The following is a 142490-nucleotide window of genomic DNA, read 5'->3' as shown; positions in this document are numbered from 1 at the left end:
TCTGGAGGTCAGCCATGAGGAATAGAATTGATGAAGTGTCCAGTGAAGGGAGATGTGGCAAGCAGTTTGCAGGAAGGCTGGTAAGATGATCTTATGAGCATCAAAATTATAAATAAGCCCTTCCTTCTAGTCTGTATTTTTCTGCTCCTCCCCTTGAGAAAATCTTAGCAGTGCATTCAATTCGGCAAATAAAAAACCATATTTTTAAGATGCACTGTGTATTTCTCTGTATCTTTTTTCCACTGCAATAGACCATTGCAACATAAATAGCCATAACAATCATATGCCATTGTTGTTACTGATTTGATGTTGAAAATAGGTCGACTTCATGACTCTTGGCAATGGCAGATACCTAGAATCAAAGAACTTCCCACCTTAAGAACTTCCCCTACCCAGCAATATTGAATACTGGGATTGTTACGGAGGTACTATAATTTCTAAACTTAAGATTATATATTGTCTAAATGCCTAAAACCAGATGTCTGTAGCAAAGTATACTTAATAACAGGTCTCAAGTTCCCTGAGTCACAGGTCTTCTATCACTTCTTGATGACAATGACTTTCACTTAATGCAATGAAGTAATTGTCATGGTTCGAAAAAAAAAGAGTATAAATGAAGGCAGTGATTTCTGTGACTGGAGTAATAAGAAGCATGTTCTTCTATTGGCAAAGCTGATTTATGTCTCTGTGCCTCACAGCTGTTCGTTCCCACTCCTCATGCAGACACTCTTTGACGTTATTGTAAACTGTGCAGTGTGCTGGTTTTGACTGAGAGAGTTAATTTTCTTCACAGTAGCTAGGATAGGGCTATGTGCTGAAAACAGGGTTGATAATACAGAGATGTTTTCATTAGTTCTCAGCAGTGCTCGCACAGTATCAAGGCCTTTTCTGCTTCTCCTTATCTCCCTGACAGTGAGAAGGCTGGGGGTGCACAAGGATTTAAGAGGAGACACTGCTGGGACAGCTGATCTCCAACTGATCCAAGGGATATTCCAGACCATATCACATTGTGCTCAGTGTATAGAGCTGGCTGAATAAGAAGAGGGGGACGTTAAGCAGTTTTTCTAAGTAACCATTATACCTGATGGGGCCCTGATGTTCCAGAGGTGGCTGAACCCCTGCCTGCCCTTGGGAAGTGGTGAATTAATTCATTGTTTTGCTTTGTATGTATGTGTGTGTCTTTTGCTTTACCTATTGTTTTTGTCTCAGCCCAGGAGCTTTCTCTCTTTTACTCTTCCAGTTCTCTCCCCTGTCCCAGTAGTAGAGAGTGAGTGAGTGCCTGTGTGGTGGTTAGTTACTGCCTGGCATTAAACCACAATACATGGCCAGCATGATTTGGGGAAAAATAAGGTTTTTTGGACGGTGAATTTCCAAGTCATATAATTTTGGCACAGAACCCCGCCCCACCCCCTACAGCCAGCAAGTGGCTAAGGTTGGGAAAGACGTGCAGTGCACTTGCAACAATCAGAGGGGTGGGGATCAGTTAAATTAACTGAAAAGATGCTGATTAACATCTGAAGACGACTACAATAGCAACAATTATCAGGGCTCTCTCACCAGTGTAAGGATTTTTTTCAGTCCTTCTGGAGCCAACAATGCTGTTTACTCACTTGAATATCATCTGAAACCTTTCCATGCCACCCCATCAAAGACAAATGTAGGCGAAATAGTTGAGCTTGTGACTGCTCCTCACTAATAATTCTCTGGAGAAGGAGATATGTGCTCCTTCAGAGATGCTTTAGGACAGGCAGGATCTTGCTGTTAAGTCTCTGGGACTGACTTGAAGAAAGATGCTGTCTGTAAGAGCAGTGGTTGTGATCTCTCCCTGCTATTGACCTTGACAAAGTAGTGCTAACAAACACTACCAAATCTTGCCGTTTCATCAGAGACACACAGAATTTCTCAGAGGCCATCATTCAAAGACAGACCTTATTGCTAGACGTGATTCTGGAGACCAAGAGTCTGCAGCAATTCCAAGAAGCAAATAAGCAACTTCCAGGAAGGGAACCTATTGATGTCTGCTGTATCAGGAGCTTCATTACCTATGTCCTGTGTGAAAGCAGCAGGAATGCAGCTTCTGTTAGATGCAGTCCTTCAGCCTCAGCCAGCCAGAGGGACACTGGGGACTTTCGTTTCTTTTCTGGTCCTTCCCTAATATCTAAGCAATGACTTGGATGGATCTCAGGGCTCACACAAGGCAGAATTCCCAATGTTGTAACTGGTAAAAGATTTAATGGTTTGAACACAGCCCAGCTGTGAGAGACACATCCTTACTGTGAGCAGATGGACTTCCATCAAATGGGAGAAATTAATTCTAGCCTAGTTATGAAAGAGATTCACAGATATGACCTGAGGTTGCTCTTCAAAACTTTGGACAGCACGAAGATAACACAGCCCTCCACAGGAAAGAAAAAAAATATTATTTTTTATGTCTAAGACCAGTGTCATGATTTTGGGTCCTTCCTGCCTCATGACTATTCAGTATCAGCTAACATGCTGCTGCCCTCTGATGATGGGCCAAGCCAGAGATGTGGCAACACTTTACTGAAAATTTCCAAAACCCTGTTAGTTCAGCATTTGAGTCACATGGTGTACTATTTAGATAACTAAATATGCTTATATATGCCTGTAGAAAAGAGCCTATTAAAGCAAAGATCATGACCTTTATCTGCACTGGGGAGACAACTAGGGCTGTGAGCCCTTGCTCATGGGCCACTCAGAAGAAACATGGAGCTTGTAAAACATCTGTACAGGCCATGTTGACATAGAGAGCAAGGAATGCGGTTGCTTGCACCACTCTACTTGCTTGGTGTTTTGCCTATGGGACAGCAAAGGCTGGAAGCCAGTAAACTAGAGAATAAACTATGGTCTACATAACATGTACTAGATCTAATTTCTTCTGTTTGGGTGTGATTCTCTGTACAACTGGAACTACATCTGCAGCATTGACAAACAGGAGTGTTGGCACTGCAGAGATACTCTGAAAGCAATACAGTGTATTCCCACAAGCTTAATACATATGAGAAACTCCAAATGATCTTACAGTTTGATCCTAAAAAGATTTGCTGGCAAGGCACATCCTGTTTTCAGTGTGCAGAAGTCACTGTTACACAGAACAGTCATGAGAAGCAATAGTCCTAACAGAGATGTAATGTATCCTAGCAGAAAGAGCTTTTCCTGGCATGCACTTACTTCTTCTGAGGAACCGATACAACCCTTTTTTTTTTGGCAAGTAGGAGTCTGGAGGGATTAGTTGCATCTCCACCAGTTTTGGTACTAATGCCCAATTACCTGTGCAGTTGCTTCACATGGTGATAGGATTCACACACTTCAAGATAACAGAGGAGATTGCCAGCACCACGGAAAGGCAGAGTTCTGCTTAAGTCCACAGCCTCTAGAAACACTTTCTGAGCTAGTAGCAGTCCTTTCCAGCCCACCTGCTAAAATTCCAACAGCTGCTCCGCATGTTTCCTAGAGCTACATATGCTTACCAAACCTGCATGCAACCCAGGCTGAGCAACCAGGGGATTAACAGACCTGTGAGGGAGCACTCCATGGTAAATGCAGTAACACAGACCATAGCATGCAGAGCAACCTATCTCAGCCCCAGGACTGTTTTAGCAACAATATCTGTTTCTGTAGAAGGACATCTGCCAGCAAGGCTGTCTCCTTACCCTTGGAGCAGAAACATGGAAATAAAACATATCCAAGCAACCCAGGTAAGCTGCAGCAAGCACCCTCTGCAATCATTCTGCAAAAACCTGCATACCTTGGGTATTTCTATAGATCTAAAGACTGCATCTTAAAAAAAGAAAATAAAAATGCATAAGGTACTAATTTTAAAGCTGAAAGACAAGGCTTTAGTATGACTTTTATAGGTACATGGTTCAGCTCTATTTTTTTTTTCCCAAGGGAATTGTTGAAATTAATACTGCTGCTAGAGAATTACTCAGAATACAGACAAATTGATGTTGGGACATGAATGCCCAGTCAGGACAAGAAAGGAGTTCTTTTCTGTAATACAGAAAATCACGTGAACCTGGCATTTCCCCCTCTTCCAGGTATTTTAACTTTTTCTACTGTTTAAGGTTGGCAGACCACACACATGGATGACTCAGCCTTTCTTTCTCCTCTATAGGCTCAACCCTTAAGTTTCTCCTTCCTGTACCTATTGTACTCACCCTTGGAAGTAGAGGATTACAGTGTTGCAGAAGAAAAGGGGATATTGCTTTGGCACCCACACAAGCAGGTTCTGTTCAGCAAAGGACCTGTAGCAGTTTCAGCCTGAGCTGTCAGCTGCCACTTCCACTAATTGTGTTCGGTGAGAGTACCCATTGAACTGCCCCTTTCAGACAGATGAAGGCTTCACTGGTGTACTGTACCCTACAGAACCTGGGATTAAACCAAAACACATGATTTCTGCTAGTTTAGACCATGGCTATTAATAGGAGCTTGGTTCTGTGTTTGTTCCAGTGGCAGAGGCAGGATTCAGTTACTTACACAGACACTTCTGTCCAGTTGAGGTTAGAAGGACCCCAAGGGAGCTGTAGCCTCAACGAAGCAGGATACCAGACCTCTAATTGTGACCCTCCGGAGCAGCAGCAGGTTACCACACAACCTTAAAAACATTTTATTCTTCTATCCTCATCCTTCAATACTTCTTGTAAAGCATTACAGTTTAGGGGCTAATACAAGCATGTTACAGGGCTGCACATTACTTCAAGCAGCTTGTCCAGTTGCCCAGCCCTGGACCTCCCCTCCCACCTTGCACTAGGCAACACACCTATATGTTAAAAACAAGGCTGGTGGATTTCTGTGATCTACTCCTTTAGAACAGTTGATTGATCCTACTTTTGGGAGAAACACAGTAAGGTTACTTTTTTTCCTTCCCTCACTGCAGGTCTAACCTGTGTAGAATAACCATTCTCAGAGCAGGCTATTTCAATGCAAGCTGGTGACACTATTTCAACATTAAAATAAAGTAATTTATTTTCAATTAAAACAAATTTGTAAGAACATTAAGAACATTAAACAGGATCATGAGAACATTAAGAACATTAGGCAGCAACAAAGTAATAAACGACAACATGCACATAACATAGAACATGGTTGATATCACTGCAAAAAAACCTAACAAAAACACCACTTTATGAAAAATTATTCTGCAGCAACATTAAGAACATTAGGCAGAAACACAGTATTTAAAGACAACATGCACATAACATAGAACATGGTTGATATCACTGCAAAAAAAACTAACAAAAACACCACTTTATGAAAAATTATTCTAAAACAACAAGCGTTTGCCTTCTTTGCAGTGAAAGCTCTGATACGAGATACATGGCAAGGATCAGAGATCACCTGCTAAACAGGCAGCAAAGGAAGGTGAGACTTGAACAACACACAAACCTTTATAACCTCTGCTACTCGCAGCTGTGGCATTGCACACTGACCTTAATGAAAAAGGTTTCATCTTATCAACACACAAAACACCTTTGCCAAGGGTTAGCTCTGAACAGACAAGCACTTTTAAATAGAAAACTAGCCCAAGTCAGCAAGGTGCTGAGCCCCTCCTCCGGTGGTTAAAACAGCAGTAGGACAAGACAAAAAATAGAATCTATATCCCTGAGCCGAGACCCTGGAAACTCCATGAGCAAACACGGGAAAAGGGAGCAAAAAATACTTAAACCTGAGACTCATAACCACTCTGGGCCCCCATGGGATGCCAAGGGACCTGGCATTGATGCTGTATAGGAGAGCTCAAAAACGGTGTGACAGTGTCAGAAGTACTCTGGAAGCCGTAGGTGTCTTCTGACTCCAGGCTGACATAATCCACATTGTCAGAGTAGCTGTGATAGAAGTTCATTGGCTGGCTTAATAAACCCACACCTTGCTGGGTATTGCAGCTTGTCCCACCTTTTCCAAAGAGCCCCTCATCCTCCACAGCCACGAATGAGTACAGGCTCTGCCCATTCCCATAAGTCTGTCCACTGCTGTATGCCTGGTGCAGGTTGGTCGTAGCCTGAAGATTTCTGCTCGCACCGACAGGGAAGCCCTGGTGATATGTGGGCATTATATCCAGGTATGCAGCCTGAGGAGCCCCATTCTAGGAGAGACAAAAAAGGTTGTTCAGTAAATGCAGAGCACCACACCAATTGCCCATTCTTATCGATAGGTTCTCCTTTTTAGCCCCCTGCCCCTCCTGTAAGCCAAACAATAGCGCCTTTTTCATACTCATTGTCCTCCCTATAGACCAGTAATACCAGAGGTGGCAGGATCTACTGTTGGTAGTTAGTGTCTGGGAGAACCACGCGGGTGAGAAAACCAGCAAATAGCTTTGCTAGACGTCTTTGGCTGTTTTATTTCTATCTCTCTCAACTGAGAGATAAGTGGGCTGGAAACAATGCTCTTTCAGTGCCAAGACAAGCTTAAAATAGATGCCACTGTAAGCCCTATTACAATAAATGCAACTGGATTGGTAATATCGAATCCTGTGCATTGTTTGAATTAGCAGGTTAGACATGATGCACTTCTCTTCACAGACTGGAGGGATCATGATTGGTGGTGATGGGGAAATTTACTCACTTGTGGTAGATACAGCCCTTTTTCCACCCACTGGCTCTCCTTTTGGCAACGTTTGAATTTCATCCGTTGATTCTGAAACCATGTTTTCACCTAAGAGTGATGGGGAAAGGCATAAGAAATTGGAAATTCATTCTCAAAGCTTACTGCACATCCCAAAGATGTTTTTCCTTCTGCCTGGCTTCTAATACTGTACATAATTTCAGCAGCTAACAACATGCAGCAGACAAGGTAGCTGCGAAATCACAGAGCTGAGACATGAAAACTAACACTCCTACTCCTCAGATCACCATGGGATTTTCCATGATTTCAAAAACATTACCCAAAAGACAGGCCAAGACAGAAACACAGCTTGTACATCAGTATCATCTCACTGCTGCGCCAAGATCAGTGCTCAGGACCGAGTCATTCCTTCAGTCAAACAATGAGCTGGTAGGGCAAGGACCCTTTCTCTAAGGAGAGGCCCAGGTGCCACTATGACTAAGAAAGGTAACGTGCATAGCAGTGCAAGTATCTGACTTGTGGCATTCAGAGACAACACGTGTCCATACAGAACAATAACCTGACTCCACATCGCTCTGCTTTGCTGCTCTGCGTGCCCTTTGAAACACCTGCATGGAGTGGGAGGGTAGTGCTGGAAGCATACATAAGAGGAGGACTGAGTCATAAGTTTTGCCAACCTCTCCTCTCACGTAAGCAATAGCATAAACATGATCATGAAAGAAACTTATCTTTGAGGTTTAAGAAATGAGAAAACCACCAACCCCCCCCCCCCCACTTGCTCTTAAGGTCACTTCATGCCAGGGATGCAACTCAGCTGCTCAGGGCAAGATGTTCACCTGCTTGTAGGTGAGCTCAAGGGTAGCAGCCAATTCCCGAATCTGCTGGGGGCTGAGGTACTTCTGGCTCTGGAATCGCTGGTGTAGGGCTTTAAGTTGCTCCTGCGAGAAGGCTGTGCGGCTCTTGCCCGTCTTCACCACACCTTTGCCTTGCGCCTTGACCTTCTGGAAAGAGGAGTGGGGAGACGGGCTTGCTGCTGCGGTGGGACTGGTGGCAGAGTCAGGGGTGTAGTACTGGGTGAGTGTCCCAGAGCTAGAAGAAGCTGGAGAGTCATCTGAGGAGAGAAGACAACTGGTGTGAGCAGAACCAGGGAGAAAAGACTCAAAAACTTTAAACTCCAGCTTCTCGGGAAAATTTAAGGTTGCGGATGCCCTGGGGACTCGCAGGGGGCTCCGCAGCTGTGGGCACAAGCAGCGTCGCGACAGAGGAATCGAGACCCCTCGCTGTTCGCTCCTCTGCCCCGTCCGGTCTGGGCAGAGGGGTCACGCTGGGGCCGCCGGCAGCACCCCCGGCTCCCGCCGTCGCTCCCCTCGGGGCCGCCGGCGGAGCATCCCCGCCGGGGCAGGGGGCCGCCAGCAGCACCGTTCATCGCCCCCCCATCCCGCGGGCAGGAGGGACACAGGGGACACAACTACCCTCAGCCGAGGGCAGCCCGTCCGCTCCGCCGGGGCCGTACCTGGGGGACTGGACGTCTTCTCCGTCGTGGGCAAGGGTAGGGAGTCCGTCGCCGGAGCCTCCTCGGCGGGCACGGTGTCCGTGTTCCCTGGAGAGAGCCAATAGTAGTCCCCATACAGGACAGGTGGGTAGGACAGGCAGGACGGCATGGCCAGATGGGAGCTCATGGCCGGGCCGGGACCCCCAGCCCCAAGCATGTGGCGGTGTGGCGGTGGAGGAGGCAGGCAGCCCGCGGTCAAGTGCCCCATTGGACTGAGGGGGGAGGGGGCGATGCTTTAAGTCCTCTCCAGCCTGGCCTTGGCTGGAAGGTATTGTCATGGCCATTGTCATGTTAAAAATTGGTTGATTGGTGGGGAGGGACTTTAGGGGTATTCAGGGACTGGGGGAGGGCTGGGACATCAAGCCCCGATTCCCAACTTGGCCCCTAGGTGACACGGTGGGTGTCATCCCTCCCTGCTAGGGAGTGGGAGGAAGGTCCTTGCCAGAGCCCGCCGCGGGGCATGCAGAGACTTTATGCGTCTGCATTGCAGATCGCAACCATCATGGCAAACAGGTAAGACCACCTCCCGGCAAGTGAACCCAGACGGGACACAGCGGGGACGGCGCTACAGAGCGATGTCTGTATTGCGGGGAAGAGGGCTCAAAGAAAGCCAAGCTGCTTCTCTCAGAGGCTAGCCCAAGGCTGAGTCAGGCAGTCCTGCTCTGCAGTGGCACAGAGAAATAGCACTTCACCGTTTTCAAGTTTCTTTCCCCAGCCACTTGAGCCTTGTTTCTTTTAAAAGTGATAGCTTAAAAAAATAAGAAAGGTTCTTTTTGCTATGCACCAGGGAGAGGTGGGAATCACCGGGTCAGATTCAAAAGGAAATGAACACTGCAGCTGTAAAAGAGCCTTACTGATCTTAAGAATTTGAAGTCAGGGCCTAGAGTCTTCTTGGGGAGCATAAACTGCTCCTCTTCCCCCCTTCCCAGATTACTATTTACTTTTAGGAAATAAAAAATTTATCGGGAGGATCTTACAGCCCGGGAATTACAAAACCTGGAAAACCTCCTGGAAGACTTACAAATAAGGGCATGTGATGCATTATGCAAACTTTTCACCTCCGCCAGTGCAAGGAAGCAGGACACACACCTACCTGTGCACAACGGCAGGGGAGTAGCTATTAGCCCTGTTGCATTGCAAAACATCTCTAGGAGCTGACAGAGGGGGACTTCCTTTGGTTTCCTTTTATCTCCTCCTCCCATCTTGAATTGTGATGAGAAATGAGCCCCAGCTGGTTCCCTGAGCCACCTGCAAGGGTCCTTGCCGGGCCTACTTTTGATCGCCTCCTAACTAATGGTGATTTCATTTCTCGGAATCCGGACAGGATCCAGTCAGACACATGACTAGGAACGGGAGGAGGCGAGGTGCGGGAAGTGATTATAATCAGGCGAGAGAGATGAAATACAGAACAAGAGCCAGAGCCTGCTTCTGGCCCCGAAGCAAGCAGTGCTGGGCAGGGGGCTGCCCCAGGCTGTGGGTTTTGGGCAGGTCGCTTGCTCGGTGCCGCCAGTCCAGATGCACGCACGGGAAGGGATTGCCCCTCGAACACGCAGCCATCGTGCTGCCCTTTGCGGGACAGAGGGCCGCCGGTCCCCACGGTCCCCTGCTGTCAGGGCTGCCCCGGGACACGCGTGATCCCTGCGAAGGCTCTCCGAGTTCGTCAAAACCAGTCCTTTGCAAAGACGGAGAAAAACACAGGGTCTCTACAGGGCACAGCCCTTGCGTTTGGCCATCCCAGAGGCTGCAGGAACCCCCGAGTCGTCCGAGGGGACACAGCTGGCGAGGATCAACTGCAGCAGAGGGATTAGACTTTTACAGACGGAGTAACAACCGCCTCCGCCAGCAAATCCTCCCTCGGAGAGCTGTGTGTGTGTGTTTGGAAACGCAGCAGGACTGCTCATAATTTGCAATTTTCATACATAGACCAGTTTTCACATATAGATCAGATTCTGTCCTAGAGTCACACCTGTTTTGTAGTGTGCATGGAACTTTTTTCTTTTTTTTTTCTTTTTTTTTGCTGCCTGTGTTCATCTTTTTTTTTCTCATCCCACTTGTCCTCCATTACCTGTGTTTTTATGCTTTAACCACCAAGTCTTTTTTCTTTTCCACATACAACCTTCCAGTGAGGATAATTTGCTCTTTCTCCTCAATTATACCTCTAATCAAGTGACCAAACACATATTTTTTAATGTCATTGTGAGAGAAACAAGACTTGTGTGATAGATAAAACCATACCATCTAAAGTCATAATTTATTTAGGAAATCAAATTATTTTCCCCAAAATAAATGATACACATAAAAACATACTGTGAAGGTAAATCCAGAAGTTATACAGGCACAAAGAATGCTATGGGAAACATGATATAGATGTTTGAGAAGCTCTCCAGGGTGATCAGGTCTGGAACATCTGCTTGTGGCACCATTAGCCTTCAGACTGGCTATACTGCCCATGAAAGTCCATGCTGTTCTTTTAAAAAATATCTGGTGGGAATGACTCACAGAGCAAAGGCCTAGCCCAAACCACCACACACAAGTATCCACTCGTGTTTCTTTTTGAGCTGTTTTCAGCTGGAACAGCAACAGAGGTCAGATCTAGTCTAATCCTGTTCTTCCCAACAGGGCCAAATAGCAGAAACAATTTCGGTTTTGACCTAAGGTTGTGTCCCCCTCTCCCCATAAGTTGGCTCATTAAGTATCTGGAAGTGAATGCAGCCACTCACTGGGCTGTAGCATACCCTAACAAACCCTTTCTATAGCGCTTCAGCAGCAAAGATAGAAGTTCAGGTCCAAAAGCAGCCTTGGCCTCTTGGCCTAAGCAAGGTGAGACAGGATTGTGTGTGAAGATGTTTTCATCCAGCAAGTTCCCCCTACAAGGATCTCCCATTATTCTCAGTAAGGGAATTCCTTCAGAGGACTGGAGCTCAACCTTGCTCTGAAGTGATGCAAATACACCAATTTACATAGGCTGGAGCTGGGGAAGCAGCAGCTGGATGATACTGTAAATCCAGCTCTAAAGTTCACATCGCTGGGTCAGAAATGCTATGGGTTCCTACCTCAGTGCATTCCTAAATTCATTTCCGTGAACAGGATAATGTTATACCAGTAGAAATTGTCTCAAATTTTACATACATTAGGTACTCTTCTGTCTTCCTCCAGCTAGCTCTAATGTGGGTTATCTGTGTTTTGGTAAATACTGTGAAGTGTCACTGTGTGTCGCTGTATCATTCTGCTCATGTTCCTGGGGCTCAGCGAGATGGCAGGGTGCTGGCTTGGTATCGGTGAACAGGAAACCATGGCCTGAGCCCTGCTGTCCCCCGAAGGTTTTCCTGAGAGCCATCATCCTCTGACAGAGATTTGTGTGGTTGGGAAAGGCAGGCAGAAAGCCCCACCTTGTGTCTTCTTGAGCCTGTCTGAGCTTTTCTCCCAAGCAGGCACCTTTAATTTTATAATTTCACTTTTTTTCTAATTGAACATTCCTCAGGTTAAGTGCATGAAAACATTCCTGCCCTGCAGCCCTGAGTACTCTCACAGCCCTTGGCTCTGGACAGCCTGTCCCCTCTAGCGTGGTCACAGCTCACAGTCTGGACCCAAGACGCCAGATTGTGAAATCATAGGAATCAAGAAAGAATAACAAAAATTAGACCCTCATTCATATTAAAATACAGTTTTCCTTTCTCTTGACTCTTTAGGGGAGCAGGTAGAGAAAAGGACAAGGCTTCTCCCTCCCACTAACCGCCCAGTCTCTCAATGCCCTGTTAATTACTGGACGATGTGGCCCTTTGTTAGCAGTGGAGAGGCAGACTTGCACAGAGGAGCCATGACACAAAACAAAGTAATTCCCTGAAAAGGCAGGAAAGCTGGGTGCCAAAAAGCAGGTGGGAATCAGGCTAGTGAGACAACCCAAATTGTAAGGGTTTGATGGGTCTGTTCTTCCTTTAACAATCTCTCATCCATGCCTGCCATGCACACGATGCTGGAGTGCTGTAAGCATTTATCTCAACAAGCATTCCCTACCAGAGCCCATCGGCTTTAATATACAACAGTCTCCCCAGGGCACGACTTGTGAGCAGCTTGGAGCCAGGGTTATGGAAGTCTTGGGGACATGGAGAGACTTGCATATAGGACAAACCCTTCCAAGCATCCTCTCTGCTCGAATCCTCCCCTCTCTGACCCAGCCCTAGTGTAGTTGTTCCCACAGGATCAGTTAGATGTCCTCTTACTAAAAGAAAACAGCATAAACACAGCTGTGTTCAGACGATTTCTGCGGTTTCCACCTTAAGGGGGGCGGATAGCAAATCACTGTACCAAGGCCTTAGGCAGCCCCAAAATATGAGTCACCTCCCTCACTCTCCTAAAGGATGCTCTGCATCAGGCACTTCATCTTTCATTCCCCAAGAACACACCACATATGAACTGTGAAATGACACAGAAGCTCTTTTTTTTCCCCCTGAGCCTTCTTTGTTTTTCTTCCCCATTCTTATAGGGGCAGTTTCCTACAAAATCCACTGCTGCCAGAGCCCTCGGTTCAAGTGGGACACTTAGAGGTAGCTAAATTTCATGCCTTCTCAAGTTCACTGTGTATTTTGGCACTTGCTTTCTTCCACATCTCTCATCTGAGGATGATCCCATGTATGTCACCATTGTAAATGAACACCAGAACAGAACTAATGAGGATTAAGTGCCAAGTAGGTGACTGTGATTACACTTGTGCAGGCCGTAAGAGGGCACACAGTCTAGAAGTGCCACTAACACACCCCACATGCTGATCTTCCAAGTCAGCACATACTTTTCAGGCAGGTGACTGTGCCAAATCTGTGCTATCTGGATTTTTTTAACCCCCAAAAACTCCCCATAAGAGCAGCTCACCTGTGAGACAAGTGTCTTAATTACAGCGAAGGCTGGAATTAGGAAAAACGATGCTCATTTTTCAAATCTGTCAGGAGTTGACATACTGATGCCCGTATTGCCTAGCCCTTGCTACCTCTACACCCCATTTTTTAACAAGACCGGCTCTTGCAAATGCATTCATGAGCGATTAGCAAGTGTTAGAGTGTGAGGCTCCCTGGCTGACACCTGCTCTACATCTGAATGGGATCTGCAAGTGGATGTTGTCTGGGACTGATGAAGAAAAAGATTTACCTGCTTTTGTCTGACAATATTTAGATGGCTGCCCTGGCCAAGATGGAAAGATAATGGGACAAAGAAGAGATGAACAGTGAGAGGCTGGAGCTTTTTCAACTGGGTGTCATTTGTCTAGGAATTCAATCCAGTGAAGAGTTAAAGCTGGAGAGGAGAACATTGTCATCAGCTAGTGGTGTAAAGGTTAAAATTATTTGTACTTCATCATCTTTAAATTCCATGGAATTCCAGCTCATATTAGGCTGTAAAAGCATGTCTGGGGCAGCAAGGGAAAAAATCAAAGGGTCTGTATTATGGACTGCATCTGTTCCCAGGGTGCAGGGAGAAGCTACAGAATCATACAGCGAAAGAACTTCAGAGCCGCAGACTATTGTGACAAAATAAAAATGTTTCCCCAGCATAGTTTAGTCATGAAGGAGCCATGAACTGTCTGTATTGAGAAAAACATTTTGCTAAAAATTACTGTTCTAACCCCAGTTATGTCCTCCATGCAAACTCTGGGGCTAACACAGGCCTGAGAACACCTCCTGTTAACCTCACTCATGACTCTATCACTTTCCTGTAGTTGTAAACAGCCTAATAATAGTGTCAAAGTGCCTGCTGATGCAAAGTAACCTTGCAGAGTATTGCATGGCTTTGGTGCAAAGATGCAGATGTTGACTTGTGATCCAGCAGGGCCCTCTGACATTGTAACACCTCAGATGTCTCTCTTCACTCACTGCACACACCAAACCACCCCACCTCTCCAGCAGAAATGGTCAAACTGGATGCAATTCATCTCTCCTCAGCTGCTGCAGTTCACAGACAGCACACTGATGCAAACTGCTGAAGATTTCAGCTTCTATCAGTACCCACCTGCTGTGAACCCATGTGCTGGCACTCCTTTTCTGTGATTTGTTCCCCAGGGAATAGGTGTGCACCAGTCATAACGGGATTCAGCACCTGTCCCCTGCATGTGTCCTTCATGTACTGACCTTCCAGTGGCTTGAGGGAGCTGCCTGGAGCACCTGAAGCTGTCCTTGCAACGCTGAATGATTCAGTCATGGAAATGCCAAGGGCTGCTGGCAACCTGCTTAACAGCAATCTGCTAGAGCACCCAGAACAGGAGAAAAGCAAATTCTTAGAATCAGTCTGTTCTATGTAGCATCATCTTCCTAGCTTTAAGACTTCCCATATGCTGAAACACATGAACATCTAGTTTCAGCCCCCTGAAGTTAGGGCCAAAAGAGAGGGAATTAGTCCAGTAGACCAGGTGCTGATTTCTGTTCCCTCCTGTGTAATCAGAAAAATTGCTCAGCAGGGAGGGATTCTGGTCCCATGACAGTCAAAGACGCCCATTGACTTGGGTAGCACTGAGGTCTGAGATTTTTCTGTGCTTGTAACAATGTACCAGAGTGCATAATTTGACCCTTTATTTAAATGTGGCAATACAGATGTTCCACGTCAAAGGAAAAAAGTTAGACACAGTGAGAAAAAGGTGAGCCACATAAAGTAGAGGGGAGGAAAGAGAAAAAGAGAACAGAAAACCATTTTATAGGTGTGGGTTCCTAGATTGCCTTTATCATTATGTCTGAGCATTTTCCGGTGGAGTATTCAGTGCCCTGACTCAGATCTTCCACTTGTGGTTCTTTGTCTCTTTCTCATCCTCTCCACAGGGAGACAACTGTAGGTGTTGTGGAGGAATTAATCTTGGCTTAGCAGGCTTGGTTTGAGGCTTGTTCCTAACATGCTCACAGCTGTTTGTATCTGAGGTGTATGTTGGAGACCTATGCTGGAGGCTGCTCCTTGGGCTGGATTTCTTTCAGAGTTTTTAGAAGGCTTTGCTTCTTGCCCTGGAGCCTTATCAATTGAGTAGACAACATTTGCTCTGTTTACTCCAGTGGTTTTAACTTTTTGCCATCTGGGAAGCGGATCCAGCTTCTCACCATCCCATTGCATTAATATTGACTGGTTTTCAATTTTGCCTGATTTATGTCCGGATTTTGATATCTTGGTAGCGGTACATGGCATTGTTTTAGTAGCAGTTTGCTGATCCTGGTCAGTTTTAATCAAGGGTCAACATGCTACTTCCTCCTCATCAGATGTCTGTGCAAACTCTACTGGTTTGCTCTTTATCAGAACAACAAACTGACTTACTGTCTTGCAGCTCCTCCACTGGGCACGGTAAGTTTGAGTCACTAGACCTTGTTTCAGAGAGTATTAAGGGTTCTACATCCTGCAAATCCCCCGTAAGATTCTCTCTCATGAGCATTCCAAAGCTCTACCTGAAGCTTTTGGACAGGATCACGCTCAGCAGCAAGCAATCTTCTTTTCCTTTTCCTCATTTATCTGAAAATACAATTCTTTCACTGAATCTAGTAAAGACAGCATTGTTTCATATTTCTGCATAACCTCTCCTTCATTATCCAAATTTTCTCCCTCCACCTCCACCCCAGGGGTAGAAGAGTGACTAAGAAATTTTTCAGTGAAGGGCCACAAAATATTTTCTTTATATTGGCTGCCCAGGACAGCCATTTTCTTCAAAGGTTCCTACAAAAGGAAACTGCACAACCTCCACAACTCTCTCAGAAGAAGCTGCATCAGAATTCTCAAGAGTTCCTGAGTCCCTACAGAAGACACCTCAGCCTCCATAACTCCTTCAAAGGAAGCTGTGTCAGAATTCCCAACAGTTTTTACAGAAGGAAATCGTATGAAACAACTACATAGCTCTCTCAGAGGAGACCATACTATTGTCAAAGGCACTTTGGGTTGGAGAACGTTACCCTGCTTTCGCTGCGCCAAAATAATGTTACGATCCGGTTATTAAAATTGTTGGAAATGCCACTGCCATATTTAAGGTACAAACGAGACTAAATGCCAAAGTCAATAGTATGGGCTTTATTTAATGGTAAATGTGAGACAGAGAAAGAGAAATAGAAAGAAATAGGGAAAAGGGGGGGAGAGGTTGAAGAAAGAAAGTGACAGAGAGAGATTAAAATAGAAAAAGTATCACCACTCCATGTGACCTGGTGGCGTCCTGTTGGTCCAGTTCTTCAGGTCTTCTTGGTGGTGAGGGCTTCCCAAAAAACATAGAGTCCAATGGATTAATATACATTCAGGAGATGCCAGGCACCTCCCCTTGGAGGTGGGAAGCTTTGCAGTCTCTTGTAACAGATTTGTTGTCTCACATGGATCACGTGCAGTCTTCTGGTGGTGGAAGGCCTCAGGAATGAATTAGGGGGGCTCTTGGGGGTCTTTGATGGTTTATGACCCCTTCTCAGCTGCCTCTCATGTGAATGTTCCCTGTGTACATGGTCTTCCCAGGGAGGGGCAGGGAGTTACTCCTTTGGTTTGGTGTGGAGAGATTTCACCATCACATACCCAAAACCCTTCCCCTCTACCACCCCCTGAGCCCAGCTAGGGCTGATTCTTAATACAGATAAATTTTTCTTTCCTAAGCCTTGTTTGCTTCTCCTCAGACTTGAGATGATTAGACAACAGTGTTATCTCAAGTCCCCAGTCACAGTCCAAATTCCGGTCTGGAGGCATTGGGAGGAGGTGGGTGCTTTGGTGGCCACAGACATACTGTTGCTTCCTTGCAGTTTGACAGAAAGTCTTTCTATGATTTTGACAACCTTTAAGACATTACCGACATTTCAGTCCATCACAGCCCCTTTTACTTGAAAGCAAAATGACGAGATTGGGGCATGTTGTAGCACAGGCTTCTTATAGCCCCTGAGACAATTCTCCTTCCTGCTTAGAGTAGATTTTCCCAGGGTTAGAGAGCTCCCTGCTACTAGTAAAATGGAACTGCTGAGACCAGTAGATGCCAGCTGTCAACTTTGGAGCTGTAAAGGAACCTGTATATGCTGGTCTGAGGCCACGGGATACAGATGGTGAACTGGGCAGTTTGGTACGTAGGGACCAGCCTCAGTCAGAAAACACAACTCAGGTACAAGGAAAAAAGCAGGGGTGGGTGAAACACACCCCAGTCCTTGTGCTGTAGTCGACTGGCTTAGGAGACTGCTTATGCTGTTTGCTAATTGATGTTGGGAGGGCAGGAGAGTGTCGCTTTATGAGCCATCAGCAGAAGGAACAGCTGGGCTGACCCAAGAGTTTGGGAAAGAGTGTACTTAGAGTACAGTAAACGTCCAAGCTAACTGAGGGATCTCCACTTTGCTGGATCCATCACAAACCCATGTTCACCAACAGACTCAACTGCAGGCAACTTTCCATATCAAAAGCCTTACCTCACCACAGGGACCACTGTTCTAGGGTACATCTCCAAGCCAGCATTTAACTCTGTGGTTTGGTTATGTATAATGATGGAATTTGGACAGTTTGAAGCTAAGAAGCTTCAACACCCAGCTGAGATGGTGCTTAGACACTCTGGTAGTGATCTGATGGAGTGGTGTCCAAACTGCAAGCAAATGCAATGTGATGACATTGGGTAGTTCTGTGATAAAATGATCTACCCACAGCCTGGCTTGGTGTGAACTAAATTATCGAGTAGGGAGAAGGATGGAAAATAATATATCAACTCTTTAGTATAACTGACAAAAGAAAAATACAGTCTTAACTAATCACTTCCCACAAACAGGTCACTGCCTACCTCACCATCCTCATCAGTGCACACAGCAGTGGGTAACTGCTATTACTTTTGTTTGTTGTTTTCCCCACATGCCAGGAAACTGAGGCACAAGGCTGTGTGGTGGCACAGCCATCCTGCCAGGCCTGGAGAAGCATCAGGCAATTCACATCTTTGACAACTTGCATTCTTAGGCTGAGCAGAAATGAAGATCTGTATTCTATATAAGTGAAGATCACACCCTGGGCAACACCTCCTGCCCAGACTGCTGTTTGTACTTGGGGAAAGAGTACACAGGCCTGTGACACTGCTGCTTTCTGTGGCCCACTGCCCCAGGCACCGCACAGAGCCGGGCAGGAGGCTGTTTGGGTTTGTGGCATATGTGCCTAAACAGCATCTCCCACAGAGCGATGCACCCCTCCAGGAGAGCAGTATGGAAGCCGGCTACTCCCTACCCAAAACGCAGCCGCAGGGAGCTATGGCACTTCCCTTTTGTGCTCCTGCCTTGTGCTGCAGCCCAGGGAGAGGTGCATCCTGCAGCCCAGAGGGCTGGGGCACTGCGGTGCTCAAATCCCCCCAAACCTCCGCGGGAACGCCATTTCAGGCAGAGAGTGAGTCACTTCACATCAGACCAAATAACCGCGGTGACCCGAGTATGCGGCTCCTCGGGGGGTTCTGCGTTATGCAACCAGTTCCATCCCACTTCTGGAAATAAAAAGGTGTAACTGTCCGCAGCCCAGCCCCGCGGCGTGGAGTCCACCCAGGCTCCGTGTCTGTGGCCCCGACGTGAGGGAGAGCCGGTCCCGGGACACAACAACGGGTGGAGTAAAAACCCCGAGGGTCAGCCTTTTGCAGATCACGTCGCTTCTGGGAAACCCGAGCCTCCTCCGTCCCAGGACGGCAGGTTTCTGGGACACGTGGCGGTAAGGCTGAACTCGAGGGGCCGGTAGGTCTCCCCCAACCCCGGCTCGCTTTTGCTTCACCGTCGGTGGCCACCGAGCGGCAGCAGACAGCCGGCAGCGGCGGCGAAACTCACGCCTCCCTTATCCCGCCTCCCTTATCCCCCCCTCTCCAGCGGGCAGCGGAGAAAGGGGGTACCCTCCCGCCGCTCTGTTCCAGCGCCCCTGAAGCCCCCGAGGGGGCGACGGCGATTGTAGCGCCACCGCCGCCTTCGTCCTCGCTGAGTACGTGTCACAAGCCACTCAGACAGCGTTGTGAACCCGAACAAGATATTAAGTGCTATCAGCCATAACAGCGCATAAATCCAGGAATTTCTATTTACTCGGTTTTGCACCCAAAATAAAAGCTTGAAAACACAGCTTCTCCCCCTCCACAGCACTTCTTGTGCCTCTCTGCTTTTCCCCTGCTTGATTTCCTTTCTTTAGGTTCGCAGCACGCACGTGCTTTGGACATGATTTCCTGCTGCTGGCAGCAAATCCCATACACAACCTCTATAAACTGGCATTTGCACTGGCACCAATATAACTGGCTGCAAGCTGGCCTAGCTTAAATGGTGCAAAATGCCTATCTTCCCTTGATTGCACAGAGGGAGGGAATACCATCCTTTCTAGGATGACATGCCAGACTGTACCTGTCTTTTTGCGAAGGAAAGACTTAACGTGACACTAGAAATCTTGCAGAGGTGTTGTCTCAGCTGTTCTGTTCTCTTTGGTAGCTGAGAGTCACTACTCTTGTGTTTCTTTCAGCATTACCCAGTTACCAGCTCCTGGCTTTGCTGCAGGCCATTCAAATTCTCCATGGGTGCTGGTTTTGCTGCCTGTGCTGCAGGTAAGTGACTCATGCACTGGAGTTTCCACTAGACAGATACGTGTACAATAAAGGCCACAACTGGGAGAAATTTCCTGTGCAAATAAGCCCTTCAGCTAAAATGGGTTCTGAAGAAGTTAATCTGTAGGGTGTAAACCCTGAGGGTATGTGGTCTGAGTTTCTGGAGGGCTCATTAGCCTGGGAATCAAGCAGGCTGTAGGAAGTGAGGCTGAACTTCCAGTGCCTTAGGATGATGTTGTTGCTGACAGTTCCCAGCAGGACCGGGGTATATGCCAGAATCCAGGCTGGCAAAGATTAAAGGCTTCAGTTGCACCAGGAGAAGAATCTCTTTTCCCTCCACCACCTGGCATGCTCTTCTGATCTGTCTCCCGTGCGCATGGACAGAGTGAGCCTTGTAGCATGAACTTTCCAGCATTTTCTTCCCCTAGCACTGACAGGATTGAAGCATGGCTATCTTTGGCCCATCACTGATCTCTCCTCAGGATTTTCTGCTTATTCTTGTTGCCTCTTTTATTTGCTTTCATTTCTCTCCTTCATTTTTCCTGTTCATTTTCTGCTCCAGATGGCTTGCCATTTTAAATTCTAATCTCCCTATCTCCTTGTTATGTTTCCATGACTCTGTGTGATGTGCAGTGATCTGTGGCCAGTAACCAAAGCAAGCTTCATTTGAAGATAAACGTCACCCCTGACAGAGATGATGTAGTTGCCATCAGGTATAAAGATGCAGGCACCATTTTTATCCTTTTTTTTTTTTTTTCACGGAGAAGGAGAATACTCTTGTGGTTTTATGGTCCTTCTTTATTATTGGTCGTTTATATCATGGGCATAGTTAGGTGCTCTCAGCATGCGTGGTACTGACACCACTAAGGACATTGGTGCTGAGAACTTTACACCAGCCATGCTGCTGTGACCACTTCTCTGGCATGGTGGCAATCTCTCCAGTCAAACCAGGGAACAGTATCAACCTGGCAGCTTCATCTGTTTTCCAACTCTGCCTCCTAAATCACAGTCAGATTGCATCAGGCTTCTTTGTGTGCTCGGAGGAGCCAAAATAACAATAGTTTCTGAATCTCCAACTTCCAGCTGTTTCAATGCTTGCATGCATGCCAATGCTGGTTTGTTTTTTTGTGGTAAAATGTGTCTTTTTAGGAAAAAGCCTCACAGGTACTCCTTTCCTGCCTAATGGTAGGTATGACAGGATCCCAGGAAGGTTCTGTGGCTGTAGCGCAGTGAGGTTTAGGAGTTAGTTCATAGCTATTCACTGTTGAGGGCAGGAGGACTTCCCACACTATAATGTTCAATATCCGTACTATTTTCAGTGTGCCATGGACACTAACCAGCTCAGCAGTCCCTTTAGCTGCAACAGTGCTCATCCCTTATTTAAAACTCAGAGACTCACCTTGGGGAACTGTCTTGCCCCAGTAGCAGTAATGGACAGTAGAACTGGGGGACAGCAGGAGAAGGAAAGGTATGAGCTGTACTTGCTACAGCATCAGTGTCCGACACTATGTTTAAGAAATGCCTCGGCCTTCTGAGAAGCTGTCAAAATGTAAATCCCACTGGTGTGTGGTTACCCCTAGTTTTTGTTCTTCTCAAATAAAGACAATCTGCTTCTGCAGCCATTTGAGTTGTTTTCTGTCTTGGAGACACAGCAGTGCATGTAGGAATGGCAGTTGAGCTGGCCAGGATTTTTTGGCTTTCACAGGGAAAGTTTGTTTGGACAGAGCCAGAAGGTTTCTGTGGAAAGAAGGAGATAGCTGGGTAGCCACTCCTGGATCAGACTCAGGTTCATACCTCTTTTTAAATCTGGCTCTGTGCCATCCCAACTGCATGCCACAGGCTATCAGCTGTTTCACAGGACAATACAGGATGTGGGGTAGAAGCCAGTGAGAGTGGGAGGGAAGTAAGGACCCTGTTTGTTCTGTGAGTCAGAATAAAAGCATCTCATTAGCGTGATGCTTTTCAGGAAACAGAACTGCTGATTTATGGCCAGCTGTCTTCAAGTTTGGCTGAAGTCAGTCAGGTATTTCTGGGAAATGGAATTTCCCAGATTTGCGATACCTGATTTTTTCATATCACATTTTGGTTTGCTTCCATGCCCAGTTATTTTTTGCAGAAATCCATCTGTTCCTTTGCAGACCTGCTCTCCAAACTTATCTTACTACTTTCTGCAGAACTGACTGGATTAGAATTAAACATTAAAAAAATCTGTGGATGACACCATTCATCTTGTCCCTCCCAATAACAGAACTGCAAGGGTGGTAGCTGGCAGCAGAACAGCAGTAACAAATAGTAAGGGATAGTCCTGCTGCAGTCCTATGAACAATTTGTGCTGTAGTAAGTGGAGGTAACCTGCTTGAAAACATCTGCAAAGATATGATGCGAGCCCAATAAAGCAACTTGGACTGTTGTTTGGGGATTTGGGCTTGAGCCTATTTCACAGCTCACTCTCCTCCTTCCTCTTTCTGTTGCTACAAAATCCCAGTATAAACACAGTCTGTTGCTTGAAGTCAAGATAAAGCTGTCCTGGTGCATGTTGTATCTTTCTAAGGCTGAAGACTGGGACAAACTGGGGCCATAGAGAAGAAAATGAAGTTTTCCTCATTCCTTGTCTTACAGTATATTTCACTTGAATTGGGTTTTTTTTCCCTTTCCATGGGCTTTTCCCAAAACCTTTTGTCCTACCATCCCCTGCACAGCCACCATGCCCTTAAAGAATCTCTTTATCCCATCTCTCCTTTTACTCACCTACAACCCACTGCTGCAGCTTGGATTTTCCTTCTGGAGATGCACAAATTCAAGGGAGGAGATGGACACAGATTGTCTTGGGGACAGAGCTTCATAAATTCCACTGCACGCATACATTGCTTCTGTGGTTCTCATGTATCTGTGTCTGAAAAGAAACCTGAACTCACTAGTGTGGAACCACGGGGCAGGCGAGTTTCCCTAGAGCTATTGGTGCTGCTGCAGCAAAGGGCTGTCTGTGGGCTGGAACAAGATGGGACATTTTCAGTCTGGCGACAGGAGCAGCGATGGCCTCAGCACGCAGAGGCAGGCTCCCCGCTGGCTGTGCCAAGTGTGAGCTATCCCAAAGGCAATAGCAGGGGCCAGTCTTGCCCAAGTCTTCCCAGCTCTGCTGGCTCTTTCCTCATACTGCTGTGCCAAGTATGTGTAGGCAGCTGCCTGCTGCCTCTGGGGTGTCATGAAATCTCAGTAGTGCCGAGGGGTGGACTGGCTTCTGTTACCACAAACGTCTCCAAGAAATTCCTCTAGGAATGGGAGGGCCTTGCAAATGGACAACTAGAGCTGCATAGTGATGTGTTGTACCCCAGCCTGGCTTTCTTTGCCTCTGTCTGACTCATGTTCCCTCTTTATGGGAAGAATTTCCTTCACCAGCTAATTTAGGTGGAGTAACCAAAGGGCAGTATCACTATTCAGGACAGTCTCTTGGCAGGGAGAAGTGTCCAGATAGCACATGGATGATGCAGAAAAGAGGGACCTCCTTTAAAGAGTAAGGGAAAATCCTTTATGTTATTGCACTGCTCAGGCAGGCTTTCCCCATCTTTTTCTTCAAACACCAGCTTTCAAAGCAGAAGCTATTTCACTGTCTTCTCCCATTATCAAAACTCTTTGAAAATCATTGGGGAAGCATATGCTTAATAAAACAAGGAAACAAGCTTAATAACAGGGATAAATAATTTTTCTGGGATATTTATCTACCTCTTGTTTTTTGAGCTCTGAACTGTCTTTCCTGTTCTTTGTCCCACAGGCCTAGACAAATATATAATGTCAGATGAGCGGCTGTGACGCAGGTCTGAGGCTAGAGGGGCTGAGATACAAGAAAAGACTTCAGAATCTGACAGCAAAGGTCAACAACATCCAAGAGGCTACAGAGAGATGTGCTGGGGAGTGCTGTAATTTTTTGATACACTGATTTTGGTGACAATTGTCTCCTATAAAACTTCTGGCTTGTATGGATTCTCCTGTCCTATCAACTCTGTGAGGTGATAAAGCCTCCTTATGAAGATTTATAATAGATTTGGGGTCAGAAAGGCCCAGCTGTTGGGGGACCAACATCTAATATGTGCATAGAAAATATTCCCTGATGTGCTGCAGGCTTTTAAAAGTGGAAAATAAATCACAAAAAGGCAGTTATGTTTTGGTTTCTATTTCATTGAGTAATAAAGATAAAGAGCAGCATAATGAATGAGATAAATTGAACTAAGGCATTATGACTCATATGTCCCATGCCTGAGCTGTCAGAACAAGATGTTTTGTGTTTCTGGTTGAGTTACCTACATGCTGATGATCTCACATCATGTTTTTCATTCTCATATCCAAGCTTTCACTGAAATAACAATTATGACCAGAGTGCTTAAGAGGCAAAATGTCTGTGGGCACATCAATCAAAGTCATCAGTTTTCTTCTTTTTTTCTTTGGCTGTCTACCAGTCTAGTTACCTAACCTGCCTTATTTATAGCCCTATCAGACCCCTGTAATTAATAAGGCTTATTAATTGCCCAGCAGACTCCTGACCACTAACACCAGGCAGTGCTGTTGGTCACTGGTGGGTGCTGCACTTTTGTTCTAGCTCAGGTGTGGGCCCACAGCCACAGTCTGACAGGGCTCTGCTGACTCCTCCCCGCAGTGATTTTGTGCCAGCATATTTTTGTGCCATGCCCTGCACATGGGAAGCTGGTGCTCCAGGTGATACTGAGCATGGCTTGTGCTGTGCATTGCAAGGGTGCACTCCTGTTGCAGAGAGCAGATGTTTGGGCAACTTCCCAGGAATGGACTGGCTGCTTCTGGAAGCAAACACCATCCCATGACATGATCTTAAGTAGAGATATCCCACTCTGTGGTAGGAGGGCTAAAATGTTAACTCAGCAATTCAGCAGGTCATTTTCATCTAGTCCTAGGACACTGCAGCAGCAGCAGCAGAAGGTGGTTCAAGCCCTGGGTGTTTGGAAACTGAAAGCCCTCAGCATCCAGTCTTTTGTTGCCAGTTCACTCTGAGAAACTGAACCCGTGGCTTGACAAGAGGATGTGAAGCTGTCACAGCGCAGGAAAAGCATCCCTCTTCCCAAGATACAGGAAATCCAGATCAGCATGCCATGCTGCTATTGCAGTACACATGAGATGATGAAGTCTGGAAGACTGAAAGAAAACTTGACCTAGGAAACGGTATGTTCTTGCATCTCAGGCTGTGTTAGTTTTATACCCCTGTGTCATTCACTAATGTTGGTTGCATGATGGAGAGTATTTGAGTGAGAATCACAGCTAAATTTACTAATCCTAAGAAATTATAGCTATTGCATGTTATGTGAGTGTGTGCCTGTCCACTAAGGACTCGCAGGGGTCACAGATACAAGCCATATTTTTTGTGGAGCTAGAGGTGAAGAATGGGAAATGGCTTCTGGAGAAGAGACATAGGCATTGCTTAGTTTCAGCCCATCACATAGTGCTTAGATCTTTGGACAAAGATGTTGAGAGGCACATTCTAGGGAACGGAGCTGCTGCAGTTTAGGAAAGTACTTATCCCATCTCTTAACTTTATCTCAGGTGATTTTTATTGCTGTCAGAGCCAGGGTCATTGGAATGGATCATGGAAACAAACACATATTGCACATTATCCTGAAGGAAGCTTTCCCATCAAATCTCCACTGAGCCCATTACAGGCTGAGTGTCACCATATTATCTTAAAAGTGTCATGTACCTCAATCTGAAAACTACAAAGAGGCTTCTTCCTTAGTAATATTTTTCATTCAAAGGTAGGTGAGTTTATCACAACCTTGATCTTCATGAATTTCCACCATGAACTTCCATTTGTGTTCTGTTTTCATTATAGAAGTACATTCCTAGCAGACCTTTCCCGGGACTATCTGTCATACTTTTTAGCTTTCAGAAAGTTGCATTGTTGCCACTGATACTTAAAATGCATTTACAAACAGCCATGTAAAAATGAAAACACTGGTAATGCACACCTTGACATTCTCTTCCAAGCCACGCACAAGATTGCCCATCAGGTTAGGGTGGTGTACATTGGTTATCCAAGAGCCCACACTACTCACTTTGTTCCTTGTGGAGACAGGTGGTTTCTGAGGCAGCCAGCACTCAAGCCAAGTAGGTTAGATATGCTGGTGTCAATATCTGACATTAGCTCCAGCATCAGTCCTGAAATCACCGAAGCTCCTTGTCCCTCAGAAGGGACAAGGATCAGTAATTTTCTTCAGGTATTCCATAAAAAAAGATGGAATCTAAAATCTTTATACTGACAACTCACGCCATTTTGGGATATCCCAGGTAATGGAAAAAACCTCAAGGCCAGTTCCTGGAGGGACAAATAGCCCTGTCACTGTACTAGGCCAAAGCTGGCTCTGTGCATTCAGGCAGTGTTGAGCCTGAGGTAACCTCCTCTCCTGGAACACAGAGCACTGCTGGCATGCAGAATGTGGCACAGCTCACCATGAGGCAGAGCCAGTCTCTTTGTAGTCTATGAGGAGCCACTTGGGTCCTGTTGCCTGCTGCTCCCCCGGGCTCCTAGTCTGAGGACCGCGCCTGCAGAGTCTGTGGAGCACTCCCTGTAGACATGTCTGGTCCTCGTTAGATCAGGCTTGGTATCCCGTGAAAGTATCTGTGATGTTTCCAAACCTGATCAGGCAGTGCTGTGCCTCAGCTGATGGACCCAGCCAGACTTTGAAGGGAGCCAGCTAAGCTCTCTGCACCCACAGTGCAGTTAATCTGCAAGCAGAATACGAGCTGCCAAGTGACCGGTGATTGTAGCTGCTCCTCGGTGTCATCCTAGGATTGTGAGTCTTGCTAGTTTGGCCATGTTTTTGAAAGGGGGCTGGCAATGTTCTGAGCTGCACTGTGTTCTTCCAGCATAGCACTTACATGAACAGCATGTTCATGTTGGGAGCTGCTATCTTTCCTAAATATTTCCACAAGAAATTCCTATAACAATATTTAAAAATAACTTAAAGAAAGGGAATGTGAGTTTATTTTACAAATCTCAAAATAAATGGATTTTGCTCTCTTGCAGTCTTATCTGTATACTCATCAGCACCATAGGATCATAGAATATCGTGAGTTGGATGAGACCCAAAAGGATCAATAAAGTCCAATTCCATTCCACACTGAGATGTGTGCATCTCAGCGGCCTTGCCAGGATCACTTATGGGCAAGAGAGATGGTGTAGGATATATAGTGGTTCTCAGTAAGAGATGCTTGACAACATATGGCTTAATGAACAGCTGTTTTAATAAGACTGACTAAGAAGAGGAATATAGACAGCAAGTAAATCTAACACTTCAGATGATGGGCACCCTGTGTTCTGGCAGTGCTGGACAAGACCATGGTTAGATTTCCCCACAGCACATTGTGTATATCCTGCCTGTGAAGGGATGCTCCCCACTTTTGGTCACTTGAGCTATTATATATTTTCTTACAGGGACACATTTCTGTTCCTACAGGAATTTCGAACTTCCTGCTGCACATATAGATAAGGGTTGGTTAGCGACTGCCAAGTGGGTGGTACAGCCACTGGTGCCAGGCAGGAGCTGCCCCAGGCTCCCTTGTCACAATCCACCAGCTACATTTCTCCTGAGAGCAAGGGATCTGTGCGGCCTGAGGGCCATGCTGCATGTGCAGCACAGCGCAGCACAGACCTGTGTATAGAAATTACAGATGAAACTAGGAATGTACAGGTTTCTCAGTCTCTAAGCACAAGTGAGTAGATATGGTCTGTTTGAGATTACCAGCTCCTTGAATGCCATGTTTGCTGCATGGTTCCCAATACATGGACCCCTCTCTTTCTCCACAGAGGAAAGTCTCCTGGGTTTGATAGGGAAAGTAAGTTTTGCTGACACTTTGTGAGTGAAGTCTCTCATCAGTGGTATTTGTGAGCACTTCATCCTTGATGAAGCTGTGACATGGACATCATGGAAAGGTCTGGCAATGTATGAGGCAGAACTACTGTGCTTTCAACAGAGGAAACCTTTCAACCTTCAGGAAAGGTCTGTGTGCCATGCAAAAAAGATCTGTCCATGGGAGGAGTGTCCTACACATTACATAAGTCCATTCTTCTATTCATTTTTATACTACTACTTCTCTCTTACGTAAGTCCATTCTTAAATCTAACCTTTACAGTAATTGGTTCTATAGGCTATATATCTTTATTCCAAAAACAATAACTGGTCAATTCTATGTAGCTTAACTGATTGGAATCCCTGATACACAGATCAAGATGAGAAGGGGTAAGGGGGTTTCCAAGCAGCATATATGGTTCATAACTTAACATACAAGGTCCAGTAACTTCTTGGCAAGATACCCATGGTTGCATACTTCAAACATAACACTCCTTAACAATTCTGCACATTGTGCTTCACAATTTTCTACCTTTAATTGAATGAACTACTTCTTTTATATGATCAAATCTCAATTATTTTATCACAACTACTTCTTCTATGTAATTAAATCCTAATTATTTATCAGACTATTTGCAACACACAGAAGAATAAATCTCATTTTTCTGCTAAGGAAGCATTATCATCCCTTTGAAACTTAGAAGCAGGCTTCAAAGAGATTGTTCAGTTATTGTGTTTTTTAACCCAAAACATGTATCAGCCCTTGCTTCCCAGGTTAGAAGTTAGGAAAGCGGAAAGAGCACCGCTAAGGGCAGGCATGTACGGACGTGTCATTACGAGGTGGAACTGCGGTCAAGCGAAGTTTTCCTGTTTCCTCTTACGTCACCCTGAGCCCGCAGAGCCTGGGGATTTGCTCCAGCGTCGGCCGTGCGCGGAGCCCCGTTTGCAGGAGCAGAAAGGAGAACAGCACCAGAAGGGTCCACCGGGAGAGGAGAAGCCATGTACAAGAAAAAGATGAGAGGGTAAAAGAAACTGATGACCAAAACCACCCACCCCAGCTTCAGCTCTGTGCTGTTGTTGCTTCAACCCAAGGGGACCCCTCGCTTTGCTGCCCCAGGGGGATGCTTTCTGTCAGTGCAAAGTCTCTGCCTTGCTTGGGGAAGGGCGAGGGCGATCCTGGTGCCACTGTACCCGAGTAGGAGCCCCGTCCCAAGTGCAACTGCAGTGGCCGAGGAGCTGCACCGAAGTCTGAGCCTGTTGAGGAAGTTCCCACCGGCATAAAAGCTGTCACGGGAGCCATAAACCATCGAGAAACAAAAGGCACTGACAAAAGCGAAGGAAAGGTGGGAGTGTGCTGGGGAAGGGCTAAGGCTGGCTCACACCAACGCCAGGCAGCAAGGGAATCCAAAAATGCCTCTTTTCCCTGCTCGACAGTTTCAGGGTCTTGAAACAGCCGTTGTGACACAAAATGAAGTGTCAGACCAGGCATTTTCTGTTCAATAGAGGCGGGAAAAAAGCTTTAAATGCAAAGTTTAGTAAAGAAATGCCTCGGCTGTGCGAAGCATTAGCAAGGGAGGAAAAACGGAGATTAAAGAAGTTTTGACACATCTATGGTTGTGTATTTTTAGACATTATCATTATTACTATTATTATCTTGCAGTGAGCAGAATTTTAAATAGTTTCTAATAAAAAGTGGTAGAGGAAGGAAGGAAAATTATTAAATGTCTATAATGATGAGGTTTATTACACAAAGTTTTAATGAGAGATATTAGGTTTTTTGGTAAAATTTTAAAATAGTCTCATAGCATTCCTGTTCAAGTTATGGATGATGGAACAATGCAATAGTAAATTTATAAATAACAGATTTTAAAATATATTTGTAATCAGTCAATTTAATTTTCAAGTTTTAATGCACATTTATATAGCAGCTGCATATTAATGAAAAAGAAAGTAAAGCCTAGGAGACAGTTATGTTGGCTGTCATCCCTCTGCCATTTTCTCCCCTAACTTCTCTACATGTTTTTGGGCACAATCCACCTTTTAAATTCTCAGTCACTCTTTACAGTTGGTGTACTTCTCTCCAGCTCTTAAATTCTGAAAAGGTTCATGAGACTGATGAATCAAATTTAGAAAGAAAACTAAAAATGTTTTCTTTTTTATTTATTTTATTATGTGCTAACTCTTAATTTTGTATCATATCTGTATCAAGGAACCAGCTGTTAAGTGCTTGGGTTTTTTTTAAGTTAGGCTCTAACTTAAGTTAGGCTGAGTGTATATATGTACCATACATAAAAATGCTGAACAGCAAGGACTGCTTGTGAAAACTATAAAAAGAAAAAAAAATTGAAGCGATTGCACGGCTGTTGGCAATTTACCTGTAAACTCACAATTTATTTTAAGTATTTTCTCTTCTTGTTTGTGGAGAAAAAAGAATAGATGAAAGGATTATGTGATTCTATATATATTCTCTAGTGTGTGAATGTTTTATGATTGTTTTTAAATTTGTTGTCTGTTAAAGCTGTTTGAATTTACATTAATATGTTATTTAAAAAATAGCAAGTTACGTCTTGCTATATAGCGCATATTTATAAGTATGAAGACTTTTGCTTATATTGCATTAAGTTGATTACACCATAAATTTCTCTTGGCCTAACACGTCTCTAGGGTGGCTGTATCTTGAAGATCAGTGTATTGCAAGATTGTTCTAAAGAAATGCCTTTATGTCCCTGAAAATATGCATGAGACACCCACTTATCCAAAGTGCAATATTTTATGGTCAAAACACAGGCAAGAAGGTGCTTTTAGACCAGTTTAAGTAAGACTTGGAAGATTTAACTTGTTTGTATGTTATAATCAGATGGCAACATCTACAGATACCTTTGAACAAATCAGATCTCTGTAATCTATTGTAATATCACTTTCCAAAACATTAAAGATACCTTCTGTAATAATTAGATTAACTGATTGGGCCTGAGTATTTGGAATTCAGTGTATTTTCTTTGGTGAACTTCAACCAATTAGACATATTATATATTTATTGTGAACATATGATATAATTATTTTATGTATATGTGTTCCCTAAAAATCAAGTTTTAAGGAAATTTAAGCTAATAAACATTACCTTCCAAATAACATAAAATAAATAGAAAAAAATGCATCTCTTTTAACACCTCAAATGAGAAAGCATAAAAATTGAGCCTGTGCTTCACTTTTGTCTCTCTTTATTGTTTTTTTTTAATGACATGGAATTAATGGAATTATATGTAATAAAAAAATTATTCCTGTACCAGAATTAAACATTTTGTGGCATTTACATAACTTGTTACATTTACATAAATTTGATAGGAAGTCTGATAAAGAAACGTGCATGTCTGATGTCTGTGGTTTATATAAATGGAGTTTACATGGAGAAATAGAGAGATACATTCTGTGGTTTATAAAATGGTTTGTGTACATATGTATTTTAGCATGTAGGAGGCTGAGATGAGAGAGGAGACCGGATAAGAACACAGAGACTGTTGACTGACTCAGATAAATGATGTGATTTTTAAGTAGGCAATGAGTCTTGAAGCTAAGAGAATATCTGACAGTTACTTGATCTGCAAGATTTCATTTGTCCTTTGTTCAGATTGGGGGTTTATTTGGTGGTGGGATTATTTTTTTGTTTATTTGGTTTAATTTTCTTTTTTTTTTTTAAATTTTATTAGTGGGTGCTAATCTATAGAACAATCTGTAGGCTTATTGCTTTTTTGTTAAGAATTTGTTCAGTTGTCTACTATATTTCCTCCAGATTACTCTAATGTGGAAAAACATATATCTGAAGTGCATTCTCATATAAATCTCTATACAAGGCAATTGCATGAAGCTACAAAGTCCTCTGGAGACTTTGTCTCTTATTTATGTATTACAGATAATTACTGAATATAAAGGATACATTCATGACCAACACTGGAAGTCTTTGTATAGGTACTTAATTGGCAATATGTAAAGGTCTTTTCTGAACTGAAAAGGTCTGGATCTAAGAGATGGACTATCTGTCAAAAAATATCATTCTTGGGAGCTGCATCTTTTTGTATAGAGCACTTCTTTTTTTTTTTCTCATGTAGGATTGTGCTGACTGTCCTAATCTTTATGAAGATACAATCAGCAAGAGAATCCAATAAAAAGAAATATTCAGCTTCATAGTTTATGGGTGGTTTGATTGTTTTTGTTTTTTTTTTTTAAGTTTTGACGAAATTTGCAATGGCTCCCTAGATTAAAAAGGGCTAGATAGAAGCCCTGTAAAAATATCTGACACATTAAAAAAAAAAATGTAGAAAGCTTTTAGAAATACTCACACTGATAAGGAAGAGGACAGCCATAGGGAGGATTAGTGGTTCAGGGCTTAGCTCCTTCATGCTGCCGTTGTGCCTACCTCCCCATTTTTCTGCACTACTGTCTCGTGTTTTGCCCTTCTCACTTCTCCTCTTATTTCCTGCACCCTCCCCCTTTTTTGTGTACTGGAGTACTAGTGAAAACAAAGTTGTAAGCAGTGATTTCTTGAAATTTCTCTTCTGTTTCAGCATGTATATATCTAAGAAGGCATTAAAAAACCAGTTTGATCCCTCTAAGTTTCCACGGGAGACATATCTACTATGCAAACTGCAGTGGGGTGAGAGCGAGAGATCTTGGATACACTGGGTCAAAAATTATCATTACGATTATTATCATGCTGAAGTCTACTTTCTGGAGAAAATCTTTAGAATGAAACCGTACAATAATGTCAACTGTTCCATCACCTGGTACCTGTCCTGGAGCCCCTGTGTGAACTGCTGCAGTGAAATACTGGATTTCTTAGAGAGGCACGAGAATGTGAACATAGACATTCATGTAGCACGACTTTATTTCAAAGACTCAGAAAGAACCCGCAGAGGTCTGAAGAAACTCGCGAGGTCGGCGCAAGTAAAAATTAATGTCATGGACATGAAAGGCAAGTTTTCCTGTGCTTTGTGGGATTGGGAAAGGGTGAACTAGTGAACTTTGTGTCTGTTATGGGCTTGCTTCTGTGCCCAGTGTCCTCCCCGGCTTCTCTGAGGGCACAACAATCATTTGGTGACTGAATGTTGCATCCAAAAACAGATGTTAAAATATTACGGGAGAAGAGGGACAGGATTCTTAGGAACCAGACCTGTATGAAAATTCTCCCTTGTTTAGAGATACTATATTTATGTCACTCCTGAGGGATGAGAGATAAGGTCCTTCTCTCTTCTCCTAGGGGACTAAATGCATTTGCTAGGATAAGGCTGGCTGAAGGGCTCCTCTGCATTTAAAAGAGGGGAAAAAATTGCCTGGGGAGAATGGCGTTGGTTCCAGATATGGAGTGGACAGCATCCATCAGCTGACCTGTCCATGGCCAAGCTGTCTCTATGACATGGACACAAGAAAGAGGTTAAAAAGTCTTGTTCCATGAGCTTCTCTGACATCTGAATAAACTCAGGTTAATCATCTTGCTTTTATTTCTCCAGACTATAACGACTGTTCGAAAACCTTTATCCAAGGAGGTGCTGCTGATGATTTCTGGACTGTGAACTTTGAGTCAGAGATAACAGAGAATTGTTTGAAACTCTGGGACATCTTAGAGGTTAGTAGATTTCTGAGCGATAGAGGGAACCACATGAATGCTGATTTGCAATCTGGGGTAACTGAGCTGTAAAGAGAAGGAAAGAAGCCATTCACGTCTAGTAGGAGTTTAAAGAGTGCTGCAGCAGGCTTTTTGGAAACAGTAATGTAGTAAAATCATGGGAACTATCCTGTCCCATTGAGAGAAAAGCACTGTGGGGTTTTTTCTATCATATTATGAAGCACAGGCTAAGAGGGCAGTTTTTCTCCTTCAGGCTCCAGAGTGGGAAATCCCTTGATTTTTACCTGGAACTCCAGTCTTATCCCAGAAACCCTCCACCAGATTCCTTTATAACCCAGATCTGAGCATGGGTTTCAGTTCACCAAATGATGCTACCCAACCCCTTTCTGTCAATATCTGCAGTGGTCTGACAGCCTCCCAGTCACTGGCCCCTCTATAATACTTCATTGAAGTCCTTTCCAGATTTGATTCAGCAAATTCCATGACTGGCTGGAAGGGTACAGTTTCTGTGAGATGAGAAAAGCTGTTCAAAAGAGAATATCTGTCCCCTGTGAAAATTCAGCCTTTGTTTTTGTTTTGTACCAGACCTCCTGAAAGGCAGGAGACAGAAGAGTGAGTGTCTTCAATAACAGTGCTGAAAGTTTGTGCCCCTGGAGACAAGAGACTGTGCTTGAATGAATAGGTCCACATTCTTGGCCTGAAAGGAATGTGGAAAAAAATATAGTGTACAAAAAAAATCTAGTAAAACTAATATAGGTGCTGTAGCACTTTGATTTCACTGTATTAGAGTTTTCTGACAAATGCTATTTTTAGTGAAACAGAGTGAAAGAAATCTATGGCTAAGGGGGTCATTGATTATGTCTGTTACAAATCACAATAGGTCCAAAGTGCAATTAGAGGATCTAAATGTTATACTTCTATTTTCATTTTAGGATCTTCATTTATAGAATCAAAGAGTCACAGAATATCTCAAGTTAAAGTGACCCAAAAGGATCATCAAGTCCAACGCCCTGCTCCTTGCAGGATGACCTAAAACCAAACAGTATGACTGATAAGCATCATTTAGGTGCTTCTTGAACTCTGACAGGCCTGATGTGGTGACTACTTCCCTGGGGATCCTGTTTCTGTGACTGACCACCTTCTCAATGAAGAACCTTTTTCTAATGTCCAAGCTGAACATCCACTAATGCAGCTTCATTCCATTTAGTCCAGTCCTGTCACTGGTCACAAGAAAGTCAGTTTCAGGATTACTTCAGAATTATCCTGTTCCAGCTGGAGAATCCAAGACTCACTCTTGTTAAATTTTGTACAGTTGGTGACTGCACAGCTCTCCAGTCTCTCCAGATCTCTCTGCAGGGTCAGATCTCTCTACCCGCAAGGGAGTCCACAGTTCCTTCTAGTTTAATATAATTGACATAAGTACTTAATTTTGATTCCTACATTTGATTCCTGCATACAGATAATTTATAAAAACATTGAAGATCACTGGCAGTAAAACTGAGCCCTGAGGAACCCCAGAGCTGACTGGTCAACAGCCTGATGTAACCCCATTTACTGTAGCTTTTTGGGCTATCAGCCAGTTGCTCACCCAATGCCCTATGGACTTGTCTCTCTGTGTGCTGGACATTTTATCTTGAAGGATAGTGTGAGAGTAGTATAAAATCTTTGCTAAAATCCAAACCCACTACATCTACTTGCTTCCCTTGGTCAACTAGATGAGTGACCTTATAATGAAATGAAATGAAGTTGGTTAAGCAGGACTTTCCCCTTGTGAACCTGTGCTGACTATGACTGATGTCTGCAGTCTTGTGAGAGACTGAAAACCTGAAAGAGTTAATGTCTCAAACACCTGGCAGAAGAGAAGAGGAATGTTACCATGCAAACGAGACAAGGTGCAGTTAGAAAAGGGGGTCTTGAGGAGGCAGGATAGTGCTTTTCTGGGTCCAACTTCCTTAGGTAACTATCTCTAAAAACTAAATTTGAGACAGCATTGCACTTGTGTTTCAGATGGGGGAGGGTAATTGAAACCACGATACCCCCCAACCCCCTCCTGAAAAGTTCGAGAATAACAAAATGTACATGTGTGAGGACTGGGCTATAAATAACACAATGGAGGGGCAGGGTGTGCACCCACCATCCATGCACCCGCCATCTGGAGGAACCGGACCAGAGACGGCACTGGAACTCTGTGTGGTGATTCAGATCTTTTTTTCTCTACCTCTATTTTCCTATCTTTCCTTTTTCCTTTCTTCCTCTCCTTAAAAGTTGAACTCTCTGTGGTTGCAGGCTGGTCAAAGATCACTGCCATGTTTTGTTCAGAAAGGTTTCATCCACAGGCTGTTCAGAAATGTTTAAATTGTTGTTGCTACAGCTTGCCTAACCTATCATAACGTTTAAATTACTGCTGCCTATATAAATAAAACTTTCCAGTTGATCCAATTGAATCTAATTGATTTAGCCCAAGGGAATCTGGAACTTTGGCTACCTCAGAGTAGGGAGCCCAGAACCTCCCTTTTGGGACCTGGCAGTTGTTTCTCAGAATAACCTTCTCCATAATTTTACCAGGCAATGAAGTGAGACTGGCAGGCCTGTAATTACCAGGGTCTTCCTTCTTACCTTTCTTGAAAACTGGGGCAACATTGCCTTCTTCCAGTTGACTGGGACCTCTCCAGACTTGGCCAGCTCCTTCAGTATCCTGGGACAAATCCCATCCAGCCCCATAGATTTATGCTTACTCGTCTGGAGCAGCCACTCTTGAACATTTTCAAGGTTGTCTCTGAGTTTATCATCCCCTCAGTCATGGTCTTTCAACAGAAGGCTCCTGAGGTCCCAGGGCCCATCATTGTTATTAAAGACAGAGGCAAAGAAGGTATTAAACATCTCTCCTTTGTTCCTATTTGTGATATGATCTCTGTCATTGAGTAGCAGACCAACATTATCTCTGATCCTCTACTAAGACATTTCACACACAGCACATGGCCAGCTGCCTTACTGCTTCTGTGGAGAATGTTGTAATGTAAAATGTTCCTAACACTCCCCAGTTTCTAAAGGCCACCAACAACCTGAACAGACAGCTTGTCACTGAAAGACTGGAATATATTTGACAGTGCTAAACATCCCTAGTGAGAAACTTCTGGATGTAGAAATGGAGGCAGGTAGCAGCCAGAATGGGGAACAGTGTCCCAGGCCCCATACTCTGCTAACTTTGTTATTCCTCTGATGTGGTCTAGTTGTGCACAGGATGATGGGAGAAGGGTACTTAAAGAGGATTGCTAAATTAGCAGTTGATTAATCCACTTTAACTTATTTCAGCTGAGGCATTTTGATGAAAACAGGTAAGAGAAGGTCAGGATGCCAAAAGGAACATCTCTGGAGACTTGCTGTCCTCTCGGCTAGCCTTGTCTCCTACCTCATGGTGCAAGAGGAACAGAACAAACCTGAAACCGCAGAAAATGCCCCATCGGGGCAGAAAGCGTAGTCCAAACACTGTGTATCTAGCAGTGTCAGAAGGAGACATTTTTCAGAGAGAGCAGACACTTGGCCACTATCTGTGATTTGTTATGATCCTGTCACACTACCTCAATACTCACAATGACTGTGTGTTTGGGAACTCTGCATTTTACCTTTAGTGTCTGTATATGGACTTTTTACCATGAGTTTCTCAGATCTACTTTGACCCTGTCTTGCCATCTGCATCCACAGTTTACTGGGCAGAAGATTCCAGAAGTTCATAGTTTGCCATGTAAATAAGCACTTGCCTCTGTTTTAAACTGATCAGCTTACCACAGTAAGTGTTGGTTCACTAGTCTGCATTTGAAAGAATGTGCTAACCTAGAGAATTTTCCACTGACTCAGTGGGAGCTATAACACATAACTGACAGCAGCACTTGATCTTAAAAGAGCAACTTAAAAAATCCACAGATGCTCCATTTGAAAGAAGGAATTCCTCTATCCACCAAAAGATGTGACTGTGAGATTATAATTACAGTATCTACGATCATTGCATTTCAGCATCTCCACTCAGCCAGCAAAAGGAGTAAGAAGGTGTTTTTATCTGCTAGTCCATCCTGGAACTGGACTGCTAGATGTATTCACTGGAAATCCCTTGAAAAACAAGTCACATTAAGCTGCATGAAGAACTGTAGGAATGCAGCTGTATTCCTTTCAGTAGTCAAGCTGTCAGTAGTCAACTAACAACTGCTCTGTCCAGTTGTTAGTTCCTCTGACATGTGCAGCAGTACAAGCCCTGCTGTCAGTAGTATGCTTGGGAATAGAACCTCTCTCCATGCCCTGTTTTTGATCCTAGATTATTTTTGCAAGACTAGGATAAATATTCGTTGATTTATACCCATTTTAGTCATTGAACTCTAAAGGTATATTTGGACCTGATTCTTCTCTCATTTTTACTGCTAATCTTTTAACATAATCAATAGAATTAACCAGAGTTTGGATCAGTCTAACCTAAAGAGAATCTGGCTTATGAAAACTTAGGGATGATAACCTGTAACTCACAAAATGGCAACACTCCTCAATTAATAATATCCACTTTGGTAGATGTGTTCTCTTGTTTTGATATGGGTCTTAATATCAAAAGGAGCTGATGCTTTCAAGGTGGTTTTAAAGAGTCAGAGTAAACCAAACCACTCACACAGGTTGTTATGGGGGGAAGAGACACGCAGATAATGTGAAACTGCTAAGCTCAGTTTATGAAGTGGAGCAAGCGTCCCTCGTAATCTCTAATGCTGAAGGTGTTTGTAACTAGTTGTCACAGGCTGCCAATCAAACAATATCACAGTGTACACCTTCCCAGCAGCTTTGGGGATGGTTCTGTAGCTTGTTGGTCCATTGCCTGTGCCACGGCTCATTATGTTTAGTTCTTGTTTATACTGTCCTGTTGGCCCTGACCTACCACACTCAGCCCCTGTTTTCACAGCTCTTGGCCAAAGCAAGGTTTTGACATTCCTATGTCATGAGCAAGGAAGAACTCTGAATTATTTTCACAGTAAAAAACAAAGACAGTTATTATGGTCTGTACCTCTCAGGGCCCTGAGGATTTAAAAAAAAAAAAAAAAGAAATTAGTTATCTTGACCACTCTAACTTGGGAATTCCGCTGACACACTGCCCACAGATGGCCCAGGAATGACATTTAAGCTCAAATCTGCACTATTAGTCCCTACTTGAGCTGCGGTGTAGATGTGCTTGTCTCCATCTCTTACACTCATGCATACATCCATGCCCATGGCAAGCCATGGATCCTGTTGATCTGTTTCCTGACCCATGAACTGATTTTCTGGGTTAATCTCAGACCTGTCTCATCTCTGTGGACCAGCCTGGTGATCACTGTCTGTATGTGACCTTGGTTGCCATCACAGGACCTGATTCTGACCTAAGGATTGACTCCACAGCTTGACATAGGACCTGCCTCGTCAGCATGAAAATCTGGGCTCTTGGTTGATCCTGACTGCTGGCCCCATGAACATACCATTAGATAACATGGGAGATCCCTGCAGTCAGTTGTCCCAGTTGTGTTACCTCTCAGCATCTTGTCCACCCCCAGCAGTCAGAAACAAATGCTAAATGTTGGAGCTAAAACGTTGATGTGTTATCAACATTGTTTTGGTCACTGGGCTAAACCCCAGCACTATATGGGCTGCTATGAAGAAAATTGACTCCTTGATGGTGCCCCTTGGTTGTAATACCTGATTCTGGTGGCTGTTTTCTACTTTTGATGGAGGTTTTACCTCCCATGGGAGCTACAGCTTCCAGGTGAATTTTGGGGAGAGTTTAACCGTATATGGTTGTCATTAAGCAATCCCTGAGTTCTTGGAAAAGAAAAGCTCAGCACTGAATGTTTTTCTGGAGCTGCTGTGAACACTCCCTGGTACGATAGAGAAGGAATGGATGAATCATTGCTTTCTGTCAAGTGAAGTCCATCCGGTTATGCTGTCCCCCTCACTATTTTAAACTCTGCCAGTTGTGTGATGACAGTATGACAGATGCAGGCTCTCAAGGGGACTAGAGACACTCATGCCCACCAGGTTTGGAGTACTTATTGTTCTGCTTAGTGCTTTGACAAAGCATGTGCACTGAAACAAAGACATAGAAATGAGGCAAAATCAGAAAGATAAATATACAGAACTTCTGTGATGCAAAGTAGTGTGAGAAGACTGCAGAAGGACTGCTTAGAGCAGGAAAACATATTCCAAAATACCTTCACTTGCAGCTTTTCTTTTTTCACACTGATTCCTCATGAGGTATCTTTGGTCCACTTCTCTGATTTCTGCAGCCTCACCAGTTAATGTGAAAGAATTATATTACAAGGATATTGGGATGTTTTGTTTAGCTAAGAAAAATTAATACTGAAGTAAGCACGCAGGTAAGCGCTTCCTACTAGCTACCTGTTTTCCACTTTGCCTGGGTCAGGGCTCTGCCTGCACACCCTTGTGTCTGGCTGTCATTCCACTTCGTTGAACAGCGTCAGACTCATAAAGCTCACCCAGCAGCAGCACAGTGTCACCAGTTATCTTAATCTCTTAAGTTTCGGTTTCCGCATACAGAAGCTGAATAAGAGTCTCAATGAAGTCTGATGATGCTGTGCAAGCTGCAGAGGAATGGAAAGCAAAGGTGCTGTGAGAGATAAAAGAGCCAAGGGTAGGTGTGCTTATCAATCAGAGTTCCAAAGTCCTGTGCTGCTAAGGAGGTGTATTTGTGTATCTACAAGCCTTTTTTATATGCTTTATTGCATTTTTGTACATACATAAATTTCTGTAAATATCTTTGTGAGTGTGTATTCATACATATAGATTCATACATAGAGACACATTTTAGACTTTTTTATATGTGAAGTTCACGGAGTAAATCTTAAAACACTTTGTGTGTGGTCTTTTTTTCCATAAAAAATATAGATATCTACTGAGAAAACTCCATTAAAATCAAACAAGCATGCAGTGGATTTTCCTTTTACTGTCAAATGTGCCAGCAGCAGAACACTTGAACTAACACAGCATTTACCATTTCAAATTAAGACCAGGAGGCAGCCTGTAAACTGAGATTAAGACCTAAGCCTCTGTGGCATAAGCCCCAGGCTTTTAGTCACGTTTAAATTCTGTCTTCCTCTTTGCTTCCAAACTTCAACTGAGTGATTCTCACCTCTTTGCAACAGATCATTCAGCTAGAGAATAGAAAGCTGAGTATCTGTAGAATTCTCAGAGATTTGCAAATTGGGATCTGGGCTGATTCAAACCTTGTCCCTTTTTGTCTTCTTTGATGTCTGACCTCACTTTCCTTCCTCTGTGCTCCTCTTTCTTCTAACCTGTCTGTCTTCCCTAATTTCTTCCATATGTTTCCATTTCTAGGACTTTACCTCAGCCCGAATTTGTTACTAGACGTGCTTCTTCGATTTCAGGTGTCACATAAACCAAAAGACATTTGAGAAAAAATACAAACTATGTGCCTGTTCTTTCGAGACACAGGTGACTCAGCGAGATAAGTTAGGGGAGTAGTACATCAGTATACACCACCTCTGTAATACATCACAGCTGCAGAACTGTTATGCTGCTGTTTCCTGGGAGACATCTGTAGGGAGTTAGTTCCCTGTTTCTCTGCCCCCCTCTCTATCATTCAGTGCATATCTCGGAGGCCCTCTGCAAAGTGTTCTGAAGAAATTGTGAAGCTTCTAGATTATTATCCACGGTGAATCTGGTCAAATGTATACGACATGACTCTACTACCAAAGGGAATATTCTCATGAAGGTCTAAGGAACCTGATGGCTAAAGGAGTCATGAGTGAGTGTATGTCCACCATTCTGTGTGCCCTTTGCTATGTATGTTCCTCCAAAATGCATTTAGGTTCATGAGGCATGCATATGAGGGTGCTGGTTCCTTAAAAAAACCCCAAACATTTGCTGGAGTGGGTGAGATATATTCAGATGTTACCAACAGCTCTGCATCACAAATCACCTTCACATTTATCTCTAACATTACCTTCTGTAAGCAACTTCTGTAAGGGGACGTAATTGTAAGAAGTAGAATAAAAAATTTTTCACAGCTGTTTGAGTAATATGAGGTCCCACCTATACATATGACCATTGCTACAGGCACATAGCAATTTAAAGGTGTACTGGATTACTGCTGTTTGCTCATAAAGACCAAGAAACAGGTTTTTCCCACCCAGATATATGATCTGAGGCCATCATTCCCCTCTGACTCACTGAAGTTTTTTCCCTGTAAACAGAATGTGCAAGTTCTTCTAGACGTACGAAAATTCTCTTATGTGGTAACCTTGTCTTTCTGATTTTATTAAGGTTAAACCAGCAACTGAATTACAAAGGGATTTCTCTCCTCATATTAGACTGGCAGGAATGACAGAACATTTCCTTTTTAAAATTTTTTTTTCCTTTTGGTTTTCCACCATTTCGTAGAGCACACTCAGCTTCCTGGAGATACCTGAAAATGTTGTGTTGCTAATTTCCTGCTTCTGTTTGGACTAATTTTTCTCTCCCTGCTTTCTGTGGCATGTTCTGGTTTTATATCAGGAACTACTGCTGCTAATCAAGCCATTTCTTGCAGATCAGAGCAATCATCTTGAAGCCTTATTTACATCTGCATATTTGTAAATACCTACTGCAGGGAGAAGGCAATGAAGAGAGTACTACAGTAGCAATGCATTCCTGGTGTTACTGAGAAACATGTCTATGAACTCAGAACTACATTAGTCAATCACTTTTTTGTTTCAAGAATCTCTGAGTGTCTGAGTCGATCCCATTCACTCTCCCTAAGGTATGAAATAATACAACCAACAGGGAACAATTCTGTGCTGTGAAGTGAGGGGTGACCTTGCAGCAGAAGAGGCCCTGAAGGTAGACTCTGTGTTGGCACTGCAGTGCCTGGTAACCTGCCATGACTAGTCTTCTCCTTCAGGAGAGTCCTGACAATGCCTGAATCCCTACTCCGTCTGAACTCCACCATTCATCTATGCTTATGTTTCATCTGCCCTGGCAGGAAACTGAACAATTTTTTACAATAGAATACTGAGAGCTGGCTGCAGAGAATACAAATAAATCACTCCCCTAGCTTTACAATCCCGAGTCAGATTTGGCATTGAAGAAGGCAATGGCTTTATCCTCAGGGAGTGCACATTACTGGATGATGACTCACCAGGGATCCATTTCTACGGCTTGCATCAGGGCCACAAAATAATTGTGTCACAAAACCAGAGAAAACTGTAAGTGACAGAGACTGATTCTACCTAAGCCATATGAAGAATTCTTTTGTAATCCCTTTCCTCTGCAAGCCTGTTTTGGGTCAGTCAGAGGAAATTTCACTGGAAACTAGCATTGTTTCACTCATTTTTCAGATGAGTACATATGAGCACAGAGCTCTTTTCAGGTGTGATATTTCAAAAATGTCTTGGTGTTCCCTCACAAAAAGCTGTCAACTGCTGAAGCTCTCTTGGATGATAGGCAGCTTGCTTCAAGTTCACCTGAGAGTGTCTGCACAGTCACTAACCACAGCTCAGTGGTCACACACATTGAGGGTCTTCTTTGTTTACGTGAGGACCTAGGTTCAAAGGTGTATGAGTGGTCCTTGGAACTCCACAGGAGTAGTCCCATAAAGTGAAATGGCAGCAACCACCACCACCTGCTGGAGTTCTGCAGACTCACAGGGTTTTGCCCATGATGTCATCTGTCTCCCTCTCTCCATTGGGTTCTGCTCAACTTTCTGATATATCTGGGTGTCAGAAAAGTTATCTGCCATTCCACAGCTATGTGTCCTGATGCCATTTGTGTAAATGCTTTTCTCTCGGTGCATTGGGGTGACTAGAGAAGATTCGCTTTTCTATTCGGGAGCTAAAGGTAATAAAGAGATGTAATTTCTGTCTGCACTGCAAAATAAAAAAAAAGTCTCACCTGTTAATTCCAGCTTCTGGAAGGTAAACTTGTATTCAGGGCCAGATCCATTTCTGAATGGCAGCACCCTCATTTACAGCCTTTTGCTGCCAGGAATTTGCTTTCAGCTTCAGCCAGTGGGGTAGTGCAAATAAGCATAAGAAAAAGTCACCACAAGAAACATTCAGCTGAGCAACATTAGAGACGCCCAAAGTTCAGCATTCGGGAATAGAAACCGAAACAAACGTAAGGCTAATAAAGGTACATCCATTGGCCAAGAGGTGACACACAAAACCAGAAATATCCATGGCTGCTGTCGGTGGCAGAGGTAAGTAAATTTATGTGAAATGTAGGCCTATTTCTCCATATTCAAGTGTAGATATTTACTGTAGTTGTATCTAAGAAACTGGAGAGTAGGGAAAAATGTGTTGTGTTGGCACATGAGGATACACAGGAGACACTTGTGGATATGTGTATTATCTCTTTGAATGCATTATCATATATTAAGTCTTAGGTCCAGCTTCAAAATATTAATGTAATTTTGTTAACCTTAATGTGAAAGAAAGAATTCAAAATCCAAAAGAACTTTTAATGTGAAAGAGATCTGAAAAGCAATTAAGAATGGAGCAAATTCGTTAGCTTATCTATTCACTTATTTTATTTTCATCGTGATAAACAACTAGAATATTCTTCTTAAAGAATCAGGGCAACACGGCTGTGCTAAGAGTTGATCATGTCTCTGTTGATGTGGAAGACTATTTTATTTCTGCTGAAATGCAATTTGACTCCATATATTTCATAATTTCTCATCTTAAAGAGCTAAGCTGTGGAAAAAATGCCTTTAGTATCTTAATTCTAAGTGAATTATTTTTATTATATTATATATTATATGTAAAATAAAAATTAATTAATTTAAATTTTAATTCTATATAAAATTTGTGTATAAATTTGTAAAGGGAAATAAATTTCAGTTAATTAATCTATTAAATAAAATTACGGTTCCTCGATCCTTAATTTCACTATAGATGGATTTTTACAAAATAAATGGGTAGCCTTGATCACCTGCAAGTGATCAAGTGTTTTTCTCTACACTCTCAGCTGGGAAGGGATCAATGAGTCATGGGGTCAAACTTGCCTGCTACCATGAGAGACAAAGTGTGTATAATCAGGCAGGTCTGTGGTGCTCCCCCTTGGGTATTTGTTAGTCAGAAATCATCCTCCTTTCTGCACTATATTTTTTCCTTGACACTGATATTTTTCTAGCTTTTGAAACGGTTTCATAATAAGTAAGGAAGGGATTGTTGGTTGCGAAAATGTTTTTGTGTAGACTGACATTATGAGTTACAATAGGAAAACAGCTCAAGTTTTGCCTGCCTAGTAGAAGTGGTTTGGAAGATTTAAAGGGATAAGAGATTTGATTCCGCTCTTTGATTAGTCAGAGAGAAACAGATGCAGTACTGCTGAAATCAATGAAGTTAAACTCGAGTGTTTACACAATCAACCCTAATGTGTTAAACTGAGCAAGGGTTCAGGTAGAGTATAGTTTAAACAGCCATCAAGTTCAACTCCCAGGTAGGAATCCACCCCTTCTGCATTCCAGAGTGCTTATTCTGCTGTGCAGACATTACTTATTAAGTCCTTTTAGAGAAAAGAGATTTGGCAAGGAGTGTATAGATTGAAGGGGGTCTGGAGAGAAAGTGTAGAAGAAATTTTGTTTTCTGATCTGCTATCCTCAATGACTTACAAATCTTTTCCATATAGATCCTGCACCCAGAAAGAAAAACCAAGGGTAAGAGATGTCATCTATCACTATGTGCTATTTGAGCTCCATGGTGATTTCCAGAGACAGCCTTGTGCCTTGTTTTCCTCTTAATATCCCTTTCCCCAATCTTCCTTTTCCATTTTCTTACTGCTTTGATTGGTGCTGATCCCTGAGTGGTGATGGGGCTGCTTATGCACCCAACAGTTCTCAAGAAAGTGCTGTGGGTGTTCTGGAGTCTTTATCAAGTTCCAGATTTAAGATCATTAGATTGCGACATTCTTCAAGCTGCTCATTTGTGATGGGAAAGGCTGAAAGTGGGAGGCTTGACTGATGCTGAGAGCAGGCAATGCACAACAGGACCAAATATCGTTGAAGAGCCGGGATCACAGTACTGCTGGTACTTCTGTTGCAGGTGGAAGATAAAGCCAAAAGACTTCAAAAGAAATTATTTGCCTGACCGACATTCACGGGTGGTGTACCTGCTCTATGAAATCAGGTGGAGAAATGGTTCTATCTGGAGGAACTGGTTCTCAAACAATCATAGCCAACATGCTGAAGTCAACTTCTTGGAAAATTGCTTCAGTGATGTGCCACCAGCTCCTTGTTCCATCACCTGGTTCCTTTCAACTAGTCCCTGTGGAAAATGCTCCGAGAGAATTCTGGAGTTCCTGAGGACACATCGTAATGTGACCTTGGAAATATACACAGCCAAGCTGTTCAGGCACCTGGATATGCGCAACCGGCAAGGTCTCTGCAACCTGGTGATGAATGGCGTTGCTATACGTATCATGAATCTTGCAGGTAACCCAAGGACTCTTTGGCGGCTTTGTCTAGGTGTGGATTGAAAGTTTTGGGACTATGTGCACTCTCAGTTTGTAATAGAAGTGATGATTGGCATTGTGGAGGACTAGTGAGTGCAAAAATGTCACTCTGTTCTGCCTTATTTTTCCCCCAGTCCTATACAGCAGCAGGACTGACCTGGTCATTTCCTCTTGCCAAATCGGAACATGGAGAGTTAGGGCTTTCTCTAGCCATCCACACCTCCCTTATATGCAGTAAAAAATCCTGGGCTTAAGACAGAACCTGTCCCTCCTAGCATATATATGCAGATCAGCTTGCCAGCTGCAGCCAGTAATTGCTTTCCCTTGATAGAGACTTTCAGATGATGCATCACAGAGAACATGTCTTGCATGTGTGCCTTTTTGTGTGTATATCTTGCCTGCCTGTTGATGTTTGGTTGTACAAATAGTCCAGACAAGCAGCTCACAGAAAGGAATGTACATTTGAAGAGATGAACCTCACACACATGTCTGGACACTTACTACTGGAGTGCAGCTATTAAATCCACCAGGTCTAATGCATTCTTAAAGGACATTGCTTATCTTGTGGAACCTATCTCTGGGATTATACCACCAGAGCACTGACAGAAGCTCTGGCCACCCTGTCAACACCAAGATCATTCTGAAGCTGATAAATGTTGGAGTGTTCACTCCAGGTTTTCCCTGATCATTGAGATAAGTCAGACAAATTCATGATTGAAGCAACGTGTCTTACTAAAGCTGTGTGATCAAGCACAAGGCTGCCAAAATATATGCCTGACAAGCTCTGACTTGCATGTGCCACTTCCCTTTCCAGTCGGTCCCCTTGCTGATTCCTTCTCTCTTGGCAAATGTGCTCTGGCTTTATGCCTTGATGTGCTATTCTTGATAGGGGCTGTCCTAGCCACCACAGTGATTTCTCTCTCTGGCTATTCTTTTTTAGACATATTTCTGGTTTTGTAGTTTTGGTTCCCCTTTCCACTAACTTACTTGCGTATTTAATCGTGTAATCCCTTGCATGAATATCTTTCTCCTCACCTTTGCTGTAGTCTTACTGAAAAACGAGTGACAAACTGACATGTTAATGAAGAAAGAGCTGGGCATCTTTTCATCAAGAGTGACTGGATATCTCTCTTCCTAGATTACAGTTACTGCTGGAAAAGATTTGTTGCATACCAACATGGAGAAGATGATTATTGGCCCCAGAACTTCGCTGCATACATCTTTCTGAATTGGAGAGAGCTTGGTCATATCTTTTTGGTTAGTAGACACCTGAAGAACACACTGAGAGCAAAAATTAATGCAAAGTCCCAAGAAAAAGAGGTTTGGCAATGGTGTTAGCAGAAACGATAGTATTAAAAATAAGCATGGGCTTGATGCTGCATAAGTACAGGGCCCAGCAACAAGAGACTGCCGAGGACTATACCGCTACACTGTGCCTATGTGACCAGGAGCAGAGAAGAGATTTAGCAGTACTCTCAGGTTTTTTACTAAGGAAAGGGTACATTATTTCAACCCTTTACATGGACCAGCTGCCAATTAATTAGCTTGCAGCTTGCTGGAGCTATTTGACCCCAAAAGCTTCTTCAGCTGTGTAATCATGATTCAAGCACTCTCTTTTTGCTTCTCGAGATAGGGCCACTGATTTTAGCTAAGTTCTGAGCAAGTTTAAAAGCCTGGATTAGTGGATTTGCTTTCAGGATCAGAGTTTATATATAAGAGTATCATGTGACTGAGATCCACATTCCCTGTTTTTTGTAATCCATACAACTGCAGAAGTTATTTATACAGCCTGATATCCTACTATATAAGAAAGAGAAGGTGGTCTATTGAACAGGTCTGTTGAACTCCAGTCCTAGTCTTCTAGGACTCACCCACTTCCTGGCTCACCCACTCTTTGTGGAGCAAGCCAGTTCTCGCTTGAACTGGTCCCTCTATACACAATGGATGGCAGGAGATGGAGGAAGGGATGCACACAACTGCATTATACAGGCAGGAACTTACAGTCACACACACAAAACTAAACTGTGTGTAGGATGCTATAAGCACCTGAGGACGCTATAAACTTCCTGACTGAAGAAAAAGTACACTTCAGACTTCATTTCAATTCCATCCACCCCAAACTTTACATAGGACTTTTAATACCTCAAGACCTGACCTTTATAATTCTTGTCTGAATAAGACATTCAGGTGACAGGATACACACTCAATGGCAATATCCAGTCAATCATCTGATCTAACAAAGTAGTTAATGCAATGTAATGGTTTAGGAGACCTTTTTTCCTTGGCTTTCAGTCTTTCTGAGTCTCCTAATGCCTGAGATGATTAAATAATTTAGCATCTTATGCACAATCAAATGCATAGTGTGATGCTTACCAGGGAGCTGAACAAAGCTCTCTGCTAAATGCTTGTGAGTACTGACAAACTACAGCTGACTCAGCACAGTTCCCTGTGCAGCAGTAGAAGGTGAACATGCCCTTCAAGTCCAGGTTTTAAAGAGCCAGCTAACAAATTACCTGTCCCTCCCATGCAAGCCTTGTTGATTACTGGCCAGTCCTGGTGGCTAGGGAGTTTGCACTGGAACACATGCTCAAAGTCAGGCACTCTCTCAACTGCTTTGCTGTCTCAGGAAAATACAAGCCACCCCTAAAATGAAGGTGAATACAGCCCATTATCAGTAGTTCTGCTAACTACCAACCCTCCACAGAAGGAATGGGAAAGTCTATGTGTCCAACCCTTTTGAAAATCCAGCCCTGTTTTACTAATTATGCCGAGGTGTAATGAGGTGAGCGAGTTCGGGGCACGTGCTCCAGAGAAGCACAGACTGTTGTGTGAAGTCCTGGCCTCCCTGGCAGAAGAAGGACACTGAGGAACCAGAGAGGGTTTGATTGAATACCCCTTCAAAGGGCAGGGGGCTGGAGCACTTGCCCTACGAAGAGAGACTGAGGGAACTGGCTTTGCCAGACGTAAAGAAAAGAAGGCTAAGTGGGATCTAACTGCAGTTTTCCACTACATAAAGATAGTAAAAACGTAGCTAAACTCTCCTCAAAGATGCACGGAGGAAATATGAGGTAACATGCACAAGCTGCAACAAGGGAAATTCCAACTGGATAGAAGGAAAAAGTCTCCCCTGAGAAAGGTGCTGTACTGGAACCCAGAGAGGCTGGCAGACCTCCTTCCCTGGAGACACTGAGAGCTTTCCTTTGAGCTGCCAGATCCAGCTTTGGAGTTAGCCATGATGGAAATATGCTGTTGGACTAGAGACCTCAGGAGGGCCTTTCTAACCCCTGAAAAATCTGTCTTTTTACAGGAGCTAGCTCCATTTCCCCTGGATTCAACTATGCAATCTGCCACCTTTTAAATGCTTCTGTTTCTAAATGGTCTGTCTTTCTAGGAGGTGTGTACATGGCACAGTAAATTATGAGGTGCTACCCTGTTGCCTGGAAAACTATATCCCAAAGGAGATTATCTAAAATACTGAAGGAAGATCAGGGTGATTGATTTCTTGGACTAGATACTTTATTTTCAAATTCTGTATCATGTTGAAGAGACAACTTAAGCTTTTGGCATCTGATTTTTAATGTTCAAGTTTCTTTCTTCCTGCTAGGGTCTTCCTCCGTTGCTGCCATACTGAATACTAATAAGCGTCACCACTATGCTTTCAAGCTTGTTTTGTGCATCAATAACAGACCAGAAAAGCCACTGCCTAGCAATCATTTCTGCTGCAACCTTGATGAGTTTCATCCTGCCACCAGAGAAGGCTCTTATCACTGGAGATTGTTAAGTATTGGACAGAGCAGAAGGAGCACATGAGAAGCCATCAGGAAGTTCAGATGACATGGCCAGGCATCCAGGACACAGTTCTCTGGGTCTTTATAAGGCTTCCTGAGAGTCCAGTGGGGATGGAGACCATGCCCTGTAATCAGGTATTTCACATCTGCTGATTCTGCAGTCAGATTCTGCGAGAACCCTCTTGAGATGCCAGCAAGCAACATTTTTCATGGATACGTGTTTGTATGGTTCTGCAAATATTTCAGGCTATTACAGTATTTATGCAATTCTGTAATAATATCTCACTTTAAGTTTTTATTCTTCCTACATTTATGACTGTAAAACCAATAGAATAAAAGGAAAAAATATCAACCCTATGGAAACTTTGCTTTTCTTGTTCAGTTCCTGGATACACATCCCTCTCTTGTAATTCCACACTCTGGAGACCTAGCTGTTCATTGCAAACTGGGATAACAAGGTAAAAAATCTCTGCTTTTCCAGCTGGAAACACTGAGTGGAATCATGAAGTAGGAGATATTGAAAGCTCTGAGCTATCTGTACAAGCAGAAGGCAAAAATAAGATACAGGAGTGCTGGGTCTTGCAGCACTTTTCAATTTGCACTGCAGATAATGTAGAACATCTGAATGAATCATGTTGGGAGCTCCATGTTTCATAATTCCCAGTCCCTCCAAGCAGGAGGCCCATTGTGTGATCCCACTGGGGAATGTGCTGGTGCTGGGATTTGCAACATGCAGGCACAAACAATGATTTGAAGAGTAAGGCAGGGGCTGGAGGGAACCATGCCTATCTCTTCCAGTTTATCAGTGCTTATAGCATCCTTTGGCCATGCCAAAATCTCCAGATGTTTAGCGGACAATCAAGACAGCCAGGAAAGCTGCTGGCTGAGGAAGCAGCTTCAGTCCCTGCAGTATGAGAGTATACCTAAGGCTGAGCATAACTGGTGGGAAGTGTCTCCTGTGTTAAGCACATAAAATAACTCCAAGCAGTGTGTATAGCACAGCTAAAGTATTTTTCCTCCTGTACAGGACCTCATGCTGGATGTCATATGCTGTCTTTCTGGCCATTATAGTGTTTACTCTTTGTTTCCTTAGGGAGAAATCAAATCACTTGATCGATGTGTAGTTGCGTGCAGCAGGGTCCATAACCATTCATGCTCAGGGCTCAGGCCTTGCCCACTAAAGGCAGGAGGACAAACTTCCTGTGGTCTGTTTGGAAGCTTGCCTGTTCCAAGTCAGCCCAGTGAATTTTTTCACACCACTTTTGTCTGCCAGAGTGAATTTGCAATCTGCTGTATCTCTGCTGTGCCCCTACTGGCATGTAAGGGCCTAGGGGTGGGTCTACCACACTGTTAGCCCATAAAGGTAACCACAGAAGGCAGCTGGTCTGCTCTCATTCTCTTCTGTCCCTCTGGACTGGTAAAAACATTGTGCCAACTTGTAGAGTAGCATAGTTCTTAACTGTGAGCTAATAAGAAGATTATAGCGTGGAGACATCAACATCCTCCCTGCCCTGGAACTTGGGTGCAGTCACCCATGTGAAGAGACAAGCCCCTTGAAGGCTTGAGGAAGCCTCTCAATATCAGCCCCATGCCTTTAAAAGCCCCAGCAGTCCTTCAGCTGGGACGGTTAATGGTAACAATGCCAACAGCAGCAACAAGAATGGAGTTTTAGCTATATCTGATGCATGTTTGAAAGCGTGGGGGGAAACCTGCGCATCACAAAAATGTATGAGAGATTTATAAACCAAAGGTAGCCTTCAAAATGCTTGCCAACCTTTGGTGCCTCCCCTTCTGCTCTGACCTCTGGTCTTGCAGCAACCCACTTTCTCCTTCCCCTTCAGAGGCTCTGCTCATCATCACTGGCTATGTCTGAACAAGTGGTCTCTTCTCTGCCAAATTCCTCCAATGTTTCTTCTGTGAACCAAATCTGACTTTCATTCCGGCGAATATTTAGTACACATGTGATTAAATAATGAAATTTCTGCTCATAGGAACGCTAAAGAGTCAGCACAAGGGAGAGGAGAAAAAACTACTCGAACCAGAGGACAATGTTGGACATGAATACATCCAGGCTGAACCCCCCCTGAAGGGACAAGTAGCAGGGGACTGGACTCCATGACCCTGAAGACCCTTTCTATCCTGACTTCCAAGTACCAGCACATGGGAGAGAAAGAGAAAGCAAGTGGGGGGAAGACACGCTTGTGTTTGCAAGGGTCTGGAGTGTGTCTTTGCATTGTTTCATGGTTATCTGTTTGTTATGTTGCAAAGTCCAAGGGCACTGTGCACTGAGCTGGAGTAATGCTGTGTGCAGCTGTGGGAATGATGTCAGTGTCCTACTCTTCAACGGGCATGTTCTGGGTGTTGTTGAGAGCTGGACTTCAGGAGCTGTTTCCAGCTAGGAACAACATTCCTCCAGCCAACACTCTCATAAGGGCTGCCAGACGCCCTCGTGTACAAAGATGGCAACCATGCCCAGTTTCCCACGATGTACCAATAGCCATCCCATCCCACTTGTCCTGTTTCATCTGTTATCAAAACCCAATCCTGTACAGCTATTCAGTTGTGCCTGTGCCTTGTTTATTACTGCAAACCGTGGCCAGATGAACCAAGTAAGACTGGGGCTAGTACCATATGCCTCTGGTCTGGCCGATCCCCACAGTCAGGGGAGGAAACTTCCTCCCAGAAATCACAAGCCCCCATTTCCCACACCTCGGGCGACTGGGGCCTTGAGGTATATTTGCCACAGTCCTCTTGAGATGTTACCTTCTGCCCAGGTACATATAAAGGAAGGAGACACCAAGAATAGCACAGCCATTACCTCCATAAGAGATAGGCTGTAAAGATAAGTGTATAAGCATTAGTGAAATGTTCACTATATACCCAGTCTGCAAAGCAAGTAAAATACCTTAGGTTGAAAAAATAATGATACTATATAACAATCAACCTCTAGGGAGTTATTCTTGGCATAGACACCTAAAGCATTTGAGGTTTAATTACTTTATAATGCCAAATGAAAGAATATCTTGTAACAAATAATAAGAAGTGGTATTTGAGAACAGAAAAAGTGTGGTTAAAAAATCTGTGGCAGAAGAGCTAAATTCCTATAGCTGAATCACATGGATTAGCTGAACAGTCCACTCTGAATTTAATCTGCTTTAGATTCAGAAGAATCTAAACCTAGGATGTATTCTGAATGCAGTTTGTGTTTCTCTGCATGTGCTCATTGCATTTATTCTCCTACTGCACAGGGTCACCAATTGTCATGCTTCAACAAGTACCTTCAACTCAGTGTTAGTCAGCCTTTAAGCAAAAGCCAACTGCTGGATTTTCTAAACTGCTCTTTTAGAAAATGCTACTTTTGCTGGTAGCTCTCCAACAATTTCACTGAGAAGGACAATGATGTTGTACAGGCTAATATCAAAAATTGAAAGATAGAGATCCTTTTTACATATCTACTTCTCTTCCTGTTTTGTGAAGTATATTGGGTCAGCATTATGTGTCCACTTAGGTCAATTACGAGTAATGAATGAGGACAATGGGCTTGCCAACAATGAAGGAAGCATCTCAAATAACTTTTGCATTTACATTACAGATTTTGGGTGGTATTCCAAAGTACCTGAACACTTTATCTGCCTTGATCTGCTGGGTGACATTGTTGACAATTCAAAATTACAAGTAAAAGAATAAAGATAATTTAATAGGATAGTGCCAGGTTGTCCCTGATGACATGTCAATCCTTTGGGTCAAATTTTTCTTCCCTCACTCACATGGTACCAAAATAATGACAAAATTAGATGCTCATTTGTAAGACCTTTATTTATATAAATAATATGCACCATATCAAACAAATATACAACACCATGTTTGCAAATTAATGCTTTGCAAAGAACTCTCATTGCTATTCCTGGTTGAAATTTCTCAAGCTGAGAGTGCCTCAGGAGCCTGAAGTTGTAGGAAGCTTGTGATGCACCCAGTTGTGACCTCTCCTAGCAGGAGAAGGCACTGTGGGAGCAGGGCGCTCCACTGTCCTCCTGCAGCTGGCCTGTCACCAGAAGAGGTGTTCTGAGGAGCAACCCAGGAGCCTTCAGCCTTGCCCAGAAGGAGGAACAGGATGGAGTAGAGAACTTGCAACCATTACAAAGGAGATGACAGAGGAAACCCAGAGTGTGGGACACGCTTTGCCATTTAGCCTTGGCAAAGCCTAAATACGTTAGACTGCAGAGGACAATCCATCCGTAATTTACGTGGTGAGCAGTCACTTACTGGGAACCGTTATCTTCAGCTTGTACAGACTGTCCACCAGATCAGGTGCTAAGGGGGTCCCCTAGTGGAAACACAGTGATTGCCAGGCAGGAGGATAGTTTCATTTTTGCTGCTACAAAAGGTAGCAGGCTATTGAGTCTGCAGGCTATTGAGTTTTGCTTAAGCCAGGTGTTTTTTCTGGTCATTTCTCAATACAGTCACCAACTAGACATAGCTGGCCACATTACGGGCAGTAAAAGGTGACAAAACAGAAGACTGTGGGACTGTAAAGGTGCCTCCAGCAGAGGACAGTTGGCTAGGGAGGGAGCATATTGCACATCTGATCTAGATGGAAATGCTTAGGGGATGAAATGTATTCCACATAGTGAGAGGAGTGGTGCTCTCACTCACTCTCATGTGAGAACCTGCTGGCTTCCAGTGAGGAAAGATGAGCTACCTGGGCTGTCCAGGACTGACTTCAATACTCTCAGCTGCGCTTCCCAGTAACTGGCCAACTTTGCTGTTAGAACATGGGCTATATCACTTCAATGGTGATGGTTTTTAACTTCCTATCCACATTCAGAAGGACAAATAAACCATTTCAGAGGGGAGGACACAGAGCAGCTCAGTGTAGTGCAGCTCTAAGAGCCAAGAGACGTGCTCCCTGAAGCCCTCATGAAACATGTAGATCAGTGCAGTGCCAGTGAGAACACAGCCATACAAATGCCTTTGCAGGCTATCTGCTCCCACTTGGGCAAGGCTAAATCCAGAACTACTTTTAGTGGACCACCTGAATTAGCTCTGCAGGGATCGAGGGAGGGCAAATTGCTCTCTGGAACTGCAGTCCTGGCTATTCCCAGCTAGCAATGGATAAGGTGTGATCCTCGGGAATGTGTCTTCAGAAGACAGCCTAATTCTCCTTGGAAATTAAAAAGTAAGGATAGTCTTGTCTCTAGACACAGAGCTGAAAGGAAGAGAGAGGTAAAGAGAGAAGAAGGGAAAGATTTGTTGTAAGAGAGAGAGTTGGAAATCAAAGAACAAATGTTTTCGAAGTCTCCTGGTTGCTGATGACTTTTACTTCAAAGTCCCAGAGTTTTAAAGGCATCTCGTAAATCATCTACTTCGTACAGTGGCTGCAGGACAAAATAAAAGTGCTAGGTCAGTTGTCAAGTGAGCAGGAACCTATGAAGATGGAGAAGGAATGGCAGGAGATGGGATGAGAGGTGGCAGAAGAGGAAGAGAATGAGGAGAGATGAATGAAGTTGGGGAAAAAGGCATGAGGGACATGGAAGATGAAGACAAATAAATGAATGAAATATCAGGGATGGGCAGTGAGAGCTGAGAGGAACTGCAGTGAGGAAAAGAGGAATAAGCTGAGGCAAGAGGCACCAGAAGAAGGAGAATTGGCACTCACCAGGAGGATCCGTCGAAGTTTCCTGGAGAGATGGACAGAGTTTTCATGCAGCCCTTCCCAGCCTTTGAATGTCTGTTCCCTGTTCTCCACAAATGTGTTCCAGCAGTAGAAGAAATCTGTGCAAGGCAAAGGGAAGTTACGGGGTGCTCAAGAGGACACTGACCTCTCCTAGGATCACTAAATTATCACACACTGCATCATCTTCTGTGGTTCCTTGTCCTGCCTTCTCTCACCCTCCTGGGTCTCCCTAACCCCCCATAGACCTCCATCATCTCTTTCTTGCCTGCGCATCTCACCTTTGAAGGTCATGATGGCAATTTGTGCTCCCGCCTTGTGCAGGCGTCTCAGCCCCTCAGGCTCTGCCTTGCGGTCCTCACAGAAGTAGAGGCGGGCCGTGAAGATGCGGAGGGTCAGGTTGGGGTAGGAGCGCAGGAAGTTGGCCACGTGCTGGGCGCAGTCATAACAGGGGCTCCAGGAGGTGAACCAGGTGATACGGTAGCAGCGGCCGGGGTCCAGGTCCCAGGCTGCAATGTAGCGCAGGAAGAGCACCTCCACGTGACAGCCCATCTTCATGAAACAGGGAGAGGGGCAAGGCGTGAGGTGGCGGGGAGGGAGAAGGGTGTAAGAGGGGTGAGGTGTGAGCTGGATGGGGTGTGAGGGGAGGAGAAACACGGCGGGAGGCATGTTTGAGGGTCAGCGCACAGGGGGAGAAGGCACAGCGGTACGTAAGTGGAAGACTGGCTAGAGAAGCACAGGAGCACACTGATATGAAGGGATGTACAAGAGGAATGTGTGGGAGCTAAGCAGAAAAGTAGGTAGACTGGTAAAGCAGGAGGGAGTATGGATATCTTGCCTCATGACACACTTGGTGGGTAGCACAAAGCAGAGGTTTACCTGAAGGCTGCATCCCCCAAACAGTGTGTACTGGTACAGCATCCACACTTGTGGACAGCCTTCCTTTGCCCCAGGCAAATTGGAGCTGCATGCACCTCAGTATGGATACAAGAACAGGATGACAGGATGTTCCCCATACCTGGTTGCGCAGGTATCCAAAGTCCAGGGAGCACGATGTAGCACTGTCACGGCGCTTTACAACATAGCAGAGGTAGGTTTCACGCCGGCCCTTGGCCCAGCGCAGGTTCTTGAAGTTGTAGAGGAAGAGTTTCCTTTTCATCAGGAGGCTGCAGCAGAAGACCAGAAAGAATTTACATTAGTCCCACCCTGGAGACAACAGTTTACCATGTCTTCGTTCAGGGCTCAGCACCAAAAATATCCTTCTCATATCCAGGCCTCTCAGTACGAGAAGAGTGTCAGTAATTTGCATGAAATGTGTTAGGGAAAGGATGCAGACCTGACTGTGGGGATGAAGCAGCTGACCTTGTGAGTGGAAACAGTAAGTGAATTAGTAGTGATTAGTCAAACAGCAACTATGGCTGAGTAGAGTGTGAAAATATCTGAAAATATCCAGAAGATGGACACCAATGAGGAAGAAGGATGAAGGTGCCTGAGAAGACCTGTGAAGTTAAGAGGGTCTAGAGTACAGTCACCATGAAATATTATTTTTGCTATATGAAACCCTGAAAAACCACTGGGGAAAGAGATGGATCAAATTAAAACCTCTTCAGAGAAGTCTGGGCTGAATATCTTCCAAGCATTGTCCAGGGCATCGTGCAGGGCTATGGGTTAGGGGGTCAGGTAAGATGCCATATGCTAGTGGATGGAATGCATAATGGTAGGCATGCTGACACCTCTCCAGAAACAAGTACCATTTCCACATTAGTCAAACACCAAAACTGGTGTGGGCCTGCTCCTGTGCACAGGGATCCTGTGGTGGAGAGGCAGCAGGAGCATGGGGAGGGTAAGGTCATGAGCCATATCTAACAGCCTCTGTGTCAAGTGGAGGCACATAGGCAGCTGTGTTCACTGAGGTGAGATGCTCACCTCCCCCGCAGCAATGCAAAACAGAAGTGAACAGGTTAAAAATAATCATGTCCTTTGTCATCTTTTCCCTCTGACAAGTTGATGTTCAGCAGGGAGATGGGGTAAGTTTAAGAGATACCCAGCTGGGTTTTCTGGAAAGTCTCCAGTGAGGTGGAGAAAAGGGGAATCTGGGTTTGTTAGGAATTTAAAACTGATTTAAATCTGAGAGTCTAAGCACATATATTCATCTGTTTGCCAGTGTCACCATAATATTTGATCACTGCAGAGCACTTAATCTCCAGCTAACAGGCATCCTCTCTGCTTCTCCAGGAGCTTCTGTCCCTTGTGCACCCTCACACATGGCCTCTGCGTCACAGGTGCTCATTCATATAGTCATGCACATCCTCTTGCATTTTGCTACCTAGTGCAAGTGCTTTGCTCTCCTTTCACACTCCCTATTGCACCTCACCCCACATCAGAGACACATTCTTCCCTCAGGCACCCTTGCGACCCCGATTGTCCCACAGATAGGGAAGAGACCTGCACACATGCTCTTTCCTGCCACTGTCACCCTCACCTGCAGTGCAAAAATACCTGTCCTGCTCACTCAGAAAGAGCAGGAGCTCACATACTCTGTCATGCCACTCTTTATACAGATATGCTCCTGGAGAAGCAGATCACATGGAAGTGTGTCTCCTGTTAGGAGAAAGCCCATAGAGAAGACAAGGCTCTGCAGAGCCCTGCACACACTCAAGAGGGCAAAGCATCCCTATTAAGCATTTCATTCAGCCAAACAACAGTCTGAGGCAGACTTGGAGGTCTGTCCTGTGAGTACTGACACAGTCCTGCTCTGTTGGGTTTGCAGGTTGTGTCAGAAGTAGAGCACAAACTGATTGCACTCCATTTCATCACCCTTTTCTCTGGCAGTTCATGTTGCATGTGTGTTTCCCATACTCACTGAATGTTCTTCATCATCTTTCTCCCACTTAGAGAAAACCCCACTTCCTACCACCTCAGATTCACTCTATTTTCCTGCCTTTCCCTCATTCATAAGTATAAATACTTATGAATGAACATCTGTGTATATTCCCTAACACACACACACATACACACCACACACACACACACACCCCCCACACACATTGGTCTCCTCACAAAATTGTCAACCAATACAAGAGGCTTCTAGCTCTCGGGTGTATATTATTGCAGGGATGTGGAGAAGACTGTCACCTGTAACAGAGATGCTGGAGAGGGGACCCCTGTTCGGTGGTGACTTATCCTCAGGTTGTCCAGAAAGGATAGCCCAGACAATTGCACAGGAAACGAGCAGGTGTGATAGGCCAGAAACTTGCAAAGCTCTTACTTGAGGTGTGCCACAACTGCAGAAAACAGAGCAGAGGCACTGTGCACAACATAATTGCTTGCTGAAGAAACATGTAAGCCAGGTGAAAAACAGTTACATTAATGTTGATGTTTCATTAAAACCCACATGGAAAAATGCATTTCATTACATCAAAAACGTCAGGGAAAACAGGCTTTCCTTTTTTTTTTTTTTGGTGTAGTTTTGGGCAAAACCATTTGTTTTCAAAATGCTTCTGATTCTTCTTCTAATTGTCCCTGTTCTCACTTCATCCCATTTTTCTCTATTCAATGGTTTTGCCCCTGCAGAGCAACACGTGGATGCAAATACGAGTGAGGAACAAGAAATGATGCCAAACCACAAAAAAAAAAAAAAATCACTTAGGTTATTTTTCAGTGTCAGATCAAAGTGAAGATAATTTTGTATCGCAGAATTTTGAATCACAGAAGAGATTTGCTCAACTAGAAATATTCATTAACATCAGTTCTTTTTCTCTCTTTCCTCTGGAGTTCACCATCCCGGGGTCTTTTTGCCAGGGAGGATTTCAGAATATGGCTGGTACAAGAAGAATAATGAATGAACAGATGTTGTGGGGAGCAGCTGAGCAGATGTGCAGTTAGGTATAAACTGCTGGATACACATGCAACTCCTATGGCTATAGCATAGCTCAAGGGAAAGCAGCAAGGACACAAGAGCTGTGATTATACCTGGGCACTGAAGAAGCAGACTGAACAGTGATCTCCTCAAATAAAGATTCTTCAGATCAGAGTGAAGCCCCCCCCCAGTGTGTGAATAGTATGCAGTTGTGGAGAATGATAAGTGATAATTAGCTCACAGAGTAATTGCAGTGCAAGTAGAGGACTGAAGTGCTTCCACAGATAGGATCTGACCATTCTTCTGTTATCGGTCTTTGTTTCTAGAAAAGAAAAACAGTGAAAGGAACAGAGAATAGCCACAAGAAAGAAATGACAGAAAGGGAAAAGAGTACAGGTGGCAGAGAGTCAAAGAGAAAGGACAACAGAGACACAGAGATGCGAGGTGCAAGAGCAGGACAGAGCAGGGCTTTAAATCAATGAATCAGATGGGGAAAGGGAAAAGGATGGTGAGCACCAAACAGAAAGCAAGTTAATTCTAAAAGAAAGACCCTCATCTCTTATATGAGCAAGAAACTAGAGGCACTCATCTTACCTGTCCATGACTGCCAGGGTCTCTTTCAGGTGATAGGATTACAGGGAGGTTGTCTTGCAGGCTCTGTCCGTGCAGCCCTCTGACCTGATGTACAGAAATGTGGACTGGTCTATGCGTCCCCTCCCCATTCACCCCTATCTAGCCCTTGCCTGCTTTCATCGGGGTGTGGTTGAGGGAGGAGTTAGAAAGGCCTCTGGAGTTGCAGGAGCTGAAGAACAAAGTGTTGAGATGCAAAGGGGCATCAATTCTGAAAGATGCTCAGCACCCATTGGTCGCCATCCCCCACTGCACTCCCTATTGGGCCCCCTCTGCCTGCAAAATTATTCTGAAATAATATCAATAGCATAACAAGGCAGGAAACATTGTCTAGTGGTTAGAAGGGGGCCTGAGAGTTTGTGTACCACTAACGTGAATGTGGGCAAAACCACACTGTCCCTCCAGGCTTCACATCATGCAGCTGTGCAGTGAAGGTGATGACCCTGTCCTGCTCCACCACAGAGGCAGCTCTGTGCAGTGCCCTGCAACCACCAAGCTGGAAGGAGCTCAGGGAACACCAAATTGTTGGCAGGCTTTCCCCCTTCCTCCAAGACCCCCAGAAAGGCCTGGCAGTTGCTTGGCAGCATGAGGCAACACCGAAGCTGAAGAGAGCGAGAGAGACCCAGCTCCCAAGGTTTGATGGGGAATGCCTGGCACCTGAACATGGCCATGGGTGACTGAGCCGTGTCAACACGCCAGGAGCAGTGGTGAACCCGCATTGCAAAGCTGTACACAAAGGACCAGTGGGGAATAACTCTGAGCCTAATGCTGCCGTTTCAGGTGGTACTGGCCCAGAGATCTACCAGCAACAGGGTGACTGCCGGGACCCTCTGACTGATGGATGTGCTCAGCAGGCGCATGGTTGTGCATTGTCACGGCCGAGATCACACTCGGGATGCACACGCTTCTCTCCACCAACACCACTCTCTGCCACCCAGGCTCTGCTCCTATCCTGGCATCCATTCTCTCTGCAGGGCTGCAGAACAGCCAAGGGATGGGGCAGTGGCTTTGGCCGGGCAGGGTGCCAAGGAGGCAGCCAGGGGACATTCTGCTTTGTTTCTGCTTCAAGCGAGGCACGGCTGAGAAACAGGGCTTTTGTTTACCTCACGCTAGGGTAGTTCTTAGTTTTTTCTCTGCTTGATTTACTTTCCTTATTAATTTTACTGGTTTTCAGCACGCTAAGACTTTGTGAAACCAGTATATGCAAAAACATGAAAAGGGGAGATGAGTTGCCAGAACAGAGCAGACTCTCTAGCCCAGCACTTGGAGAGTACTTGCCTTTGAGAGCGGCGGGCATGGTACATTTCAGGAAAAGGAGAAGCACTCCTTGAAAGTCCAGACTTGGACTGTCCAACTCCTTAGATACACACTCAACAAATCCACATTTTGGCAGCTGTATTGGTCTCAAGAGTGGTGGCAATTACCCTGTTTGAGGATCTGGCTCCTAGTGTTTGACCTAAGCTAGAAGAGCCTGCAATCCTTAAGAATCCCTGTCCTACTTAATAGAGTCTGAGAGGACACTCTTGGTAATGAAACAGCTGTCCTCTTTCAGCCTTTGCCATAGTAGCACCTTGTGACAAATCTCCTAGGTCAGACTAACACATCACACTTTAATACTAGTTTTTTCTTTTAATAATGCAAAGAGGACATTTGTTACACAGGACATAAAAGAAAAAGAAACTAAAAGGAAAGGAGAGGAGAGGAGAGGAGAGGAAGAAAAGAAAGAAAGAAAAGAAAAGAAAAGAAAAGAAAAGGAAAGAAAAGAAAAGAAAAAAGAAAAGAAAAGAAAAGAAAAGAAAAGAAAAGAAAAGAAAAGAAAAGAAAAGAAAAGAAAAGAAAAGAAAAGAAAAGAAAAGAAAAGAAAAGAAAAGAAAAGAGAAAAGAAAATAATTTTAGATAATATTTTCTACTCTGAAAGGAGTCAAGAAACATCTTCATAGCCAGCCTGGTCTTCCCCATAAATTAAATTTGTGCAAAATGATTTTCTTAAAGGTTTAACATGTCAAGTCTCATAATATGTTTAACTAGATCCTTTCTCTGGTCCTTCCTGTAAGTGGAATTCATTATTCCATGTTTAAAACATGCTCCTTGCCTTAAATGTTGAGAGTTTCTTTGCTCTCCACAGAGATAAAAAAGAAAGAACAAATGACCAAATAGATAAAATACATTTATGTTACTTTCTGTCAGGGCTCTCAAGTCTAAATACTGCTGTAGGCTTTCTAATGCCTTCGTTTAGACCAGTAACTTCCCTCACTTGGAAGGTGCAAGTGCACAAAATTAGTGGTACTGATTCTCTGCCTCTAGCTCTAATCCCCAGAGAAGAAACATGTTGGTGTGGATGTGGTTTAGTGTCTTGTAGCAAGTCTAGGGGGACATTTCCAGAGGGACTCTCAGTTCTGCCTGAAGCTGGAGCTGTACTCTCTTGCCAAGGCAAGATCCTGATCATTAGCAAATGTCATCTCTGCACTGGTTAAAACAAAGGTATTTTGCAAAACCATGGAAAGGGTGCTGATCCCTGATGTAGTTGCTAGTCCAGCTTCCTCCCTGGTTATAAATTGCCAAATCTTTAACATATAGTGGGACATTTTTGGCTGGGAGCTAAGAGAGATACTGATCACTCCAGTTTTTCTTCTTTTCTGCTCAATGCAAACCTGTTTAGAGAGGGAACTGGAGGTGGGAGAGAAACAATTTTACTGAAGATGATTCCATCACTGTTTCTGATCAAAGTCCAGGTCAGTTAAAGGCTAGCAGTGAAGGTTAGAAAGGGTCCCTGTCCTCATGTGTTTGGAGTGTTATTTATCATGAGACACTGCTCCAGCTTATCAGGATCATGGAAGGACGTCCTAGCATCCCTTCAGGTTTCTTGTGCTCAGGGCTTTATTCCTTGTCTTGGAGTGAGAACAGAGAACTAATAGCTGTCCGAAAAGTAGTGATTAGATGTAAAGGGGGAGGAGGAACACTATTATTACTTTTACGAAAGATTCAGAAAGCAAACTTTTAAGAAATTAGAGAGCAAAAATGCGGTGAATAAATGAAAATAATTATTGAGCCCCAAAGCAGAGCAAAGGTTGCTTGTTTAATCAACAGGAAGTCATGTGCTAGTGTGTATCATTATAAATACATATTTATTTTTTCCATTCACCCTTTGCTCAGAAAGCACCTTTTGAAACTAGCGCCAATATCACCAGTTGGTTGGTTTTACACTGAACACAAGAAATGCAGACACCTGCTTCCCCTCGCCTCAAGCAAAAACCTCAAGCAGAAAAACTTTCTTTGCTCAACAAGTGCTGATGCACCACAGACAGGGACTTGCACAGAGACCTTGAGCCGGGGAATGGTAGAGCTCCTTGCAGTTCCAGGCACAAGCAGATAAATAAACTGATATGCTTATTTATTATAAGCACATAAAATATGCTTACTTAATATGAGCATATATTGAGTGTAAGACTACAATAAAGTGCATATTTATTATATGCACATTATACCGTGTTCACTGCACAAAGGTTCATCACCCTATTTTGAAAACAGAGCCAACACGTAGGTAACACACTTGCTCAAACACTTTTGCCAGGCACATCATTCCTATTACTCCAGTCCTGGGTGCAAAAAACCCCTCCATACTAGACGTAGAGGCAGCTTGCTGTCTAGGACATGGGGCAGAGGGCCTTGTCCCCCAGAGCTGCCGACTCATCTTGTGATGCAGCTGTGGATGCCATGCCTGGGGAGAAGATTTCAGCAGTTGCATGACAAAGCACTGCCTTTTGTGATGCAGAATATGCAGCACTGCAGAGATATTTGATGTGAGGATGTGCCCCGGGTGGACATCACCAGGAAGGGACGATGTGGTGGTGGGGTTTGCAAAGACAAAGCTAAAACCTGTGGAGTGTCACTGAAGCTGCATGTAAGTTAGCCAAAAGCAGGGATCCCAAGTTATGAGAGGAAAGCGGGAAGGAGAGAAGACAGGAGTTCAGGATGTGTGGGAAGTGCCACTGCGGGGTGGGGGGGGCAGCTTATGAAACTTGTAGCCCTGCACAGTGCAGTGCTGCATGCTGCAGGACTGTTGGGCATCTGATTGCTGGGTGTGCACTAAGATTATACATTATTGTATGTTTTACTAGTAATTTGGCTTTCCAGGCTTGCACGGCAAAACCTTTACCTGGAGACCAGACTCACAGTTTAATTTTGTTCCACTGTTGAGCTTGTTTTGATGCTGCGGGATGAGGCAAATTAGGGTGAAACTATAGAATTGAGTATACACTTTTCAACCGCAGCCCCATGAGTGCTTCTCACTCCTACCCTGCAGCTCTTTCCCAGCCCAGGCTGGGGCTTCTTATAGGAACTAAACTAATGATCCTTTACCTGACTCTGTGACCCCACAATTTTTTTCCCTTCCCTTCTGCATTAATACCATCCACCATGTCTCTAGGCCACAGCACTTCCAGTCTTTGCTACCAGAGACTGATAACTGCTGGGATCACCAGCAGGAAGGGAGGAAAGGAGCTGGATTGTGTTGAGGAGTCTGATATCTAGTGAATGGCTTCCCCATCATGAATACAGATAAGAAATGTGACGAAAGTCCAGGTGCTTATGCTAAATGTCCTCCAGTGCCTTTTCCAGCTTGAGGCCGTGACATGGTTGGCAGCTTATCTCATTAACACTAAGAAAAACACAGACTCTGCAATCAAAGCAGAATGTGCCTTCCCCATGCTGAGAGCCGGGGGCAAGTACCCACCAGAGCTGCTTGTGCCTTGCTGCTTCCCATCCCAGCTCCTGCAGCTTCAGCCTACGGCATGCCCTGCCCATGTGACTTGGCTTCTGACTCCATGCTGCACAGACCTGGAGAACATCCTCTTTGTGCACAGGGAGCTGCAGGCTGCATTCCAGTGTTACTCCATTCTCTCACAGTTCAGCCCCCTGGTCTGGGCACTCCCAGACCCTGCTCCAAATCACAACTTCCTCCTTCTTAATGGAAGCCACTGGCTCCATATCTCTGCAATCATCTGGTAGCCACAGGGAGAAATTCAGTTTTGCACTGCAGTTTTTCACAATGAGACTCACCTTCTAGCTGTGGTTATGGTTTTGCAAACCAATGTTGCCTATGATTAGCTCCTGTTTGTGCAGTGCTGCAGCTCGTGCTACTCAGTGCAAAAAGAGCTTGCACCTGTGGCCTGGGTGGAAAATCCTGATTTTAATTTCCCTATTGTCTTTGGAGAAGTACTTGGTTGGAGAGAAGGGCTTGGGAGTTCCCTAAAGAACAGCATATTCCAAGTTCCTTGGCTGGCAGTCATGTGTTGAGTATTCTGCAGTAGTACAAGGTTTCCTCGGCTGTAAGTCCTCATGAGCAGTGCTCTTGCATCTTAGAGTTTTCTCATCAACAAAGCAAGCATTTGCAGAAGATCTGAGATAGCCTTGCTAGTTCTTGTCTTCCTCCCCTCAGAGTTGCTCCTATGCTCTCATTCATCACCAACCATATCCAGAAGGCTTGTGGCATGCCACCACTAATCTCTACTCCCTAATGCCAAAGTGTCAGTAGAGTTAGGGTCTGCCTCTGACAACCTGATCCTCTTCTGGGAGGCCCAGTACTCTTGGCATTGGGGAGAGGAATGGAAGACCCATCCTGAGGCCAATGAAGAGAGAGAAAAGGGGGCAAAGAGTGATTCTCATCATGCAGTGAGAATCTCCTCCTTTGCTGTGATATCTCTGCTGCCTTCCTTCCCTGCTAGTGCATTTCCATGCCTGGTTGTGCTGGCTGTTACCATCAGTTATTTCTTTAGCCATGAGCACATGAAAGGCTCCCAAGTTTCTGCTTTAAGCAGTGAGGTCACAGTTGTGATATGCTTGAGCTAGCTGCCCAGGCAGGAGAGAGTATCCAAGAACCTCAGAGCTTCCCACCTAATTTCACAGGATTTAAAGATACCCTGCCATGTTCCATCCAAAAACAAGAGTTCTGCTCAGATGAAAAGCCTCGTAGAAGCTTCTAGAAAGCAGAGAAGAGAAAGAAGAAGAAGAATTTGAAGATTAAACAAAGACCCAGGGAAATTACCGATTATGAATTATTATCAGAAATTTTAATTCACTGGTGCCCATTGGTTGTAGCATTGCTTCTGCTTCCCACTCAGATGGGGCTCAAAATCAACTATATCTCACTAAAATATAGGGTCTTACATTCACATACGCAGCCCGTTAATTCCTCTTTCGCCAGTCTGTATTCAATGAGCGGACGTCAGCTCCAGTTACCTATTCTATCATTTCTGTGCAGGTACAGGTAGGGTAGGGCACAGACTCATTTACTTAGGGTGGCTAGCTTGGTCCCAACCCCATTGGGAAAACTGGGGACAAGACTAAAAAGACTCACAGATTGGAGAGGCAAAAATCGACTCTGAAGCAGTGCCCCTGGGGACTCTCAGGGAACAGAAATGGCAAAGAGGCAGAGTTCAGATGTCTTTCCTAAGCAAAACCAAAGGGAGACTACAAAGACAGCAGCTGATGGACAGTGAGAGCCAAGAGAGATGGTGTGTAATGACAGTGCTGGGTTCAAGCAGAGCTGATGAGAAAATTACTTGTCATCACAGCATAGAGAGTCTCAGGAATGACTATGTTCCCACTGCACCAGGCAGAAAATAAACTCTTTTGAACCCTACCTCCACATCAAGGACCAGCCTGGAGGCTAAGTGTAGGCTATGGAAGAAGACAAGTTTTATTTGTTAATCCATGATAGTGGCCAACGGAGCTTCTGCCAGCCAATCTGTGCTATTTGGTACCAGAGAAGACACACAGTGAGATGTAAGCATTTTCTAGTGGGTGTGTTTTCCAATACCACGTGACTTTGGTGCTGTGAGGGAGCAGTTGGAGCAGAAAGTCCCACAGGAACGCCTTCAGTATAAAAAGGCTTGGTAGGTACGAGACATCCAATACAAGAGATGTCATGCTGACCTGTGCATCAGCACGAACCCAAAATCTTGTTCAAAACATCACACTGGTAGGCTGTGCTGCCTATCTTGTTTGAAACAACTGCTGCTGCTGCATGTGCCACTGCTTCTCCAGCCTCTGAGATACTGGCTAAGATGCCAGAGAAGGTGGCAGGAGGATCCCAACCCTGCAAGCCCCCAGTTTCCAGTTGGACTGACTATGAAAGCAATGACTGTTTGCCAGAAGCACAGAAGAACTTTCTCTCACCACTCTGAAAGGGAACTGAAGCCTGCGCAGTACAGAAGGACAACAGCTGCACCAGGCTGGGGCTCAGGAGCCTGGACAAAAGCAGCACAAGAGAACTTGGTACTTTTAGCTCCTTTAAACTCAACAAGCCAAGAGGAAGGTGCCAAGAAGGCAGCAAAAGCCAAGAACCACCTGGTCCCTGACTGGCACTGCCAAGAAGCCCTGATTATCTGTGGCTGCAACATAAGTCCCAAGGAAAGCCAAGACACTGGCAGCCACTAGGACCAAGAAAGCAATCAAGAGCTACAGAATATGAAAAGTGACAGACCAAAAGAGGCAAAGATCCAGCTAAGGGCAAAACAGTGAAACCCAAGGCTACCAAACCAAAGGCAGAGAAATTGAAAGTGACCTCAGGGTGAGAAAGTAGTGCACAAGTAGATGCTGTATGAGCATAGAAAAGTGGCCTGCTGCAGAGCCATAGACTGCAAATCCTTTAATTTAGCCACTGATTTTTGTCATGTTTTGCATTTTTAAATACAGTTTCTCCAAAGGAAGAGAATTAATTTTAATAATTTAAATGCCTTGTTTTGCAATAAAACTCAGGCTTTGTATTTCTTCTTGGTATTTTCTTCAAATGTCTGCAGCAGTATTGCAGGGGAGAGAGTTTGCTCAGAGATGCACAGCAAAAAGAACAGAGGCAAATGATGAATGCTGCAACAAAGAAATTTCTGATCTGACATCAGGAAACTATTCTCCATCTTAAGCGTGGTGCAGCACTGGAACAGATTGAGGATTCTCCATCCTTGCTGACTTTTTCAAAATTCACCAGGACAAGGCTCTGAGTGATCTTATTAGCTTTGAAGGTAGCTCTGTGTGCTAACTTTCAGTATAATTTTATCTATTATCCTAACTGGGGAGGTATACAATCTCAATATCCACATTTATTTAAAAAATGCATAACTTCATGTACATTTATTCTTATATTTAAGTAGGTGAGATCTGACATTACTTATTAGCTAGACACATTGAATTATATGTTTCTCTATTACATCTTTTTGTTAATGTCTAATTTGTGACAGGCTGTATTTGTATGGATATTGCAATATTAGTAAAATTTACAAAGCAGCATTCTGATAGATAATTTATTCATTAAATGAATGTAATGTGTTTTACCAATTCACTTTTTTATATACTTCAGCACAGTAGCAATGAGTACATAAACTGATATAATTTATACTATCGAAAATGTTTTTATTTGAAAAAATAATTTACATTAATAGCAAAGGTAGACAATCAAATACCCTTGTGATGTTTCACACAACTTTTTTTATAACTTCTTTTAATGGACTGAAATCCAGTTCTCTATTTCGTAGGAGTTTATTCCAACTTGCTGCACTACAGGGGCTATGGATAGCAAGGAACAGAGAGAAAAGAGCAGGATGCTGAAGATCAGAGAGCAGGAAGTTAAGAGATTCAGAAATGGAATTCAGATTTCCTGTGCCCTGTCAAGGGACTGTTCACAGCTGGATGAAGGTACACTGTCAAACAATGTCAGACCATGTGGTGCCAGCAGTCAATGTTATAGGATTGTGTACCTTTAAAATCTTTGGGGGGAAAAAACCCAACCACAACTTTTTTTTTTTCTCTAATTTTTAAGTCCCTTTTGGTTTCCAGCCAGCTAGTCTTTGTTTAATAGGGGTGCTTTTTTTGGATAAGCTGCAAGCACCAGTCCCCTCTGTGAAGGACAAGCCCACATCCCAGCCAGAAGGATGCTCTTAAGGGATCCCTCCAAGCTGAGACGCCTGATGTCAACATATTTTGTTCATGCTGTGGGTTATTGTGGAAAGATTCAGGAAACATGGAGCTTCTAGGTGACATGGCAGCTGCTTCCAACAGGGGACCAAGCATCAGAACACTGGCCTTCAAACAGCAGCCTTCAAACTGGCAACACTGCTCAGCAGTGGGGAGCCGTGACAGTGAAAGGAGCGGGAACAACCATTGTGTCGGTAGTGACTGCAAGACATCTAACTCCCGCTCCAGGTCAGAAGTTTGTGAGAATCAGCCACAAACACAGGACCATGTTTCTAAAACAGGCCTCTGGCAGCTTTCTTTGTGGCTAGCCCAACTGCATGAACAGCAGACCTAGCTGGAGCTGTATTTACAACCACTGCTCTGGTTTATAAGAGAAGGCTCTATCCAGAGACCAGCAACCATGGCAATTCAGTTTGGAATGGCAGGGAAGGTAAATCTGTATATGGAATAAGTGCTAATGAAGGTGGGGAAGTGTGTCTGCAGACTCCGGTGCTGTAAGAAAAGGGAAGGATAAACTGAGTCACAAAAATCTGATGGCACACACAGCCAGTGGAAAGTGCCAATAGAGGGACACTGCACAGGTCAAGAGCTCATGAGACAGAGCAGGGTTTGGCCTGTGTAGGTGGGAGCAACATCTACAGTCACTTGGGGTTGAGGCTGTTTCCATTATAACAGTCCAAGATAGGGACATCACAGCATCAGCCAGGAAGAGGCATTGCTTCTAGGGGATAGCACTGTGCAATAATCTGCATTGTGTGGTTTAGTCCTGAAGTCCTATGGGACACTGTCAGAGGCACTTTAATGGGTAATTTGGGCCACAGCCACTTTTGTTCTAGAAATACCATCTAAATGCAGACCTCACTGCTTGCACATGAACACACTGCCTAGAGTGCCCCAAACTCTGAGTGCTCTACCTTTTCAATGAAAATATGATGCACAGTCAGTGCCTGACGAATCTATTAAAAAATCAGAAAATCAATGAAAGAGAAATTCTTCTAATCCTTTTGACCTAGATATGTAATTTTCCCATTATTGAGTTAAATGGCTGTAGTGAACAAATTCTTCTTCACTCATGTGATAGTTAGCACAGCTCTTCTCTTACTTCAGTCACCTTACCATTTTACTTGGAGATGTTAATTCTTTACCAGAAAGTCATGGCACATGCACAGTGAAAAGATGTGTTTTCAGCACAAATTTAATGGGCTGGGAGGAGTTATCCTTGTGTTCAGCAGCTACCAACTGTCAGGAAAATCTAGCACAGCTATGCTGGAGCAAATTTTATGTTTCTCTAGAAAAAATAATGACTTCCCAGGAAGACCTGTGATTCATGAGTGAAGGGAGGGTGGCAGCAGAGGACTAGGTTAGCAGGGAGTAAAAAGCTCCAAATGACAGATTTGGGCTGGAGTCAAGTTTCCCCACAAATCTGGAGGAAATACAGCAAGTGACAAATAGACCCAAACACGTGAGAGTTGCCAAGAATAATAGGAAATAAATTTTCCTTTAATACGCATTATATAGACTCTAGCATTAAAACAATGTTCTCCTGGACAGGAGCACCTCTTCCTGACCCTGCTGAAAGCAAGCAACAGAAAGGCTTCTAACTACTTCCCAAACTGTATGAATGTTAAATTTCTATATGCTGTACAGGAGCTATGTTACACAGCTATATATCTATATCAGCTTATAGTCAACTCTAAATACAAAGTGGAGACTTGGCCTAGTCCAATTTCCAAGATGTCCCTCTAATATCTCGTCTCCATCCTACCTTCCTCCACACAGGCAATTTTCAGAGGTATCCCATCATGGAAGTCAGTGGCTGCCAGTGGCTTGAATTTCTGTGAGATCAAGCTCTCAGTGACCTCCTTTCTACAGAAACATGCACTCTCTCAGCACAGAGAAATTCCTCCTCCATACCTAGTCTCCAGAGACTAGACTGAGGAGGAGCATCATTCCCTGAGTAGGGGTGCAATGCTCCTATGCATGGGATGAAATTCCAGACACTGCATAACTTGAAATTCTTTCTCCTGCGTACTGGCTTAATACAGAGAGATTTAGCCCATCTATGGACAATTTTGACCTCATATGGAACAAATCTGTCTGCACAGGGTGTCTTCCTCTACAGAGAGGATGTAAACAGCTTATTGATGCATACAGCAGAAATCCTAGTCCAGGTGAGAGGGTCTTACATTGTTTTTTTCTCAAGAGACATCTGCCTCTGTGCAGCAAACTGTCCCTGATATTGTGTGACCTTGGCTCTGTGCAGGAGAGCAGTGTCCCTGCAAGGGTGAATGGTACTCTGTTCAGCAGCAGAGTATATTATGTCATGGGGGTGAATGCCTAATCTGGCGAACTGGCTCTCTGTTAGTTGGGAACAACACAGAGGTCCTAGAGACAGGGCCTTGCTGATCTGCTGCAGTGCTCCGGTGCCCCACAGAATTATGCCACTGAGAGTCACACAGAATAATTAATACAGTTCAGACTGCTCTTCCCCACTTACCCTACCCAGTGTCATCATGTAAACTGCCCATATACCTGGAAATGTTCTCCATATATCTGAAATACAAAGTTCTTGAGCAGACCAGACATCCAGTGCTACCAGAGTAATTCTTCTCCCCAGGCTGGCCTGCCTCTATAAGCACTTATATCTGCAGATATGTTTACCTTCCCCATCAGCACCTGGCTCTGTACAGGTCAGCAGAGTCAGAGAACCTGCAGGAAAATCGCAGGTCCCTGATAACCAGGGATCCCAGATAATAATTCTTCTCTCACATCTGATTCCAGTTTGTGACTCCTTTCTGCTTTGTGCAGAAGCTTCCAGGTCAAGAGGTAGGAACTCAAGTGGAGATATTGAAAGCAAGCTCAGCAACTGGAGAGTGTGGAGGTAGCCAGACCAAGACAAGACAGCAGGACAAGCTAATTCATTGCAAGTTCCCCGTACTGTCAGGACACGCAGGTTCTTCATGGGCTTTCTTGGGCTTAGGAGTGGAGACAGCCGTAATTACTGCTCCCTGGAACTTGCCTGGAATGGACATCAAGAGATGTCTTCAATGGGAAGGGAGGGACAAGAATAGGGGAGAGGAGACGAGGGAGTGTAAGAGGCAACACTCTGTTCCAACATAATCTTCTCGAGAAAAATATAATGCCATACTAAATCCAGAATTCTTCCTTTTGGCAGCAGTTGTGTGTGAGGGAGGCAATGGGCTTGGGACAAAGAACTTCCCAGAGGGAGTTATAAATGATCTGTTGCCATCCAGGGGCAATGAGGTTTGCCTTGGGTTCAGGATAGCTCATCTCCCATTTCTGTCACTTCTCTGATGCCAGCAGACACAAGGAGGAGACTGTGCTATCACACAACAAATGCAGTGGCTCAGGAGAATCAGAGAGGCTCAGGCTGACTAACAATATCTGAGCTCATACTGATGCCATTGCAAGAAATAAAGGGCAGAAGTCCTAGGGCCTAGTTCTAGTTTGTACTCCTCCACATGAAATGAAGCTTAGGGCATCTGTACCACTGGAGAGAACTACATCCTGTCCCCATACAGAATATCCCTCCAGGGACAAAGCAAGAGAAGATGCAGCACATTTATAAGGACCTCTGGGAAATGAGCAGCTCATGGCCTGCCAGACAGAGGGAAAGGAGGGAGCATCTTCTATCCTCAGCAACAGATTTTAAAGATGACGACAGCCACCATAACAGACTAGCAGAGTGCTCTGTGTACTGCAGCACCTGAAGAAAAGAATGTAGGGGAAGGCACAGAAGCAAGAAAATGGTGGGGAAATCACAAACAAGAAGGACTTGTCTCGGGTAGGTAGTGGATGAGGATTTCTCTTCTCTTCCTTCCTTTTCCTCTCCTGCTGTTGGGAGTTCACAGAGCATCAGGCCTTCCATGCTGCTGCTCCAGGAGCTGTCTGCAAGGGAGAGGCAGGGGTTGCCCAGATCGGCGGAGACGTCGAGGAGGAAGGCCAGCCAGCTGGCGACAGATCTCATCTGAAGACATAGCAGACACATACAAGTTGACAGATAATCAAAGCTTCCTTCAAATTCTTCACTACTAGAATAGCTAAAGGTACATCCTTCACTGCATCTACAGAAACTGTTGAAACTGCTGAAACTGCTGAATCCTCATATACATGAGGCACGCAAAACAGGTCCTTAGGCTTTTATGAATTTCTTTCTGGCTTTATTCATGTACAATGCATATTAAAATCACTGGTATTTTGCTGCAACAAAGACTTCAGAAAAAATCTAGACTGGATCCTGTTTCTATTCATGACCAGAAATACTGATATTTATCCTTGAACCTCAAAGGAATACAACTTTGAGTAAGAGTGTGTTTGGGGCTAGTAGAGCATGATCAAGATGGAGGAATACAGAGCTATCATACTTCTTGTTAGTACAATATCTACTTCCCATTTTATTTGGTCATGGGTTTTCTGTACTGGATCTAAGACTGCATTGCATTAGAGCTCCTTCACACAAAGTCCAGGGAAACTACTACATACAGATTGGAGTCCAAGCTAACTAGTTAGCTTAGAGACTCTATCAGATGGCTGCAGCTATTCTTCTAGGCTAGCTTGTGATATCACTCACCTTGCATGACCTCATTCTCCTTGCAGACAATGCGAGAGCACACCTCCTTGTTTATTATGTACATGCGACGCACACTGAGGGATCGTCAGTAGCGAGAGGCACAGAGACCCAAAGAAATAAAAAAGGGATACAGGCAATAAACATATATATTCACTGATGAGAAGGCAAGTCCTAAATTTTTATGATTAGTTACCCTAGATTAAGGCCGCCATCAATAGCAAAGTAATCTTGGCAACGGCTTCATAAAATCTTAGAATCATAGAAAGGTTTGGGTTAGAAGGGACCTTCAAGATCATCTTGTTCCAACCCACTGTCATGGGCAGGGACACCTTCCACTAGATCAGGTTGCTCAAAGCCCTGTCCAACCTGGCCTTGAACAATTCCAGGGCCTGGGCATTCACAATTTCTCTAGACAATCTGTTCCCATGTCTCATCACCTTCTGAGTAAAGAATTTCTACCTAACATCTAATCTAAATTTCTCCTCTTTTAGTTCAAAACCATTCCCTCTTGTCCTATCACCATTTGCCTGTGCAAAAAGCTGCTCTCCCTCTTTTTTATAAACTCCCTTCAGGTACTGGCAGGCCGCAATAAGGTCTCTCTGGAGCCTTCTCTTCTCCAGGCTGAACAACCCCAGCTCTCTCAGCCTGTCTTCAAAGGAGAGGTACTCTATCCCTCTGATTATCTTCATGGCCCTATAAATGGCCAAATAGCTTAAATATGGATTACAATATAGGGCACGTTACAGTTCCTTAGTGCTGCACAGATAATAGTAATTGTGCTGTTTTAAATAATCACAGAAAAAGGACACTCTGGGGATAGGATTCATCTCACCAACTGGTTCCCAGAGACCTCTAGTCTTCAAAAGGAACAATTGCCTAACTGGGTATACCATTTCTGGAGAGTTTTTAAGGCATTTCTTAGGACTGCTTGTTTCTTACCTTGTACGCAGAGGTAGCTGATACACTGCTTTACTGGTTTGTGAACAGAGTACAGGCGCGTGCAAGGGAACTTTTCTTCACGGCAATCTGGGAACACACACACACAAACACAGAGGTGCAATCCAGCATCACTGGCAGGCGAACTCATTCTGGCACAGATATCACTTCATCACTAGGTACTGTCCTCCAGGATTCTAGGGAAGGCCTCCAGCCTCTATTGTCCTCTCTCTTGCGACAGATGGGTATGGTTTAGAGAATAGGAAAATAATGCAGACGTTCCTGCATGTGATACCCTTGCCTCACAGGACAAAAGCAAGGAGAGTTGAGTGAAATGCTAAACAAGCTCACTGGGCAACTGAATACAGGAGGCACATGCTGTAAAGCTGACAGACACAAATAAATAAAATGTAAATTGTAGTTGCATATTTAAGACATGTTTCTAATAGATCTGCAATATCTCATTCAAGACATGAATTTAGTTCCTTTTTTTTCTGGACAATCAACCCTATAGCTAACTATGATGGGTTTTCCCGTATTTCATTCTGAAATGCCAGGTATTGGCCAATGACAATGGCACAATATTGACCCAGTGGTATTGGTCAGGTGATCTGCCACTTCCTCCCTTCCCAGGCATGCCAACCAGGAGAAGGCTGCAGTTTCCACTACCATAATTCTCCAGTACTTCTAACTCAAGAAACAATTGAAAGCAATTTTCCAGGAGACAAGCTCAGTGCTCAGCCAGCACTTGCTTGGAGAGGTACCAGGGTGAGTGAAAGTGGGTTTGGGAGGGAATGCAGGCAGCAAACTTAAAACATACCTGATGAAGCCGTTGCAGTTTCGCTGTCAGACAGAACTGGAAGACAGAGGGTAGCAAAGTTAGTTAGTTACCATAATTTCTTCCTAGATATGCGCTTAATCAAAACAAATACCTGGAAAGGTCTTTCAAGAGCCCTCCATTGTAACTTCCAAGGTGGAAAAAGATTTAAAATTGTTACTAACATGAAACCATAAGAGAAGGTACAAATCCAATATGAATCTAGTGCCAACTACTCAGCCAGTAATGGTAAAAATCTGCCCAAGGTTCCCATAAGCACTACCATTACTGTTCAAAATTACACTATAAGGACATCTTCACTTAAAATTCAAAAGGTCAGGTAAATTTATTTAGTTGCTGTAATTACTATTTATCTAAACGAGAAGTGAAGGAGCCTGTGACTGCCTCTTCCTAAGGAATAGTGACCCTTTAAAAAAACAGCATCCCCTCTAGTTCTTTAATGTCCACGACAAAGGATCAGAAGAAGGTTGATTTGTTATTCCTTATAATAAAGTAACCCATCTATACCACAGCGAACCAGTACATTTTATAATTTGCCCAGTAACAAACTGCAAAAGAATTCAGAGAACTGACTGCCAGGTGCAAGTTTTCATCAACAGTTAGAGAGGACTTTTACTTCTGCTCACGTGCCATAGTGTCAGCCAGAAACACAGACAAAACACGCGTGCACAAGGGAAAGTGAGTCTTTTGGGTGTTGGGGCTGTGCTTAGGGGCAGGCAGAGATGGCAGGATTCTGGGTGTGCAAGGGACTGTGCAAGGAGAGGGAAGAAGGGTCTACAACATGTGGTTGTGAACTGAGAATAAACTTACCGGAAGGAGGAACTGCAGGTGGTGTAACAGCTGCAGCTGGAAAAAGAGAAGATGTTCTGAAAGATCTTAATTTGAGCTTTTGGCATGATAGGATGCTGCAGAGCAAAGATGGGTCCCAATGGTACATCCTTTGTGAAGAATTCTTCTTGATCCCTCAATAACAAGCATTTCAAAGCCCAAGCATTTCAAAGTTTGCTGCAAAGGCTTCACCTTTAGTCTTTTCAGTTTTAGATGTAGGTTAGTCACCACCAGTTTGGTCTAGACACTAAGTCTTATCTACACTCATACAGACTGTCAGGTCTTATATACTGAACACAATTGCTTTCACCTCCCATCCCACCCAGGATGTGTATACGATATGTTTCTTCCAGTTTTCTCTTCCAGTGTTGTCCCATGACAGCTTGACCCACAATAAATACTCCAGACAGATCATGAACAGAATCAGGGCAGAGGACAGATCATGGAACTGATGTCCTGGAAAACAAGACACCATTCTCAGATGAGCTCTCCTACACACAGCACACTTGCCAGAACAGCCATGCATAGCTGCCTCTCTTGGACCATATCATTGATCATTCCCCCTCTCCCTTCCCTGTCTGGTCTTCCCAGACTCAGGGGGATGTTGAGACTGCTTCAGCAGAGAGAGAAACCAGTCATGGCAGCTTTGAAACCAGACTCATATGGAAAAAGTGGGGAGGCTCCTTCTTGAGCCTCCTTTCCTCCATTGCCTGTTGTTGCAAATGCCTATACTCCCATCAGCTCTGTGTCCTTCCCCTGAGGTTATCTCCACTCTCTAAGGAGACACACTGCATGCTGTAAGTGTTCATCTTCCAAGTCCTCCATCTACCCTACCTTTGCTGCCCCCCAGTGACACAGCCGCAGGCACACTGGGGAAGACAGTACTAAAAGAACAGTACGTCCACTTCCTGATCCCAACACTGCTCAGAGTTTGCTTTACTACTGTCTTTCAGGGTTTTTTTGCCACCTCTGTCTCCTGAGCATCAAGCACATGTGCTACCTGCCAGCAGACACACACACCACCTGTGTCCCAGTGCTGCTCAGTTTGAACCTGTCCAATTTCTCACCCTCGTCATTTAGTCTCTTTGTTTCTGCACCTTCTGTGGAAGGACAAGGCTGAGTGAGCTTGGAATTTCATGGCTTCCTGCAGTGCAAACATCTTCAGAGAGCCCTGGTACACTAGGTGAGATTGGCATTTCCTCGGAGAACAGACCATTAAGTCACCTAAATTAATCTCCCTGCATGGAGCACAGAAAAGATTCCCAGACAGCCGTAAATGCTGGAAGAACACTGCTAGATGTCAAAAGTGGGAAGAGGGGTTTCTGGGCATAATGGGTAATTTCTGGGTGTGTGTAGGCAGAAGTACAGATGAAAAGGGAAAAAGAAGCATGAAGATGCCAAGAGATAGGAGCTTACCAGGGCTGCTGAGAAGAGAGGCGGGGGTAACATCACCTGGAAAAGAGAGAATGTTCTTGAGAAAGCTTGTCTTTACTTTGTGGTCCTTTATATAGCCAGCCAGAGCTAGCTTGAATTACCTTGGCTGCCATCACAGGCTCATGAGATAGTGCGATCCAATCCAGTAAATTCATAAACAAACACAGTGCCCCCATCCCACCTGTATCCTTCCCTTGTCAGTGACTGGCCTGGAACTGGATTTTTTAGTGCACATGTTGCATGAACCCATACTGAATTCTGGGTGCATATTCTGACTTCTCAGATACAGCCATTTTAGGCATCTTGGTGGGAAAGAAAGATGTCTGAAATGAAGGTGCTGATGGCTCCTACAGCAGCAGGACAGACAGCAACAGGGAAGGAGGGAGGCAACTCTAAAACAGTCTTGGCTGCAGAAATTCATCAGCAGATGAGTTTCTTTGAAAGGCAAGTAATGGCAAAACTGGAGTGGAGGGATAAAGGGATAAAGTGATGGAGGGATAAAGTGTGAAGGAAAGGGAAACTTGGAGGACATGTTTTGGACTGCCTTCTGAATGGTTTTCTAGAAAGCCCCAGATACTACATGACAGGATCGTAGCTGAAAGATGTCTGAAGGCTTAGCCAGGGGCTTCAGTTTGAAGAAAAGGCAGGCCCTGTGTGTTCTTTCTGGGTGCTGAAGCACGATGCAAACATACGTTCATTTTATATTACCATGTCACAGAAACGGATAAAGGTTCAGAGGGATAAAGCAATTCACCCCCAACAACAAAGCCAGTATGAAGACCACTCAGTATCCTTTCCCAGTGGCCTCACTGCTAAAGCACCACTTGTGCACTTCAGCTAAGTGTTCAGGACCCCTACACCAGCAAATTATTTGTAAAGAGCACAAAACATTTAGCAGGTTGTCTTAGAGGGCTTGTTCAGTCTTCCCTGAAAAGTAAGCTCACAATGTCAGAGGCAAAGAAACAAAGAACAGTATTTGCTAATAAACAGGCTGTAACTCCACAGGACAAGGGAGTAACATGAGCAACCTTCAGCACACAATATGCCTGTAATACTTACCAGTTGCACTTTCTGGTTCTTGCCCATTGACCACGCATGGAAACCAGTCTGCAAGAAGAGAGGAGAGTGAAGAAAGACAGAGATTTCTACAGTCTGCAGGCTTTGTGAAATTTTATGAGACATTTATCTATCCAGGAGACACCACTGCCCTCTGCTGAAGGGAGAAATCTCTTCACTCTGCCTCAGCCTCCACTGCTGGCCAGGTTTGTTGTTTAAAGACTCGTGGACACAGTGGGTCCTGATCCGAACCCTGTTGCTTCCACCAGGGTCAATGGCTGGGCATAGGGACAAGTTAGTAAATACCTCCAGATCTCCTACCAGACTTTGCGTTTCTGAAACCCCATTTGATGCATTTTGAAAAAAAATCCATGTGGCCTCCATGCTCTGGAGGCTGGTCAAAATCCCTGTATTCATTTTATAAAAGAGGAAACTGAGTCATGGAAATTATTTACTTGGGGTCACGGATGGTACAGTAAGAAACAGACTGCAGGTTTGTATCTCCTTAGGCAAATAATTATCTGGTCCATCATCCTGCTTGGGTGTAGAGCACAGAGCAGATGATCTCTCCCTTTTCTGCACCTGGGTGCACTGGAGAGGGGGAACAATGAAGGCTTGGCTGTGCATGCTGTGTGGAAGAGAAGAAACTGAAACTGGGCTAGACTGTTTGTTTGTCCAAATATAAAGGGCGAGAGAGCTGCTTCCTACAGCAGCCAGGAACAGGAAAGTATTTCCTGCAAGCCACAGAGGAGGGAAATGTCTGCATAACTGGAGTGGGATGAAGGAAGGAGTTGGCAGGAAAAAGCCACAGATCTGGGGCACTGCAGGGATGTATGCATGATCAGCCCAAAAAACATTACACCCCGCTATGTCTTGTGAACTCAGCCTTTAGCTTTCTGTTCTTAATGGGAACACCATGTGGGTAAAAAATATCGGCTCTGGAGCTTCTGTCTTAGTTTTTCCATGTTCCAAGAACAGTTACTTGCAGACTGCAGAGGGACTCTTGGGACCCCTACATAATCCTGCTTTGCAGCATTACAGGAGTTGCTGGACCCTGATATTCTCTTCCCCACCCAGCTGCCAGCAACAGCTCAGCTGCTGGCAATTAACCCAGGGAGAGCCAGACATGTATAATAACTTAATTGCACAATTTAATGCAGCCCAAAACTTTCCCTGTTCTGGCTAATCTCTTAATTGTAACATGTAGAGAAGTAAGTGGTAGTGAACACTTTCTCACTTGTTTCTGATGCAAAAGGAAGGACACAAATTCTGAAACCATTGCAGTAGCCAGCAGTGCTGGATTTGAAGAGACATGTAGAAAAGGCGGGGAGGCTCTCCCATCTTTTCTAACATTGAAAAGTCAGATCTTACTAGTTTGGTGGGTTTTTCCTCTCTAGGAGCAAACTAGAAAAACCGATCTAATTCTAAAACAAGAGGACATAAAGTGAAGTGAAATCTCTGCATATGAGGTGAGGAGATAAAACAGGTGACTTTCTTATCCAATTTTCAATTACTTCAATTTATATTTGCTATTGTACCAAATTCATATGTTTTATAAACAACTGGAGTCTATTCTCCAAGTTGCAGTAAATTCATCCTTGAGGTCTAAAACTGCAACTCTAACTCACTGAATTTGTAGCTTACCCCAAAACAAAAGAAGCAGTGAGAGATCAGCTGATCGTTCCTGTTATTTTCCAAGTTAAAATAAACAAACAAACAAACACAAACAGAACTGCTAAAACAAAATACACAAAAGTAAGAAATATTCCTTTCAGGCCCCCTTCATTCATCATAAAAACCACAGACTTCTTTTTTTCACCCTTAACTTGTAGGCCACCTACAAACTCATCTCTTGGATGTCTCACCTCCCCACTTCACATTCGTAAATATGACATTGTCTACTGTGCACCTTTAAAGGAGAAAGTGCTATTTGGAGCAGAATCAGGCTTCAGCATGAGGGGAGGACCAAAAAAGGTATTGCAATAACCTGATTTGAATGTGAGAGGTAGTTAGGTAATCACCTCTCTCCCATATAGAGTCTTTCCTGGGCAAAACTTTATCTGTTCATTGAAATTCATCTTCTTTCACTGTCTGTCCTGAGTCTTCCAATTATATTGTCTGATGCTGTCCTTTTGGTTTTCGTTTTTTGTGCTTTTTTTTTTTTGTTTTAAACGAATTTGATCCCACCTGAATTTTTGCCAAAGTAGCTCCAAGCAAACAAAATTACGGAGTAACAAAACAGAGTAACAACATCCACTACCACCAAAAGCAAAAAGTGGTCTGAACTACAGAGGTTAGGTTTCTCAAAACAGCTGTACAAAGAACTACAAAACCTTCCAGCAGCCGAGTGGCCTGAAAAGGGGTCATTCCAGAAGGAACTACTGCAGGTACTACAGCAGGTACTAGTGACAGCAAATGTGTCATAACTATGACGAACAAATTTTGTGGAGCCTGGGAAATGCCCTGAATACACAGGTGGTACACCAGTAAGCATAAGCACACCTAACTCTCTTCTCAAACTGACCCAGCTGTTTTGCTTACATAAACATCCCTGAAGTGGAGGCTATAGATCTTTGTCTCTTGTGACTCCCAGTACTTACTGGAGACTGTCACAGATGAGAACCTGTTTGCCAGTTTCTAATTTTTCCTTACAGCCCTATATACACCTTGCCTTTCCTGTTGGTACTTCCCCTTTCACTACCCATCTACGTCTCTGTCTTCTTCTTAGGTCATTCCTTATTAGTCCTGTGTAGGAATTCTGTGGGGCACAGCTGGGGAAGAAATCCTCCCCCTGGCATAAGGACTCACCAGCTGGGGACAAGAAGAGTGCCAAGAGACACAACAGTATACAGGTTCCAGAGTTCTTCATCCCTGTTGAGTTGAGGAGAGAGCAGTCAGGGGAAAGCTAAGGCAGGAACTGGAGTACACTCCCCCACAGCACAGAACTTTGCTTGCTATCCCTCATTTCCCCTCTCAACACCATTTGGTCTCCCCAGCCTCCTTCCTGTCTCCCTCCTCATCTGGCCAGTTTTCCAGGTGTTTCAGAAATATTCTGGACTGAACTTATAACATCACCTGCTTTCTTCCTCTTTCCATCTTCTTCCCCCAGTCCCCATCTTTTTTCTCATCCAGGTGGCTAAGCCCCACTCCACACATACATCCAGCATGCAAAGAAAAGTTTCCCCCACATTATCTCCCTCCATCTCTTCTACTTTTAAGTATTTTGAGGAGCACTGAGACAATAGATAGGGTCCCCATCACTTACTGCAGCCCTCAGCTTCCACTCCCTTCGGCAGACAACGTTCTGTCTTTCCCCTTCGGCGTCCCCCCCACTTTGGCTATTGGGTAAATCACATGCAGCCACACCCGGAATACGTTCTCCTTTTGGTTGTCTTCAAAATACAATTTCTGGGAAAAAAAAAAAAAGCCAGCGAGATGGAGGGACATGGTGTCATCATGCATCTGGAATGAGGGGGGGAGCGAGAAGCAGCTGCCCACACCCTCATTCCGGAGTTTATTGTCCTCCGAAGGGCTCCTCCCATTCCCCCAGGATGGCCCAGCACCAGGGATGGATTCTTGGGGCTGTGTTGCACAGTGGTGTCCCATTATCGTCCTTCCCTCCTGCACAGTCCCCGCTTCCTCCTCACGCCGCTACCTCTAGCCACGATTCCCCCTCAGCTGCGGCCATCTTCCCACCCCAGTCCTTCTGTCCTCTTCCCGTTTCCCTGCGCGCCTCTCGCACAGGGACAGTGCAGAACCGCATCCCATGTACCCACAGGATGGGGGGGTGGGAGCAGCCGTGTCCCGCGGGGACCGAGCGCGGGCGGCGGACGGGGGGCACACGGCGAGGGGCAGGCCGGGCAATCGAGGGCAGCAGCAGCGGTGACATCACCCCGCTGCCCCGCCAGGGCGGGGCTGGAGCCTCCCGCCTGGATGGAGGGAAGGGGGCTCCCGCCTGGACCAGGCTGGTGGCGGGGAGGGGGCACGGGGAGCAGGTACCGCCCACGGGGTGCTGTTCTGCAGCGCCGCTGCCTGTCTGTTGTGCAAAAAATAGAAAAAAAAAATAATTAAAAAAAGGTAAAAAAGTAGGAGGGTGGGGGAGACAAACTGAGAAGGGAAGATGGGACCTGACCTTCACTGCCATCCTCCTGACTCCCCTGTGCCTCCACTCTGCATTTTATGAGCCCCAATAGAGTAGCCACTCTCCCCTAACCCTTCCTCCAACAGCACCTGCATCTCTCATCTCCTGTTGCTTTTGCTGACTTTTTCCCTTTGCGCTTCTGTAACTACTCCTCTGGATCTGAGGAGGCACTGGATGAGCTTCAAGGTACAGTCTCAGTCCTGAAAGCCAAGGAGAAATCTAGGAAATGACCCCACTCCCTCTCTCATCTAGCAGTGAAAACCTTGTAGGGGAAAGCTATGATCCCTAAGGCTCATTGTTAGCTTGGGAACGCTCATTTGTTCTCAACTAAATGCAGAGTAGAAATAAAATTCTATAATGCTTTATACGGAGTTACTAAAGGAAATTCTCACTATGTCCTCTCTACCACAGGAGACTCAGAAGAGTTTTGCCCACATGTGACATAACTGATGTCACCACTTCTTACCTGATAGTGCCTGAGCATTGGGTGTAGCAGTGCTCAAGAGGAAAATGACTGCTCCTTCTTATTTCTGGTCCTCCCAAGGCTCCTGGAGGATGCACCATTGGTGGACTGTACTAGAGGAGGGATAGAGGGGATGGGGAAAGCTAGGAATTTCCCTGGTACCAGGGACAGCCTTCTGGAGCCAAACAGCATTGCACTGTTTCACTGGAGCAAGACACCAACATTTGCACTTTCAGAGACCAGCTAAACTGGGTGCATTGGAAATGCTGGTGAGGTCATTACACAACAAAAAGAATGTGATGGAAGTTATAACCCACCTCAGGTTGAGTAATCCTCTAAGATTCTTGGCTTTTACTGGAAGTCCACATAGCAGTATGTTTGGGTTACAATACTCCACACACCTTGGTTTGGTTTTTGTTTTCTCTGTACTTCTGTGTTGTCATTCAAGCCTCTGTTACTGCTTAATGGGATAACTAAAACATCCTGAAGACTTTGTGAGTTTTGAACACATTTATTAGGAAACTTTCATTGATGCCAAATGTTTTGGTCTACCGATGTGCTGATGTACCACCATCTCCCACAGAGCACAGGATTCACAACCAATGTTGGGAAAAGCTTCTGCTGATTGCTTCTGAGCTTTAAATCCTTCTTTCAAACTGGAAGACTATGTCCTCCCCAGCAGCTCGGTGTGGGTAGACCCGTGGTGCTAGCAGAACGCCTCCATTTGGAGAGCTTGGAGCGGATGACGTCGATGCTCCTGGTGATGGAATCGCTGGCTAAGAAGCAGTTCAGTATTTTACAGGCCAGACAAGCCGCGGAGAAAATAGTTGGAGGTATCATGCTGCTCTTGCTCGCGGTGGACACCGGAGGGAGCCGCAGCACAATGGCATGAGAACGCCCCTTTTTCCTCTTGCAGTCCAGGCACATTCTTCAAGAGATGTGGCTCTGCGTCTGCAGGCCTCCATCTGGCATGAAGTATCTCCTCTTAACTCTCCTAATTGTCTACTGGATTCACAACTGTTTAATCGGTTTGCTTTTTGAGACAGAAAAGAATCTTGTTTTTTCCCCCCATCCTTGCCCCATGACATTGACAAAGGTAGTTGGACAGCCCTCACATCTAGGAGATAAGAAAAATTAACATCCTTCTGCACCTTCCCTTCTCATTCACCCTGTTGCTGTCTTGTGATTTGTGGGCTGCTGTCCTCCATCACAAGGGTATCCTGGGGACATCTACAGCTGATGACTCAAGATGAAGCACTCTTCCTTCTAAAAATTCAAGTATCAAGGCCACAGTATGGTGTGACGAACTTTGCTGCAGTAAAAGGCATGGGTGACTCATAAAGGAAACACATCATTCCCTAGTGCTGACTCCAGTGCCTGTAGTGTTTTACCTAAGATCAGAAGCAGTGACAGTGATTCAGCAAAAAGTTATTTTCCTTCCCAGTTGGTACTGATCCCATTATCCATGCTATAGTGATGGTAGCAATGGATAAGACACAAAATTGCCTTCCCAGAAATTAAAATCACCTGATGCATTTCACCCAGAGACCTTCTGTTCTCAGCAGACAGGTGAGTGATCCTGGGCATAGTATTTGTATAGGTCTTAGACCCAGCATTTAAATTCCTATTGATTTCTTTCCCTTTACCTCTTTGTCTTCTTTGGCCTCACATATACCTCCATGGTAACTGGGCATTAAGTTACATCTGACTGATAAGAATTAATGAACTTGCTGTAAGATATGTGAGTATCATGTCAATAATGCAGGACTACTAGTCATGTGAATTGGGGGGCTGAAATGAATTTTCTTGGGTCCCACACTGCTGATGGGCTCCACTAATACCTGAGGTCTGACATCATCCTGCAGTTGTTCTGCAGGTTTTGCTGAGGTCATCAGAGGAAAGGGACATGAGTTCAAGGCCTGATCCTCTATCCCCAATTTTGGAGATTCACATCTGACTTTGTATCCAACCCACTGTAGAAGTGCAAACACTGCAAAGTGCAGCAGCCTGGACACAATTTGTCTCTTTTGACTCATAGTCATGCTTTCTGTTGTCCCTTCTACAAAAATAAGGAATTCTTCACCCCTCTATTTCCAAATCAACAAGGCAGTGCTTAGAGGGCAGACAGTCTTGCAGTCACAAAATGCACTAAGATAGTCCATGAAACTCTGATTAATACCCACTCAGCTCCTTCAAATCAGTTCAGCACTCCGAAGAACTGACCACAAGAAGAGGAAATCAGTGAGCTCTTTGCTAGTGGTTGGTGACTTAGCCACAAGCTTCAGGCCCTTCCTGGACAGGGTGGTTATGGTGAATTGCCAGAATTTTCCTTCTTCATTTGCTGTGCTTTGGTGTTTCCTTTGCTGCTCTTTCTGTAGTTCTTACTATCATAAACGTAGTTCCTTTCTGATCCTTTGTACTGTCTCAGGGCCAATTCCTCCTGGCTGTTTCACCTGTTCCTCCATATTCCCCTTTCTTCAAGCAGCTGAGCTCAAATATGGCTTCTCTCACAGAACTTTTTCCAAGACTGCTCTCTCAGGGGGACAGGTAACACTTTAAGCTTAACAAATATATAAATCCCTCATGTAAGCCCAGTATATGTGTCCATACAGAGTCTGGAGTACATAGAAACATCATATTTAATTTAACTGGTGCAACTTTTCCATACAGACAAGGCTGCAGTCACAAGTAAAATGCCAGTAAAGACATGATGGATTCCCCCTCCCCTTCTCCCATCTCTTCTGGACAGCACAAACCCTGGAGCGAAGCCAGCAGGATTAACCCTCTTGCTGCAGCACAGTGATCAAGCACCGGAGCAGTAGCCAGAGCTGGCTAAAGAAGTCACTGCTGGGAAGCAGAGTGGTGTCTTACTCCTGCACAGAGAGGTTCACTAGAGGCAGTCCAGCAGAGATGAATTCACAGTTGAGCTTTCCAAACAATACAGTACCTGTCTCATTTGAGGTCCAGTCTTTTGTACTATTTGTATTGTCTTTTAGTAGTCCTCTAAGGTGGAACAGATTTTAGTGGCTTTTTTTACCCTTACAGTCTAAAACCAGGAGTGGCGCCCCTCTAGCCCTCCTCCCAAGAAAATCAGCTCCAAAAATCCAAAAATCACACACTGAAAGGGCTACTCCAATGTTTAGTGTTGCAGTGCTGACATGTACATCATTCTGAGATCCTCACACAGCTCCATGAGTGCAGTAGTGGGGCTATGGGGAGTACTGGATTTTAAAAGATGTGATGAAACTGGGGCGGCTCGCAGTGCCTGAATTGGACACACCCTTTCAATTAAAAGAGGCATCAGAGTGAGAGAGGTATACAGGTCCATGCTTACAGAGAGGTTTCATGTGCACACAGAGAGACCGGGAGCAGAAATAGTAATTAAAAAGAAAATAAAGCAAAAGTATAGATATCATATTATATGAATTATATTGAAAAATAGAATACCTGTAAATTTTTAAACACCATTGAGGAAGGGGCAAAAGCGGCAATTTCAAAAGCCATTTGCTTTAAATTCTTTAACATTTAGAAAAGATCTGTTGTCAAAACCTTTTCTTAAATTGGCCACATCCAAAATACACAAACTTTGAAGTCCTTCTCAGTGTCAGCATTCACAGCACTCACCCTGCTTCTAACAGGACATAATAAAGAAGAACAACAGTTGCACTGAGTAGAAGAAATGCAAATGAAGCTACCTGTTAGCAGACAAACTGATAAAAGTTCATATTGTGGGGAAAATTAGGAAGCACCAGTTTCAGGTTTTTATGCCTCCATTTCCTATATCCCTCCATTTCACTGGGACTGTAAAGTCTGCCTTTTATCATCATTTATGTTTTGTTCTACAGCTGACATTAGAGAAATCTGATCGAAGATTTGGGCATTACCGAAACTGCAGTGGTATAAATCACTGTCTCTCCTGTAGGTACTGCTGACTTCAACCAGATCACTTGAATTTTCTTCTGACCTTCCCCATGTATAGTGACTATTCTAACTCAATGGCAGACTGAAACTAAGGCAAGCAATGTTAACAAAAATCTGTCCTAATGTGATATGTATATGCATAAAGGGCCTGCACTGCTTTAGCTACCTCAGTTTTAAAGAGATGAAACCAGCAACCATTCTGTATCAACCTCAACAGCACCTTCACAAGATGCCTGTAAAAGAGCAACAATGTTGGTAGCTGAAAAACCTAATTGGATACTATTATAATAATTTCTTGCCTCTGCCCATCAATGCAGCTGCCCTGATATGTATCTTTTTATGAAAAAGGACTTCAACTATTCATCCATTATGCTCTCATTCTTAGAATAAAAAAACACATTGGAATTTTATTTGCATGCAGCTGTAAAGAATATTTGCATTCAAAACAAAGCCCACTGGCTTTGCTTGTTAAACTATCTAAATGTTATTTCATATCAACCAAACCTCCTTAGCAAGGCTCCTCTGGCTATTTATTGTATCCTCCTTGAGTTCTCTTGCCATGCTTACCATCTCAGATTTCTCACCAATTTAATTCTTGGGTTTTTTTGCTATGTTTTCCTTTTCCTGCACCTAATCTTTTTTCTTCCCCTATTTCTGCATTTATTCCTATATTTCTGTATATGCCTTTTTCTTTCTTGATTTTTTTTCTTTTCCTCCCCTTAGTGCTCTTTCTCCCGGCTTTTCTATCTGAACAAGCTTTTCTGACTCTGGCATTCTCTCTGTCTCCTTGGTTTCCTTTCAGTTGCCCAGTCGCCCTCACTGGAATGTTGGCAGAAACATATTTTTCTTTGAAAACAAAGAGACTAAATAAGTAAATGGATAAATAAAATAGCTGGGAGCAGATGGGAGGTTTCAATTCTGGAATGGTCTGTATTCTGTGAGCTTTCTCACTTCTTAGCAAAGGAGGAGATAGTTGCACTCCCTGCCCACCCACCCCCAGCCTCACAGGGAGCCAGGCTTCCCCCTCCCCTGGCGTGAGGACCTTGCTGGAGTGATGGATTGCACTGCAGTGAGGGCTTGAAGCACTGCAGGGAGAGAAGGGGGAGGGATGGGGAAAGACGGAGGGAGGGAAGAAGGAGGAGACACGCTGGCAGCGTCAGGCCAGGAAGGATGTAGCCGGGCCGATGAGAAGAGACGGGGGGGGGGAGGGGGGGGGGGCTGGAAAACGGGAATGGGGATGGGCATGGCGGGGGTGGGCGTGCGTTTCTGCAGGCAGCACGGCTCCGAGCAGACCGGTGAGCCCAGGAATGATGGAGACACAAGGCAGTGTGGGCAAAGCTGTCACTGGCAGCGGGGGAGACGGGCAGGAAAAGGGATAGGGAATGGGAAGAGGGATAAAAAGGTCAGAGAAAGTAAGGCTTTGGCTGTACAGCAAAGGACACAACTCTCGCAATCTAGATTTCCTTGGAGCTGTAACAGAGGAGGCAATGTTGATGTAGAACACTGAAAAGGTCAAACAAGACCATTCATTCAGCAAACGGTCATTCAGCAAATCGTACTGAAATGGGCTTTCATTGCATTCCAAAGGGTGGTAGCAGCATGACCTTTGGGCAGTAGCAAGGAACATCTGTACCGCCGAAGCTACTGGCGATGGTGAGCTTGCAGCGTCTGGCTGCAGCAGCTTATTGCCCTGTGGATTTTGGCAAGGAGGAGGCGCGTCCTTTTTCCTGGGCACTGTGAGGAATGCAGATGACCTCCCCACTGCACCAATTGCAAGTGCTGAAACATCACTTGTCATTGTTTGTTGACTTTCACGCTTCTCTTCTTCCTTATTTTAATATACATTTCTCCATCTGTTCCTTATTCATTGCCCAGATTTTTTTCTCCATTTCCATCCAGCCTCCTTTCTCCATTATTAACATCTTTTTTTTTTTTTCCTCAATTCTCCTCCAGCATTACCTTCCTCCCTTCCTTCCTCTCTCTCTGCCCTTTCGCGGACGTCCCCCTGCCCACCCCGAGGCGCAGCGCTGGGAAGGGGCTCGGCGGGCGCCCGGCGGCAGATGCTGGGGGCTCGGGGCTGGGGGAGGATGGGGAGCGGGGCGGGTCTGCTTGCAACCCTGCGACAGCGACAGGCCTGCAAGACGCTGCCCCGCCCCTGCAACTTCGCAGAAAGACCCCTCCGCCCTCCATGCACTCACCCCCCTCTGGATATAACTGGCTCTCCGCCCCCCATCGCACTGCACCAGCTGCGCTTTCCAGCTACACTGACCTAGTTCTGGCCTCCCTGCGAGGCACCTCTGTCCCCCTCCTCCTTTAGCACCTCCCTTAGCACCTGGCCTTAGCACAAGAGGAGAGGGGAGGAAAGGCTCCCTCACACCGCAGGGAGCCTCCTAAGCACAGATCCTATCATGGCGCCGGACCCTGCGAGGGGAGAACAGAACTGGAGATGCAGGAGCCCGCCCCTCAATCACCTCTATCGGCTCAAGGCAGGCAAGGGGCGATGGGTGTGTAGGCACACCAGCAAGGTGGTGAGAGGGGGGTATCAGAGTTAGATGAAGAAAAGATGAAGAAACAACTCCCCACGAATGAGAGAAGTCTTGGGAAAAAACCCAGATTGCCTGCTCTCATCAGATCTGGGCACAGAACTGCCGGACACAAGAGGATAACATCAACACGATGGGGATAAACTCGGAGACATTTAACCTGCTGCCTGAAGCTCTTTAGCTCGCAGGGCAGATGTTTATCAGACTTAATGCAGCAGAGTGCCTGCGAGGTATAGCCACCCTGTGGTTGCATCAGATCCTTCCCAACAGGCACTGAAATCTTAAGTCATCACTGCAATAGCATTCATCAAAAGACAATGGAAAAAGAGACAGAAAAGGGCAAAACAGGAGTCAAAAAGAGGTAAAGGAACAGGAAAGAAAACCAGGCAGGCAGGAACTTTCTCAAGATGGTAAAGGAAAAATGCAGACTGAGAAAAACAGCTGGAAAAGGGACCAGGCAGACGACAAGGAGTGGCAGAAGGGAGATACAGAGAAAAGGAAGTATTTTCCTTTCAAATGACTGTTTCCATCGAAAGCACATTCATCCTTTTGTCCAGCTCCTCAGTACTCTTCCCTGTTTCCCTGCAGCAGAACGGCAACTTAGTTGGGGGAAATGCACTCCTGTCTTCTGGAACTGGGAGCTGCTGGTTATATACCAACCTTTGAAGCTTACCAGCTGCTATTCACCCATTCCTTTGTTTCTGCCTGTAACTCTGCCCGCCTGGGCTTCTTTGTGTCTCGCAGTTCTCAAACTGTTCCCAGAATAAGGATAACAGAAGCCTCTGACCTTCTCCAAAGTTACTTATTCAATTAGATGCATGCTCTCCTCCCTTATGTCCCCAAATGTTGTTGTCTGGCAGGAAAATTCTTGCAATGCCCCTCTGAGCCCCTTTCTTCTGTCAGGATTGTGCCCTGAGCTTGAGCCTCCTTTGAAATGCTGGGAACAAGGGGGTTCCCATTCCTTCTATTCCACCACCTGCACAGACCACTGTTATTTTGTCTCCGTATTTACAGCAAAATAATTATTTCCCCCGCAGCAGTCTGCTGGCTTCCTTCCCACCGCCTGGCATAGGAAACGGGCAGTCGCGCCCCCCCCCCCCTCCCCGCGCGTTCGGCCCTGGCCGCCTCTCCACTCCAGGACCAGCAGGGATGCAGGGCTCCCTGAACCGCCCTACACGAGCAGCAGCACCCCCGCTTCCCCAGCCCTAGTGCCCCCCTCCCGGTCCCCCCACCTCGGGGCACTCCAGAGCCCGGCCGGCGCTGCCGCCGGCGGGACGGCGGTGCTGTCAGCCGGTCTGGCGGCAGAGACCTCGCCGCCGCCGGTCGCAGCCGGGCTGCGGGCAGGGTTTATTCAGAGACAGCGGTGGGTGCGGTGGGATGAAGCACATGGAGCCAGGCACGTGTGACGGACTTAACTGCAAGCTGGGGTGTTGCATTCTGGACGGCATGGTGCTGGGTCAAAATGTTTTTGGGACTGAGTCAGTGAAACCTGGAACCTTCTGCAGACCCCCTTAGCAGGGTGTCCTTTGTATTAGCAGTACTGTCTCCATTTTCTGCTATCTTACAGCAGTTTATTCAGAACAGCAATTAGTATAACAGGCAGAACCAATGAGAAACTGAGGTTGTATGAAAATAAAGATGATTTTGCACCATTTGGCATAGTCCTCATTTTACATGGTATGAAACAAGAATGATACGGCCATTTCTTGTTGAAACACAGTCCAGAACTTGTTTCCCTCCATGGGACCATCTGTGTTCATATGTGAACCCAAGCATTCATGTGTGAACACAGGCATTTATTTACCTTGCCTTATACATATTTTTTTATTATGCAGTCATCCAAGCAGGAAGCAAAAACATTGCTATGAGATTTGGCTGACCAAATGAGTAGCTACTGAAGACACAGGGAGCACACAGTCAGCACACAGGGAAATGGGTATAAATAATTAGGCCTAGCAATATCTGCAGGTTGGATTTTCCACCATTTTTCCATCACAAGGTCACCACAGAAAGCATATGAAACTTTACAGTGTGAAAAACGGGATAATGTCCTGCGGACTTTGGCTTCAGGACTAAACAGCTGGTTTGCAGTTTTAGTGAACTCAGTGACAAAAGATATTTCATGGAATCAACCGTGAAATCAGATTTTGCATACATTAAGGCTTTGGACCAGTCCTTACATTATGCATTACAGAGTGCATGGGAAAAATCTCAAAAGAAAGGTGCCAGGAATCTTTAGTGTTCAGAGGCGTCCACTCCTTGCTGCTACTACAATTATATTTCTTCCCTAAAGGGTGAAGCTTGGTATTCTGGATCACTGACACACTCCCCAGTGTTGTCCTTGCACTATTAAATAGTAAGAATTCTATCCTGAGAATGAGATTTATGGGTAACAGGAAAGGCCTCACCTTTACTGGATAGAAAACAATAGAAAAAAGAGGTCTTGCCTAATTCTAGGGAGATAAAACATCTATATCCAACTCAGCTGCACTGACAACTCTTCAAAAAAAAAACCAATTCAAAAGCTTCTGCAGCAGTGGGCACGTCCTGGGTGGGCATGTCCTGAGTAGTAAATTGACCCTTTCTCCTGCTCTACCTTTCCAAGAAACAGTAAAAGATTTTCAAGACTCCTTCCAAACTCACTTAGATTTCTAGATGATGGGAAATTGTTCTAGAGATATAGGTTATCCAACCTGTGACAAAGTACGACATACTACAACTCCAGTAACTCAACGAACAGTAATAAAAAGGATACAAGGCTACATTTTGCATGTGAGAGAGCTGTGAAGGTAAATGGCAGTTGGTGGAATAAATTGTTACTGATAATCATAAGACCCAGCTGAAACATCTCAAATGGTTTGAGATCAAATATCTTACTGTTACCATGACGAGTGTTTTTCCTGTACTTGTAGAATGACTTCCTCTCAGATGTCTTATAACCAAAAGTGCGTTTGTATGGCCAAAAATCTACATTCCTGAATTTTCCAGCTGTGCAATTCTCCTCTTTCCACAAACTGCTAACAATGCTTAGCAGGAGAGGCACCTGTCTTACAGCTTGGTTACTTATTGAAATATAAAAGAAAAAATTCTGCTATTATTATGTTACTGTAGTTTTAGTTATATAAATACTAATGCAGACATTTTTCTTTCCTCTTTGCTTTATGCTGTCTTAAAAACAGCACACATGAATCCAGAAGAAATCTTAGTCTGAAATACACACACATGCTAGGCAATGGGCAGTGGTTGCACAATCTTCAGCAGAGCAGTGATACCACAGTAGCTCTTTGTTAGCAAATTCCCTGTGTAAACAAGCCCCGTGCACCTCACAGCCTGAAAGCACAACTTTTGGAAATGTGAACTTGGTGCACATTGGAACTCTATTCCAGAAGGCTTTAGCACATAGTAATTCTGTTTAAAAAGATAACGTTTCATTACTGTCAAGATAACAGAAAAACTGTTTAGCATTTTGGTGTTATTTATTTATTTATTTACTTACTAGTTTACCCTGCTGGTACTTGCCTATGATTGCCTCCTGCTCTCAAGTTATACTTTGAGTTGGCATTTAGGCAAGTGGTAGTGTATTTTTCCTTATACTGTTGTATAGTCAGGCAGATGTCTTAGAGAGTAACCCAAGCAGACAGGCGAGCATTGAATGATGTCTGGGTAGCTGGGGATTTTGGCCTCTGACATCATCTGTGAGGTAGCTTTGCCTCTTACGCATGAAGCAAATAGTTTTCAGAAGAGTACCTGAATCACACCTGAGGTTTGAGGAGCAGGACCCAGTTGTTTGCAGAACCAAATGAACAAACGTGTGTACCCTTCAGCGAAGTCAGTCCTAGAAATGCTCAATGATGTTTGTGTTATCAGTATTTTAACCGCCAGGTATAATTTTGCAGAAGATATACCAAAGGTGAAGCATATGACACTACAGTACAGCATTGTGCAGCATGAATGAATAAACACTGCAGATGATTTTAGGGCATTCTCTCTTCCAACACATAGGTTACTCTTGCGGAAGTCAGTCCCATCGTGTCAGTTAAACATCATGGATACTGCATGAAAGGTTTGGATGGCTCAGCTTTATCCTGCAACTGCAGATTGGAAAGCCTGTCTGGAATGGTCACATGTAGATGAACTGTGCTGGGGAGGCAAAGACTATGTAAACTGTCTGTCATTCAAGTGAGAGAATTAAGAAGAGTAGGACAGAACCACCACATGCTAAAGAGGCAGAAGAAAGCAGGTTGAATGGTAACCTTCATGGTATGATGGGTGTTTGGGGGTATCAGAATGACTAGGTGAGTATGTCCCATATTTGCAAAGCTGGGAGTGTGACACAGGTTAGCAAGGAACACACATGTTGTTCCCCTGGTGTGCAGAGTGTATGTTTGCTGTGTCTAGAGGTTCTGAAGGTTGGTGAAGGAGAAATTCACACAGGACAATGTGGAATATACAGCTGATATGACACAGTGAATGAAAAGGGTGTGGTACGAAGGAAACTGAGTAGGTGTGCCACAGAAACTGATAAACAAGGTATGTTGGTTGATACAGGGGATGTGTCATATTCGTCTGCTGCCAACAGTTATTATTTTAGAGAAATGACAGCAGCGAGGGATGATGCAGCCCTGGCTGCACTCTGGGTACACAGTGTGTACCCAGTGGTGCGTAGGACATGTCACACACGACATAGGACAAGGGGACATAGTCTCAAGCTGCAACAGGGGAAGTTTATGCTGGACATTAAGAGAATTTCTTCACAGAAAGGGTGATTAGGTATTGGAATGGGCTGCCTAGTGAGATGGTGGAGTCACCATTCCTGGAGATGTTTGAGGAAAGACTGGATGTGGCACTCCAGTGTAGTTGACATGGTGGTGTTTGGACACAAGTTGGACTCGGTGATCTCAGAAGTCTGATTATGTGATTCTGTCACACCTTTAACTGAACAAGAAGGATGAGGGTTCTGGGTTTGCATGCCACATGCTAACAGCAGCAATGATGAGCGTGAGAGACATCGTACATTTTGCTGATGGTGTGGCTGCTTGTACTGTGCTGAGGCTAGTCACTCGTGGCAGTGGGATGGTGCCTGCACCCCTGAGTGGGCAGTTGGGGTGGAAGGTGGGGACTGCAGGAGAAGCTGGGTCAGCATGGCAGGGCCTGGGCTGGGGTCTGCCACGGCAGTGGGGGCTGGACTGAATCCCCAGCTAGGGCAGAGGAGGAGAGTGGGAACAGGCAGGAGGAAGAGTATTAGGAAAAGGATTGCCAGCATGTCCAGGGAGGTGATCCTATTCCTCTACTCAGCCTTGGTGAGGCCGCATCTGTAGGGCTGTGTCCAGTCTGGGCTCCTCAGTAAGGAGAGACATGGAACCCCTGGAACAGGTCCAGCAGACGGCAACGAGGATGACTGGGGGACTGAAGCGTCTCTCTTAACGAGGAAAGGCTGAGGGAGTTGGGCCTGTTCATCCTTGAGAAGAGATGACTGAGAGGGGACACTTAAGTGTATGAAGGGAGGTGCCAAGAGGACGGATCCAGGCTCTTCTTGGTGGTGCCGAGCTTTAGGACAAGAGGAAATGGGCAGAAACTGATGCACAGGAAGTTCCACCTGAATATGAGGAAGAACTTTACCATAAGGGTGACCAAGCACAGGAACAGGTTGCCTAGAGAGGTTGTGGAGTCTCCCTCACTGGAGATATTCCAGAACCGTCTGACACAGTCCCGTGCCACGTGCTCTAGGATGACCCTGCTTGAGCAGGGCGGTTGGACCAGATGACCCGCTGTGGTCCCTTCCAGCCTGACCCGTTCCCAGACTCTGTGGGAGGCCTCGGCCGTTAGACAGGGGCGGCCTCACCGCGCGGGCGGTGCCGCCGCTCACGGGCAGCGGTTCGGTCCGGCCCCGCGCGCGCCGAGCCCGGCCCGGCCGTTACGGCACCGCCGCCGCTCCGCTGTGAGGCGGCGAGAGCGGGCGCGGGCGGCGGCGGCGGGCGGGGGGCTCGGTGCAGGGAACAGCCGCGGCCTCCTCGCCTCAGCCGCGGGGAGGAGGGACACCGAGAAAGGGGGAAGGCGGGGGGGGGGGGTGGTGAGGGAGGGGGGCGAGCGTCGCGTCGCGTCGCCCGCTTCCCTCTAGGACCGCGCCGCCGGCAGGGAGGAAGGGGCGCGTCTCCCCGGAGCCTTCTTCGCCCCGCGCCCTCTCTTCCCAGGCCCGGTGCCGGAGGGGGTGGGGGTGGGCGCCCCGCGGGTCCCCTCAGGCTCGGCGGTGCCCGGGGCGGGTGAGATGTCGGGCTGAGCGGGCGCGAGCCCGCGGGGGTGGGGTCCGCCGTGCCCGGGGAGGGGGCGGGCGGGCGGGGGGGTGGTTGGGACCGTCCCCTCACAGCCGTCCCGCCCCGCCGCCGCCGCGCTGCGCCCATGGTGATTGTGCTGCATCCCCCGCGCGCCGAGCGGGGCGAGCTGCCCGCGCCTCCCCGCCGGGGCGCCCAGGTGGGTGGCGGAGGTGGAGCGGCGGCGGCGGCCGCTCGTTGTGCGCGGGGAGAGGGGCGGGGGGTTTGTGCCGCGGGTCCGCGCCGCCGTCCGGGACCCGCCGTTCCGCGGGCGGGTCGCGCTGCCAGCGCGGGGTGCGGACCGCCGCCCCCCCTGGGCTCGCACGGCGGCCGCGACCTCGCACGGGTCCGTGGGGATCCGCGGTGTCTGCGGGGGCAGATTTTCACGTGATGGAGGCAGGGGTGTGTGTGGCTGGCGTTGGGTCTGGCAGCGAGATCTTCCCAACTAGGTTTCTTCTCCCCTTTTGTTTTCTGATGTTTGAAGAGCACATCGGTGACTTTACTGCTTGGCATCTGTCAGAGGCTCCGTTTCTCCAAGTGTGCCACTGTTAATCTTGAATTGATTCCATCATTTGAGCAAGCATTCTCTAGACATGTTATTTTTTCTTCTTTTTTTTTTTTGTTATCGTTTGTAAACCACTGTTTATTTTCTATGGCAGAATGGAGTCCAATGCATAGGAATACATGCTCCTAATGCATAGGAATACGTGCTCCTGACCTGAAACGTACTTTCTCGAGTCTCCTCATCTGAATCCTAAAGGTTATTCTGGGGGAGGGGTTTAAAGACTCGCACAAATAAATGAAATAGTTTCTGTAGGTTTTAAAACTTAATTTCGTCATATGTTCACGTGTAGGTACAAGTTTATCTTTCCATTGAATGCACAGTCTTCAGTAAAAGAACAAGTTGCTTAGCCTTCTGGGGTCTTTTTCTTCTTAAATTTGTTATCTGTGGTAATATAATGGTGTAAATTCTTTAAAGTTGCACATTTCCCCTAGCTGTGTTCATCTCGCAATTTTCATTTGACTTTGCTTATTGTCTTGAATGGCACCTTTTATTCCTTTGGGATTTAGTTTATCTCTATTGCATACCTTTATAGGTTTATTTATGTCTAATAGGGACGTTTCTTCTTTTTTTTTTCCCTCCCTAGGTGTTGGTGTCTTCAGAGTCATTTAGGCGTTTAGTTCTGAGGAAGTAGAGACGCAAGGATTGAGTATTTTATGTAGAAAGCTACAGCTCTTCATCAGTACTCTTTTTACTCCTTCCTATCTCTCCTATAGGGGAGGACAATTTGGGAATTATTTTAACAGTCCCCTTCCCCCCTCACAATTCTACCCTAGTCCCCGAGGCATCTGCTAGACGTTGCCTGTTATAGGACCAGGAGAACGTTCTCATCATCATCATCCCTTGCTTGCTTTGAGAGCTTCAGTAGTAACCTTCCCTCCTTTGGAGTGTAGTGCAGAGAGGCATCCAGAAGACTTCCTTGCCACCCTTTTTGGTTAGTAGAGGATCCAGGAAAAGGGGTACCTAGCAAGACACGTGACCTCCTTAAGGGAGCCAGAACTGAAGCAGCACTTAGCACGCTGAAGGAAACACCCATCTTTAGTGTCTTTTCCGTCTTCCACTCCTTCCTCACCAAATTTCTGGTAAGTCTCTTCAGTCCATTCATTCACGCAGTGCATGTTTCCCTTCCCCCACTCCAGGCGCTGGGAGAGGCATGCACAGAGACTGTGAGGTGGGGGAAGGGAGGAGGGAAAACTGGCTGTGTACATACGGATCAGGGAGGAGAGGGGGGTGTTTTACCACACTGCAGGGAAACCTGGCACAGGTGGAAGAACCTCTCATCAGAAAAGCAGCTGATGTGGGAGGAAATGTGTGTTTTATTTGCACATGGACGTGCGTGCGCACACGGGGATGGTGGAGGGGGATGAGAAAGCTGTTGTAGGAAAAAATACCGAGAAGTAGGAGGATGGCTGATGCTGACCAGTATCGGGCTCATGTTGCAGAGAGGAAAGAGAATGGATTATTCGGTGGTGATCGGGAAGTGGGGTGTGTGAATGAGGAATCTTAACCATCTACTTGCAAGCGTGAACACAGAAGAGGAAAGACGGGTGTGTGTGCGTGCGTGTGTGTGTGTATGTCTGCCTTTTAGAAGCAGTTGTGCCTGGGAGGATTGCTGCTAGCGTCCTGAACATCACTCAGTGCAAAGGTGGAGACAAGCAGATGAAAGCCATCACTGAGTGTGCAGTTGTCCGTCTGCAGGGTGGGGATATTGTACTAGGAATGAATGGGAACAGTTAATATATTCCCATATCCTTTGGCTTTTGGAGTCTACAAATCTCCAAGGGAAAAGGAGGTGAATACTGTGATATGCTTTCAAAGAGGTGTGCTTGGGTTCACCTGCCTACAGAGACTTTAAATTCTACAATGCATGTGTAAAGAGTGGATGATAATGCAGCAGCCCTGGACAGATTGCGCTGCAGCTACTCAATATATTATATAAAATGCATTTAAATAAGTGTTTTAATTTTTCAGATTCTTCAGGTTTCAAAAATGTGTTCTTTCCAAAGAGTCTCAAACAGTTATGTGACAGTCTTAGGAAAACTAGTTTTTGATACGTAAAAGAGGAATTTTTCTTGGCGTTGGCCTTAAGCATCACCATGAAGGAGCATCGTCAGGAATGAGTTGATTTCCCTTGGATGTATTTTTTGAAAGATGTCAGTTCTTACATCTATCACCATGGGATATATTCATCATCCATACATTTTCTTTAGATGATTGTCATTCTGGTACCTTTGTGTGGAAAAAAATTACTTGTGCTTTATACTGGAAACAGCTGTGAACTGTTTGCAGACCTGCTCTCCTTATGGCATAGAAAGTCCTGTTTCTGGGATGTTTCAAATACTGCTCTCTTTTCATTAAAATGAGACAGAGACTTACATGACAGTGTATGGCAGATTACGTGCTGGGTCATGTGCTGGATGACTGTTTGTTACCTCTTTAACTGGTCTGCTATCTAAGATTGACTTTATAATTCAGATCTGCCTTGAGGTATCTCCTAAAGGAGATAACTTGCAAGCATCTGTCAAATGTTCTTAGGTCTTCAGTGTCTTGAAATGTGGCCTTCTAGCATTCTAGAAAGTGCTGCAACGGTGGAGACGATTGGTTTATTGGAAATGTGTACTTAGTTTCAAGCCTTAGCTAATTTATGATGAAAAGAAAGTCAAAATAAATTTTCCAAGTTGAATAACACTGTTTTGGAAATGAGTATTAAGGGATAAGCATCAATGATTTTATTAGTGTTTAGCGTGGTGAGTGCTTGGAGCTGTGTTTTTCCTAGTTCTGTGTTTCCCGTGGTAGTCATGACAGTCAGTCTCCTTGCTCATTCCTTCTCGCTTCCATGAGATTTTTATTATCATTATCTCAGCTGTAGGGATCCAGCATGCCTACAGGTTTGCTAAAACTAAGGTTAGGTTTTTTTAGTTAATAGAGATTAACTGCTGGAATCCGTGGAGTTTGTGTTAGCTGCTCGGTGCTGTAACTGAGCCTGAGGGTCTGAGCCAAGCTCTGAAAAAGGGGAGATTCTGGGAGGGGCTGATGGTAGTAATTGTTCCTCTAACTTGTTTCCCAGAACACAGTATAGTCGGTGGGAGTGTGCTACAACATCAGATCACAGGTCGAGCAGTTGAAATAGCTAGATAATATTGATTCTTAATGCTACAAAACATCTGGGATTCCATTCATCATTCCCATAGGGAAGAAACAAGTTAGACTTTTTAATTTACAGAAGCATCGAGTGGTTGCATTCTGAGCGGAAAGAATACAGAACAGGGGTTTTTTTGCATACTAGGTATCTTTTATCTTACACATTTACCAGTCAAACATAAATTAATTATTATCCCCTAATAATGGGTTTCTTCTTAGAGGTCATACATCATGATGAAAGAGAGACTAGTCCATTTTTCTCCTGCTTTTGGGTGTTGAAGACAGGATAAGGAGTAAATTAACAATGGAGACCAATCTCCCGTTCCTGGAAACAGTTCTCTAATCTCTCTGTAAAGAGAAGACCTGTTCGAGGCAAAAAGAGTGGTCTTCAGAGAAGATTTCTAGATCTCTCTAGACAACTGATCTGATTGGCTGAATTCCCTGTTTTTTCAAGAAAGCATATTCCTATATGATGTAAAGTAGAAAAGGAGCACAATGAGTGCTTTTGTTAGAACAGCTGCGAAAGGTGTACTGCAGATTGAAGGAATATGGGAGGAAATAGGATTGCATGTGATGGGGAGGGGAGGAAGTTGCTGTGTGCTTGCCGGAATAAAGCCTAGCTTGAGCAATACAAGGGTGCTACAGCTCAAAGTTGAGGTGAGTGTTCCATTCCCTCTATAAATTGCTAAGAATCTGTTCCACACAGCTTCCTGAAGCTGATGCAGCAGTGTCTGCTTGGCTGCTGTGACACAGAGTTTGATTTTTATGAGAGCTTTTACTTTGATACCACCCTTTTTACCTCTCCCAGTCCATTTTATGCAGTTAGGTTTATGGTTATTTTTTGCTTTTAATTTCATAAATCTATTAAATAGTTTTTGAAGGATTGTACTTTGACTGTAGTAGGTAGCTTTGATTGAAAACTGCACTTCAGCTGGTCATCTTGAACATATTTAAACATCTGCTCTTCCCCTCATATATACCATACTTATTTTGCAATAGATGCTCTCATGGATTAGGAAGTATTCCATGCACGCCCAGCATTGTCTGAGGCTGTGTCTTTTAGATTGAAATGGGTGGAGTTGGTTTTCAAGGAAAAATTCTGGCAATCATATCCAACTTGAGAGCTTAATGCTCTTTTGCATCTGACTGCAAAGGCTGGGTTTCCTCCTACGGACTGTTTTCTTGAGAATGTGGGAGGGATTGTTAAGATGTTTGGGTTAATAGGGTAAATTGCAGGGTTTGTGTTCTGTGAGACTTCTTACACCATCAAAATAGAGATTGTAAGGAGAGAAACTGAAACTGATGAGTAGATTCTGTTTTTAGGAACGGAATGTTAGTGTGAAAAAGATATTTTTCCAGGTGGAAAAAAAAGGAGGTGTAGGGTTGGGGTGAAGGAACCAAGAGTTAGGGTTACTAGTTTCTGCCTCTGCTGCTGGCTTGTAGCTTGATCTGAAGTGAATTTCTTAATCTTTGCTTCCAGATTTGAGGTTGTTACCTACTTTCCTTAAGATGAGATGTTAGCTTTTATATATACATTTATAAAACTCCTAAGATTTTAAGGGAATGAGACATAATATTAGGAGGGAGATGAATACCCCTACCCAAGGCATTTTTGTATGCCTGTGCGTTTAATGAGATACCTGGATGGCTCTTCTCAATGAAGCTGTAACTTCTTTCAAAAGTAGAACCGTGGCCCTTTGCTGATTTTTAAGAATTTGAGTGCTGAAATGGCATCAGGGAGAGATGATGGCAGACTTGAGGGGGTGGAGGTGGGGCGATGTAGAAAAAAAGCTTGAGAAAAATGAGAGTAGATTGGTGAAGAAATCAAGGGTTACTAGCAAGCTAAAATGGGGAAAAAATACTTGTTTTTTTGCACCAGTGTTAGAACCAGTGCAGAGGGGGAAAAAGCCTCAAACCACAAAACCCCAAACTAAAACCTCAAGCAAGCTGAAAATATGTATTGTTTTCTGATTTTTTTGTTTTTTCCAATGACGAGAAGGTGTTCCTGGTATATTTGTTTGCGTGCTCGCCGTGCCCCGGCTGTCCTTTAACCCGGTCCGGGCGCGGCGGCCGCGCTGCGTTCCCGGGGCGGGGCGGCAGGTGGCGCTGCGCCGCCTCGCCGGCCCCTCATGCAAATGGCAGCGGCGAGGGCCGGTGCCCAGGGGCCTCTGGGCTGTGCCACAGCACGGCGGTGACATTGCTGGAAAACGCAGCCTGTCCCGGTTCCTAACCGAGCGTGTTGTTCCAGGAAGTTTTATGTAAACTGCCGCGTAGAGAAATCCATTGTTGAGAGAGACAAAAGTGGGGCAGGATCTGATAGTTGTCAGCCATTGCAAGCCCAAACCTCATCTTGCCCTTTCCACTTTCGGCTGCTTTGAAGAACAAAGAGGTTCTTTGAGATATCAAAAGATATTCCTTATATCAAAAGATATTCCTTATAACCCCTCATACCCATTTTCCTGCAGGGAGCAAACACTCCTTTTCCTCCTTTACCTTGAAGATCTAGACTGCTGTCAAGGGCTGGTCTGGATCTATGATTGCCTTTCCCAAGCTTCTGCTTGCTTTCAGTCTGTTAGGATGAAGAACTGTAGTCCTTGGCTTTATTGCTGCTCCTCCTTTACCAAAACAATGGAAAAAAGTCTCAGTCTTTGCTTGTTGTCATTATGGTTCTCAGTACCAGGAGTAAAAATGTCCACTTAACATTTGATGTTCGTGTTAAGAAAAAACTGTACTAGTAGAAAAATCTTACTTTTTAATTAAAAAAAAAATCCAGTTCTTGTGGTTGTAGCTAAACAATCGTTTTGTCCCAAGACCTGCTGCAGAAACTAAAATTCTTTGTAATATCAAATGATAGCAGTTGTATACTTACTGTCTTTCTGTATTTACATTTCCTGCTGACAGCAGGTCCTGTCATTAGGATTACCAGGTGAAACTCCTGTTTCTATCCCAGAGTTCAGTTCTCTTTGGAACTTATGTAAGATATATTGATGAAAATCATGATTTCTACCTCTTTATTTTAACAGGAAAGCTTAAAATCTGACACTGAAAGCAGCTCTGGTTTTCTCCAGAATTCTTTTTCCCTACACCATGCTGCTTCTTGTCTTTCTTGACTGCAAATGAGTAGTCCATTAGCATACCTGTAATTGTTTTACAGCTTTTAAAATATTTCAGTAAAAATGTATTCAGTCAAGAATAGCTCAAGTCCTCTGTATGTAAAGCAAGAGGAGAAGTACCTTGCTGTTACCAGTTCTAACACCACTGAATTTCCTCAATTTGAACTGTTTTTTCTGTTCTTGGTGCTGAATTCATTAATGCTGTTTATGTATAAAGGTGATTTAAAAATGATTTGGAGCAAGAAAGGCCTAGTACTGAGATTCAGACTTTGATTTTGCTTTATTTTACATATATTATTAATGTTCTGTATTTCCAACATTTTGTTGATGCTCCTTGTTCCATCGTTTTTTTCCTGTTATTATGTGTTCTGGATACTACTAAATATGTTTCTAAGTATATTGCACAGTAGATGTGAAGTAGGTGTAAGAACAAATCAGTCCTAAATAGTTATCTGGAAAATTCTGTTTTAGTGAATTTCTTCTGTTCTTCTGGGCACCTTTTTTAACATAAAGAATTTGTCACACTCTACTTTCTTCCCTGTGTGGTGGAAAGGGACAAATCAACTCTGTCACTGGGTGTTTTAGCAGTACCTAGGAGAGGGGCTGAGTTATTTCAATAGTAAGGAATTATCCCAATAGTGAAGTTGAAATTCTGGCATTCAGACATGACCATTCAAAGTGTTTTAAGTTCTTGGCATGCTTCTTAGTACTGTCAAGGAAGGGGGATGCTACTACCAGTACCAATAGTTACATCATTTGTATACCTTTTGTGAAGAAAGCTAGGATGAGGACCAAGACCTGATTACTAGCCTTTCACATTTCATCAAATGTAAATAGATTTGTTTGTGTTGTTGGTACCTCGGTGACAGATTAGGTGTAGACATGATTTTGCCTCTTGGAGGTTGGAAGTTGCAGTCTGTTGAAAAGGACTGACTTGTGAGAGGGAGAGGGACTTGGTACAGCAAGGATCAAGAATTATGTGCTCTAACAGAGTCTCATCTTCTCCACTGTCTAGCAGTTCCATTGAAAGGAAACCTTGAAGGTTGCAAGACAAGTCCAAGATGTGCAGTTCAGTTGCTCCCAGGCTGTGGTTCTTAACAGACCGTCGCATCAGAGAAGATTACCCTCAGCAGGAGATCCTGAGAGCACTGAAGGCCAAATGCTGTGAAGAGGAGCTGGATTTCCGGGCCTTGGTGATGGATGAAGTGGTGCTGACCATTGAGGATGGAAATCTTGGTGAGAATGTGCTGAAAGGGTATTTCGAAAAAGATTGTAGAATGGAGCATCTGTACTCTTTAATAATGAATTCCATGTGTGCCAGACTGCTTGTCATTCATCATCTAAATCATGTAGATGTACGTCATACCATGTTTTGTAGCATTTATTATGTTAATTGAGTATAATTGTTAAATTTGCTAATTTGCAGTAGAACCATTTTTGCCTTCCTTCTGCAGAAAAGAGAGGAGAGTTGTTTTGTTTTGTTGAGTTCAGGATAAGGACTATAGGACCTCTGAATTGATAAGAAATCTTGGAGCTTAATTTTTATTTAGATGATTGAAGTTTATGGGTCACATTTAAGTGTTTCAGGGGGATTTTTTTTTTTCTGTTTGTGTTCTAACTCCAGAATAGAAAACACATTTGAAATAGTCTAAAAGGAATTTTCAACGAACAGTACAAATTGTTATAATGTGGTATAGATTATAATGTGATATAACTAAAGCGTGCTGCTGTACGCATGTGGAGTTACGTATGTGCTGAAAACGAACTGTGGTGAAAAACAAAGTATGCGCATCCCAATAATTTGAACTATTACTACAATTTACAGTGTTTAAAACTAAATGGTAAGATTTCTGTTTTGTTCTCCTATTAGGTTTTTTTTTCCCTGTGGTGATTAAAAGGGAAAAGCAAGACACTGTGTCAGAAATGTTAAGGAAAATGATGCTGTAGATAGTAAGCTTATATGATAGGAAGAATATTAATACCACCAATGTCAAGCTGTATAACACTTATAGTTTATTTTTGTTTCAACTTTTTAGTTTGGATTTCCTAAAGTAAGGAGACTGCAATGTTGTTCTTTACCTTTACCTCTTCCATTTCTCTTCCCCATATATCAGTCAAAAAAAAAAATACCACTGGGGATCCAGGGAAAAATTTCATTTCTGAAAATTGTATTTGAGTAATCCTGTGTGGGAACAAAATATAAAAGTACCCTCAACTCTGAAGAAGAGCCTGCCACGTGATCATATTCCTTGTTCCCTATTGGGAAATCTTACGTAGGAGTGAAATCATGGAAGTGACTCTGGGGAAGAACTTTGGTCGGAATTTTTACCCTGTTGTGGCATGGATCAATCAAGCATAAAACTTATGCATGGGAAAACCAGTATCTTTTATTCTGGTATTACTAAAATTTTATTTACCTTTTCTGGTTTTAATCTGAGGAGTCTATGATTTTTAACACAGATTGAAATTCTGTAGGATGTTTTCAAATCAAGATAACTTCTTGTCAGAAAGGCTGAACATCTGACTGCTCTGAGCGTGCTGTCCTTTGGACAGCGTTATGCAAAGGCAGCTGTCCTGGACTTTAGCTGCAGTCTCTGAGATGCGTAATTAGTCCTCCATCATTTCAGTATTCTTTTTATTTTTTGGTGATGATTTCTTCTTTCCTGTCTTCTGTCTGTTTTTGGGCAGTTAAATACGGCAAGCGTAGATTGTGGACCTTTCTGCTCTCTTCTGCCTAATGTCTCCTAATGCTGCATATGTTGCAAGAAAAAAGATAAAGTATGCAAGTTGGAAAATTATTGCTGAGAAATATGTAGTTCAAGAATGAGAAAAATTAAGGAAATTACTGGAAAGAAAATCCAAAAAACATGAAGTTATTCTCATACAAGGTCTTCATTCAAAACAATGTAGATAACTAACGGTTTGAAAAGGAGTGAGAAAAAAATACTGAAAGACTGCAGATAGAAATTTTGTTATAAATAGTCTAGACTGTCTGACTGTGGTTTTTTTTCTGAGGGGTGGGAGTTGTCTTGTATGAAACAATTCTTTCTCATGGAGAGAGATGAAAAATCTTCCCTCTCAATTTTCCAGTTCTCTTTTCTAGACCTTTTGCACATGTTTTGATACAGATTTCTGGTGGAAGACACAAGCAAAAGCTTTGTGTATCATTTGCCTTGTTAAAGTCCTCAGTTGGCCTAGGAAAATGTGTCCTGGAACAATATCCAGGAGGTAATGCATTCTGTACCCTTTTAGTTATCTACTGTTGTGTGAGAGATCCAAATTGAGTAAAATTTTGTACAACATAGAGGAGTGGTTTAAGAGAATGTATGCTTACTGGATAATGACCTGCTTTTGTTTCCTTTTCTGTCCTTATTTGTGTTGAAAGCTTAACAATTCAGGGCTCAGACTCTGAAGGTAATACAAGATATTGTAGGAAGTAATAGTTTTTTTTTGGTCACGTATTCACCCTTTGATTAGAGCTTATTTTTTTGACCTTTAAGACCTAGGCAATTTCTTAAGTAAATTGTTAGAAGAATGTTAACTTTACACAGTCAAGTTGGAAACTGTAGGATGCTTTTTAAAAATATGGTATTTCTGTAGGTGATATAGTCAGTAATCTTGTGGATTTGCTGACTGTCGGTAACATGGCTGGAGGCTTCAGAAACCAAAAATCCAGCATACGATATCAAAAAGCTTGGAATTATTTACCTCACAGGGCTAGAGTGGAAAAGACACTTCTAAACTTAGGAAAATTGAACAGAACAGTGGGATACGTAGCAAAATTGAAAGTTGTCCCTTCCACAAGTCACGTGGTGTATACCTTGACAGTAGAGCACACTGATGTATCGCTGAAGCCTAGAACCAAGGCATAAGTGGGAAGCTCTTGCAATGCTGAGGTTTACAGGATTTGTGTACGTCAGAAGTGATAAGATCTGGCGTGGCAGAAGGGAAAGGAGGGGAGATTGGGTTGTTTCAGTCAGTGGACACAGCAGCAGCGACTCCTTGGGGCAGTGATTCCCAGGCAATCCAGCAGTGTAGGCCCGGCAGTCACTGCTGATTCCTTTTCTTCCGCAGCTGAAACTCAGAATGACGCAGCATCCCAAACACCCCACACAGCCCCGGTATGACTGGCCATGTGATGAACCAGCATGCAGCTCAAGATCCATGTTAGATTCCTCAACACAGCATGAGTCCAGAAATCATTGTAAATGGCAGTTAGGAGATGTAGAATTAATTTTTTTCCTTTTAAGTCTAGAAGGAAATTCTTAAACTGATTTATGCTTTAACGGTTTTGGAAATAATTTAAGTTCAACAAGTATTTTTTGAAAATAGCTGTTGTTTATGCCTTACTTAAATAAGTACCTGCTTACCCAAGCCATGCACTCGTTTCCTTTGCACACTGGCAGTAGTACTCTGTAGATTTCCAAGGCAAAAGCTGAACTGTATAAAATGATGAATTTTTTTCTGCTGCCTTGGGGGGCTGCACCTGCTGAGTTGGTTACTGAATCAGATATACACAACACTGTTGCACAGGAATCAAAGTATCACATAATCAATTAGGTTGGAAAAGAGCTCTGAGATCGTGGAATCTAATGGACAGGAAGGCATATATGGAAAAAAGTGGAGGGTGATATTGCAACTGGTCTGATTTAAACTGGCTCAGTGTAGCTGTAGCCTAAGTTTAAGAGCTCAATTCCTGAAGCTAAACCAGTTTAGTACAATCTGCTGTGGAGTGGAGCAGCTGTGTTTCTCTTGTCCCCTTCCAGCGCTGCTCTTCCTGTTTGCCCTGTATGAGGACTTCATGTCTCTCTTGGCATGCTTTCATGTTGTATCCAAGCTAATCTAAGTGGCTCATTGTCTAATCTAGTCTGGTAATTCCTATGTTAATTTGAAATACGTAGCGAGTAATATAACAAAACTCTGCAGGACATTTTCAGACGTGCGGTGAGCCCCATCAAAATGTGTACTTTTAAACTATTTGTCTAAGTTTGCTAATGCAGTAATGTAACAGGCTTGAGGAATTTGAAGATAGACAAATTAAAGCTTGTGAGCAGGAATGTATGGGGTAGGATGGGGTGGAGGTGGAGCAAGCCTGTAGGAAAGTCCCACCCTATAGGGGAGACTTAGTGGAAAGAGACAAAACACACACATGGGTTGTCTCCTCGTTCTGAATATTCTTTCTTACCTGTGTCTAGGACTGAGCAGTACCTTTCCCCACAGACTGCACACCTTACCTGTAGGGCAGCACAGTTCAAGAGCTGTTTTTTGGGGAAGAATGTATTATGGAAATTTGGATCTTTCCCTCATTAAAATGATACACAATAATATCTTCATTAAAATCTTTGCTACCAGAACAGCAGAAATTGTAATTCACTGGGTCAGCAACTTACCAATACCTTTATTGTAGGTTTCTGGAATCTCCATATTTTCTGATACTGTCCTGTGAAGGAAAATAGTTTTAAGGAAAGTTGCTTTCATGAACTTTAAACTATCAAAGATACTGGAGTGACTAAAGTATAAAACGAAGTATGAACTTTTCCTAAGACTTTTTGGCTTTCCCTTTGGAAGTCAAAACCAAATGATCAGCCTAGGTGAGGAATGAAAAGGGCATAGTAATAATATATTCTAAACTGGTAATACTTTGTGCAAGATCAGCTGGCTTTTCTTAAGTCAAATAAGTGACATCTGGAAACAGATCTCTTACCTTCATTTTTTCTGCAGAGGAAGTATTTAGAAGATAGATTCTTTTAATTTGGTAAAGGTTGGTGTGTTGGTTTAGGCATCTGGGTTTCCAGGGTGGGCCTCAAATTTGTTATACAAGTCAGTGTTTTGTTTAGGTTTTTCATCTGCAGAATGTGATTTTGTTTTGTATAATCTGTCCTTCATTTCTTATTTAGTTTAAACTGATTACAAATAGTTGTGGTCTTTGATTTTTTTGCTCACGCTGGATCAGATAGCAGTGGAAGTAAACATGGAGGAATCGGGATAATTGAAAGATTTCACAGAATATGTCACAGAATATTCTGAATTGGAAGGGACCCACAAGGATCATCAAGTCCCACTCTGAAGTGAATAGCCCATACAGGGATTAAACCCACAGCCTTGGCGTTATTAGCACCATGTTCTAACCAACTGAGCTCGTCTCATTTCTGTAAAGTATAGGAAACCTGAGGGAAAAAAGATAAGGTTGGATAACAAATCCCTGTGTTTTCGTGAAATGGTGAGAAAAGCACTTATGAATCAGCTGGATCTATGGTGAGAGAGGGCTTTTACAGATACAAAACAGTTGCTATATCAAAATATCAAAACTTATAATATTTTTGAGTCATTTAGTCACATAAATGCTGTCTTCTGTCACACAAGAGGGGGAATAATCACCTCGTCTTCCTTCTGGCCGTTTCAGTAGTCCCCTGGCGCTTGTCAGTCCATCAGTGCACCTGACTGTAAGAGCTTTTCCGGCAGCGTGCAGCAGTGGCTTTGGGAGTGATGGAGCAGAGGCAAGTGTCCTTGGCAAGGTGCCTTGTTGAGCACTGCGGAGTTGGCCTGTTTCCTGCTACTAACTACAGCCAGAGCAGCCATTGCTTCCTCTGCAGAGTTGGGAAATTGGTTTCTAAGTTAAGTGAGAACTGGAGAAGAAGCTGCATTGTGTGCAAAGGACTGGAAGGTGGTTTGACATTAAGTGAATTTTGTGCTGTTGAAAGTGCTGGGCTCAGAATCGCTTGAAGCCATTTCTGATGTTCTTTCACTGTGGGAATCGATCACTTGCCAGTCTGATTGGTGTTAAATCTGATGGAGCCATAAGCAGTACTAGTAGGCAGTTATGGACTATATAGAGGGGATTTCGGAATGGTGGCTGTATTTAGAGGTGGGTGTGATCCACTGTGTGACCACCCCAATATTAGATACATGAGACAAACACAGCTCTAGTAGAAAAAACATCAGTTCAAACATTTGCTCTATTATCATATTTTAATAACTGCATTTCAACAACTGCCACATATTTTAAGAAGAATTGGGTTTTGTGTTTTTTCAGAACTGTGACACCAAAGACCAGCTCTCTTATGGTGCTTATTGGAAGAAAGGATTTGTACTCTCTAACCATCCTGGGTGTTCTTGCAGTTTTCCTCCTTCCTATCAGAGATTTCTGTTCTTCTGTGAATGATCTGCTGCTGTCTCAAACTGGTGCTAAATAACAAGGCTAACAATGAATTTGATCTTCTCAAAAGTGCTTTGTTTCTTCAGTATGTCATCACTGGTAGATATGGGCTCGGTCCAAAGTCACCCTTGCAAGGTGGAGAGGTAGGAATGTTTCTGCATGGAAATACTTTATTATGTTAATTTCAGAGAGCTGTGTTAAGGTCTGAAGATTTTAATTTGCGTATGTTCTAGAACAACCAGCCAGGAAAATCAGACTCATAGGGCACGTCATCTTGAGCATACGTGCATGTCATCATACCTGAAAATGCCAGAAAGCATTGCCAGATTTTTAATTGTAGTAAGAATTCTCAGGAATGGCCATCTGGATGATAAACAGTATAAAAAAGGACAAAATCAAAATGAAAGATGTGTTTCCATACATCCTAGTCAAGAAATGAAAATTAGCCTGATGTTTCACAAGACAGTCTAACTGGCCAGGGGTTTCTGTGTCACTTTTCCAACAATTCCCGTTCCAGTGCTGTGTCACCTAGGCAAGTTTTGCTGGCACATTTGTCTGAGCAGTTGTATTGTGAACCAGGTCTGCATACTGGTGTAGTTTTAAATCAGCCTCTTCTTGGTGGCAGGTGTTTTTTTTTATACTGCATCACTCCTCCGAGTCAGGGAGCAGCGTGACTGCGCAAACAGTAGTGTTCTGCAGCACTTAAATCAAAAGGGTAGACTGTGTGTTGGAGTGTGAGAGATCAGGAGATACCACAAGTACTGATGTGAAAAACTTAATCTTATGAAACTGACAGCTGTGCTTGCTTTACTAGATTTGTGAACAGAGTTCTCTATTACCTGTTCTTTAAGCAATGACAGTAGCTTTGGCTTTTTCCACCTTTTCTCCAAGTCTACTCGTTTTCCATTTGTGAATGATGGGCAGTTGACTGATTCTCAGCAACTGTGAATATGAGGGAGACTGGTACTGCTGAACTTTGACCAGTATTGAGATGGGTCTTTTATTGAGCAGATGGTCTTTAAATTGATATGGACTTCAAGGAATACCAGTGTTCATGGACAAGTCCCTTTATTTACTTATTTTTATAAATTCTTGTCTGTAAAATGTGGTGAATTACCAGTTTCAAGAATTACTATTTCCTTTTGTATCTGCCCTTTGCTCCATGGAAAGAGTGGAATGAAAAGGAGAACGACAACAACAAAAAGAATGCCACTACTGAAACTATTAATTATTTTTTATTTCCTTGTATTGTAAATAATTAACATTGACAGTGTCACTAAAATCTGTAGTGGTGTCCTTAAAATGATCCTTAAATGGAAGAGCTCACATGATTTCTATATCTGTTTAAAGGCCTAGTCCATTTCAGGATTAAAAGTGTGATAAAATGCCTTTGTAATTGTCAAAAGTTTAAGCAAGTTGAAGCAGAATGTGTTACATGTGCTTTGACAAATGGAACAGAATACCTGAGAGCAAAGGTATTCTGCCAGTGTTGTCAGAAAAATGCTGCTAGAATTACACTAATTAATTGTTTACCTGCATTAACAAGTAGAAAACCTTTCCTGTCATACAGCAGGTGTTTTTTCCATATAGGGCAGGTATTGAACTGGGGACTGTCTTGCTGTGCTTGTTACTCATCTTGACACATCTGTGAGTAAAACAAGGAAGAACAGCTATTGAAAGAGACACACTAGTGATTTGATCCGTTTTGTCAAGGTGTGAAGTAAAAAGACTAAATATACCAGTGTTCTTTCTTTGATTTTTTAGCTAAGAAGGAGGTTAGACTGCAGTGACACTGTTATTAGGGTAGATGATTTTATTCACAGTAATAGTTGTAATGTAACATCCATGAAGTAATATGCTCAAAATCCATGCTATCAAAAGCTGTTTCTTGGCAGTTTCCATCTAAAGAATAATTAGATCTGGTAGGGAAACACAGCAGTCAAAAGATCAATAAATATTTCCCCTGAGTTCTAAGAATGTGATTTGAAAGTATCCTCTAGGTATCATGTTGGTTGTCTTTTGTTGGTACAACGCTGTGAAACTTTGAGGAGGATGATTTCCTTTTAATTTAAGTTTTTGCAAGGACAGAAGAGAAAGTTGTTTGTAAAAAGCTGTGGAAGTGTTCTCTTTAGCTGTTCAAAATATACAGCTATTAATTGTTTGACAAGCAGTTTAGGAATAGAAATAAGTGCACAGACAGAGCTGCTGGAGCACAGTGCAAATGTGATTCTTATTACAGGTCCCTCTGTTATGCTTACAATGTCTAAGATCAGGGCATGAGCCTGGAAAGAAATACACTTCCATTACTACCTCCACCAAAGACAGAAAATGTTAGACAAGTCTTTTACACCCAGGCAAACGCCCCAAACTCCAGATTCTATACACTGGCAGCTCTTCTCTCCGTGTGATTCCATTCTTAAGTGACATACTTATCTGATAAAGCATTGTATGATGTGTTCTGTGACATTGTAGATGGGTCTCATCTCACCCATCTAAAAATTGCAGTGGCCCAAACCTTTCAGGGCTTTATTGCTTAGAATTTGTCCTTCCTTATTAATATACGTCTGCCCCCTCAGTCTTATCTTTTTGAGAGAGTTTTGGAAATTTTTTCCAAGTCATTTAGTGGAAGGAGGGCACTTCAAGGAGAAAAGAATATGTTTTTCTGTTGTTCCTTAAATCCATAAGGATGTTTTTGGAAGGACTAGCTTAGAACAGGAACTCAGTTCGGCTGAGGTAGCTTTTGCTGATGAAATTAGACATAAATTTGTCCCAAATTATTACTAATTCAGAAAATAATATGTTAAGCATCTTAGAGGTTTGTTTAAGCTTTACAGCTGAAACGTTTGAAACATAGCCCTGTGTTATGCAAAAAAAGGACTTCTGGTGTTGTGGCTTTGTTTCTGCTCTGGGATGGGAGATACAGTTTGGTCTGAGCACACAATTCAAAATGGAGATCTTTCATGTTATACCTCCTCACTGACAGAGACCTGAATGGGGTCACTCATTCCATTCAAATATAGGGGGGACAAGATGATTGGATTTGGTTTGGGACTGGGAACTGAGGTGCCAGTGGAGAAAAATCTAGTGGGGAGGCAGTGTACTTGGCAAACATGTTGGAACAAGAAATGATAACAGGAAGTGATGGCAGTGAAACTCTTGCTAGATAAGAAATTGCTTCCTGCAAGAAGGAAATTGGATCTGAAAACCAGTGCAGCACGGGTTGTGTGTTGAAACTCACAGACTGATCAAGGAGCCTCAAATGGAAAACAAGTTTCAAGGCAAAGGCAGGCAATCAAGTGGTTAGAGTGGTATTCAAAATTGGTGGCAAAGAAATTATATGACAGTAGAGAAATCTGTAGTTGGATAGTAACTGGAAAAATAGGGAATAGAATGAAGGTGGGACAGAAAGGCAGTGGGATGAATGCTGAGGGAGGTGAGTGGGGAGTGAGAATTTGGGGCAAAGCAAGCTGCATTCAGTAGTTGCTGACTTCCAATGCCTGGAGTGGGATCAGACGTGCAGATTTTCCTCTGCCGGTTGGTTACACAGACACTTGCTGATGGTGAAGCCCATCTACCTTAAGGTGCTGGTCCACACAGTGGCTACAGCTCCAGTGCTGCTGACACGTAGCTGTCAGCTCAAGTGTCAGAGGCCTGTGTGGGAGATAAAATTGGTGTAACCCTCATGGCACTATTCCACCAGTGTCATGCATGTGTTACTTAGGTGCCAGGGAAGTTTGCTTTTGATTGTCTGCAAATGTATAGATAAAATACTATTATGAGTAGCAATAGCAAATGCCCAAAAATTAGAAATTTGCAAAATCAGGTTTGCATTTTTGACTCCTTTGTTGTGCATTTGTTTTCAGATACTACACTTTAAATTACTTAATCACTTGCTGCTTTTTCTTTAGCCTCCTGAAAGTACAGGGTGTTCTGTTCTGGAAATACAACTTGAAGTATGGTGAAGGAGAGACAATTTGTAGGATGCCTTCTTTGTGGTTACATGAATTTGTGACAATTAAAGCAGAACATTGCTGGAAGAAAAGTGTTAGTCTGGTGAGTTAAATTGAACTGCTCAGAAATTGCCTTTAATTGCATGTTTTTGCATTTTCTGAGTGTGCAGACTTTAGATACTAGGATCAGCTTTGTGAAAGAACTGAATACTTGTGTCCACAAATAAAATCAATCAGAGCAGCATGAGCAACTGTGAAATCGCAGTCTTCCAAATGTGGCATCTAGAATCCCTTCTTTAACACTTACTTCTGGGTTTCCCTTCCCCATATGGGAAACCAGTAGACTACTCACTGATTTCCTGTGGTATTGACAAAATAAATTAAGATTGTGAAGGACTTAGGTATTACTGTGATAAGCACATTAAATAAAACTTCAGGAGAAATTAATAATGGTGTGTTTCAAGCAAGGATTTCAGTATACCAGTCCATGGACTACACACTGAACAACAGAAAATACAGTGCTGAGTAGCTGCTTGATAAGAGAGTGCTGTACCTCCTCTGCACATTAGGTATCTGCTGTGGGGAAAAATAATGTTTGTTTGTCTGACTGAAGACAGGATGTGGGTGGGCTAGTAGATCAGTGCTACAGATATATCCTTAGTTGTGGCTGTGTCTAACCTTTATGCTCTTGACTTTGCGGCTGCAATAGTTTTCTCTTAATGTAGCTTTTTAATGTAATATTGAATGCATACATTCTTTGTAAATAAAGTATGTGCAGTCACATAGGGACTGTGCTAGATGCATCAACACTTTTTACTATCCAGGCTTTGAAAAATGTAGATGTAGGGAAAACCAGGAGCGATGGAATGATAACTAATTGTTTGGGTAACCCAATAGTCTGTCTTTGAATAGTAGTCCATGGATAAATTTACATTCAAGATAATATGTGTCCTGTCAGTGAGAATGAGGAATTATTTTGCCTGTCTAAATACCTGGAGGGGTTACTCTTGTACATTGTTCTCCCTCATACTTGTTTCATGAATATGTAAATTGGTGTGTCCCCATTGTTATTGTACTTCTCAGCTACTTTGGAAATTGGCTTATTCCATTCTTGGAATTCAGTTTGGGTTCTTTTGACAGCCCTGCTTTCAGTGTTTATATTTCATATTTTATGAGGTGCCTTGGAGGCTGTTTTTCATGTTTAAGGACATCTTCATATATATAAAAAAGTAATATATTACTTTTGAATATCAACATGAAGTATTGGGCCTTCTGTTCCTGGATGAGGAATAGACTCACGGCATGAGCTACATTCTTAGTTCTGTGACCAGGCAAGATGCAATGCTTTGAGTTGAGATTTTTCTTAATATGAAGCAGGAAGGGAGTGATGTTGAGCCTGGCTGAGCCTCCCATGGCAGAGGCAGTTAGTTGTTATGATAGTGAAATTATTTTTTAGGAGTTTCAGTATTACCTGCACTATCCACACTGTTGTTAGCTCACTGTTCTAGAAAGCAGAGCTTTCCAAATCTTATCTCTCAAATGCTGTGGGGCAACTTTCATTCCTGTGTTATGCCTTTTTCTTCTCAATGAAGAAGGTTTTTGTTCATAACAAAAGAGGCCATATCAAGTGTTCCTACTAATGGTACTATGTGTCCCTGTTTCCCTAACTCAGACAACGTTCATAAATATCCTGTAGACTAAGATTAAAGGTTTAACTCTGTTTTGTCTGGATTGCAGTCCATCTTTCCTTATTCCCAGTGAGACAGTTTTGACTTTTAAAGGCTTGAAGTAGCTTTTTTTCCACAAAAATAGTTTCAAACTTAACTTGGGACCTAAAGGACCCTTTGTGTCCCTGACAGCTTTCTACATCTTTCTGTGAAGGACTATCTTGTTGGATGCCTGCTTCCACCAGGAAAATGAAATGATGATGAGCGAGGCTTGTTTTCGGTTGTTTATTTATAGCTTAACAGTAAAAGCTTCACAAATTCTTTCCCTCCTTTGTTACTCTTCTTTCCAGACAGGATTGGCCTTTACCATATATTGAATTTCTTCTTCAATCTCTTTCCAGTATCAGGCTGTGGGTCCTGTTCCCCGCCCCCCCTCTGTCAAACCTATAGAAGCACTTTCCACTTTCAGCATGAGGAATTTAATTTTTAGTTTTTTAATGACTGTAAGAACTTGCCAGATGATCTTGATTATGCAAAAGAAAGAAAGAAAGAATGTTTCCCAGTGAACCCACAAATCTAGTTCTAGCTGTGAAATACTGCCTTTTGGAGCATGCATCCAACCATTGCAGCTGGGGCATAGCAGTAAGTAACATAAGAGGCCCGGTGTACTGCAGGAGAAGGCCCCAGAGAATCAAAGGATAATTTGGCTTCAAAGGGACCTTTAAAAGTCATCTGGACCAACCTGCTACTCAAAGTGGCCAACTTGAAAGCTAGAGCCTGCTCTGAAGTTAGATCAGGTTGCTTGGGGGCATATCCAGTCAGGTTTTGAATATCTCCAAGGATGAAGCCTCCACAGCCTCTCAGGGCAATCTGTCACAAAGTTAAACCACCCTTATGGAGGTGGAAAAAATGCAAATATATGGTCACAACTGTGTTAGCACACTGTATCAGTTGCTGATCTCTTGACTAGCTCTGTGTATTCCAAAGCAAAGCTACGTGTTTGTGATCCGCTTATTTGTGTAGAGCACAACCCTTCTCATTTTCACAGCCTGTCTTTCTGAAAGAGTCTTTATCCATTCACTACATTCCTCAGGCATGGGAACTATCCAGCTGCCAATGAGGGGAGATTATGGGTTGAAGTAATGATGTAAGTGCAGGTAGAAAGGTGGAGAGAAGTAACTTAGTAATGACTGGAAATTTTTGAGATGTGCATGCTCATATCGTGCTTCCTTTTGTTTTTCTGTTGATCTTCCCAGGATCATTCTGGCCTAAGACTGAAATGGTTCTTTGTGCACTCCTCCTTACATGCTTGGGACTAAAGGTGAGGCAGGATTCTGAAAGTGCATGCCCTTTGTGGATGCTTTGAGGTGAATAAGGTCTGTGGTTGCAGCCAGAACGGATGCCATAGGTGCAAACTGCATGTCTTAATGCTCGTAATTATTTGTTGTGCTCGAACAAGTCTGGCAGCCGGGCCTTTGTAGCAGTTTTGCTGCAAATGTTCCTTAACCTGTCTGAGTGGAAGCCACTGGAGAATGTATTATGTCCATAGGTAGGAAGAGCAGGAGTTGGAAAACCAGGAGTCAGTCTGACAGGCTGATTTTTACAAAGCTGGAAGCTGAGCTAGCATGGTGACCATAGAGTTGTAATTGTAGGAAGAAGAAACGCACCTCACAGAAAATTCTGCGGTCTCAAAACAGCATTATCTTGACAATTTAAACTGTTCAGATCCTTGCTGTCGTTCCTATGATCCAGGCTTCTCTGTTGCAGCTGACACCTGGATTGATCAGATCCTACAGTGAGCTAGTTTGGCTTGCAGTACCTGTAGAAATTGAATTCTACACAACAACAGAAGAGTTTTCTGCCGGTGTAGGAAGTTTACCTGCTCACCACTGGGTCTGGGAGCACTAGTATGGGTGATAGGGAGTGGGTGGTACTACATGCCACTGTAGGATTACATGGAGCTGGAGAATAAAACTGTTGGCAGCAACAGTGACTTAAATTGTCTTAGAACCACAAGGTTGTGTGAGTGTTTTGTTCAACACTGGAATTTCTAAAGAGTTGCTTATTTCTTCCCCTTTCTTTCTTGGACCTTCCAAGGTTCGTAGCATGCTGTTAAACCTTTTCCTTTCAGAACGTTTAATCTTCTTGAATTGTTAGAGGCAGAGTCTAGGAGTGAATGTAAATTTCAGTTTTGTTATGAAGAACAGATCAAGACTGGCATTTGGTAATGACATTTCCATGATTGTGTTGCTGTAAAGTGGAAGAACTTGAAGAAAAATGTAATCTGCAAATATTTAAAGGAGGTTCTTCAAGGAATCTATGGAAAAGGTAAATGAACTAAGGAGACTTGTCATACCTGAAGCTGGTAAAAAAGCTTTTGTTTCTATTCTCTGCCAATGACTTGTCTGTGATGAGAACAGTAGCCTCATTGTGATTTTTGTTTCTTTGTAAATTGGACAGGTGATCATTTCAGAAAAGACATGAGAGCTTTAGAGCTTGTAGTGTAGAGTGAGTGTTTATAAAGATACTTAGGAACTTGTAGGGATCGGTAAACTCAGAATTACCCTTACAGTCTAGAGATTAGTGGTAAAATCTCTTAAATGGGATGTCTTCAAAGGTCAAAACAAGCTGACATTGACAGATTCCCTTCTGCTTGCTTTAGCCTGCTGTCTGTGAATACAGTACTACTGCTACATGATTTTTTTTATTTGACTGGACTAGTTGGAAGGACTGTGTACCTGTGTAATTCTGAGGAGCATTTTCTTTTAAGAGGAAAGTTACAGATTGTATAGAGTGTATTAATTAGGGAGTGTAGTAAGTATCTTAATTAGTTAACATGTTTTTGGCATTAGGTGGAAGCTTCTGTGTCCGGATCAGGTGAGAAATAATACTTTGGTGTTTTCATTACAGTTTGGGCATAGAGCGTGTGTACAGCTACTGTGGTGTAATTTAACTCTTTAGAACTGGGAAGAGGAACCAAGCTCAGTGAGTGTGCTTACAGAGGTTTGGGAAAAATGTAATTCTTCCTTCTCTCCTTTGTTTTGTGAATGGTTTCATGTTAGTCTGTCAAAACAAAGAAATTTTCAGTTATAGCTTTGGGTTTAGAACAATTTTTTGAGGGGTGCAGCTGTTGGTGTACAAAAATACTGTACTCATGATGACACCTGGAACTGTTGTATACTGTATACCTGAGTAAATAAAGTTTTTCTCTGACACATTAAAAAAACCCAAAGAAACAGAGAATCTCCCCGTTGACAGGAGTTGATATTATCTCTGCAAGCTTTGGAGTCAGTTTTAACTCAATTTTTTTCCAAAATATCACAGTTAAATTCTTTCCTTTTAGAAGGACACATTTGATTCCAAAATAAGTGCCTCCAGTTCGTAAATTTAATACAATTTGATTTGAAAGGCCTTAGACTGCAATGGCAGGGCAAAAAAATAAGTTGAGGCGATCTTTCCATTCACCAGAATTCAGGCTCAGTTAAACATATTTAGGAAAAATTGGAAAGGATAGGGATTTGGATATAATCTGTTAAAAGTTTTTGACAGTGTAGAAGTGCTTCTAGATGTGTTTTCTGTTATGGGAGACAGATAGGAAGGATATATGTCTTCATTACAGATTGAAAACTCACATGGGATGTTTCTCCACAGCAGTTTGCTTAAGTAAAAAAAGGGCAGATTACTGAGATAAAAGAGGTCATTGTTTGGTAGCAGAGAGAAGTGAGGTGCATTAAGTTGCACATTTTAAAGATATTTAGTAGATTTTTGGCATTGCAGGAAAAAAATTCAATTAATCTCAGATGGGAGGAGAAACTGCCATCTTCCTTGAGATTTCTTCCTACTTTTGGAAAGACCTGTCCAATTACGTTTTTTTTTTCAGGTGTATCCTTAACTTTTTTCTCCTTCGTCTGCTATTCAAAATGAACAGAAGTTGCACATTTAAAACATAGAAAAGAGTGACTGTGTGTAGAGTGAGTTTACAGTAAGGTATGTTTACATGTATTTAGCAGTGTTAGGTTAGTGGTTGGATCTGATCTTAGAGGTCTTTTCCAACCTTAATAATTTTATGATTCTTTTCTTGTTCCGTAACATTGAAAACTTGTGGTTTAGGATGGGATTGTTTAATGTTTATGGATTTCTGTGTTTGAGGGGGGAGTGGATTCCAGAACTTGTTATATCTAAGGCTGTCAGTGTCTGTGGGCTCTAGATACATGATACAGGACAGACACTTTGCACAAGTGGGTATTCTATCACTTAAAGATGCTTTTAGATTAAAACACTGTAAAGCATACTTACTTGATCCAGGAATGTTCTGAGATTCTCCTAGTGGGAGGTACAGAAAACCTAGTGAGGCGCAAGAAGTCTCACTTACAGACACATAGAAACCAGGAGATCATGTCTAGGTTATAAACAGATGTCTGCTTTTGAAGTGTGGTCTGCGCTGAGCAGTGGGTTTAAGTGAAGGTTTCATAAAATCATAGAATCAGCTGGGTTGGAAGGGACCTCCGAGATCATCAAGTCCAACCCTTGATCCACTGCCGCTGCGGTTACTAGACCATGGCACTAAGTGCCACATCCAGTCTCATCTTAAAAACCTCCAGGGACGGAGAATCCACCACTTCCCTGGGCAGCCCATTCCAATGCCTGATTACCCTCTCTGTAAAGAATTTATTCCTAATATCCAACCTAAACCTCCCCTGGCAGAGCTTAAGACCATGCCCTCTTGTCTTACTGATAACTGCCTGGGAGAAGAGACCAACCCCCACCTGGCTTCCCCCTCCTGTCAGGGAGTTGTAGAGAGTGATGAAGTCTCCCCTGAGCCTCCTCTTCTCCAGGCTGAACAGCGCCAGCTCCCTCAGTCTCTCCTCATAGGACTTGTGCTCAAGTCCCTTCCCCATCCTCATTGCTCTTCTCTGGACCTGCTCCAACACCTCAATATCCTTCCTGAACTGAGGGGCCCAGAACTGGACACAGTACTCGAGGTGTGGCCTCACCAGCGCTGAGTACAGGGAAAGAATCACTTCCTTGGACCTGTTGGCCACACTGTTACTGATCCAGACCAGGATGCCATTGGCCTTCTTGGCCACCTGGGCACACTGCTGGCTCATGTTCAGCTTCCTGTCAGTCCAAACTCCCAGATCCCTTTCTGCCTGGCTGCTCTCCAGCCACTCTGTCCCCAGCCTGTAGCGCTGCATGGGGTTGTTGTGGCCAAAGTGCAGGACCCAGAACTTGACCTTGTTGAACCTCATCCCGTTGGAACCAGCCCCACTCTCCAGCCTGTCCAGGTCCCTCTGCAGAGCCCTCCTGCCTTCCAGCTGATCGAAACTCCCCCCCAACTTAGTGTCATCTGCAAATTTTTTGATGGTGGGCTCAATCCCCTCATCTAAATCATCAATAAAGATATTAAATAGAACTGGGCCCAACACTGATCCCTGGGGGATGCCACTAGTGACTGGCCACCAACTGGATGCAGCTCCGTTCACCAGCACTCTCTGAGTCCGGCCCTCCAGCCAGTTCCTAACCCAGCACAGTGCCCCTGTCCAAGCTGTGGGCTGCCAGCTTTTCCAGGAGTATGTGATGGGAGATGGTGTCAAAGGTTTTGCTGAAGTCCAGATAGACACATCCACAGCCTTCCCCTCATCCACCAGGCGGGTCACCTGATCATAAAAGGAGATCAGGTTGGTCAGACAGGACCTGCCGCTCCTAAACCCGTGCTGGCTGGGTCTGATCCCTTGTCCATCCTGTAGGTGCTGTGTGATTGCACTTAGGATGATCTGCTCATCATCATAAGGCCTTGCTAAATATACAGCTCCTGGTTTCCAAAATGGGGAACCCTTGTTTCCCTCTGTCACCCCTGTTCCCAGTTGCACCATCATTTCTTCCTTGTGCAGGCACTTTGACTCAATGTTCTAATCACAAGCTAATGAAGTTCGCAAAAAAAACCCCCACCTATTTCCACCTGTTAGTTTTCTGGCATTCAGATTTGTTGAGGTGGCCTGTGGTGCACACATGTGGGCACCATGGCTGGCTCTGAAGTGCAAGCAGTAGGGAGATAGGTATAGAATATCTTTTTTTTTTGATAACCAAGCATGTTCCTGTTCTTTTGTTTTCTGTGTCTTCACTTTTATCTTAGCTCTGGTGACTGCTGAGTGTAACTCATGGGTATTTGATTTGGTTAGGACCCTACTGCTTTTGTCAGCTTGAGTGGGTCAGCTGTCAAGAGGGGGGAAGAGGACAGCTTTTAATTCAGATTTCAAGTAACTGTTTTCTAAGTTTCAGTTCTTCACTACTTATGAAGTTTTGTATGGTCTATTCTAGTCGCATCTCTGTTTTCTAGGTAGATAACTTTCCCCTTCTTTCTTGTCCCTACTTTATTCTTAGACCTGGTTCATGCTGCCTTTGACATATAAATATGATACTGGTTTTTCATCTGGGAGTGCTAATCTATGTTCTCAGATATTCATAGATTGTTAAAACATTGAAGTTTCTAAGACCATTGCAATTGTGTATGAAATTTTTATCACAAATATTAACTTTGAAATAATTTTGATATAATTTTGAAATGATCCAGTTTTCAGTGTTTAGGTTTTTCCTACTAGACATGAGAGACATAGCAACAGAACTTAGGTTCAAACAATGTTCAGTTGTTAAGATATTGTACTAATTTGACATTGATTGCATCTGAATATCTTTCTAAATTGATTACTTATTTAAAAACAATAATTCGTGTTTGTGATATCCCTTTTACCTATGTCTTTACGTTTGGGTCCATTCAATACGCAGTTATGCATGACTCTGAAGAAGTGTGTATGGATGGGATTACAAACAAGCAATGTGTGGTGACTAGAAATACAGCTCAGAAGCAAGATTTAGCTATAATCAGTCTGCTTAGTGTTGATTTAGTGAGGTATGCATGTAAGCATTTGGTCTATTTTCCCCTTTTGCCCAGAAAGAACCCCTAGGCCAGAATGGCCACAATCACTTTGAGCATCATGATCCTTACTAAATTTTTCACCATTTTTAATAGCCTGTGCATTTCTAAGAATACTTCTGTATTCTTCCTGGGAAAGGGAAGAGGTCCTCTGAGTCCAGGAAGGGACGTGAAGTACAGGTGGTTTGACTCGAGTACCTGTTTGCTCTGTTTAGAGCTGCAGCAGTGGCCTTTTGTGAGGGTTTTCACAGTGCTTATGTTACGAATTTATGAATTGAAGCTGGATGTGCTCCTCTTAATTTCTCTGTCCCTTGTTTCAGAATAGTATGACATAGTGCTGTTTTAGAGAGATTGGTTTTGTCTTTGCTCTGTGTGATTTCATTTGAACTGCAGAGCTATGGAAGTGTATCTTGGCGAGAAATTGTTTTTGGTTAAATTTTTGTGGAGAAGGAAATTGAGGTCATATTAAACACATGGAGTTGAATGTCAGCACTTGTTAATTTGGTTTGAAAATACTAGTGAGTAGGATAGGAAGGGAGAGAATATGCACTTAAAACACCTAGCACAGAAGTATTGTAGAAATCTGTTTCTTTGTACACTAGAATAAAAAATAGCTTGGTAATACTAGATGTCAAAGAGGCTTTTACAAGGCAGTGAAATTTTGGAGAAGTTGTGACTACTTAGTGTTCAGACTAATAAACTGTGGTTGTCAGGTGGTAAGTGATACAGAGAAAATTCCTGTGCAACTTCAAAGGGGAAGTTTAGTGTTAATAAATTGGTGGTTCTCTAAAATTGCAGTGCTTAGCTGCTTTTCAAAGGTTAAGTTCTGGTTTAAATAAAATTGCATTTAAAGTGTGATACTTTATCTAATATACAGCTGCCACAGGCAGCCACTTCTCAGAAGAAGAATTTAACTTCAGTGACTGCCTCTGTCTTTGGCAAAACCCCCAGGAAATGTCAGCTGCTCCAAAATACTTACACATCTCCATGAACTTGTATTTTTCAAATAAATTTGAAAAAATAATGTATCACCCAATTTCTGGGAGTTCTATGTTGCTTAGATATAAGAGATGCATAAAGTTAAATAGCAGCAAGCTTTTGAGGTATAGAATAGTACTTTGTTAATGATAATTCCACTTTTGTTAATTATTACTAAATTCTGCCACAGTCTTGATAGAATGTATATTTGAAGTATGCTGAGTTTTAAGAATTTTAGAGATCTAGTTGTGTTTAGTTTAGTGAGGGAATGTATATCTTATTATTACAGTAATTTGCTATTAAAGTTTGGGATATCTCCCTTTTGGAGCTTGAAGCTTGCTTTTACATGGCAATTAGGGTGAAACACATTTAATTCCCTGCAAGTAAACTGTCAGTAATTATTAAACACTTTAAAAATTTAATGCAAATATTATGCAGTGTCTTGTGGCTGACAGATACTGGGAGGAGAGATGAACCAGAAATAGTAATGCCCTGTTTTGAGACCAGGAGTGAGTCCAGGTTTGTAGAAAAATTCAGTGATTTATGTGAGAACAACTGATTAATTGGGAAAAGTAAATAGCAGGATGTAATATCCTCAAAATACGAGGAAATGTTTGTGTGATAGAGGGCTTACCTGTTTTTCCCAGCTGAGTGAGATGACTTCATTATAATCGGCTTGCTGAGTGACTGTTCATCTGGGAAACGTTAGCAACTCCATGGATGGGTGGATGAATAAATTCATATGACAAAGTTGTGAGAGCTGGAGACTTTCAGGGTAGCGTACAGATCTCTGAGGAAAAATCTGGATAATATTTCTGGAAGTTCTCAGACCCTGCTAGCTCCTCGAGGGAATATGATGGGAGCTGATGTATGTTTTGTGCTTTTGAAACTTCATTCAGGTTTTATTTTTTGTAATGCTGCGTGCACGATGACCAGTTGTTATTCCACTTGTACGCTTGTATGTCTGTTAGAAAAATGCTCCACATACTGGATTTGTCTGAATACTGAAATGCTTTTTTCCTGCTTCATTTTACTTATGTATTTCAGAGAGTTGGCATTTATTAGGGGTTTTGCTATAGGCAGAGGTAGTTACTGAAGTTAAAGTGGCTGCTTGGGGCAGATGAGGCCACAGAGTGGGGATTCCTTGCATAGTTATCCATGCTCTACATGAAATAATTTAATAGTCACACAATTTTCAGACAAATTCTGTGAAATGTATACATTTGGAAGTCAGTTTGAAAGAAGATGACTTAATGACTAGAATGTTTTATGTTGCTGAATTCATGGCAACACTGCATAGGGAGTACTGGCAAACCCACCTTCTGTGCATCATTCCTGCTCTTTGGATCTGTTTGGTCAGAAATGTGATGGGTAGCAAGGCAGTTACAGTTGTCTTCAGGCACAGAGTGAAAAGCTTGGTCTTTTTCATCATGGAAACCTGTTCCCTGATTTAGGTTTTTCTAATGTACATATAGAAGTAAGGGTAAATTTCTCCCTGGGGAAGTTTCTTATTTGTTATTCTTATGTCAGTGTCCTTTGGGTTTCTTCCCCAGGCCATATCTTCTGACATTTCCAGCTACTTTAATCTTTTCATCTGGCTTAGTCTGTCACTTAATAATGATCATTGTATAAAAATAGAAGCTTGGTATCAGTAATTTTATTTACGTGTAAGCCCACCCAGATCTCCTTCTGCTTGTGTATTAAATACTTTAGGCATTTAGCTTTGCATCTTATTTTATTGAAGAAGTTGACTGTGATTCTTATGGTCACATGCTGTACTTGTAGACCTGTTTTGGAGTCCTGAGTATTTCATTGCCTTGGTGACTCAGTTTGCTTATTTTGACTGTTGTCCAAAATTATAATTTGGACTGAAAATACTTTTATAAATTTATTTAATATTACCAAGTTTTTCTGTTGTTAAAAATGCCTGATGTTTGCTATATCGAGAGCTATAAAAAATCTGAAATGGTTTTTGATGTCCTTGTAAATCTTTGAGATTTTAGACCTGTCTCCTGAAATTATGTTCTTTGTATGAAAACATTTGCATTGTTTCAGATAAAGTACAGTTGTTTGTAACATGGAAACTGGACATGAGATACTGCTTTGCAGTAGTTACTAATCTGCTGATAAATGAGTCTTGTAGAGATTGGAAGGGAATGGTGTAGGCTGCAAACTGAATATAATGAGTTTCAGAAACGTAAGCAATTTAAAATACTGCTTGGATGTGAATTAAAATGTTCAGAAGCCACACAGTTTCTCAATCGTGATCCTTTTTAGCCATCCATAATGCTGTCATCGCAGAAGTGTTTCCTAGAGTTTCTGGACTACAAAAAACTAGGATAACTGTGTAGATGAAACACCAGTGCTTATAAATTGCAAAAGGTGTACTCTGACTGTGGTTTTGATTGGCTTGCAGAGGAGTGTTTGGTTTGCAGGCTCAAATACAGTGCCTGTATTTGAGCAGCAAGCTTGTCCCAGCTGTATTGTGAGATTCGTGAGTAGTGTAGCATCCATTCACTGAGACTTAAGGTCATGCATTTTGCCTTGTATTTCGCTGTAAGATGGGAACAAGCACATAGCTTAGGAGTCTTAGCTGATGGGCAGCAACTTATTAAGTCAAGTTTTGTTTGTATGTCTGTATTTTGAGGCATTTCATTGGGAATGTGTGCCACCTAAATAATAACTCCAAAGAGTGAGACTGTTCAGTTGACAAATTGTGATTGTGAGATAAACTTGTCATAGAAAAGAGATCAGAAGGTACTGAAAAAACCCTGCATATGTTAATGAGGGTTTGGAAGTCCCAGAATTTTGTGAGTTTTTTTCCAAAATAAGTGCATCCACCCTAAAATTGCACTAAATCAGGTTTTAGAGAGGCAGCTGTCACCCAGCATATCTTGCTATATAAATGGGCTCTACCATGTTGGAGGTTAGTGTTTCAAGAACTTTTATTAGGGTATAGATACATACCTTCTTATTTCACTGGTAACAGAAGTAGTAGTGTCTGCCTCTTTCTTCAGTTTAACAGTCTAACAGTCCGTCCATTTTCTGTGGTCTTCACAGGTTTACGTGGTGGCTTCTATCTGTTTGGGTCAAAATAGCCCTTTTTAGCAGAGACCAGCAACTTTGCATTTTAAGCTCACTTGCCATTCTTTGCAAGTGAAAAGCAGGATGACTACTTGGGGCAAATGATGGATAATCATGCATTTACCCACTCAGTTCTATCATGTGCTTCTTTGAGCTGTTTTTGAGAGAAACTTGAAGCTTTTCGAGTTTGACAGATGTGGTGTAAGGGGTCAAGTTCATTCCCAGTTGATTAGAATTCACATTGTGAAAATTCCTTTTATGTTTTGTCTGAGTGCTGTGATGTTTGATCTATAATGTTATAGGTGTACCGTGTTCCATTTTGGAGAGGAAAAACAAAGGAAGCTGGAACTGAGTGAAAGAACAGGACTTGTTCAAGTTACATCTGTTTTTATTGTGTGATACGCCAACTCAGGAGTCTTTATGTAATAGAACCAAAGAATACCCAAATGTTATATGATGACCTAAAAAATTGTTCCCCAGACACTGATAAAATGGTTGTTTTATGATGAGCATGAAATCTCCCTTTCCTGGCTTTTAGTATTGGTACTTCAAAGGACTGTATAGCTGTCTGCCATTTCTGCACTGTCATAGGCATCCACTGAGAAAGACAGCAAATGGACCAACTTGTTATTTGTCAAGGTATTTCTGTCTGATCCGAGCATCTGCCTTCTGTGTGTATGTGAGGTTGGTTCATTGTCCACAGGCAACTGAGTGTAACCTGCTAACACTATTTTGGGACCAGGATGGTACTATTACTGCAAAAAGAAGAGAGTTCATCTCAACTGTGTGCAGATTTGGGCATCACTTGGTCTGTTCAGCCTGGAGAAGAGGAGACTGAGGGGTCATCGCAGTTACAACTTCCTCATGAGAAGAAGCGGAGGGGCGTACACCAACCTCTTCTCTCTGGTGACCAGTGACAGGACCCAAGGGAATGAAACTGTGTTTGGGGGAGGTTTAGGCTGGATATTAGGAAAAGGTTCTTCACCCAGAGGGTGGTTGGGCACTGGAACAGGCTCCCCAGGAAAGTGGTCACAGCATCAATCCTGACAGAGTTCAAGAAGCATTTGGACAACACTCTCAGGCATATGGTGTGATACTTGGGGCTGGCCTGTGCAGTGCTAGGAGTTGAACATGATGATCCTTGGGGGTCTCTTTCAACTAAGGGCACTATGATTTTAAAAAAAACTTTGATTACTTCTTAATCACTCTCTAAGTAACATCTCTGTAACATGTCTTTTTTTTCCTTTATTCCTCTTTGCGTTCATGAATTATTTCTTTGGAAAATAAATTAGTTGTGTGCATTAATATCTTTTGTGTTACTGTTTTCAGCACATCATAGTGAATAAATATTATATCCTCAGCCCAGTAGGCAATAATGACCATTAACCTGATTGTTAACTAATGGGTCTCACATGGAATGCTGAATGCATGCTCACTCCAAAATGGCAGAATCTGGCTCTCCTTTTTACTGTAATAAAGCTGCTTCTGTTTGCAACACTGTGTTGCTGGGAAACTGCAGCTAATTTTTATGGCGCATGTCAGTAGTACTGATTCAAATTATACATTTCATTGAGCAGCTCTTCTTTTTGTTTGTAAACTGCCTTCTGTAAGGGGAGAGAATTTTTTTGTTCTCGTTCTGTGGACAATGGTATCTATACCAGAGAATATGACTGAATCTGGAACAAAAGCTCAGATTGTTCTGTTGATAACATCACTGTACTTCAGAAGTTGCTCTAGGGGGGATGGTGGCCTGGTTAAATTTACACCAGTTTGATAGTCAAGTCTAATGCAGGTATTCAGGAGAATTCCAGGTGAGGCATACACATCTCCTCAAACTGCTGTTTTTCTGTTTCAGATTCCATGGTGCAAAACTTCAGCATGTGGCGTGACTTTAAAGCGAAACAACAAAATACACTGAGAGATTTATGAATTGGAAAATTATGTCGTTTTGGTTCACTACACAGAGACGGTGGCAATTTTGGGATTGTGTAGAATATGCACTCCTTTTTAAAATGATTGTTGCACAGCTTGCATGTGGATCAGGACATGCATGCAATTACATGGGCAAAAAGTGGGGTAGTTGGGCATGCACCTAAATAGGAAAATACATGTGTAAGGTGGAATCTGACTAATAAGTAAAAAAATCTTTTGCTTGCTGAATCTATTCCCTTTCTGGCTAAAGGAGATGGTAGTCCATTTTGTGATGTTCACAGTCTGCTTAGGTTTGTAGCAGTGTCTTGTTTTTACTCTTGCTTGAGATGCCTTTATGAAATGGGAGGAGTGTGTGTCTGAAGCCTGCTTGCTTAAACACGCGAGTCATGTCAGCTGCAATGCGGCAGTGCTTGGTGCTAATGAGGTGAGCAGCCAGAGCACCCGTCTGCTTATGTTTGCTCATCTCTGTGCAATTATGGCTGTGGGGATTGGAAAAAGGAATTTGAATTGGATGTGCCTCCGTTTTGGCCTTTCCAGGGTGTGGTTCTGTGTCCTCCTGAGGACTGGGCAGCATATATCTACTTCCTTTTTGGGAGTTAGGTGGTTGCTTCATTTTATTTAAGGCAAGCTCTAAATACATCCTGGTTGGGAGAAGAAAAGAAAAAGAGGAAGTAGAGAGAGGGGAACACCTTCCCTTCTTCCCCCCCCCCCCCCCGCCATCTCTCACAATTCAAATGCACTTTCAAATGAAATATATTCCTTGGCAATCTGTGTCTTCAGGTTGAGTACGTACAAGTCTGTATTTGTAAAGTAACATCTTTGGAATAGAGTAATCAGGTTAATCAATTAATTTTGGCTAGATCTCAGTAGTTACAGCTGGCCTTTGGTAGGCACAGAAATGCAGATGCACTGTGATTTCTCAACCCACCTGCTTTCTCTTTTTTAACTGTTAAAGTACTGACTACAGTGTGAGCTCTGTATTTGATGCTGAAGTCATGAAGTTCTACTTTGAACATAAAGCGAGTAATGTGAATATCAAATCCTATTGGTCTTTTCCCATCCTCATATGCCAGACTGTCTTCATTGAGCTTGATGCCTCCTGTCCAATCCTGTTGTATTCCTGTTCCTGCAGCCTCTCTTTCAGTGTTTCTTTTTCAGAGAATTAGTCTATAAAACTATAGGTCATGATTAATACATTGGTCTTGGTGGCAAAGCTGGCTTTCCTTCTAGTTCCTACCTTTATGTGACAGGGTGCTTCCCTGTTAGCTGATAAAGTTATTTTGAATACTTATAAATCACATTGTTGAAATTACCTATGTTCAAAATACTGCTGGTTTTTTGTGTTTTTTTTAAGGATCGTATCTAATCTCTGTTACTTTGGCAATATGTTGTGTAATGTTATACCACAAACAGAGGGATCAATACAGCAGGGACTGGGAAAGCTATGAACTGCATCATGTAGTCAAGAACCAGTGGTGGGAGGCAGGAACCTCCTGAGCTGTTAATACAGCTGATGTGAATGTAGTGTAGAACTAACACCCGTAGAAGGGATGGCGTGTCAACCTAGAAAAAGTGTCCTTCACCCTGGAAAGAAGCCCAAGATTGTGTGCCCTAAATAAAGTCTTGTTTTTGCTTAGTCCTACCTTTAAGGTGGGTTAAGAGTGACATGTATGAAACAGCACAACTGACAAGATGCATGGTAGGGAGAGTTGCTCTGTTTCAACACTCACTGTTGAAGTCTAGTATCTCTGTTGTGATCACAGATAGTGCAGTATTTCTTTGCCTGTTTACCTTTTGCTGATGGGATGGTAAAAAACTGAGATGTTTTTCTCTTCTGTCTTTAGGTCTCCGGGTGAAAGGGGAGCTCGTTACTTCTTACCCACAAGTGGTGGTCGTGCGTGTGCCAACACCTTGGGTCCAGAGTGACAGCGATATCACAGTCCTTCGCCACCTAGAGAAGATGGGCTGTCGATTGATGAACCGTCCCCAAGCCATCCTCAACTGTGTCAACAAGTTCTGGACGTTTCAAGAACTTGCTGGTCACGGTGTGCCTCTTCCAGACACTTTTTCATATGGTAAGGCTTTTGGATCAAAAGGATAACATAGTTGCCTACCACTATTTACGCTCTTGCAGTGCAAAGGATGTGAGTCAAGTTTTGGAAATCCATAGAAATGCGGTAGCATGAGGCTAGTTCCACAGCTAAGTGCTCAGTAACCAGGAGAGGAAATTAAAGTTGCGACACTCAGGTTCTGGTTTTGGCTTTGTTTATTAGCTGGTAATGCTTTGAGAAGAGTACTTTAACTGTACCTCAGCCTTCCAAGCAACTAACTTTGGCTGTTATTGCTAGAACATTTTTAACTCTTTTCCAATTGCCAGAAACAACAGACAAGAACTTGGGGAGCTAAATGTCCTAAGATACTACAGAGATATAACCTTTGTTAAAATCTGAAAGTTGATTAAACTTCTATATGAATAAAAGTATCTGCAAATATATTAGCTTTTGTGGAAGGACAAAGAGAGTACAAGCCCTTGTGTTCAACTTTTAACGGTTGTTTGGGGTTTGTTTCCCATCAAAACAGCTAATTATTGTTTCTCGTGCCTGCCTCTGGAGTCTGTGGTTCCTGACGGAGTGCTAGATTAGAGGAACCATTTGTCTGAGCTACCCTGAAGCTCTTAATTACAATCTATTAAAGAACTGAAGATACCTCTCAACCTTCCTTTCTTTCTTGAGAAATGCCAATGCTTTCCTCCCCTTTGCGTTGTTGCACCAATAGGCTTTCGTAATGGGAACTTGGCAAAAACAGAAACAAACTTGACAAACAAAACCCACGGTTTTCTATTAATTACTATAAATTACTATTTCCATCGCTTACTGTGAAAACGCATCAGAGAAGAAACGCAGCCTTTCTTTATACATGTAGTTGCTCTAACTCATTGAGAAAGGAATGAGTTTTTAATTTTTTGGGGGGAAGGGAAGACCATGAATGATGGGATAATTGCAGAAACATATGTGTTTGTTCATAACTCTCTACCACTACTTTTAATGCCTGCCTCTGGAATTTGACAGAAGCATGACCTTTTTTCTTTTCTTTTTTTTATTATTTTTTCTAAACTGCAAGTATCAAATTATCAGTGAGAGATGGCTTTGCCAAGTAAAGCAGGATGTGCTGAATGACATGTTATTCCATGGCATGCATTAAAATCCATGGTAGGGTAGTGATGGCTGCTGCTGGCTTTGTGATCAGGGTCTTGGCTTAACTTTTGTGCTTTACTGCACATGCTGTTAGAGGGGCTCATCCCTTTGTCTGCTGACTTTCTTGTCTTTATTTCTTGTACTTGGTCAGTCTTCTGTGAATTGAACTCAAAGAACCTTGGAGTATCAACCATAATCGTGTGAATGGCCATTAAAAGCTACTCTCTAAGGTCCTTACAGATGCAGTGAGATTAAAAGGTTTAAGTACTACATTAGGATATAGGGAGAATGAGATACAGGACACTTGAGCCTTGGAAAGGGGGAATGTGGAGTGACAAAGTATTGGTGGTTGCTACTCTGGATTATGCCTTGTCATTGTATTCCATGTTGCTTTCCTGGTTAGTAGTTTGGATGGAACTGTTACTAGTGTTATGTCTCTGCTGTTTTCCTTTTAGACACTTGAAAAGGTGGGAATTAGAGTAAAAAGGGTAAACTTGAACAAGATGATAGAGTCAGGTCATTCACATTTGGGAAATTAGATTGAACCTTTTGCAATTGTGATCAAGAGGCCTTTGTCAACTTGTGTCTTCAATTTCAAAGGAAGTAGGAGTTAGTATCCCACAGATCACAAGCATCTTCAAAGTCTGACCATGCTCCATGACCAAGTTTTTCTTAACTGGTAGTTTTTAATGCATTGTCTAAGCTGCAAGGGTGGGAGGAAGGTACACCAGTTACATCCCCAGTTAGGCCACACCAGACTGGTGGCACATAATGTTGTTGGTTTTCTTTTTGCCAGGTGGTCATGAGAATTTTTCCAAAATGATTGATGAGGCGGAAGTGCTGGAGTTCCCTATGGTGGTGAAGAACACGCGGGGTCATCGAGGTGGGTGTGAGGTCAGGGGTGAGGCCAAGGAATATTCTGAGCAGCACTTTCAAGATTTGGTCTCATCAAGGAATGATAGTTAAGAAGGTCTTCTGTTAGGTGCTGGACTTCTTTCCAGTACATATAAATTTTATCCTGCTTCGACTTCTGAATGTTGAATAGACTGCAACACTGGGAAACAGTTTTAGTAGAGCCTAGTCTTGCAGTAGTGTGGGGGGAAAGGGGTTCAAAATTATGGTGCTTTGGTGACTTCTGTGGGGAAAGCTTCGAACTGGAATAATGGAAGGTCGGGCCTTAGGAAAATAGAAGTCTACATGGATTTTAGGGATGCTTTTAAATAGGCTTAAGAAATGAAATCTCAGTTCATTCAGTGACTTTTTTTCTACTTGACTTTGTTTGTAATTAGGATTCTAATTTAAATAAAATCTTACGTATTGTTTGTCAAACTGGATCTCTGTTTTTCTGAAAAATACCTCTGACAGTGCCAGTGGTATTACAGCAGGTTCAGATTAATTTTTTTCTGTTATTAGTTTTTTGTTTTAAGTATTGGATATGAAACAACACATTAACTTAATTTAGTGTTAGATAGCAATCTACTAAAGGAAACTGAGTATAAATCAATTTCAGAGGTTATTTGCACAGGAGGTTGCTCTGTTCTTAATATACTTTAAAACCAATTTAAAAAATACTAGAAATATAAACAGACTAAAAATGAAGTTTGAGTACATAAACCAGCAATTGCTTTAAGCAAAATCATAACTAAAAGACAACACTTCTTCCTTCTTACTGTGTGTCAGTTTGCTGCCACTCTATTCTGCGCTGGTGCATCTCTTCTGCTGGCTTGAGTGCTTCTGTAGCCATGTAGTAAATGGAATCAGGAACTGATGCTGGATGAATCTAGATGGGTTAGTTTTACTTAGATTAATTCCTTACATGACTTAGCACTTACTAGTACAAATGCTTGTCTTGATGTAATGGAAGAGTGAGAGCAAAATGCTGGGGCTGGGAAAGATGAGACCTGCTTCTCTTGGTGGTAACACCACTTTGGTTTTAAAGTGTATGTGGAGCTATAAAGCCAAGTTGGAGTTTGATTTTGCAGCAAGCTGAATTTCACAACTGTGGAATATCTGAGGCAGTGGATTTGACTTGACACTGCCTCTAGTTAAGATCTGTTAAACAGTGATAGTTACAGCTATTGACTTCCTTCTCCTTTTTTTAGCTAGGATACATGTAAATCTGTTTACAAGTTTTGCCTTTAGAGCACTTTAAATTCCAGGCATTCTAATGCAAATTTATGCACAGTACATATCCTTTCACATTAAGAGAGTTGGGGAAACTTTTTCACATTAATTGAAGAACAGCCATTTAGAAATGGCATTTAAAATAAACAGGCAAACATGGTCATAGGTGCTGGCGGATGAATAAAAGTAATTTTAGCTGTGTTTTCTGTGTAATTTGCTGCTGCAGCAAATGTGCCAATCTTGTTTTTGCCAAGATGTTGTGATGCTCCATAATTCCCAAGAACTAGAGAGTTTCCCTCCATGGCATCATTCTTCCTATTTAATTTCAAGAATGCAGTAGGATTATTAAGTGCCTGTAAGAGACATGAAGTCTGGAATAGGAGAAAGGAGGAAGAGAAAGCACATGGAGGTTTTTGCTGTGTTGTCATGATTTTTAAGCTTACATTCTCATTTCTCTGTAATGAGAAATTCTGTGTTCCTCAAGCAATGTTCTGTGTTATGGAGACCTTAAATCCTGATGAAAGAGGCTGCCCCAGTTGGGCTTTGGAGCCCTTGATGGAATTCTTTACATATTATTTCTCCTCCTTGTGCTACTGCTGCATTCCTGTTGCCTTATTTAAGATATTTGAATGACAGTTCTGTGACAAGAACTGTGCAGCCCTATTGCAAAACATAAGTCTAATATGACATAGAAAGAGTCCTTAGGAAAGGGGAAAAGGAGTTGGGAAATGTAGCTAAAGGGGGGAAAGAATGCAGTCTTTTAAGACGAGAAACGAGGTGGAAATTGGTAGAGTCTGTTTCAGAAGTGACTTTCATCAGTATTGCTAAAATTGGGAAAGAACAAAGAAGTCTTTGGTGTGCTCTAGAAGGGAAGGGGAATGAAATGACATATTTTAGGTTAAAAATTCCAAGTCCTAGAGGTGTTGCTTGCAGAAAAGCTAATGATTTCTAAAGAGTTGTTTTTTGGTTTTTTTTGTAAATTGTAGTATATTCCATTCATTTCATGTCTTGTGGAATCTACTTAAATTATCTTGGATACTGTAGAGTCTAGTATTTTTCTCTGAATGTAGTTGTTCCACTGCAAAACCTCATTCTGGAGTTGTAAGCCCTTGTAGGTAATGGGAAGAGCAGCATTCAGCAACTTCCCAACAGGGAAGTGGTTGATTATGCAGTGGCACACTTGTGGCTTCAGAGTTTTTAGTTGCCCAGTGTTTAACAGTTTCATGTCTTTGGTTCCTGTGTGTCAAAGCTGTAGGTTGTGGGTCCAGTCCTCTTGGATGAATAAAATTGTTATTAATTAAATGTCTACTGCTCTTTTTCTTCCCTTTTTTCCTCTCATTAAGGACTTGTACCAAAAGGAGTAGAAATTGCAAGACCACCTCCTTTATCTACAAGTTTTTCTTTTTTCTTTCTTTCTTTCTTTCTTTTTTTTTTAACTCCTCACATGTTTCCTCAGCTCTGTCAGCAGCACTTGAACACTTAAAAGCACTACATCTGTGGAACACTGTTGTCCCTGGCAGAATTTGTAAATGGGTATATGGGTATGTGGATGGGGCCTCTGAGAACAGGCAGCATGCTGGTCAGAGGTTTTACTTTCATGTGCTGAATCACTGAGGCAGCTCAAATGAGTAGCTGTTTTCAGTCTTCTGATGTTCTTTTTCTCCATACAGGTAAAGCTGTGTTCCTGGCACGAGACAAGCACCATTTGGCCGACCTAAGCCATTTGATCCGTCATGATGCCCCTTACTTATTTCAAAAATATGTTAAAGAGTCCCATGGCAAGGACGTACGTGTCATCGTAGTAGGAGGCCGTGTGGTGGGCACCATGCTCCGCTGCTCAACAGATGGGAGGATGCAGAGTAACTGCTCACTTGGTAGGAAAAGCACTGTTGGTAGTTTTGGTCAGAATTTTTCAATCCAGCTGAAAAATCACAAAGCCAACTGAAATAAGCTGCAGGTTTTATTTTGTATTAATTGTGTTTACTGCTGGGGGCTTACAGAGGGAACATAAGAGTAGGGATTAAGTAAGATGCATGTTGAGCAGACACAGAGGGAGAGACATTCTCTACCCACAGTATTAGATGGATAGGATGAATGAAAAGCAGGGGAAAGTTCTGGAACACAAATGGAGCAGCTGATGTGGTAGTGGCAGTTTCATGCTAATGCCATGTTATCATTTGTTCCATCCTGTTGAGAGGAACAGAAAAAGAAGGAAGACAGAAAGCAACATTTTAAGGGAGGTGGAGGAGAGAGTTGGCAAGAGGGTAGAAGAGAACGTCGAGGAAACTGTTGAAGGCAATAAACAGTTGGATTTGCATTGTGCATCTTCTGTGCCGCCTTAAGTCTGTCAAGTTCCTCTCTGCAGCCTCTTCCCTCAAAGACCACATGTGGAAGGAAGAGGAGGTTACTGCATTGATTGTAGCATACTCAGAACTGAGACTGCATAGCTTTGGGCACAGGGTTTATGAAGGTAAAAGGAGGAAGGAGTGTTGAGGTTGCCTGACTAAAACTGTACTGAACCTGAGCAGGGCTAGGATAAAATATGTTCGTGTGTAGTACAGTTTTGGTTAGTCAAAATGCCTGAGAGGTTTTAGTTACTACCTGATGCTGAGGAAATGTAGCCTGAAAGATTTTTCTGCTAAATATTTTTTTTGTTTGTTATTGTTTGGGTATTTTTTGAACTTAAGTATTGTGATAGATGAAGTCTGAGTCAGTTAATACTTAGATGATGGACTGTTAACTGGACCGGCTGAGATTCAGACACAAATGATCCCTAGTTCTTGCTTTAAAGGCAGTAATCTGTGATAACAAGTTGAGAGGGGACATAATGAATAGACGACGTCTTAACCCCCACTCCCCCCAATTATATTTGTTAGAGCTGTAGTCTTATCAAGAGCTTGTGACAACTTACAAATATGTAGGGAAAGCCTCTACCTTAGAAGGAACAAGTGTGGTTTTCTAGTTCATTTTTTTTAATATCCTGGGATCATAAAAATGTGTGATATGTTTTCTGGACTAAAAAGTCATCACTTAACTGCTTTTTAAACAAGTCATAATCTTGACCTGCCAAAGGCAGGTCAGAATATTTTGAAATCCTCCTGTGCCTTCAAGTTCATTAGTAGTCACAGAGGAAAAGGAGACTGATTTCTGAGTCATCAGCAGTCTGCTTACAGGCTCACTTTGGAGCTTCCCAACAGAAAAGTGCTAACTGGTTGAGAAGGATGTCAGTCACCCATGACCAGAGTACAGACAGCAAGTTTTTTTCACTTTTTCCAGGTGGTGTAGGAATGATGTGCTCACTGAGTGAACAAGGCAAGCAGTTGGCAGTCCAAGTGTCAAACATCCTGGGGATGGATGTGTGCGGCATTGACCTGCTGATGAAGGACGACGGTTCATTCTACGTCTGCGAGGCCAATGCAAATGTAGGTTTCATTGCCTTTGACAAGGCTTGTAATTTAGATGTAGCTGGTATCATAGCGGACTATGCCGCTTCTCTGCTCACCCCCGGCCGCTTGACGCGGCGCATGTCCTTGCTCTCTGTGGTGTCCACGGCAAGCGAGACTAGCGAGCCAGAGCTGGGCCCTCCAGCTAGTGCCGCTGTCGACAATATGAGTGCTAGCTCCAGCTCTGTCGACAGCGACCCTGAGACCACGGAGAGAGAGTTGCTCACCAAGCTCCCGGGGGCTCTATTCAACATGAACCAGCTATTAGCCAATGAGATTAAACTCCTGGTGGAGTGATGCCACGTGTAAATAGATGACCAACAGAACTCTCTCTTGTAAATTTTTTTTTTAAGCCAACTTGCAATGCTGTTTATCAGAGACGCTCAGAGGAAATGAGGAAAGGGGGTGGGTGTGTCAGTCAAGAGAGCAAGAGTAAAAGGCACACGTGCTGTGATTGCTGTCCTACCTTTTTGCAGAACGTTAAATTGTCTTCATTCGTCAGCATCAGCTTTACAATAAAGATGTTCAGTTCATAACCAGGCAGCAGATTTATTTGAATGCTGCTTTGGTCCCCAGATATATTGCAGTTCATGTGTCTTCACAGGCAAGCATTGAAGCATGATTCACACTTGAAGATTTTCAGAAAGTTGTCTGGCAGCTCTCTAGAAACTTCTGTGAATTACTGCACCAATAAAGTCTCTTCTACCTCTGTAAGGCTTGATCCTGTAAATTGCTGAGTGCCTCAAATTCTTTATGTGAGTTGAAGGTGTTAAATACCAAGTATTTCAAAATTCCTGGACACCTGCTGTTCCTGCTCTTGTAGGTGGGAGCTGTAAGTTCAGGATCCTTTTAAAGTCATCACTTTCTGACCTTGCAGGATATGGCCTTTCAAATGATGAGGCTGAGAGAAGCGTCAGTTGACTTAACAAGAACTTTCTGTAAAAGTCTGTAAATTGTACCATCTTGGTATTAAGTGGCAGCTTTGTGTCTAAATTTCTTTATAAAGCTTTTGAAGGAGGATATTAGTACTTGTGTTTTTCTCATTTCAAATCCTGATTTTGGAAGGTATCTAGGAGAATTAGTCATATTCTATTTGTGGGCAGAAATGGCACGTTTTAACTATTTTTTGCATGGTTGGAGGAGATAAACAGCACTGTAATGTTTGGTATACAAAATGATGTTTAATCCAATGTGAAAATGAATTACACTAGTTTAAAGCAAACGTGCATCGACTTGTATTTGTTAGTGTTTTAGTCTTTCTGAGAGAGATCTGCAATGTTAATGTTCCTTTTTCTTTTAATACATGCTAGTCCAACACTCCCTTCTCTATGCCTGCATCTTTAACAGTGGCCAAAGTGAAAACACCGCAGACTGTTTGTTAAGAAAACACTGAGATATATAGCCTGTACATTGTTGGGGTTTTGTTAATTTGTTTTTATTTTTCACTTTTTTTTTTCGGAGGGAGGAATGTGGTAAGGCGTGGAGGAGGGAAGAGCTGGTTAAAAGTGATTAGTCGTTCAGAGGAACTTTAGAATAAAGCAGTTCACACAATACGTACCAGGCTTACTTTTTCCCCACTGAACATAAAAGCTGATGTTGGCAGAAATCCAAAGAGTATAACTGGGGAGAAGTACTCAGTTTGTAGCTTTGGGAAAAAAAAACGCGTTATTTTTAAAAAAAAAAAAAAAAAAAAAGAAAAAAAAGAAAAAGAAGAGAGCTCAGCCAGAATTTAAAAAAAAAAAAGAAAAAAAATAAAAGAAAAAAGTATATAACCTAGGTCCACAATCAATCAGCAGATTGATCCTGGACCCCTTACATGTGTGTGGTGTGAGTGCACACACTTGTGTGTGTTTGTGTGCGCGCGCATTTGTTTTGCTTGATTTCTTTTGGGGTTTTGGCTGTTTAGCTCCTAATTTTTTTCCAGGCTTCCTGATTTTCCCTAATCCTTCTGGCTGTGCATTTTTTCATTAGCCTTGAGCTGGTTTGGAAAACAAATAACCAAAACAGATACTGAGCTCATTTTTCAGTCCTTGTCTTCCTCCTCCTTTTCCTCCTCCTTCTCCCTTTTCATTCCCCTCTTTATTCTCTGGGTTCATAAAACCCTGGAACTATAGATATATATAGAGAGATAAGCCTCTTTTTTAAAAACATAAAGTAAAACGTTTACAACTGAAAAATAATCTTGTGAAAATAGGTTTTGTTTGGAGGGGGGTTGTGTGTGTGCAATGCTGCTGTTTTCTGGATACTTTAATGGAGCATGTCCCATGTACCCTCTGAGGTTCTGCACTGCCCACCTCTGTGGCCCTTCCTCACCTCTCTGCTGCTCTGCTGTTTTATCTTCACTTGGACCTTAAACACAACTCACGGACACTATGCAGAGAGTCTTCAAGAGGCAATAAACAGAACAGTATTAACCTGCTTTATGGAGGTTTGATCATGCTTCTTTGTACAGTTTGGTTTTTTTATTTTAAAAGGAATGTAATAAAATGGCTCTTTTTTTTTGTAGAATTAAATATTATTATTAAAATCAAGTGAAAGGTTGACTGTTGATGTTAAACAGGAGAGTGGACCGGCTGGTCCAGCAAAAAAAGGATCTTCGGCAGTAAAGGTATTTTCAAATCCTTACTGAGCCTTCAAGTGCGCAGGTTATACATGAAGAATATAAAGGTCTTCGACTTCCATGAAGAGTCGCAGAACCACAAAACATGAAAGAAACCTAATTCTCTAGTAACTGAGCTCTAGTCACTGAGCAGTAAACTGTCTCTACCAGAGACTCTTTTTCCTTTGCTTGTTTATCTAAGGGGAATTTCGGGTGGGGGTGGGGGGGTTTGTTCTTTTTTTTGTCTGTTTACTGGTAGGTGCCTGTACTCCTCTAGGGGCTGATAGGGTCAATTCTTCCCTTTCCAGCTGTGTCATACGGTGAACACATGTGGAATAACAGCAGGGAGTGAATGTGCTAGTTGGTGTAATGGGACCTTGTGTTTCTATCACAGGAAACATCTTTTAGAGAAAAAAGCTGGTAACTGAAGGTTCTGGACTGGGTTTTTTGAGTCTCCATAGTATTTCATAGCTTGCAGGAACCTTACATTTCTATCACCTTTTTAGAAAGTTCAGGTTACACCTCACAGTTGTAAAATTTGTGAAGTAAAAATAAGATTTTTTGAAAGACCTCTGGTTGGTGCTTTCATTGCTAGTTTGGAGATAAGTCTATGCATAGTGGTCACAGAGGGAGACAGGTTTTGAAACACCATGTACATTTGTTTGGACACTGGGTATTGATGCTGCATGAATACCTTGCTTGAGGGTTCATTGATACAAATGGGCACACTTGTCTCATGTATTTACTCCCTACTTACCTCCTGAAATAGTGAAATAGTGAAATGCATAGAACTGCCAGGGGATGCAAGAGAAGTGTCTTGTTTTTACTTGAAGGAAAAAAAACACCAATAAATCTAGCCCATGGTAACCAGTCAGTGTTTCCCACTGAAGGTGAACTTTACAGATGTCAGCTTTATATCGTCTTCAGTTCCCTGTGCTGAGAATCACATGCTAAACTTTCATACAGTTGCACTAACACTACCTCCATATGTGGGTTTGGAAGCATGTGCTGAAAAAATGGTCAACAGAGTGGTGGTTACAATAGTGCCAGTACAGCTGATGGTGATACAACTATTTCTGCGTATTTTAATCTTTGAAAGAGCCAGCTAGAAACTCTTGTTTGCAAGAATAAGTTTCTTAATCTACATGGGATCAAATTTTGTTCTTTGTAACACTGGAGATTTTCTTCTGTTGAACTTACTGTATTTATAATTAATGTGTTACTATGTCAATGTATGGATTGTATCTTAAGCCTTGTATTCAATGCTTTAATGTGTTCTATAAAATCTTTTCTTGTAATGTTAAAACACCTCATCTGTAAAACAATGTCAGTGCTTGATGCTTATATTGACTGTTAATGTTTTCATTCTGAGCTGATGGTCACTCTTGAAGCAACTTCTCAACTTCATGTGCTATCTTTGTGTGATACTTACTCAGGAAATAATCTCTGGAACATCTAAGTATGTCAGGCGCAAAGGAGATACTTCTTCAGGTGCTGTACAGGACTACAGAATCCAACAAATGAAACCAGTGACTTTTGCTAAATATTTTCTCCCCTTATTGCAAAAATCTGTCAGTTAAATACATAAGGGACCATAAGGGCTTAGAGAAACTTTGAAACCAGATCACATGTACAGTATCTTTCTCATGGCTCACTCTTTTTGAGAAGGTTTTTGGGCTTTATGGCTGGTGTGAGACACACGACCCACTCCTGTTCTCTCTATGGAATAGTAGGTGCTCGGACAGGTAACTTCTGTTGCTACTGTCTTTTTAATTTTTAATTTTTTTCACTGCTCTAGGAATTGTTTTAAGCTGTACACTGCAGGATTTATAACCAGATGTTTGCTGCCTTTTTCTTTGTTTTATTTCTTTAAACCTTTCTTAACCTTTGAGAGTGACTTTTGGAGCATTCTGATGGTGGATCTTGGCCTGCTGTTAGAAGTCTTCAAACCTCTCATGTTCATAATTTGAGTTGAAAAGTTTTTGTTTTGTTTATTTGTTTAAAACAATGACACAAATTGGATGTGAGGATTTCGGGTGGGATTTGTTGTTGCTCTGTTTTGTGTGACTTATTCTACCTTTTTTTACAGAAATGTGTTCTAACAGTTCACACTTTGTTACTGTTCTTTGCAAAACTTTTCAGGAGCCAAAAAAGTCAAACAATCCAGAGAAAACCCCTTCTCCCCTTTCCGATGGCAAGAGTGAGAACTTATGAAAAATCCTTGAGAATGTTCCTTCCTAAACTTTTCCCCCCAGTAATGCAAGCGGGTAAAATGGTAAACGCAGCAGTTTGGTGACATCCAAAACCGACCTGTTGTCAGGTAAATTGAGACTTTTCTGCTCTTACTGTAACCTTCATAAATTTGCTAACTTGTCTGCCTTCCTTTCTTCCCATCAGTTCATTCTGGTGAAACTTGTTGAATGATTTCTTTAACTGTGATGTTTAGAGAAAATCCTACTTTTCTTCCTCAGTTTCCCTCCTTATGCTTGTTGACCTTTAAAAAAACTGTCATTGTCCTTTGCTTTACTCAGGTAAGACAGAAGTGAGTCCCCTCATGTGACTGTGTGAGGAATAGTTTTGTAATACATTCATTCCACTTCTTTGTCAGTTCAAGGTAGTTTGCCTTCAAATGTACTATTTTAGCTTAGATTTTTGAAAGGTATGTTGCTTTCCATTTGCCAAATGAACATAAAATATAACTGCATCAATTAGGAGTTGATAGATATGAAAAACTAGTGCTAAGAACGTTAAATCTATTAAAATTCAATAGAGCAGGATCCGGTAAAGAGGACAGATGGAAGAATACATGTGCTGAAGAAAAAGACTTGATTGGGGTTGATTATTCTGTTTGTGGAGGATGGGGGATATATTTTATGTTGTCCTTACTGCTGTATCGAAGCACTTGTACATTTTATCCTTCTCTGGTAACTCAACTCCCTGAATCTCAAATCATGTAACACTGCTGGGTACTTAATATTCTTTTACTTCTTTTAAGGAGGATAATCTTGTATTTTACTCAGATGTAAATATCAGACAATTGGAATACCATTCCAAG

At 43.3% G+C, this 142490-nt stretch overlaps 5 protein-coding genes across 13 annotated transcripts; 2 read left to right on the top strand and 3 right to left on the bottom strand.

Annotated features, from left to right (window-relative positions):
* Positions 1-5683: 5683 nt before the first annotated feature.
* On the bottom strand, positions 5684-8264 carry LOC116782517 (homeobox protein NANOG-like). Its single transcript, XM_032679270.1, has 4 exons — positions 8099-8264; positions 7422-7696; positions 6586-6675; positions 5684-6106 (listed from the first exon to the last, which is right to left on the bottom strand). The coding sequence occupies exons 1-4, from the start codon at positions 8262-8264 to the stop codon at positions 5684-5686; spliced, it is 954 nt and encodes a 317-aa protein (XP_032535161.1).
* A 20097-nt stretch (positions 8265-28361) lies between these two features.
* On the top strand, positions 28362-49340 carry LOC116782516 (DNA dC->dU-editing enzyme APOBEC3-like). The gene is made up of 7 exons (XM_032679269.1): positions 28362-28518; positions 32059-32465; positions 33001-33116; positions 43193-43332; positions 45179-45567; positions 46726-46844; positions 49192-49340. The coding sequence occupies exons 1-7, from the start codon at positions 28496-28498 to the stop codon at positions 49216-49218; spliced, it is 1221 nt and encodes a 406-aa protein (XP_032535160.1). The 5' UTR covers positions 28362-28495; the 3' UTR covers positions 49219-49340.
* Positions 49341-54634: 5294 nt separating this feature from the next.
* On the bottom strand, positions 54635-56220 carry AICDA (activation induced cytidine deaminase; the record flags this gene model as incomplete). The annotated part of the gene is made up of 4 exons (XM_032679979.1): positions 54635-54750; positions 55032-55147; positions 55328-55598; positions 56065-56220. Coding segments are annotated over 4 exons (597 nt in total), but the record flags the coding sequence as incomplete, so codon positions are not given.
* Positions 56221-68065: 11845 nt separating this feature from the next.
* Positions 68066-81589, bottom strand: MFAP5 (microfibril associated protein 5). Its single transcript, XM_032679933.1, has 9 exons — positions 81451-81589; positions 80994-81056; positions 78189-78236; positions 77112-77147; positions 75678-75713; positions 74850-74885; positions 74038-74119; positions 73094-73173; positions 68066-72490 (listed from the first exon to the last, which is right to left on the bottom strand). The coding sequence occupies exons 2-9, from the start codon at positions 81052-81054 to the stop codon at positions 72369-72371; spliced, it is 501 nt and encodes a 166-aa protein (XP_032535824.1). The 5' UTR covers positions 81055-81056; positions 81451-81589; the 3' UTR covers positions 68066-72368.
* Positions 81590-95186: 13597 nt separating this feature from the next.
* On the top strand, positions 95187-139255 carry RIMKLB (ribosomal modification protein rimK like family member B). 9 transcript variants are annotated; one of them, XM_032678512.1, is made up of 7 exons: positions 95187-95513; positions 96710-97205; positions 103393-103613; positions 129920-130150; positions 132066-132152; positions 135064-135267; positions 136670-139255. In XM_032678512.1, the coding sequence occupies exons 3-7, from the start codon at positions 103439-103441 to the stop codon at positions 137131-137133; spliced, it is 1161 nt and encodes a 386-aa protein (XP_032534403.1). In that variant the 5' UTR covers positions 95187-95513; positions 96710-97205; positions 103393-103438; the 3' UTR covers positions 137134-139255. The 9 variants fall into 9 exon arrangements, with proteins under 9 accessions (XP_032534403.1, XP_032534407.1, XP_032534405.1 ...); XM_032678514.1 differs by lacking the exon at positions 95187-95513 and adding an exon at positions 95594-95721 and having other exon boundaries at positions 103396-103613; XM_032678510.1 differs by lacking the exon at positions 95187-95513 and adding an exon at positions 95594-95721.
* The last annotated feature ends 3235 nt before the right edge of the window (positions 139256-142490 follow it).

This window comes from Chiroxiphia lanceolata, chromosome 2, assembly GCF_009829145.1.
Source record: "Chiroxiphia lanceolata isolate bChiLan1 chromosome 2, bChiLan1.pri, whole genome shotgun sequence".
Lineage (NCBI taxonomy): Eukaryota > Metazoa > Chordata > Aves > Passeriformes > Pipridae > Chiroxiphia > Chiroxiphia lanceolata.
This window is presented reverse-complemented; position numbering and strand designations above follow the sequence as displayed.

What these genes read in the sequence shown, in the direction of transcription:
- LOC116782517 (XM_032679270.1), bottom strand. Translation starts at nt 8,264, where the DNA reads ATGAGCTCCCATCTGGCCATGCCGTCCTGCCTGTCCTACCCACCTGTC. An exon ending in TTGAGCTCACCTACAAGCAG is followed by an intron (nt 6,676 to 7,421) that starts GTGAACATCTTG and finishes CATCACTCTTAG; the next exon opens with GTGAAAACATGGTTTCAGAA. An exon ending in AAGGGCTGTATCTACCACAA is followed by an intron (nt 6,107 to 6,585) that starts GTGAGTAAATTT and finishes TGTCTCTCCTAG; the next exon opens with AATGGGGCTCCTCAGGCTGC.
- LOC116782516 (XM_032679269.1), top strand. Translation starts at nt 28,496, where the DNA reads ATGTACAAGAAAAAGATGAGAGG. An exon ending in TAATGTCATGGACATGAAAG is followed by an intron (nt 32,466 to 33,000) that starts GCAAGTTTTCCT and finishes TTATTTCTCCAG; the next exon opens with ACTATAACGACTGTTCGAAA. An exon ending in AGCTTGGTCATATCTTTTTG is followed by an intron (nt 46,845 to 49,191) that starts GTTAGTAGACAC and finishes TCTTCCTGCTAG; the next exon opens with GGTCTTCCTCCGTTGCTGCC.
- MFAP5 (XM_032679933.1), bottom strand. Translation starts at nt 81,054, where the DNA reads ATGAAGAACTCTGGAACCTGTATACTGTTGTGTCTCTTGGCACTCTTC. An exon ending in AGAACCAGAAAGTGCAACTG is followed by an intron (nt 77,148 to 78,188) that starts GTAAGTATTACA and finishes TCTCTTTTCCAG; the next exon opens with GTGATGTTACCCCCGCCTCT. An exon ending in CTCTCTTCTCAGCAGCCCTG is followed by an intron (nt 75,714 to 77,111) that starts GTAAGCTCCTAT and finishes CTCTTTTTCCAG; the next exon opens with CTGCAGCTGTTACACCACCT.
- RIMKLB (XM_032678516.1), top strand. Translation starts at nt 103,439, where the DNA reads ATGTGCAGTTCAGTTGCTCCCAGGCTGTGGTTCTTAACAGACCGTCGC. An exon ending in GAACACGCGGGGTCATCGAG is followed by an intron (nt 132,153 to 135,063) that starts GTGGGTGTGAGG and finishes TTCTCCATACAG; the next exon opens with GTAAAGCTGTGTTCCTGGCA. An exon ending in GCAGAGTAACTGCTCACTTG is followed by an intron (nt 135,268 to 136,669) that starts GTAGGAAAAGCA and finishes CACTTTTTCCAG; the next exon opens with GTGGTGTAGGAATGATGTGC.